The sequence below is a fragment of the Epinephelus fuscoguttatus genome, linkage group LG15, assembly GCF_011397635.1.
Source record: "Epinephelus fuscoguttatus linkage group LG15, E.fuscoguttatus.final_Chr_v1".
Lineage (NCBI taxonomy): Eukaryota > Metazoa > Chordata > Actinopteri > Perciformes > Serranidae > Epinephelus > Epinephelus fuscoguttatus.
The window spans coordinates 5,112,906-5,257,084 of NC_064766.1; the positions used below are offsets into that span (position 1 = coordinate 5,112,906).

The window sequence follows — 144,179 nt, forward strand, 5'->3', positions numbered from 1 at the left end:
GCCATTGTTATTGTTTAGAGAGCGCTACCAATGTATATGTTGTATGTCACACTAAGGCCGACGCTGTTGTTTTAAATGTCATGCCCGTCATGCTTCTTTTGATTCTGCCATGCCGGCATGCTTTCCAAAATCACACAGTGGAATGATGCTGCTGTCATGTGGTTCTATGTAAAAATGCAAATTAGTTAAAAAAGAAGGGAATTTGCAGTGGCTCTACAGCGAAATCTCTGTGTAAAAAGGGCCATTGGTGATTGGATCACAAGTGGACAGCTCTAAGTACAGGTGTGAATGCAACCTCAATGCATGTCGAGATCTGATCACTAAGACCACATTTGGAGGTGGTTGGAGGTGCATGTGGCCACACTCTTGTGTCCTGGACCACAGTGTATGTCTCTAATACTCAGCCGACATCCTTGCTTATCTGACTCTTCATTGGATAAGCAAACTTTTGGTTGTGGCCGTTACACAGGTTACGCAGGTCTACCAGCGAACTGTCAGTTAAATGTCTGCCTGGTTAACATGAGCTAACACAGCGCCAGCTGTTAAACAGTTCCGACAAAGTTTAAGACACCAAAACAGTTTTACTCTGTCGTTAAGCCTGTTAATAATCATTAGATCAGAGTTAGCCATATGATGCTAACAGCTAGCCCTGACACACCAAGTCAACAGTCAGCCGTCGGTCAAAGTTGGTTCTGTTGGTGAGCATCTGCCGCCCTCATTGGTGCAAGGTTGGCCCTTGTCAGCACTAGTTGGCCTTTTTTCCACTGATTGAGCATGTTGAATTGGCATCAGCACAGTGGAGCCCGTCGGCGAATTAAATCACTCTGATAGTCCTCTGGTTTCCCTTTTTGAATGACGATTACAGACGACTGCTGTCTGCTGGTATGGAGAGGTATGTCTCTCTCACACAGACATATGTGCTTGTTGGCTGCTGGTTTGGTGTGTTCATGTGCAACTTTTTGGCCAAGACACGGAGACGCGAGGCGACGCTGCAGGGGGCTTTCGTCACAGCTAGTTCTCCAATGGAGATTTAGTGTGTCTGGGCCTTGACAGTGGCGGACTCTCACCAACTGTCCCCGACGTGGAGCTCACACCCCTGCAGCAATTTAGCACAACAAACCTCCCATCATTTAAACACTACAACATTTGGTCTTTGCAAATGGAAATGAATCACAGGTTCATTTGCATATAGAGCAGGGAAGTGAGATCTGATCACAGGTGGTCACTCGGGAAGCATGTGGAGATGCATTCTAATGCAAGGTGTGAACAGACAGACAAAGACCTGTCTACTTGTGATCAGATCACCCAAGATGCATGTTAATACCAGGTGTAAACAGGGCTTAGATCAGATAGAAAGCTTAAAGCAGCACAGGCCTATCACCTTGTGGGCTCACTATCTGCTTTGTGATGGATAGGGCGTGGGTGCAGTATCTGTAGGGCAAAGGGTAGAGTGACTGTTGCACAGAGAAAAACAAAGTGTTGTAGAAAGGACAACTGTAGCTGGAGAAGTGTTCAGGGTGGTGGACAAATCTTTATAGTCCTACTTAGACAATTAATGCTTTTATTTGCTATGATGGGAACAGCCTCAGGGGCATAGTTGAGTGGAATGACCTGTTCTGTTTGATCACAATGATGTGTCAATGGGCTGCTATGTTATCCTTTATTGTTGCATGTATATAAAAAATTTTAGTCCTGCAGACTGTTATCAAATGAAAATGTACAGCGTTATGGCTATTTTTGTTTGCAAGGATTTAACAGGAAATACATCAACCTCTCCTGTTCCTGCTCTGGAGTATCCTTCCTGACACAAGAATATCTGAAGAAAAGGCAGCAACAAAGGGAAGTGCATTGCTGTACAAGATGTAGATTTAGCAAGAGGTTTGAAAGATGTATTTCTGCATAGTGGCCTCAGTCACTGTACACCCAGCCAGCCGTGCTATGGTTCCTATGGACTTTTATATTTTACTTATAGGTACACATACTGTCTCGTCAAATCACAGAGGCATTGCATGGTTTCTGTCTGATTGAATTGTAAAGCATTTTGCCCAACAGGTTGTTTAATGACAGAGTTTTTTCAGCTTTCCATTCCTTTACTCAGCTACCTGGTGCTCCAAAGTTTTAGGTCAAGCTATCAATTTTATCACCAACAGAAAGTAAAATAAAATAAATGTAAAAAAAAAAAAAAAAAATCAAACTAATCTGACAAATTCTGATTTTAGTTCATTTCATTTTTAAGAAAGGATTTGGGTTGGGATGTGTGTATGTGCTTGTGTGAGCATCTGTTCTGAGTCTTAACCATGATGACTGTGCAACAGGCCTCCTCTCAATGCTGTCCCTTAGCTCTCTCCCACCCTCTGCTGACAGAGCTCAGACGACATCCATTTTTTCTGGATGGCCTGAGTTTCTCTTAACCAGCACTGTGGTGTCACTGTAACATGTGGCTGTCCTCCAGACATCAGAATGTGTGTCTGTGCCCTCTCTGTATCTCCCTGCAGATTTCTCCATCAGTTTGGAGGAGAGGTTATTAAGGGAACATCGCTGTTAAGACAGCGCTGAATACCAGATCAGTTTGGCTGGATGGATCTCTAAACCAAAGAGATGCAACAGGAGCCCTGTCAGTCATGTGTTTGTGTATTCATGATCATACTACCCTGTTTTACAGGAAAAAACCTGCTGCAAACGCGTTTTTTTTTGTAAGCACACAAGACATCCGTCTGTTGTTATTGTTGCTGCTGATGGGAATACACATTAAGAGAAGAAAGTAACATTGGATCAATGAAAGAAACATTATTTATTTTTATGTAATCAATACTATTGTACGGTGCAGGCTTGTGCCCTTTTGCAAGACATGTTATATTTTATTTCTTTGAATAATTTCATATTTTAGTTTTTAAATCTGGCCCATGACATCAATTCTCAATTAAAAATATGTGTTGTTTGCCCAACAACTGCATCTATATCAAACCCCTGCTCCTCTCTCTTCAAATTCCCTTGTGGCAGCTGCACACAAATGGAGCACCCTGCAGAGCAGCATCACGTCTCCCTTACCTGCCTTCAGGGACAGCCAGGTAACGATAGTGTTTGCTCTAAGCCTCGGCATTGTTTGTCACTCTTGTGAAATAAACCACTATTAAAAAGTCTAAATACAGCCAGTCTTATTTAGGCAATAACCCACCATTAAGCTAGACAACAAGTAAGCTAGTCTGGTGTATATTCATGCCATCTCCCAATTCTCTGGCAGACTGGGGTTCACCAGCTGCCCACTGTCTGAATTGCTTTCTCATTTCCATCTGTATTTTTAAAGCAAAACTTAATTTGAAATAATGTGTACATCTCCCTCGTTGTGTCTCTGGTAAGCAAATTAAACAAAAATGACATGCAGTTTGAGGCTGTGGTGCATAAAGAGCACTGACGAGGACCTGCATACACTTATTAAGATACTCAATTTAAGTTACATTTCCTGCACAAATGGGTTTTTTTTGTTTTCTTCTACCATGTCTTTATTGTTTGAGGAGTGTTAGAATGTTTTGAAAAAAAAAAAAAATCATCATTTGTGTTGTTTTCAGAATGCACATCCATACTTAACACATTTGGATACCTGTGTGTATGTGTTAACTACATGTATGAAAAATTTACCACAATCTGCTGCCCTGCACAAACCATATGTCACAAGTGTTTTTCATGTATAATGTTTTGCTGTTGTAATACACTGAGGGAAACTTAGCAGCGTGTCTTAAAGAGGAACTGTGTGGACACAGGAAGTTGTTGATTAACTTGAAGATTTCATCAAATCTTTTTGCATCACATCAACAGACAAAAGAGACAAATCAAATCTCTGTTAAACACTGTATGTTAAATAGTTGTTTTCACGTGAGATATCGTCCATTTCATTTGTGAAATATCTGAAGGTCCAAAGTCCAAAGTCAAATCTATATGTGTTTTTTAACATTTAAAGGGTATTTACATTCAGTTGTGAAAAATGAGTGTGATGTGATGCAGTGTTGAAGCCAGTCAAGCTGCTAGTTATGCAAGTAATAATTATTATTAAATAATTATGCATCGTTAATAAATCTTATAACTACAGTATTTATTGTTGTTAAGATACTAGGCATGACACCTGAAACCATAGGTCTACAAGGGTCAGCAAAGTCTGTAAACAACTAAAGTTTAATGTAAAGGAAAAAGTCATCATGATGTCTAGCTGTTTCTAACTAACTATGTCATCACACTGTTCAAACACAGAAATGTTGCATTTCAGGGAGTTGTGTATGTATGGTAGGTGGTGTAATGTCAACCAGATATTATTGCACTGTTGCTTTCAGAGGAAGTTAGTGGTTGAAGAGATGATGGAAGATAGATTTCTGCAGTTCATACCTGGCAGGGACACAAGATAGTCTGTTGACAGGTAAATGGACCTGCATTTGTATAGTGCCTTTCTAGTCTAAAATTGCTTTTTACACTACAAGTCACGTTCACCCATTCACACATTGGTGGCCGAGGCTACCATACAAGGTGCCACCTGCTACTCAGTTTTTTAGCACACTCACACACTGATGGAACAGCCATTGGGAACAATTTGGGGTTCAGTATCTTGCTCCAGGATACTTTGACATGCAGCCTAGAGGAGCCTGGGATCGAACCGCTGATCTTTCGATTGGTGGACGACCCACTCTACCTCTGAGCCACAGCTGCCCCTAACTGACAGGTAGTCAGAAACACACAGGTTCGTTAGTATGTTTGGAACATTTGTGAATTACACAAAGTCTAAAAGACTTGGGTGCTTCTCAGTCAATATGTAGTTAATAAGTGATCTATTGTTGAAGTGTTGTTATTTCTTCAGTCCTAGTATTGGTAAGGAAGGCAATATCCTTAGCCTAACCCAGTCACCAGAAAATATGTTGGTACTGTAAGTTTCTGTTAACCTAGATACATTTGCCTATTGTAGTGGGTACACTGAAACTTTACTTTTCAAAAACATTGTGGTTAACGTGCAGTTATGTTTAGGCATGAATACCACCTGGTTATGGTTAGGAAAAGATTGTGTTTTGCTTAAAATACCTGGTTTTGGGGGCACGATCTCAGCATGAAATGCAGCAATGTCTTTTTATAGCACTATCCACGCCAGAAACATGCCATAGACTGCCACAGACTGGGGGGCTGGTCTGGGAGCTAAAAAGACACAGGAAAAACAGCAATAGGTCCCTAAAAAGTGCCCAATTTTGTTTTTTAAAAAGCCACTAGAAACACAGTGTTGCTAAGAAACATCCTCATTTGGGGGCTAAAAATCCGCTGGAAACACAGTGACAGGTTGCTAAAAAACACCAACATGTGGGGGCTAAAAATCCACTGGAAAAACAGGAATGACCTACTAAAAAAACCACACACATCTAGGGGCTAAAAAGTTGCGGGAAGAACAGTGATAGGTCTCTAAAAAGCACCCACTGTGGACAGCAGCTTGGCAGGTGTCTCGTCTAGATGTCATGCCATCCACCACCTCCTCCTCCACCTCCTAATGACAACGTCAGCTCATATACAATGCCACTTTAGAGATGTTGATATGGTACGTATGAAACTTACAAATGTAACATATTTGTGGTTTGCAGAAATGTACAGTGGCACCATTTTCTTCTGGTGATGGGGCTGCCTAATGGATCAAGCACTATAGCCCAGCCTTTATCCGTGAACCTCATACTGCGCATCAAAAATTAGCTTAATTTTCTGTTGTCCCAATGTTAGCAGGGTTTAGACAGAACCCAGTAAACTACTATCTGCACAAACTGACTTGACAACAGCCAGGGCACAGAGGGGAGGTCATGACAACTTACAATATCTAAAGTACATGGCTTGCAATCTGTACAAAACAAGGACATATTTATTTGATTTCGATCTGAGATCTCTAATAATGTGTAGAGAATAAACAGTGGAGGAGAAAGCCTTATACTGTGTAGGCCTACTTCTTTTTATCATGCCAACAGTGAACTATGGTTGTAATAACATTGTAGACGGATCCCAGGCATTTGTGTTTTGCACTGTTGGAGGGTAGACAATGTTTACCAGACAGAGCAGGCCTGATAGACATGTTTACTGAGCTGCTAACACTGATCAAAGGTCTGTGCAGTGACAGAACACAGAGAGAGACAGAGAGAGAGGAGGAAGACAGTAAGACTGAAAGAAAACATGCAAGGTCATGAAAGTAAACCTTAGAGCTCAATAAAGCTACATTACTGAGTTAGTCTTTTGTACAAATGAGTTAATATTAATCATAGATGTATTGAGATATTTTACTTAAAAATGTCCAGTATGTAGGAATAAGGGGCATCTATTGCCAAAAAATGGGATATAATATTCATGACCAAGTTTTCTTTAGTTCATAATCACCTAAAACTAATAAATAATGTCTTTTTGTTCCCTTAGAATAAGCCGTTCACATCTACATACTAAGCAGGACCCTAGGAAGTGCATCAAGCTTTGAAGCCAATTGTTGTAGTGGCCAAACAGTGGATTACACCGTCTCGTGATGCCATGTGGCCCAAAAATACTTTTACCCATAGACATGGCACATGGCAAAGGAGACGTCTTTAAATCAGTGGATACATTTTTTTAACGTCACAACCCGCGCAAAAATGATTCATTTTACTATCAGAATTGATCCATTTGATTTGATAACATTTAGAAACACCCCATGACCCTGGGTTCATCACTGATGATGTGTCCAAGCCACACCATCTAGGTGTTTCAGATAACTATCTTACGACTGGCCTAGCCGGTTACCGCATACTGATGGATTTCTGGGCACAAGACATGAGCAATGGACAACAAGAACAACCTGTTTTTGCGGCAAGATCTGTAAGAACTTGAGAGGTCTGAGGATCCACCAGACCAAGATGTGCTTCACAAAGAGGAAGCAAGTGGAGCAACACACAGAGCCAGTGCCCAGCGCTTCAATTTGGATGGAATTCTTATTCCATCGGTGTCAAAGAAGCCCTTTAGGAGCCTGGGAAAGATCTTATGCAGCACCCTGAAAAACAATGTAGCAGTTCAGTAAACACCCACGGACCTGAAAACCTGTCTATCAGCAGTGGATAAGTCAGGTCTCCCAGGGAAATTCAAGGCATGGATATATCAGCATGGTATCCCGCCAAGACTGCTGTGGCCACTGTTGATGTACAAAGTTCCAATTTCCATTGTGGAGGCCTTCTAAAGAAATGCCAGTCACTTCCTGCACTGGTGGCTGGGCCTGCCAAAGAGTCTAAGCAGCATTGCCCTTTATGGACACTCCAACAAGCTGCAGCTTCCCTTCTCTAGCCTGACAGAGGAGTTCAAAGTCACCAGAGCCAGGGAGGTGTTTCTTTACAGAGACTCATCTGACACCAGAGTCTCCTCCGCAGGCATCACGGAAGAAGGGAGAAGGTGGCAGGAAGCACAGGAAGCAGTCAAACAGGCAGAAGTGAGGCTGAGACATGATGTCCTGGTAGGATCAGTTGCAGTTGGGCAAGCTGGTCTTGGTAGCCACACAAGACCACGGTGCGATAAAGCCCAGAGAAGAGAGGGAAGCAGCTGGTTCAGGGGGAAATCCATGCAGAGGTGGAGGGGGAATGCTGCAGCAGGAAAGTGGCAGCAAGAGGGTGGTAAGAACTAGGAAGACTCAAGTTTCTGATCCAGTCAGTGTATGGTGTCCTCCCAAGCCCGTCCAACCCACATTGCTGGGGGCTAGCGTAATCCCAGCATGTCCACCGTGCCCAGCAAAAGGTTCCCCAGAGCACATCCTGAGCTGCTGCCCCTAAAGCCTTGGGATTGAGGAGGTACACTTGGCGCCATGACCAGATGCTGAAGGCAATGGCTGACATCATCTGCACTGGAATCCAGCAGAGCAAACATCAGCTCTCAGCAAGGCACAACATCACCTTTGTCAGAGCAGGGGAGAAACCTCAGGCAGAGTGCAAGGTCTCAACTGGGCTGCTAGCCTTGGCTTGCGACTGGCAAGAAAGTGGACTGTAGGAAGCAGCTTAAATTTCCAAAGCATACTGCAAGGACGTCACTCAGGCCAGGATAGGTCTTAACATCTGATTCCACAAAGCAAGTAGTGCTGCTGGAACGTACAGTCCCCTGGGAAGACCGGATGGAGGAGGCTTATGAGCGAAAGAAGGCCAAATACCTTGTGCTGTCAGAGGCCTGTAGAGTGAGTGGTTGGTCACTGTGAGCCAATCGAGGTGGGCTGCAGGGGTTTCCCAGGGCAATCTGTGTGCTGGGCACTCAGGCTCCTTGGCATCAGAGGGTTGCAGGAGAGGAAAGCCACCAGAAACATCAGTGAGGCAGCAGGAAAAGTCTCAAGGTGGCTGTGAATCAAGAGAGCAGATCCATGGTGTTCCACGCTGCTTGGACACAAGCTGGAGACTGATCACTCCCAGCTAGGTTGCCCAGGTGAGAATGTCTGATCATCAAAGATCCAAAACACTCTATGACCCCAGGTTCATCACTGATGATGTGTACAAGCCTCACCATCTAGGTGTTTCAAATAACTGGAAAGTCAAGATAGCATCAGTCTATCCCCATTCAGCTTAGCAGAGTGCTAAACTGGAAGTAGCTGTCTCAGCCAGTGGAAGGTTTTAGTGCGTCTGCTCTAAGGGCCACACAGTTCAGAAGCAGTGCCGATCATCCGGTAATTGTCAGTTTAACTTTTTTGGCTTCGTGCGCCACTGAGAAACTTTCACAGGAATTAACGGGGGCCCTCCTCCTCCAGTTCTCCTTTTACATCCACGGTCCTCTTCCATGGAGTCCGCCATGTTGTTTCTACAGTAGCCCAGAATGGACTAACCAAACACTAGCTCTAGATAAGGCATTTGCATTTTTGTGTCAGCCAAGTAGTTCTCCTACACACTTGGCACACAGGAGGATTTTAGTTGGTTGCAATCTGCAACCTCATCACTAAATCCTTCCCACTGGAACTTTAAGTTAAAGTAGCTATATTTCAATTTAGAAACACCCTGTTATGAATAGAAGTCTGGTATTCAAAATCTTACATCTAAGTATGAGGCAAGGGATCTCTGTCTATCTTTCTTTCGGTGTGCCCTTTGTATATCACAAGATTCGTTTATCCAATCCACTTTACACTTGCTGAGTGCATTGCTGGGGACCCAAGATTGTGCCTTTTTGAATTTGGTGCAATTTGGCCACGCAACACGTTCAATACTATAAAATTTGAATAAACAAGTGAATAGCACTCTATGTGCAGTGGTGGGGATGGGGCGTCAGGGCTATGAGGAGAGCAAACTGTAAATCAAGCATGACATGTCTCACCATGTATATTCGGTGTTTCTGACTACAAGTAGATCTTTATTTGTTTTTTTGCCATGTTAATTTATAACCAGGGAAAAAATAAGGCCAGTACAGTCCAGTACTCCGTGCCACTAAAAGATTCCAATGTCAGTGCACAGTACTGAGAAGAGGGAAGAGCAGCTGCCTGACTAAACCAGTACATTTAAGTTGGAAAGGTTTTCACATTTGAACTCCTGGATCATTCATTCAGAAGCGAAACACTGATGAAACACAAACTACGCTTCTTTCCAGCTGAGACAACAACAATGTTGCTGTACTGCGTGTGTGCAGCCTGTGAGCAGCAGAGTGAACAGGGACCATCTATGAAGTGCAGTACCGAAAAGAGAGATATTCAATAAAATTCACTCTTATACAGTGTAGTGTCACCAAATATTAACTTCACTTTTAGAAAATCGTTTTTATGTGCCTAATATTTTAAAATTAAATAACAGAAAAACTGAATTAAGTCCTAATATTAGTCTGATTTTTCTTTTTTTTTTTTTTTTAAATTAATTTAACAGTTTTGTCAACTCTAAAATTATTCACTGGCCCTCATACCATTAAACTAAATCGTTGGCTGTACATGATGTTAAGTGTTTCTAAGTGTTTCTTCTAGTTTTCTTTTTTACATCATACAGGTGTATGTAATGTAATCCACGTGCTCAGGGATGAATGAAGCCGGGGGCAGGAGGAAAATAATGCGATGACGGCACAATTTATTCAAATTTACTTAACATCTGTTCAAGGTGAAGCTTTCAATTTTAATATATTGCTGAATAGTTTATAAATAATAAAACATCATATTGTAGTTGTTATATGTTGTGAGTAAAATCTGAACCTGCAGTGTAACCAGTAACATGACTCTGTAAGGTAAATGTTGTAGTATAATGTTTTCCTCTGAAGTAGAGGAACACAGTAGGTTAGTAGTATACCACTGAGTTGCAAATTTTTGAAGTGCTTTGGTAGTCTTTTGTAAGTTATTGTGGGGTACAATGGATGAAAATAGCAACATGATGAATTTTTATCTAATCTAATCTAATTTTATAGCTGTCTGGGTCCAGGAGTGTTGCTCAGGAACCAAGGAAGTGCAGTGCTGAGTGTGAAGTTGTTTGCATGAGGGTTCTTGAGAAAGCCGCGAGCAGCAACACCACAAGTCAAGCAATGATAGTTCCTGTTCTGAACAGGCAGGTTTTGAAGGGGCACTGCACTGGTTAGCATAAAAGCATGAAAGTATTGTCAGAATGTACTTAGCAAAAGTATGCAGCCATAATGGTCTCAGTCAGTCTTACTGTGATATTCTGTGAAGTTTATGTTCATGTATTTGTGTCCAGTTCCTGTTTCATTTGGTTAAAAAAGCACCTGCACAGTATTTTCATTTTTTGACCAACAGGTCAGATTTAGTTGTTTTTTCTACAAAATTTAAATTAAAATTTACATACAGGCAAGAGGTCATGTTGCTGGAAGGTCCATTCTTTTTATGGGTCCCCACACCTCATTGGACCCGGTGCAACCGCACCGCCTGCATTGTCTATGCCCCTGTTTTACACTGTACTCGATCCCTTTTCACTGTCCACTGCTTTCTGAGATTAAATATCTACTATCAGTCCCTTGACAAACTCACCCAGTTTTATCATCTCTTTTGCATCGACATGTTGATCAGTCCTTTAATAAAATCAGCTAATACGTTAACATGTTAGCAGTGGATATGTATGACACATCTACCCAAGAAGGTTTGTTACTGAATGACGCATTCTGTTGCTCTCACAGTGCTGTTGAGCTGAAATGTGCCTCAGCTGTAGTTTCTGCCTGAAACAGTATTCTCCATCATGTACCAACTCCTTAACTTAAAACACTAAAGAAAATGAATTAGAGCCTGCGCACAGATGTTTTGCTACATACCTTTTATTTCCAACATTTTGAAAACCTTCAGTTCATTGACCCATTGCACAAATATGTCCTGTCTACTCATTACCAGACATATAGGAATACAGGAAATATTAATAAAATCTTTCTGATTTAAAAATAACTACAATCATATTGTATATGTCAAATTGGTATAAACAGTTAAAGGTGTGTTACCACATGAGCTCATAAGTTGAGCTTTTGTGTTTGTTTTTTACCTTTATGTAATTGTAGAGTCAATATCATTGGATATGCTCAGAAAGGCCCAAGCGGCTAAGAGATACATTCATTCTTATTTTTTAAAAGGAGATCTTTATGATATTCAGAGCATATTTATGATTCGGAGGTTGTCACCACATGACTGTCAACATGGAAGTGGCTATGCCAGCAGCTAGCTGATGATGCTAACAGTGTTTACAGCACTAACAATGGCACCTGTATTGACAGAACTAACAGTCAGTATGTTTACATGCACATTTAAGTGGAGCAACAGTTCAAACTCCACTAGGCCATTTAATTGGACTACTGTCCTTGTCCCAGTATACAAGCACGGGAGGGGAATCGATTTATTGACCGAAGTATGTCTGACTCTGCTATGATAGGTTGCGATATGCCCCCTTTCAGCTTGTTAGTACTGCACTTTTTTTGGTTGACCTATTACATCAAAGATCAAACAATCTCCATTCCATGTTTTTCTCCCATCTATTTTTCAAAAAAATATTTAACTCTTTCAACTGATACAGCATAAACTCTGTCTCCTCGTCCATCCAAAAATGCACAGCTCTGGATGTAGATTTTACTGTGTTGTTACTGGCTTCTTCCTCTGTTATGCATTTAAAGGTATCTGACTTCCAGGTCAAAGCCCAAGGTGGAAGCTGTGGAGCATGTGCAGATCGCCTCAACCAGTTACAGTCTGATGAGTGTGTACATGTAGGAGTAATTTGACTCCCGATCACATTATCTGGGTATTCGATTTAGTAAGATATCAGTCGGACCAACATGTTTACATGTATATAAAAAGTCCGGTTTTAGTCTGGCTAACACAATATATCGATTTTCTCTAATGTCATATAAACGTACTGACTGTTTACGTGGAGGGGAACTGGAGGGTGGGTGCTGCCCATAGTGTGGCGTCCACCAGAAGCATAGTGTCCTGACATCAGCGGTAACCGCTGTATGTGTTCCTCACAGAGGGGCGACGATTAGCTAGCCAGCAGGATACACACACAGGGACTCAAATGCACTACCATGCATGCACAGCCAGACCACGTACCACAGCAAAGAACAGAGAAGCTCAGATTACAACACACACAGAGGGAGCATGACTTCACTCTCTGCTGAGGACACCATGACTTCACTTTAGCTTTACATAGCAAATACTGGTTTGATGCTACATTAATGCTCTGAGTGTTGTATAGAGCTCCTTTAAAGGGTGAAGTAAATAGCATAAATCTGTTATTATGAACCTATTCTTAGTTTTCCAACAATAGATAAAAATAATTAGAAACTCAGTGTGAACAGCAAGTTCACATGTTTTACAATACCTGGGTATATGGCATAAGTACATAATATAGTCAAAGGTTTCTTGTCATAAATACAAAGAAAACATGTAAACTTTTAAACTGTTAAGCTGTTATCGACCCTCTTGTGAGTCTGAAATAAGGTTTGAATTGAACTGACAGACCAAAGTTAAAATGATCAGCCATGAACAAATAGAGCACTGGATGGATTGATTTGACTGGCTGATAAGACGAATGTGTGGAAGGAGTGATGAGTTAGAAGGAAGTCAAGGTTCATGTTCGTCTGTAGAGCTTCTGTCCACAGCAACATGAAAACACACTATTGTGGAAACCATTCAGCCTCCAGGAATTTTTTGCAAAGCATCAAACTCTCACAGTAGCACTTAAGTTGAGTTCACAGGATTTTACAGAAAGTTTGTTTCTTGGTCCTCTGGTTGAAGGTTGGTGTCCTGCAGCTGTGGCACAAACCTCCTCATAGCAATTCATCCCTGAGCTCCACTGGAGAATTGGCTGTTGGTTATTAATATTAAACTGTAGAAGAACTAAACTGGAGCAATCCCTGAAAAAAAAACTTGTCCATACAGTAACATCCAGCAACATTCCCGTAAAAGTGAAAGATCTGATAAGGTAGGTTTGTTGACACAGTAAACTGTTGAACCTTTAGATCCAGTTTGTACTCCATAACACTTAGCAGCTGCAAAAGAGTTGGCTCAAATAAAGGAACAAAACTGTCAACACTGAGCAGCTAGCAGATACTAGCAAAATTCTTAAACATGAATTAAAAATGTATTAATCACATATAAAAACTTCAACATTGTGGGAAAAATATACTTGTTTGCTTTTGATGAGCAGATTGATAACAGTTATATGTTGTGTTTAACGCCCAGTTCAGACCACTGATTCACAACGAAACACAATAACAAATGTTGCAGAGATAAGTTACAGCGGTGTGAAGTGGCCGGTCTGAATAGGACTCAAGTTGGCTGATGGTGTCTCCTCCAACTCAGCTGGTCAAATCTCCGGCACCTGGTTTTAAAACAAAAAGCATGTCGCCTGTTTCTACAGCCAATCGCTTTGTACTGAAATCAGCTGGTCAAATCAAAATGACCGCAGACGCAAAATTGCACTTACTGCAGCAGGTGCTCCATCCCTGCTAAGCTCTCTGTTTCTGTCCTCAACGTGTGCCAGTGCTGCTCGCTGTATATGCTTATGCACCTCAGGCACACACATTTTAATGGACTGATTAATTACCGCTGTTATTTATATCATTGTGGCGTACTGATCATGAATACAGCCCATCTGATGCTTGTTTTGTTCCTTTTTTGCCATTTCATCACTCCTACAAATGCAACTGTAGCCAGTATCTCTCTCCCACTATCCTCATTCATATTTTAAGAAGCTACAAATTATGTTCAGCCACAGAATAAGCCTGAAAAGTTGGAAATCAGAATGGAAATACAGAGAGTTGTTGCATAGAGATGATACAACATCTCATCTAGCTGCAATGGTGTGAACGGGCAGGTTTTTAGAGCGTTGCAAAAAGACCCATTGCAAACAGTTGCCTGTTTCAACTCATCTCGTTGCGAATCTTTGGTCTGAACTGGGCTTTACGTACAGAAATGGAATCAGGATGTGGTTAGCCCAAACCCCAAGAAAGTGTGCCAGACTTTAAAAACAAATTTGACACAATGTCTAAACTGTGTGACCTCAACTTCCAGCCCTGTCAAAAAGACTTTCTTTTCCCCTACAGATTTACACTGTGGAAGAGACATCTATAAATCAGTGAATATATTTTTTGACCATCACAGTCCCCATGAAATGACTCCTTTCACTGATGGGATTTGACCCATTCAGTCCGATAACATTTGTAAAGTCTCGAAGAGCCACATGATTAAATCATTTTGTTCCTGTTCAAATTAGGGGAAGGCTAAACTGGAACTTAGCTGCTTGGCCTGCAAGGTCTTTAGTGCGCCTACTCTGTGGGCCCATCAAGGTAATCCAGGGACTTCTACTTTCCAGGTAACTTTATACCCAGGAAGTCGAACTACCTGAATTTCAGCTTCATGCCCATGAGCAACTTTCATTGGAATGAAAGGGGCCCCACCTCCAATGCTGTTATTCTCTTTATACATCCATGGGTTAGCCTAGCGTAGGGTAAAAACTGGAGGGTAACCAAGAGCTTGACTCTTTTCAAAGTACAAACATGTCCACCTCTGATGATTCCTTATTCACAACATTGTATGTTGTTTGTTTCACCTGTAAATGAACAGAAATGTAAAAACAACAATTTGTGGTTTTAGGGACCTGATAAACCAAGCCAGCATTCAGCCATCTGTCAATGTTGGGCCGTCGGTGAATGACTCTCGCCCCGGCCTTTGCCATGTGTCCTGCACCACTAACACTAGTCAGCCCTTATCTGCTTTTTTCAACCGATTCAGCATGTTGAATCGACGTCAGCGACAGTGAAAACTGTTGATGAATGAAATCACTGATTGGCAGTTCAGCTCAATGCATGAAAAGAGAAATGGAAGTGAGGAAAGCAAAAACACAACTAAAGTCAAAAAAGGGCTGATATTAAAACAAACTTGTTATATTGGGTAAGATTATTTCTTTAGCCACTGAGCTCTTTCAAACAAAAAAATTGTAATTGTCTGCGTTATTGTTCAGTGGTACATTTGCTCTGTTCTTTCAGCACTGGGTTGTGTTGTTATTGTGCTGCCTGTCCAACTAGCATCTTTAATCTGTCCTGTCAGTCTTCCGGTTTCCCTCTTTGAATAAGGAATACAGACTACCATGGTGTGCTGGTGTGGAGTATTATTTCTTCTCACGCAGGCTAGTTTGCCGTCGGCTGTAGCAACGCAACAGATAGCTTTTATCGCCTCTAGTTCTGATGTTTGTTCGATGTGTCTTGGCCATTAGGGGGCGTTATGTACTGCAACTATTTCTTGATGAATAACGCCCAGCACTTCTGTGCAACTCATCTCCCAACTTCCACAAAACTCATACATTGTTGTGTTTACATTTCTTTTTGTGTACAGGTGCAAATACATGAGACAGTTAGTAAGCCTTTTTTTCCCCTTTTTTTTTTACTTACACAGCCATGTAGCTGTTTCCTCCTAAGCTAGGCTAACTCCAAACTGACTCACAGTGTGTCTCAAATCGCATACTTCTGTACTAAACACTTAATATTTTGAGTACACAAGTGTCCTAAGTGTGTTCACACTTCATAGTATGGGAAAATGCAGTGTGCTACTGGTGCACTGAAAACAGTCTAAAAGTTGAGTGTGGAGTGATGAACACCTCTCACCCTTAACAGTTGCTATCTAGCTAGCTAGAGTGAACATGTACGTGTTTTTTGCACTAAGAACTAGGGCTGGGCAATATAAAGATATTATAGCGTTATCCAGATATGGGACTATATATTGTCTTAGATTTGGATGTCAATGTATTGTGATATGGCATAAATGGTGATTGCGTTACAGCAAAATGATGCACATATATTAACTTACCAGACTATTCTATTTGTTTTAATGTTTGCCTTAACACACTCAGTTGTTATATCCACATTATTGAAGATTACTGATCAGAAATCTCAATTGTGTTAATATTTTCTGACAAAAAAACAATAATCATCACCATATTTTGTCACATCAGAGAGGGTATTTGGTCAGAAATATTGTTATGTTAGATTTTGCCTCCCAGTCCTAGTATTGATGAAGTGCTCAAGGAGATTTAAAAATATCAAGATATATATTGTGTATCGATATACAGCCTAATATATATATATATATATATATATATATATATATATACATAAGCCCTACTAATTACCAGTACTGTTGTTGAATAGAAGCCAATAGGTCAAATGTCAAATGTTGGCAATAATGCTCCACCATCAGTTTGCAATTAACCGTTTAAAAAACAAGACAAAGAAGAAGGGCCGTTGTCACTTCAGGTAAGTGTAAAACAGCAGTGTGTGATTTGAGACAACACTACCTTGTTGAAATTAGTACACCATGCAAGAAGTACATAGTGTAGTACATGGAAGTATACTGACGGAAGTATGCGACTTAAGACACACCTTCAGACTCAGTACTTAGAATACAGACATGAGATTGACATCATTATCTTCATGTCACTCTTGGAAAGAAAACATATTTAAAATAGAGGATGTAACTTCTGCCTTCATTCAGATTTCAAGGAGCAATGTAACCACAAGACAGCTGACACATGTAAACACAAAGTCAACCAGATAGACAAGTGCTGAAAAGTTTTAAAGCACTGACATCTCTCTTGATGCAGTTAACAACTTCAAGAGTTAGGGCCTCAAAAATGGCTGTCAGTGTGTGTGTGCGTGTGTTTTCATCCACACTTAAAAACAGCAGTGCGTATATGTGAACATTCCAAACATCATCCCTCAGAGAGTTGCTCAGTCTGCACTTCCTCTGAGATCAAGGAGTCCTCAGGAGTAACAGTGATGTCACCTGTTGGGTGATTCGCAATCTGCTGCAGGAGCTCCTCTGATTCAAGCAGCTGATTGGTCCAGTCCTGACACACCTCCTCTATGCTAGACCCCTCCCCTCCATATTCTGGAGGCAGGACGGGCGCTGAGAAGAAGTCGCTTAAAGTATCTTGAAAATCAGCACCGTGCATGTGGATCTACAATTAGGAGAGAGGGAACTGGGTTTTAAAAGTATGTTCAAAGCTTGTTTGCTGTGTTTTCAATTAAGTCCTGCAAGGCTGCAAATTGATCCTCATTCATAAAGTGTCTTTCTTCAAGAATTTCCACTTTGAATAAAAGACAAGAGGTTAGTGTGATCAGAGTGATTAACAGGCTGCTCACCCTCTGTTTGATCTTCTCTGGCAGGAATGGACGAATCATGGTGAAGACTGGCCGGAAGAGCATCGGCTCATTAACCAGATGGATTCCTCTAACTTTCAGTGGGAAAGAGTCCTGAACATGCAAACACACACAAATAAAGACAGCTGTAAAACAAACTGAACAAGCTGACTACTTGGTCAGCCAAACAGGTCTATAAAGCAATGTAGGTCCAGCAAACAATCAGTCAAACCATGGTCATGTCAAACCCTGCAAAACATCACTCTAATGTTCACACCAAACAGGAAACAAATGTTTACATACAGAATCGGAGCAAAGACGCGCATAGATGCACATTTAAACCAGGTGACATGAATGCTGCAAAATTTGCCCCATTTGCATATTCGCACAAGTTGTAAATTTTCAACTTAAGTGAGAATGCTATCTCAAGCTGGTAAGCATTGAGATCTGGTTGAGATTCCCGATGTTACTGAGAATCACAAATGGTGGACAAAGTTATTGTTGCTGTCTGTAGGCAACCAGAGCTCTACGACTCAATGTCAGTACTGTACAGAGACGGAAGAAGTTAGCAATTAGCTACCTTCCCAAGTAAGTTAACACATCTGTTAGCACTGCTGTTCAGGACCAACATTCACCAATTGTGAAATACTCCAACAATACTCCAGTGGTCACATTCATGCAATAAAGTGAGGCAAAAATTTGCTTTGCGTTATCTGTAAACACACCATTAGAGTTGTGCTATGGTGCAAGGGTTGCAAGAAACTGCACAGCAATGTAAAAATGTCTAAAAGGTCAAGCCACAAATGGGTCAATCCATATATTCCCACTGATGAGTACAGGGCATTCTGCATAAAGGTAAAAAAAAGTTAACTGAGTTAACTGCTGAGTATAGAAATTATGTCAATCATATGCTACAGACTTCACCGTCATAACCAGTCTGAAAGAAAAAATGCTGTTCATCCCTACAGGTCAGATGAACACATTTGCATGACAAGGAGCACTGAAGTGGTTTTGTATTAACTGAGTGTGCTGTTACTGCCACAGTCTCCATGTGTTTCCTGCAGCAAGAAGACAGGGATCACTCTCGTTTACAGTAAATAAGATTCTATGCTTCTCAGAAATGCTTCTGGTTATAGAAGGTGGAAAGAATTAATAATAATAAGTGTTGTAATAGTGTATGTTGGGAAGAATAAGGCTGCGGGAAAAGGTCACATTTCCTTAAAGGTTTGTTTTAACTAAAAATTACTAGGACAGATCCTTCACCTGCTTTTGATTGGTTGAGGCCACGGTTAAGATAAACTCTTCATTCAACATTTCTTTCTTTCCTGTCACTGTCTAATACCGTGTCCTAACTGGATGCGACACGAGTGAGTGTGCGTACGTCAGCGACTAAATGAGTTTGATTGCATTGTGTTGTATTGTATTGTATTGTATTGCATTTCTACTGGATGGTCCTAACTATCTGTGAGCAATTTGACATGATGCAACGCAAAACAGCGTGCCGCTTTGAGCTGAACTTTTGTCAGACACCCTGTTTCTATTTTTAATCTGTTGCTTTTGCTGGAAGTGCCTCGATGGATGAGGAATAGCTGTTTCACAAGGTTTAAATGAGGAGTTACCTACATGATGCCCCCTTATTTTACTACAAAAACCTCAATAAGTTGGCATCTGGCTGGAGGGAGATCATCAGGAGGATGAAGGTTTCTGGTAAGAAGTGTGTGGGATGCTAGCAAGTTAGCTTGTTTTACAAAGCGGACATGGTGGTATGATATAATATGGGAGCTACAACATCGATATCTATAAGTTACCTGTGATAGTACTGTTGTGAATATGAATAATAAGGAAGAATGTACTCACCCAGCTTCTCAACTCTGAGGCCACAGCTAACAGATCCACAGACAGAGAGTGTCCGATGTAACGTGATATGGCGCAATACTCTGATGCTCGCATCCAGTTAGGATATAGTGTAATAGAGTATTTAGGCAGAGCTAAAAGCTACACATTACAATAATTGAGCCACTCTGAAGCAAATGCATACACAACTACTACAGTGCCCTCCAAAAGTATTGGAACAGTGAGTCCAATTCGTTTACTTTTGTTGTAGACTGAAAACATTTGGGTTTGACATCAAAAGATGAATATGAGACAAGAGATCAACATTTCGGCTTTTATTTCCAGGTATTTACATCTGGATCTGATACACAACTTAGAAGATAGCACCTTTTGTTTGAACCCACCCATTTTTCATGAGAGCAAAAGTATTGGAACATGTCACTGACAGATGTGTTTTGTTGCCCAGGTGTCTCCCAATTACATTGATTATTCAAACAATAAATAGCACTGAATGTCTGAGCTCAGTTTCAGATTGGGTACGATAGATTTTGCCTGTGCAGACTGCATTTAGAGGTGGAACCAACATGAAAACCAGAGAGCTGTCTATGGGTGAAAAAGAAGCAATTGTGAATCTGAGAGAAGATGGACAATCAATCAGAGCCATTTGATGTCAAACCCAAATATTTTCAGTCTACAACAAAAATAAAGGAATTGGCCTCACTGTTCCAATACTTTTGGAGGGCACTGTATGTCTTAAAGAAATAATGAGTTTAAGTGACTCTTAAATGGTGTGTTGTTTTAACTGGAAATTTACACTGATAAGATCTAAATGTCCTGCCTGAATTGCAACATGCTGTTAGATGCGTTTAGATGACACCTCAAGTTCTCCCTTTTTTGGTAAAAATTTTTTGATTAGCGTTGGGTGTCATCTGCATAGCAACAAAATGTTATGATGGACCCACATGAAGCATAGCACAATATGAAGAGTTAAGTGTCCAGCTTTGTAGCACATAACCTGAAGCATGAGCTCACCGAAAGTACAGAGGATATCTTTCTGGCGAGGGAAGGGTTAATCTGCAGGGCGTGGCCTAAACTCCACCCCTGCAGGTCAAATATGACCTTCAGACCACATCTCTGTGTCTCTGTCTCCGTGGAGATGATCTCTGATGTCATCAGGCTGACCCTGAATACCTGGAAGGCTGACCAGTCTTTTGGGTTCCACTGTCCTGCAAGACAAACATGTTCCTGTACTTTCATGGACTGGTTTTTTCATGGTTTTAAAATTGTCAACAGGCTAGGTCAAGTAAAGCACCAGTAAGTAGCTACACACTCACCGCACTGGCTGGCATTAGTACATCAGCTACAAATGTTGTCTGTGGCATTCAAGACTGGTAGAGTGTTACAATCATGGGTCTCTTTCCCATAGACTGTATAAAAGAAGTGGACGTAGCCACAGTGATGTCACCCATTAGTTTGTAAAGCTGAAATGATTAAGCAATTAGTAAATTAGTCGTCAACTATTAAAGGTCCAGTGTGTAGGAGTTAGGGGGATATACTGGCAGAAATGGAGTACAATATATATGTTTTCTTTGGTGGAAAATCACCTGAAAATAAGAATTGTTGTGTTTTTGTTAGCTTAGAATGAGCCGTTTGTGTCTACATAGGGAGTGGGTTCTTGTTCCCAGACATCACCATGTTGCACTGCCATAGCTCTACAGTAGCCCAGAATGCACAAACCTAAGGCTGGCTCTAGATAGGGACACTCGCATTTCACGTCGGCTTCCATAGTTAGAACTCCCTCTGCGACACGTTTAATAGCGTTGGAGAAACACTGACTTGCAACATGAAATTGCAGTTTTTCATTGGTATTAATCGCCCAGTCCGTTTGTTTTGGAAGAGTCCTCTGCAGATAATACAGCTCCTGGCAAAAACCTACTGAACAATAAACATTTATGGAATTCTAACTGTGAATTCATGCTTGGTGCACAGGAGAAGTTTCGGCTGGTTGCAATTTGCAATCCTCACTGCTAGATACCACTAAATCCAAAACACTATTCCTATAAATTAATCGACAACTAATTTGATAATAGATTAATCATTTTGAGTAAATTTTTGAGAAAAAAAAGTCCAAGATCTATAAATCAGGCCAAAACAAAACAACCAAACAACTAATCGATTACTTGAGAAAATAATCAACAGATTAATTGACAATGAAAATAATAGTTAGTTGCAGCCCTATTGATTTGTGGACTATGGTTTTGAAGCCTTGAGTTTGGTATTTTGGCTGCCAACATCTTATTTTTTACAAGCCAGAAATGACCATATTTGGACAAGAGGGTGGAGCTGGGGAGGGTAGGCAATGCTACACTTCTATCCTAGTTAACAGGTCGCTGTGGTAGTGACTTGTCAATCACAAGGTAGCCACACCTTGAAGCATACCCTGCTTTGTCATCTTTCTTTCTGTAAATGAGATCATAATCTATAAAATAAACATCCTACTGTTGTGAAGAACACTTGAAACTAGCAACTAAGACCATGAATTCATTAGTAAAATCTTTACTAAGATATTAAATCAAGTGAGAAATACAGTCATTTTCTTACTGACTTGACCTCTTTTTACAACAAAATTTAAAAGTGGAGGAAGCGATACAATAGAAGAATTAACAATGACCAAATTGAGAAAAGCAATTTGACAACCAAACTTTATGACATTATAGGGAAGGATCTGATTGTTTTTTGTGAATGTAAAGACTCTGAAACCAAAGAGTCTGTGCTTTTAATTTACAGACAATATGCAGCAGAGAGTAAAGTCATGATGACAAGACTACACCGACTATGACTAAATAACTCTAGAAGAAAGCAGGGTGCAACCGGAGTGCCAGCACCTGTTAAACCTCAAAAAAGAAGAATAAGCCACTGTAAAACTTCAATTAATAGCCCGGGCTATTATTTGCTTAAATCACTTAACTCAATAAGGACATATATGGGACAGGCATCTATATGTGACAGGCCCTTCACACCAAACTGTTGCTCAGCAAAGACAGGAAATATGATCAAATTGTTTATATGAACCAAAAACTGAAATTACTATAAAAATTAGACTTAAAATAAAATATCAGTACAAATCAGTCATCTGATCTAGCTCCAACAGAAAGGGCATCACAGAGAGAGAGAGTGAGCGTTATGACACTCGTTACATGGCACTTAGGGCCCTGACACACCAAGCTGACGGTCGGCCGATAACCAAAGTCGGGCCGTCGGTGAGCGTCTGTCGTCCTAGTTTTTGCGGTGTGTCCCGCACTGTCGGCACTTCGGCGTCTGCGGCGGAGCTTGTCAGTGAGAGAGATCACTCTGATTGGCTGTTCAGGTTTTATTTCCTCGCCCCTGTAGCGAGTGAATCTGCTTGTAGTGAAACCAGGGCTAACCAGGGCTAACCGGTGCTTCCTCCTCAGGCTCCACTTCACTCAGCTGCCCAACAAATCCGCTGCCTCTCCCACTTTAATCTGAATAACAAACTGGAGCTAGCTGTGAGCGGCCAGCGGAGCACTAGCCGCAGCGTGACCGGAGGGAAGCACAGCCAGTTAGCCTCCGCTAGCCTTCCAGCTAGCCCCGGCTCTCCATTTGGATCCAAGCGGAGCACCGAGCCCTGGTTTGTTATTCAGGTTAAAGTGGGAAGAAGCAGCGGGTTTGTCGGGCAGCTGAGTGAAGTGAAGTTAGTCGGCTTTTATCGCCGCTAGTTCTTTGGTGTCGGTTTGGTGTGTCCGCACCTTCAAGGATTACAGCACCTGGCATACCCACACAACACTTTATCCTATTAAAACAATATTCACAGCTTAGATTGGATTTTGTGGAAAAAACCTTTTGATTCTTTTGATCAGTGTTGACTCATGGACTAAAGAAATCTGAACATCTCACTGGGTAATCGAGGAATGGACACATATTCTGACTTTAGGACAGCTTCAGAGGAAGTAGCCAAGTAGCCAACAACTTGGTATTATACATCCAAAGAACTAGACCAGTTCACTAATAGAGACAGGCATTTATTTGTCAAAATGTTTAGCTACAGTGGGCTAGTAAAAGGGACTGGGTGTTTAATTTGGACCAGGCTTTTAATAAAAGTTTTAAGGTATCCCACCAGAACTCTGTCAATACTTGGTATACTGACCAATCCTGTAGATGAGCACCCTGCTGCCAGTGTGGTCCCGCTGTGGGAGGACAGTGTGGTACGTTGTGTTGAGGAGGCCAAGCACCGAGGAGGGGGACAGACATTTGCTGATCTCAGGACTCTCCCTTCGCCACCGCTGGTAGTTCAGTAAGAGCTGCACAGGACACATGCAAGTAAAGTAAGTAAGTAAACTTTTATTTATATAGCACCCTTCATAGTACGCCTACACAGAGTGCTTAACAATGCAAACAATAAGACCACAGTTCAATCGGTCACAATAAACGTGCAACTGAAAATTCTAGAAAAAACATACACGCAGGCATATGGCAATGCAAGGTCAGTGCATGTAGAAGCATAAAATACATAAATAGATAAAAATAACAATAGAACATGATCACATGGCACTGCAAAACCAGAGGAAATGAGGTAGACAATCTGAGAGAACAACAGAAAGCGGCAAATAAAACAATGGATACGGCCTAACACTCAAAAGCTAGTCTGTACAGGTGAGTCTTTAACTGACCCTTGAAACTATTTACTGACAGGGCAGATCTCAGACCCAGGGGGAGTGCATTCCAAAGCCTAGGGGCCACTGCCCCAAAGGACCTGAATGCAACATTCAGGGACATCAGGAAATAGAGAGGATTCTACTCTATCTATCATCACCCGTTAATACAGTTGAAACACTGGTGCATTAAAGAAAATATTGTGTTATAAGCTTGCAGGAGTTGACAAATATAAATTGGTCTAATAGCTAACCTTTTATCTGTCCTGTTATCTGTGCCAAGCCCTCATTGTAAACGCTCCTGCTGCTGCAGATCAAACAGGAAATAAGAATATGAGGTTGTAGGAAAAGCAAATTCAGAGAACTATTTGTGTGGTTCAAATTTGAGTCACTTGTATCTGTGATTCGAGTCACAGCACAGACTGCTGAGCTTAGGCCCAGTTGGGTGAGGTCCAACTGCTTTCAAATGAAAATAAGCAACCAAGTCTTCCTCTTGAGCCAAGATCTGTGTGTGACCTACACTGACAGGTTCAACATGCTCACTTAAAACACTATTGTCATTTTACAATCAGCCCTAAAAAATACATTAGTAATAATGCAGCAACAACAATACAATACAGTATGTACTTACTGGTTCAATTTATGTCTCTATCTTTTATATTTGTTAATAAACATGAGCAAATTCACAGTAGCTGTGGCCACAGAAATAGAATGACAATAGAATGGACATTCACACTCAAATCAGTGTAGCAGGATGGCCAGAATGACACCCATTTTTATGCAAAACATTGCTTTGCAACAGAAATGTAGCTGGCTAACTTCTGCATTAATGTATGATGTATGATTCCACTTGTGCCAAGTCACACACTCACTGAGGTGTGGCTTCGCAGTGGAGTAATAACATTACGTTTTTAAATAAGCAATCCATTACTTTTAAAATATTACCATGCCATTTCCCCGTTTCTTTTGTTGCCATTAATTGCGTGTTGGTTGACCGCCCCACTTATCTGTCTTGTCACCTCGGACTGTTTGAAATAATGGACATAGCTATCATGACGTCACTCATTGGTTTGTAGACTCCCATTTTGAAGCCTGGAGTTTAGCATTACAGCCATTGCCATCTTGGATTTTTAGAGCCAGAAGTGACCATATTTGAACAAGAGGGTGGAGCAGTGGAGGAGCAAGGGGTGGTTTTGACTCATAGACTATAGCGATGCCTCACAGACAGCCTGTCACTCAAAGTGTCCACGCCCTTAATGATGCATAACTTTAAGCCTTAACAAACATACACAGCTACACTATGTACTTACTAGTTTAATTTATGCCTCTATCTTTGATATTTGTTACTAAACAAGTGCAAATTCACAATAGCTTTGAGTCTAAAACTGTTCTTTGTACCAGGCTGTAAACATGTTTATTTCCCCTGTAAGGTTGTGCATTTTAACATGGGGGTCTATGGGAATTGACTGATTTTGGAGCCAGCCTCAAGTGGCCATTGGATGAACTGCAGCTTTGGGCACTTCCATGTTGGCTTCATTTTCAGCCCCGGCAGTTGCTGCTTGGTTGTCTCCATTACAACAACAATCACCTTTTCCTGTAGGCTATTATTCAGTCCCTCCAGAAAATGGCGATCGCAATAATTAACGCAAATTCAACTAAAGTCTGCAACATTTACGGGGGCTTGCAATTTTTCAGAAGTCCCACGATTTTTCCACATTTTTCTGCATTTTCCAGCTGACTGGAAGTCATCAAGCCTGCAACATAATTTGAAACATCATCATATGCGTCATCAAATCGCACTAATGGCATTGCAGTGTGGAGAAACGCTCTGTATTGACATAAGAACTTGCACTGTTTAAATGCATACAATATCTGTTGAATTCATTAAAATGTTATGTTTACAGAAGATGTAGTTTACATGTTGTTTTACAGTCACATTGTCTGGTTTGAGAGCTACAATATACACTCAGGATTTTTTGCAACATTAATGGAGTCCCTGTTTTGAAACTAATACAATAAAACTAAAGAAGAGAACTATAAAAGCATTTGCAGCTATTTTTGTAAAATTCAGTATGATTATTATGACAAGTGATTACATGAGTTATTTTTTTGGAGGTAGTAGTTTAAAAAATAAAAATCACATTTTTTTCTCCTTTTGTCATTTGCCGCAATTTCCCGCAAAAAAACAATCACATAAAGATGCCGTAATTTTTTACAAAATTGGCCGCAAATTCAAGGTGTTTTTTGCCTCGAGATCCTGGAGGGACTGATTATTCAAATGACCACGGCAAACAGGTCAATGTCTGCTCGACATTCAGTCTAATTGTCTGGCTATGACGATGTACGGTCATGGATCATGTGCTCACGCATTCAAACCAAGCAGCAATCTCTGGCCGCAGAAGAATGAAGCCAATGTGGAATTCCATAAAATTGCAGTTCCTCTAATGGCCACTTGAGGCTGGCTCCAGGACCCAGTCAATCCCCATAGTCCCTCATGTTAAAATGCCCAAATTTACAGCAGAAATAAACATATTTACAGCCTGGTACAAAGAACAGTTTTAGGCTCTATAGCATTTAGTGTTTTAGTTGTCTTACAGGCATTTTGACAGCACACATTTAGACTTGTCATAGCAGGAAAAGCCCAGGTGTTACTAACTACGATGACTCTGTTTTATTCAAGTGTCGCAGTAAGCCGTCATAGCATAACAGGGGACCAGCATGCACAACACAAAGACCCTGAAACTAAAGCAGCTCATTGAAATCCAGCCGACATTCATTTTATCATTTACACCTGTGCTTTTGCTACCCTGACATGTCAAAATGTCTGTCAACAGTGTTCACTATTTCTTTGATAGATAATACTTCTGGTCTTGCCATAAATGGAAACTATCTGCATTTGCTAGTTCAAGTGCTAGACAACTATAGTTGTGAAATTTGTTAGTAATTTGCCTGAACTGACACTTTACGGTAGTTATTCATTGATGAGGGTTTATTTTATTTTATTATTCCAAGAACATACAAGAAGTCCTTCAAAAAAAGCTGTCTTTTAGTTTTAAAGGCTGTGTCCACACTCTGAAAAAAACACAACCATCTCATTCAAATTCAATGACAGAGCTCAGCCAGAAAGTCACAGGGTGGTCTTGAAAACCTCTGCCACATGTAAATATAGCAAAGCGTAGGCCCATTTGAAGTATCAAAAGTAGGCCCCTGCACCTGAAATCTACAGCTATGTATATTAACAAAATGTAATTTGATTATAATCACTATAATCAGCATTAAATTGGGTAGATTCATCTAAAAAAAAAATCTCAAGCTGAAACAGGCCTAGCTGTTAAATAATATAACAGGGTAGTAAATATAGCCTATCATTTGCCTGAACTGTGGTACAAAGGTTTTGGATAAATGTATCTCAACATCTCACTTTTAACTACTCTGTTTAAACTGCTCTGACACTGAATTTAAACCAGCTGCATGTGAAAATCAGCTAAGGCTTATTACTACTACTACTATTAATATTATTAGTAATTACTATTAATAATGAAAGTCATAATAACTGATTTTGATCGGCGGCATGGAATAGTCCATTAGTGTAAACACTGATATTGAACACATTCAACCCGAACCCTATTTCAATAAATCCAAACCGTCCAAACATGTCTCACTCACTGCTCAAATACACCTAAAGAGTAGGACTAACACACTCACTGTTTGCATAATAACTTTGCCTCTTGAGATCGGTAATGATAATGTACAGACACTGCAGCAATCCCTGTGGAAGGTACAAAGAACAGCCTCCATAAACTTTTGTAAAGTCCCAGTTTAGTTGTATTTTACAAACTCGATATGAGCCCTTGCACCCTCATGTGCTCTGAGTCTCTCACTGTGTGATACGTCCTGTAGCGGACCATGCTGTACCTTCAGGGAGAGCTCCACGTCCCCGTCTCTGGCCCGGAGAAACTTGATGAGAAACTGGTCGGAGAAGGTCCTGACAGCGGACAGCTCGCTGGCCTGCAGGGCTCTCCGCCTCAGGACGCTCACACACCGCTCGAGCTGCTCCCAGTCGTCCGGGAATTCACTGGGCTGAGGCCCGCTCATGTTGCACCCAGGACCGGCAGCATTTCACTGAAGATCTTCCCCCTTTCACGGAAAGGAGGAAGAAAACGAGCTGTACAGATAGGAGGAGGCGCGCGCGCGTGTGTGTGTGTGTGTGTGTGTGTGTGTGCATTTGCACCACAGCTGGCGCAAATGCAGTTAAAAAGTGCTCTCCCCCAAAGTATTCTTTTTTTCCCCATCATTTTGTAATATTAAAATGTTATCAACACATTTATGAGTGAACTATTCAGTCAAACCTGCAGGATGGACTCTTGTGCTGAAGCAACGTGCAACTGCTCCAACATCTCCCCCTGCTGGTCACTAGCAGCTACCTCAGCCTCTGCACTGATATATCACAATCTGCCAAATGAATATTTTGAAATATTCAGGGGTTTGGCAAAATAAGATACACTTGCAAAATGTAATGCAATCTTTGTAATAATTTGGGAAAATTCGGAGCTGTTGACCCAGCCCTGAACTGAGGATGTAGATTGTTAGAAGAAGAATGGTAAATTGACTGTTTTTACAGATGCAGCTATTTACAGTTCCCCATTCCTCCATGATGGGGCCCAGGCAGATCCATGGCAGATCCCTGCTAGGCCCTTAGCTGGAATGAGATCATGCATGTCACAGTGGAACTGAGACATGACCTGGAGGAGGGGGGTCTTCAGGTGGTTGGGAGTTGACTATTAATTGGCTGGGGAGTGACTGGCAGCTGGCTGGCAGCTGAAACAGCCATCCCACCAGAAACCATTTCAAAAAACAGAAATTTCAATATCATAAAACACATGTCATTGAAAGTTGACAGAAACAGAATAAAACTCACAAATCCATCTTGGTTCGTCTTTCCACTGTTCCAACAATTCCCACCTCTGGTTTGGTTGAAATAAACCCTTAATTCACCCAGTTAGATGTGAAAATATGCTGGCTCTATACACACAAAAAAACTGTTAATTTAAATGGGTAATGGTGGGACTGGTGATGGCGATTTCGGGGCTGTTTGTGGTTAAGCAAAAATGATCTTATTCTATTACAAAAAGGTCTATCTCTGTAGGGATCCTTTCATGTTGACACTTAGAATGACAATCTGAGCCTGCCAGCAGCTAAAACAATCAATCTGTAGAAATATGAACATGCCAGAGTGATCACACTGTAGCCTGTTTCATGGCTGCCAGCTGCAGCACTGTCACTGAATACTAGATGTGGGGGAAAAAAAAAATCGATGCAGCATGGTATCGTGATATTTTTATGTGGCAATATCGTATTGTCACACAGTGCCAAGTATCAATTATTTAAATATTCAAGTTATTAATATTAAAAATACAAATCAAGCGTTAGGTAACCTACCAGAATAATATAATCAATTGCTTTTTCAGTCCACTATATAAATTTTGCTTAAGTGAGATGAACGGACTGAAAACTTTACCTTCTTAGATACAACAGATATTGACAAAGTTCCCCCTTTGGGGACATAATTTGTAGTCGGACCTATTATGCTTTTTGGAGTTTTCCCTCTTCTTTAGTGTGTTATATAGCATTTTTTGCCTCTATAAGGTCCGTTAAGTAGGAAAAAAAAGAAAGAAAAAAAAGTCCAGTCTAAAGGGAGTTCTGTCTCAGCACAGACACACAGATCCTGACCTGCTTGAAACTGCTCGTTTGAATTTCCCGCCTTTACTTCTGCGAATGTATTTCATAACAATGTGCAATTAGCATGGCACACAGTGTCCGCCTGCCGGCCACTGAACCACACCCCCTAAACACATTGCTCCGGACAAAGGAACAACGAAGAAGTGGTTGGAATTTATTTTTGATACAATTCCTCCACAATACATCCCAGACATTTTATTGTGTTCCCTCTATTTTCCTGAGGACTGCTTCACAAACTGCCAAAAAAAAAAAATGTGTGGCTGTACTTAGAGTTTGATAGTGTATCAGCTTTTAAGGAGGACCTATTATGCTTTCTCCCTTTTCCTTGGTGTTTTACACAGCGTTATAGCTGTAGGTCTCAGCTAACTGGCAAACCAAAGCTATTATTTTGCAATGCTTTTGCTACACAGTGCACAGTAAATTACACTGCTAGTCTCAGCAGATGAATTTAATGATTAAATTGTGGAGAATCTAATACCAGGTTCACACTACACGATATCAGCCCAATTCTAGCCCGACGCAGCGAAGTACGGTGTCAGCGTGGATTGTGAACGATGCAATAATCCATCGTTTCTTCTCGTGTAGTGTGTCATAGTAGACGACTACCAACGCCACGTCTGGGACGCCTCACAACGTTCCAACAGAAAGTCGAGCATGTTTGATTTTCTTTTTGTCGTTCACGACTGGTCCTGTCACAGCCGTCACTTTGACCAATAGGAACACAGAGCAATCTGCTGCCATAGACAACTGTATGACAACAACACCCCAGCCTTTTTGATATTTTACTCTAGGGACGTTAGCACACAGAGTAAAAAGGGAAAGATGATGGTGTGAAACAGCAGAGGAACTTTATCAACCTGGTGAGTACTGCCATTAGCACCAAGCTAGCAAACAATGGTATCTCTTCGTGACGGAGACGGACATAAGGTAAGAAAATTTATGCATCAATCACAGCAGACTGAGCAAGCTGACCAATCAGAGCTGAGTGGGCTGCTGGGGAGGCGGGACATGAGCCTAAACACAGCGTTTCAGACAGAGGTGCTGCATCAATGAGCACTACAAGGCAAATAATGTTTATTTTGAACATTGAAGCACATAAATCTATTCCATTAGACCCCAATATCACATATTTATATCAATATGACCCTGAAAATAAGCATAATAGGTCTCCTTTAAAATTGCAATAGTGCATTGTGACTAAAGTATTGTGTTAATATCTATTGTGGATTCTCCGGTGATTCCCACCTTTACTAAATACTGAACCAATTTCCAAGATTGTTGTTCTCATAAGTCATTTAGACACAAATAAATTAGAAAATAGGGTCCAGGTTGGAAATGTACCCTTTAAAAGAGATTTTCCACATGAATGGCATTCCTGTGTATGTAGTTAACAGACACATAAACATCAGTGTTAGTTGGAGAACACAAATAAGACTCCAAGTCATAAACACCTTTTTGAGCTTTAGCTGTTTTTTACTGAAAAACTGTAACAGGGGTTGGTGAACCAGGCACCTCTGTAGCATCACACTGCTACTGTACATACAAGACAACACCCACAGCACAGTCACGATTATACAATGCTTCTAATCAATATATTTATCAATATATAATGTATTGTATAATCAACAGCTCTGGGTCACACCATAGTGGGGTCAGAACGTGGACCAAAATGCTCTCTCTGTGTGGTCAATCATAGTTGTGGTACATAAGACCCAACCAGAAAACATCTGTCAGGTTTTCTTTTTTGGCTCCTTTTTATATGAATATGAATTTTGCTTTAACTTTATGGATGTCAGAATTTCGATTCAGGTTTGTTTCTCACAACCTATTCTATGTTCCACGCAGAGAAAGCTTTGGGCCAGTGAGCATGAAACATTTTAGATCATCACACAGCTCAGGTGAGTCGATTAGACCAATAACTTTATATATATTTTTAAAAAAAGCGACAAGTTTGTGGTGTAAAAAGACAATAAAATTAACAGCATGGCTTTATGTCCGTGAACTCTCCACACTCCAAGCCCAGAGGTTCAGTGATTACTTTAGGATGATGACTGGTGTGTATACAACAGAACTGGTGGCCAACAGGTGGTCTGAACAAATTAAAGGACACACAGTATCCTCACAGGGTGGGGATCACCAAACACCAAAGATCACAATTCACCACCCTTCACTTGAGTAAAAGCATTAGAGAGGTTTGTGACAGAGCCAGCAGCTGGGACATCCTGGACCTGAAGAGAGGACAGTGTTGCCAGGGAAACTGAGGACACTTCATGTGAGCTCAGCTCAAGCTTCAGCAACAACCCTGTTTTCCTATTAGTGTGTCCAGAATGCCTCTAAGCTGCCAGCTGTGTTGCTTCCTCTGGAATAATCAAATAACTGCCTGTTACCAACGTTAGGACTTTGCATCCAATCATACCACTCAATGGTGATCAAAATCATGAGAACTGCTTCACTACAGAACTACATGTCCTCCATACCTGGGTCTAACACTCTCCAATAGGCATGTGAAAAAACAGCCTATCAATGCCTATGAATTCCCTCTGGTTCCTTGTGCATCCATGAACTTTAAAGGAAAGTAAGACATTGGGCCTCATGCAAGAACCACATGTACCAACAGATTGTTTGTTGAAAGGGGAACTACACCAATTTTTTGAATGCAGTTCCTATGGTCTTAAACAGTCCAAAAATAATAATAAATAGGGATGCAAGATAATATCAGCACATCATCGGTATCAGTCGATATTGGCTTTAAAATAAACTATGGGAATCTGCCAACATCCTGATAATTTCGGTACATCATCAGTATCTGCCAGTATTGGCTTTAAAATGAACTGGTCAACATGTTTTTTCTTATTTTTCACAATGACTGAATATTACATACATTGAAAAGCATTCTGTTTCATGTCTCCATCTGCTGGTGGGCCATCACAATAAGAGTATGTATGCATAATATGATAATTTCACCACAGAAGGGTCTTGATGATCACTAAAATTAGGTGGGCAAAAAAGTGGATATATCAATTTTGGTATTGGTTATTGGCAAAATAAGTTGTTATATATTGGCATTTTAGATGTTGATGACGATGTAGCCTTGAAATTCAGCCACTTAACGATCCTTCCTTGACTGTGACAAGCACCAAATGAACTGGGAAAGTTGTTCTAGATCAGTGGTTCCCAACTGGTGGGTCGCATTCCAAAAGTGGGTCATGGACCCATTCTGAGTGAACCGCATGTGTGTCAAATGTGTCAAGTTTGTAAAAAACACACTTTATTTTAAAGTACAGTGAATAGCAGGCACAGAGCAACTGAGTGACTAACAGACAACTACTTGACAAAGACAGCAAACTCGCTCGATGTGGCCAAGCGAAAGTATAATGCTGAATGAATTAAACTGTGTGGACCTCAAACTAATGACTAAGGAGAAATCTAGACCCTGTGGCTGGACCAGTTGGGAACCACTGTTCTAGATGACGCTGAGTCTTCCTTCTCTGGTTACTGGCTTTGAGAGAGAGAGGCTTATGTTCACAAATATTGAACACATTTTACTAGGCCATGGAAATAACATATTGGAATTCTCAATTTAGGTGGTGTTCTTTCCTAAGTGTCAAGTACAAGCCATTAAAGAGAACTTGTTGAATTCACTTGTTTTCAGACTTATGAAACAAGAGTCATAATGCCTTAACCTCAGTGAATTTGGAGTTTAAAGATGATATGTAATAAACTGAAATAAAATTCTGTGCTTAAAATAACATGATGCAAAATTAATATTCTGTTCACCATATCATCACTGTGGCTTACCAATGTACAGATTTTATTGGCATATTTCAGCAGGTAAATTCTGTTATGCCTGCAGCTATCGCTGGGTCTTTAGGTAGGTTCCTGTTCAGGTGAACATTCTCCATCTCAGTAATAGTGTGACATCAATTACTGTATAGTTTTCTCTCTTAATGACTACCATGTCTCCCTGACTGCCTCCCATCTAAATCATGCACCTCTTTGCTTTAGAAAGATGTTTTTAGTGTCTAACTTTATGTCACACTATTCCATCCTTATTTCTGTCCCAGTACGGTGCCACTCTTATGGAATGTCATTGGCTGCTGTATTTATACTTTTCTGTATTGTTTTTTTGAGTCATTTATCAATGACACTACTAAATTACATATGTTTTTTGTGCTTCTTTCTGACAGCAGAATTTGGAGCTCTACAGTGTGAAAGTTACCCACACGCAAACCAATTGTAGAAGCATCAATCAATGATCACATCTCACAAAAGCTCATCCCCTCTTTAACAGGTGACATTCATCAAGTTCAAACCAGGGATTTACAACAAGTTGGTGTTTGGTGAACAAAACTTGGAACACTTGAACAAGAAAACCTCACCAAAAAATGTCAGACAAGTTTAGGATAAGAGTAAGAAAACATTGCATGAGGCCCAGTGAGCAGCTTTGTTGTGAAGCAGCTGGTGAGATTCTGGTCAAAACCAACTGGTACAATGTGAAATGTTAGAAAATAAGCTTGTTTTAGATAGACAGAGTTATATTGAAACATTCCCAAGACATTCTGAAAGACCTTCTGTGTGATTCAGCATATCCCACCAATCTCCACTAGGGCTGGGTATTATTTTGAAAATAGTGCCGATATGATACTGGAGTGTCAGTACCTTAATCTGAGAAATACAGGTTATAGTTTTCTATGCAACCTATTTTTTTATTTGACAAAAGAAGCCACATTTTCTAGTAGTGAATGACATCTGAACACAAGCATTTGTGCCTAACTGAGCCTAAATAAAATAAGCCTAAAATTAACAAAACTTTGGTGTAAATATGAATCTGGAAACAAGGTCACAAATTTAACCAGGTCATTTATGAGAGCTTTCGATACTCTATGCAAATGATACATTTTCTGGTGGTAGTAAAAACGTGTAGAAGATACTGTAAATACCCAGCCCTGCTTTCAACTTTTGGAAAGAGGGTATTCACCTGTCTGTCACAGTCTCAAACATCTTAACCAAAAAGCTGTGTGGTTTCATTTTTAATCGGAGTGTGAGTCATCATCTGGATTGTAGAAAAGGAAAACCAAAAAGATAAGATTAACTATTTCACAGTCAGCCTGCCTGCAGCTGAAATGTTCAAATGCTCAGAATCATAACAACATAAAACACCATCAGGCTTGGCTCTAGAAGCAGAGAATACATGAAGTTTTGAGAGATCATCCTATTTGGCATTGTACTGAAACAACAAAATAACTGAAAATGATCATTTTCTAGAGGTTCCTTTGCTAAGCTCTGGTGCATTCGTGTCAGATACAAACACATTCGTGGAGTGAAGTTTCAAGTGGTACATTCATAAAATAAAGGCTGTTAACAACAATAAAAAAGAAGGGGCAGGGAATCAGGGAGCTTCCATGTGGCTTGTGAATTAGAAGGCTAAGGTGCAAAAGTGCTCAAAATGTCCTGAGTCAAATCTCACCTCCTACTCTCCTGACACTACGGAACATGCAGGAATGGCTTGATAATAATCACACTTCTTCTAAAGTAATGCATCTCAACATGAAAACCTGAGGGATTTCAAAATAAAAGCTCCTAACAAATACGATGCATTTAAAATCAGAGAAGTTCTCTTTGGATGGAATGATTGTATTTGCTGCTTGGACATTTCAGAAAACAGGAAGTCATGAAGGCAATGCCCTAATTTCGAAGCTTGTGCACAAATCTTCTCTGATTAAAAGAGAGAGAGAGAGAGAGAGAGAGAGAGAGAGAGAGAGAGAGAGAGAGATGAACCCTGAGTGCAACAAAAGGCAAAGTAGAAAAGTCAGCTGCTTGCAAGACAAACTGAAATATATACTAAGCAAGATCACTGCAGGTGTATCAAGAAATGTTGGAGGATCCAGGACAATTCTTGGCACAAGCAGAGCTGCACCTGGTCTGTCTGCTGCTCACAGAGGAAGTTTACACACATTTTAAGACCCACGATTTAAAGTATAATAATTCCAGGTCTTGTTAAATGTTTTAATTTTAGTATTTTTTATCAACATTTTCTAGGTTAAGTTTAATTCAGTTTATAGCTAGCTAGTTATTATAAAGCTTGTTGCTTCCTGAACAGCCAAAAGACTGATTGTCGACAGCCTGACAAGCTCGAGCTCCACTGTGCCACCTCAAGGTCTGATCCCAACACAAAGTGATATGGCCGAATTAAGCCGCACATCTCTGTGAAATATTTAAATATAGAGTCTTGGTGACACAGTGACCATACTTGCAGGGCTAGTTGGTGAGCTGCTGTGGCTGAGCTGATCATTAACTCAGTAGCCAGCTGAGCTAGTGCAAGTCAGACACAATAACTCAATATCTTCTCTTTTCTCTCTCTCTCTCTCTCTCTCTTAGATACTTCATTCACCGTGGAGGCATGACATAAAGTTTTCTTCACAAATTCAGTCATTTGCGGGTGAAGTATTCCCTTAAAGCTGCTGGTCTGAACTCGGGCACCCATGATGTTAGGGTAAGGGAGAGAGAGAACCAAGGGGCTAAGCTGTATGAAACTATAGGGTACACAAGAGGCTCTCAGGAATGACAGAGCAGATTATCAAGATATCAAGGTACAACAAAATCAAAACACTAAAGACAAGGTGCAATGCAAAGAAAAGAAACAAAAATAAAGCTCACTGACTGCTGTGTTTCAATCTTTTTAGAATTCTGCAGCCAGCACAGATGATATGGCTAAAATTCCCACATTATTTAATGTTGTATAATTTACCTGCATGCCAGCAGAACTTGTCTGTTAAGTGTCCACCTTGGGTGTATTGTACTAGGAAATGTCATTATTCCTACTGTCTAACAAGTGGAAATGCAAGAAAGACATGCCGCCCTTAGTCCACCAGCATCCTGTCAGCCAAACAAGTTCCTAACAGCTCACATACCACTGCTATCTATCAAGTATTGCTATTCTCTACAATTTAGTAAGATATTATGCATGGTCTTCAACGTTCTATATCATGTTGAATGTCACATATTTGTCAGTGTCTGCTGTTACTACACACAAAAAATCCAAAACAGACATCTATTAGAAAAATGACTATATGGGAATGTCAGCATGCAATGAGAGACGATATTGGTCATTTGAAAGACCGGCTGTTTCTCAAATTAACTGAAACTGAAAACTGAAGACCTTCACAATAGGGACAATTATATTCAACTTACATGTTTAATTAGCTACACTGGCAAAAGCTCTGCTATCCTGCAAGCTAGAGTGTCGACCCATAGTTGAATAGTGGATTATGTCATGTTGGAGACCCAGATAAAACATACTGCAGTTGCATTACACATTTCTGTCCTCAAGTAGTTGTCGTACTGTATATTTAAGAGACAGGACCAGTAAAACAAGATGATGAAAACTAAAACTCTGCTACAATTAAAATTCTATGCACCTTCCTCAAGTCTGAGCACAGAGACTGTTTTCACTATGACAAAGAAAATGTAGAAAAACAAAATGAAGTCCACATAGTCACTGAGGGACTTTCTGCTCACTTGAAACCGACTTCAATCAGGGCTTCCTGAAGGACTGTAGAAGTCAGTCATTTTCATTCAGCATCCACAAGCTACTACTAAACTCACTGAAAACCATGAAAGCAGAGAGGTTTGTGCTAAATGGCTGATTGATAAAAGCAATTGGAAAAAACTCTAAAAGAACCTCCTCAACTAAACTTATTTTCAACAGTTAATGTGAGACCACAACACGAGCACACTATGGATGTATGTCAACCATTTTTGGAATGTGAAAGAAAAGCAACAAAATGTATATCTTCACTCTATTAAAAACATTTAGAAAAACATTTTCTCCAGTGTAATCACAACTACCTGTCCTCTTCAAACAATAGAAGATGGATTCATTTTGTAGCTCTAATGATTAAGTAACACAGCTTGACACTAGAGTCTGCAGTGTGGCCACAATGACATAGTTTATCTAAAATTAGTTTGCAGATATACAGATGATGTGGTGGTGATTGTGTGGAACCTGTTACTGACTGAGACTTTGTCAAACTTTGGAAACAAATAGACACCACACCACAGCCAAGCCCCTCAACTACCAGCTGTTTAAGGAAGTGTACATTACACTAATTTTTCGCAAGACAACAGATTACCATGGAGGAAGTTTTGAGTTTGCAGAGAAGCAGAAGAATTTAAGAAAACAACTTTCTAATTAAGCCTATTGCAAACAAAGAGAGAGCCCTCTGCCAATGAGGCAATAAAGGCCAAATTTGAGAATTTACGGTGGACTAAAATAAGATGTGTTGAAAAGTACAATGGCTTGCTGAACATACAAAAATATTAAAATGATGTTGTCTCAAAACAAATGTTCTTTAATCCCACCAACCTAGTTCATTAAAGTCTTAAACCCAAACTGGAGTGTTTATGGAACCTCAGCTACACCAGCATGTATCTCATGAGTGTAAACACAGCCAAACATAGGACCTTCACCACCAAACCAGCTGGAAGAGCCACTTCACTGAGATTCAAGTTTAACTACACCACCCTTTTGACTGTGACAGTTTGAACCAGTATGTGACAGACAGGTGACCTCTTCCGTTTCCATTACGGTCACATTTCAGTGAACCAGTGTAACAGATGAGAAGTACTGTTTCATAAATCAAAAGTTTTCAATCAAGATGTCAGAGGGAAGAAATTAAAAATCTTAAGAACTCATCTTACCTCTTATTTTAAGTTTCCAAAAGCTGATTGGCCTAAATGGGTTAACTGGTAGTATTTAGGCATGTCTCCCACTCATACATACATAAATAAGTTGGCATACATTCAGCAAAACCATTTCCAGATGGAGGATATATTTTTCCACATGGGGTGACTGGGAGTTTCCGCAGGATGATTAAGTTGATCTTCATCTTTTCCCGGAAACAAAAGTAAAGTTTTCCTCTCAGCTCCATGGCTGAACAGTCATTCCAGCTGCTGTTCCATGCAGTCCAAACTCAGCACTTTTTTTTAATGGAATATTTATTTTCTGAATATTTTCACACCACCTCCTACTTTGGTCCGTCTCATATTTACAACCACGGTTATAAATAATCACTAGTCTATTTGTGTGCGTGTGTGTGTTTCTTCCCAGGGTCTAAAAACGATTAATGGTCAAGTGTTGCACACTGAAATCAAGGTCTGTGAGTGTGAACACACAAGAGGCATTCCACTCCAGTTCCCTCCTACAAAGTGCTTGTTTCTCTGTGTGTTTTTATGTGTGTGTGTTTCTAAAGCGTGTAAGGTGCAGGTAGGCAGCTCTGTGATGATTTGAACGGGCAAGCTGAAGTGTGAGGGGAGTCAAGCCAGCGACTGACTGGCGTTACCAAATGTTCATCAGCATAGTCTGTTGGCTGAGGGTAAGGGGGGAAGGTCACAAGGCCTAAAAAGTCGCCGAAAAGTAGAAAGACGAGGAAGAGGAGGACACTTTCCAACCCGTTTTATTCTCTTACTAGAAAGAGGGGCTTTAGGTTCATTATGAGGTCCAAATTACAAGTTGACTCGAAATCTCTTGAGTTGTGGTGTGGGCAGAGGCCAATAACTAAAGGCGGGGAGAAAACCTTTTGGTCCTCAACAGCAGTGGGTTTGAAGTGGTCGGCCTCTCCCGGTGTGGGAGCTTTGTGGCACCGAGAGGGAGCAGGGACACTTCCTGTCAGGATGATCGGCTTGCATTCCATTTAGCTGCGTTGTTCATGCTAGGCTGAGGCTTTTAGGAAAGCCCAAGCAATGGCTGAGGAGTGGGTGCAGATAAAGAGTCCACCTCTGGGTGGCTGTGGATGACAAGGAGAGTAGTTTTTTCACCCACTGCTTGAGTAAGGTAGAGTTCAAGTGACTGGCCCACCCCTGGTTATTACTGAAGGTAGGAATAGGAGTGTGATGGCCGTGTTGCTGGGTTGTTTGTTCAAGAGGTGACAGTTTCTCCCTTGAAATACTTCAAATAGTTCTGAGCCCATGTAGAGGCTCACACATTGGAGAAACAATTACGTAGGCATGAGAGTTTAAAACTCATCCTTGGCTGAGAGTTCAACGCCCGACTCGCTGGGTAATTCCTTGGTTAGGAGGTGGAGTTCCCTCCTTTGAATAAATTCTGGACCCAGGCGAGGGGCGTGGCCTGATGTCAGGAGTCATCATCAGTGTCCTCTATCAAAACCTTGGTGTCACGGGTCTTGGACCTGGAATGGGGGAAAAGGAAGAAGGTAAGCATGCTGATGCCACTAGCAGAGTGAGAAGTTCATTATATGGATTATTAAACCCACATTGTGTGTCTTCACACTAATTCCATTATGTTTTACTGCTGCTAACTACTGCAACTACTACAACTAACTATCTTAAAGTCAATTAATTGACTAAGTTCACACACAGAGAGGATTACATGACCTAAGATACCAATCACTACAAACAGCAGACGTCATATATTACAGAGTAGTTTTCACAAACAGCCCAATAGCATTGCTTTTATGGAGAACATTGAACACAATGAGATCAGAAAACCTTGGATCAAACCACTTACTTTAGCTTATGCTTTATTGAATACACTGGATCATATTAGGAGATTATGGCGATTAAAAGTAAAATTACATAAATAATGAATCAGAATAAAGAATTGAATTTTTATTTTTTTTCCAAAGCAGGGATGAATACATTTTTTCATTGACATTCGAGTCAACCAAGTGTATTGGAAAAACTTAAGAAACAAAACTGTTGGTGCGCACTCCCGCCATGAGAAAATCTGTAAGAACTAATAATTTAATGAATCAGTTGATCGAAACTATTTAACCCATGCACGTAAACATCATTGTATGAAATAACTAGAAAACAGTTTGACTGGGTCAGCCATTCAACATCAAATTTATCTGAGCACATATTTTCTGTTGAGTCCTAAAAAATACTTTCCATAACTTCAGGGGAAAAAAATGCCGAAATTGAAGCAGAAGAGGTCGGGATATCCTGACTATTCTTATGTCTTAAATCAGGGGTGGGAATCTCAACATTCAGTTCAACTCAGAGGGCTGCAATGCAATTACAAAATTATTGATGCATCAAAATTTTTCACATCTATACATGATTTCTTTTTTCTAACTGTACTTGCTACTTCAATAGGGTTAATAGGGTCGTGGTATCAAGGTATACCATGATAACAACCCTTCCATTTTCATTCTTTTAAGGGTCATTCTGACTGATAGTAATAATAATTCTGTAATACCGTGAAACCACAGTATTTTCAGAGACAGCGTACTGGGAAAAACCTCATACCGTTGCAAACCTACTTTTAAACAGCGTACTAATAATGATCCGTAATTTAAAAAAAAAACAAAAAACAAAAAAAAAAAAAACAGATTAATTACTACCAAAACTTTTGATTAATACAATAGTAGTAACACATAGAGGAGATGTGTTAACTCGAAGGTTACATTTTACAACACAGAGCCATTCCTTAGTTCCACCCCTTTTTGCTTTGGGCTCCAATAACCCATTGAGCAAGCCTGGTATCCGTGACCGGTGACCGTGGTAACTAGTTACTCTTAGCGGAATGCGTCGTAGTTGCTCGTAGTGCCGAGCTTTTGAAGACACAAACAAAACATGTCTGTGTCCTCCTTAAAAAAAGCCTTTAATTTAATTTTACTTCATCAATTTCAAATACATACTGTTTTTATTATCTACGGCAACCATTTTCAGAAATTACTACAAGCAACCATGGTGCATTTGGCTGAATGTCACCAGTTAACACAGTCACTTGTTAAAATGGCCGCAGAACCTTGGTCAACTTTCCTCTTTCCTGTTACACTCAGTGCTAGATATGCTATGTGTTAGGGTTCTCTATGTTGCATAAATAAGTAGCTAAAACAGCTATATCAATCATGATCTGAACAGCCTTGTCCATATTAGGCCCAGACAGCACAGACACAGACACAAAAGTCTGGCTCGTTCAGCTAGCAAGCTAGCATAGAGTCACTATGATACATTATACAGAATGCTGTCTTACATTAACTACCAGGCCCCCATGTTGCTCTGCCAAAGTATGTCTTTGCAGTTAAAGCAACAAAGGTGACAAGAAACCATCTGATACACACTGCAGCACCCAGATAAACAGAACCAGTTCTGCCATGTTTATTTATTTTTTGTCAAGCTTGCCTGAACTAGCAACAGTAATTAAGGGGGGCGGGACATTGGATCGGTCAAACTACAGCTGTAAGGAACACACAGCCTAGTTTTACAGGTGATCATGATAAAAAGATGATAATTTTCTGATTGACTATTCTGCATGGAGACAGAGAATTGCAATGCATATAAGAATTGTTTTTTCTACCCACCCCTGTCCAACACTACTGTGGATCCTGTGTTTTCCAAAAGGCAACTTGATAGTGTCTGTTGTTTGACCCTTCCTGGCTGGTTAAATCCCACTTCTCTTCAACTCTACGCCCATTCGGTAAAACAGGCTTTAAATTTCTTATTAATGAATTAATTAATGAATTAATTTATTATCAATTTGCTCCCACATCACGCTTGCATCTGTTGTTGTTCAGACTCACTGTGAGGCCAGTCGTGGCCTGCGTAGACTCATGCTGTAGCTCCTCTTCCAGCTCTTCTTGCCCTGACGGTTCCTGACTCCGTCCTCCTGGTCCATCATCTGTTCCAGCAGTGTCTGGTCGTCAGCATTGAGCGGGGCCACGCTGATGTCTCTGACAGCCCTGAACTCACCACAGTTATTCAGGTGCTCGTTCTCTAATCTGAAGAAATTCCACACAAAACGCCTGGGGAGGAGAAACACTCACTGTCACATATTAAATATTTTAACAACAATGAATAACAATGATTCACATCCTTATGCCAGCCAGTGGTCATCACATACTATATCAGCTGTTACAAATGTTTTCTTTAAAGTTAGGAGGAATATTATTATGCTATAATATAATCATTATATCAATGGCATAAAATGGTTGCAAAATGACAATAATATTGTGTGTTGCAATTATTTCTGGGACAATATCTCATCCAACAAAGGCAGTTATTGTTACATGCTTAATCCTAAATTCTATTTCATGTTTCAAATAATTAAAGTAACTGCTTATCAAAAGTGTAAAAATGCCCATCATTTGCTGTTTACAGTTTTCAAAAAGGAGAATGTATTCTACCTTTGCTGCTGACGACTAAAAACATCTTTGGGTTTTAAAGACTGATGGGACATAACAAGCAATTTGAGGATGTCTCCCAGGGCTCCAGGATATAATCTCTGACATTTTATAGAAACATTCATAAGTGGAAAGAAAAACTGACATATTGACCCAGAGGGAATAAGAGGAGTAGAAAGTAAGAGATAAAGAAGGAAACTCTAAAAGAAAGTAAGTTGCACTTTGAGTTTACATCCATGTCTGTGAAAACACGGACGCTTCACACACATTTTCCACCAGGCAGCACAGAAGAGCTATACCATTAGCACAGTTTTAGTGTCTCCACTTCAGTATCTGACCAAATGTCACCCCTTCTGTTCCCGAGATAAGACAGTGGGTAATAGCCAGAAAAGTGTTTTTGAAGAACATTATGATGTCCGTCTCTTAGCGTTCACGAAATGAGACAGACACACGATCACAATGACCGTGACCTTTGACCACCAAATTCTAATCAGTAGTCCAAGTAAATGTTTGTGCCAAACTTAAAAACATTCCCTCCAGGTAGTCTTTAAGTAGTGTGTTCATGAAAATGTAATGGATGAGGTCATAGTGACCTTGACCTTTAAGCACTAAAATGTAATCAGCTCATCACTGAGTTCAAGTGAACATTTGTGCCTAATTTGGAGCAATTCACTCAAGGCCTTCTTGAGATATTGTGTTCACAGGTATAAGACAGACAAAGTTGCAGAGACCTTGACCTTTGACTCATGATCACCAAAAATGATTCAGTTCATCATTGATGCCGAGTGAACATTTGTGCCAAATTTGAAAAAATTCCACATTCTTGACTTATCGTGTTCACGAGTATGGACAAACAACCTGAAAACATTATGTCTCCGGCCATGGCTATCGCTGGTGCGGAGGCATAAAAAGTCAGATATCAGAATGATTGTTCATACCTAAAGACCTCCATTGGGGCTAGTATAGTTGCCAGTATGTCAGAGATGCCATGGATCCCAGAGACTCTGCTGAGGGTGATTGTTAAAGTCCATGAAAAACGCAACAGCACATCTTCCACTATGGCACTGTAGTAATAGGCCTGGAATGAGACAGAGAGAGCAGGGAGAACACATCATCACATGATCAGGGACTCACACTGAAAGGATCAAACTACTGGATGAATCCCTCTCTTCTCTGTGTGGACAAATACCTTATGTGGGTAGACTATCTCCTCTCTCAGAAAGGTATTTTCTCCTGCGTTGCGGTCAAACAGGCCCCAGTCCATTTTCAGATCCCAGACCAGTGTGTAGCATGAGCTGACCACTAAGCAGCCGATATACAAGTAGAAGAAGATCTGGGCATCAGCGTGGGCTTCAGCTGAGGAGTCAGAGAGAGAGAGAGAGAGAGAGAGAGAGAGAGAGTAGAGGTTGAGGTTAGACAGATGGTATAGCATCAAATTGATATGTTTAAAAATGGAAACATCAATCAAAGATGTTTGCTTATTTGGTTTTTAATAACCCAGACAGCTGTATTTTTCATTTAAAGAAGAGAATATATCTATGTATGTAGACTATCCCAAAATGATTCCAAGCCACCATTTCCTTTGAGTGATTCATACTTTAATAAAATCTTTTATGCTGTTAGTTTGGCTTCTGATGTACAACAGGAAAAGCTGCTTTATAACTAAATATGCAATGGACAACACAGGCAACAAAGCCTCACTAGGAAATAAATATAAACTTGAAAAAAAAAAATCCTTTTTCTTAAAGGAAATAACCTACTGCTGTAAAAGTCTGTTTTGTCTTTTTGTTTTATTCTTATTGTCTGAGGCTTCAGAACTTCTAGTCAGCTGTCCTGTCATGCAGAACTGCAGCACCAACTGTAGGTGGTGTGGGGTGGCAGTGAACACTTTTACCCTCTTCCAGACCTAAGGCATCCATTGGGACCAATCACGTTATGCTAACTTGTCGGTAATAATGCTCCAAATCTAGGCTAAAATTTAACGAGGGAAAAAGTGGCATGGCCATTTTAACAGGGGTCCCTTCACCTCAAGATATCTTTACAGATATGCCAGCTTTATGTTTATCCCATGCAGTTTTGGACGAAACCCATGCATTTTTCACATGCAGTACAAATGTATTATTTTTGCTTATTGTACTGGACTATTTCTGCATACTGGGGTTCCTGAACAGTCTTGGAATTGCCTGAATTTGGGTATGAATGGAAAACTGAGAACTTGTGGATTCAGTGAGCCCAGGTTAATTAATGTGTGATGATGTTAACCCCCTTAGTAGCCATTTCATTGTAGTGAGACATTAAAAAAAGAAGAAGAAAAAAAAAAAGACATCACTATATAAAATGATCTATTGTGACCTCTAGGATAATCACAGCCTCATCAAACTTTCCAAACATGCACTGGAGACCTTGGGCATTCAAGAGATTTCATAGGTACTTTGACAATAAAGAGGTTTCTGAGCAGTTTCCAGAACAAAGGTTCTCCCAATCCAATTGTAGAATCATGCAATTCTTACAAAATCTCCAAATGTCGTAACATTTTGATACCAAATCACAGCATGAATTTTTCTGTGGTGTTCCTAAAGGTCCTGGAGTCTTAATGTGGCATTTTGGAGGGATTTTCACCATTTTTATCAATACTCATGTGGTCAAAATGCATAAATTTAGCACCAAATCTGTGTAACAATCAACACAAAAATTGCTTCAGTAACTTAGAAGATATAATTGAGAATGAGAATATCCATCATGTACTTCCATTATACATACACTCTAAACTTTCAGTTTGAATAGGCTTCTAGAGAAAACACAATGTTTTTTTACAGATTTGTGACAAGAAAAGCTACATCTCAAATGAATCTTAAGGTTCCCAGCTTTGAGATTATGTATACAACTTCAATGGGGCATATACTGTTTACCGCTATCTCTGATGAAGATCCCCTGTCCCACTCCAAAAAAGACAAAAATAAGTCTCTGGTAGGGTGAAGGGGAGTAGAAGAGTGGGGGAACAAGAATATGGTAAAAGCTGTAAGGTACCATGAATTTAAAAGCTATTATTCAAATAATGACCAGCGTGGGCAAACATCAGTTTAACAGAGCCATGGTGCATGGAGTGTCAGATGAGAGATGTGTCACGTGTTACATTTTGATGGTCTTATAGCATACCAACAATGAGAGGAATTATGCCCTTTGAGCTGCCGGAAGGGTTTTAATGTTAAACATCTGAGTAGGAAGTGATTTGTGACATGACCCCAGAACAACAGAGTAACAGGGAGGAAGTGAAAACAGTAAAATAGTATAAAATTTGAAAACAGAGAGACATCTTACAACATTATGAACAAAAATATGAAAAGGCAGAGAATAATGGAAATATTTTTTTTCTGTCTATAATAAAGGGGTGTGATAAGTAATGGATATTCCAATCAAGGTCTCTGTACATTGAATACAACAAAGACGTGTAGTGTATCTGAGTTTCCATGCTACCTTTATGTGTGCTGTACAGGGCAGCAAAGGTGACGACAAAGAAGGAAGTTGAGTATTTCCCAGCATTAACCAGGTGAGGAAAGGCCCGTTTGGTGTCACGGTAACGTCGCAGGCACTGGACGAATCGGAACCAAGCAGGAAGACACTGGATCACCGCACGGACGCCATACGAGTAGGAATTACAGACATCTCTACCTGCAGAGGGTGGCATGCAGACAATGTGGTTATGATGAGTTCTGGGTCCATCATCACTGAATCAGAATCTTACCAGTCTTTGATTGTTCAGTCCTACCTTTACTGCTGATGAGTCCGTCATGTTTCTTCCAATCCAGCTCAAAACTGTAGAAACAGATCATGTATTCCAGATCCATCAGAACCACACCTAGAGAGTTCAACTGGTCAGCAAGCCAGAAGTCTGCAAAGCCAACACGATGAAATGGAGCTGTCACCACCCGAAACTGTGAAAGAAGGGACACAGAGGACAGTTTCTCTTCAGAATCCTGAGCCAAAGCAATCATTAGTGTGTTTGTTAGGGTGGAATACATAACTGTTCTCCACTGATTTCAAAATGAGTCCATTTGTACTTGGTCTTTATTAAGGGCATTGTGATGATACTACTTTTAAGTTCTGCACATTGTTGATTCCTAAAAGCCTTCACCAGACTGTCACGCAAAATGCAAATTACTAATACAATAATTCCAATACATTAATCTTTGATATAAAATACACTAGCCCCAACACCCCTCATACAATGGCATTTCAAAACTCATTGTAGGAGAATATAGAATATAATCAGGGGTTCACATCTGAAGGACTAAAACCCCATTGTTTTTGTGCTGTGTGATTATTATTAATATTAATTATTATTCTTATAATTATTGTTCAGAAATGTTTTCGCAAATTCCCGTGAGATGGTACATCTTACATAAAATTTTCACCAATGATTGGAAGCTGTGTGCAAATGGTGATCAAAAAATACAATGCCAATCCGCTAGATGGGGGCGCTATAATTAAGGTCAAGGAAACTCCACCATTTGTCGGACTGATGTGAAATTCCACAACATGTCCAGGTGAATGTGTTCTAAGAAAGCAGCGAGAACCACGAAGGTGACTAAATTTTTCACCATATTGAGTTTTTTTTGAAAAACATATTTTTGACATCTCCTCCTAGGCCGTAGCTCCGATCTGTACCAAAGTTTCTGTGATATTGATTATTGATTGTTGCAGCTCAAGTATAAAGTCTGAAGCATGGCAGAAAATATCAGAGAGGTTGTGGATACCAGGTTTGTATTAATATAGTGATTTTGTAACAAAACACTTGAAACATGTTTATCAACTACAATTAACTAAATTTACTGCATCACATATACTGAATATTTGAACAAAAAAATGAAAGGTGGGGACAGAAACATCAAATGAAAACAAACTTTTTTTAAAAAAAACTTTGTAATTGAGTGATGATACCAAGAGTTTGAGCAGCCAGAAGCGTGACTTGTAGTAGCAGGTCTTGAATGGGTTGATGAGGAAGAGGAAGAAGAAGCCGTAGAGAGCGAGAGGATTAGCCTGCATCGGTACCATGATGCTATCCCTGAAGAGACAGGACAGCAGGCTGACGCACCACAACACCCCCAGCAGACCTGCAATCTGCGTACACACACACAAATTCAGTCACAATATTTATCGCTATCAAAATATGCTCTTTAATCCAGAGGGACAAATGAACATCCAGTATATTAGATCGTACAAAAAGCAACTGGTAGAAATGCTCATGCTTACAAAGTTATTATTTTCATTTCATTTTGAGGGTTTTGTATTGAGCTACAGTACTTGTTGTGTTTGTTAGACAGCAGGTTTGCATGTGTGTGCTCAGACCTCAAACAGATGTTGATGTGACAGATTGTTTCTGGGGTTGAGTTCAAATATGAGTACATGGTTCACTCCTGCCTGCCTCCAGCCGTACGTGTTGATGCCTGGAAGATAAAAACAGTGGGACTGGTATTTTTGTGTGCTTATTTTGAACAGGAAATCGTTCAAGCTTATGTGGTAGGGAAACATGCGTTTGTTTGTGTGTGTGTGTGTGTGTGTGTGTGTGTGTGTGTGCATACCTAACAGGAAGAGGAATTCTATTAACAGGAAGCCTCCTCTGTAGATCCTGACCATAGGCCAAACATCAGCACTGCGGATCACCACAGCTCCTAGTGACAGGTAGAGAAACATGGGAAAAGAGTGTGTAATGTATGGAGAGAGGAGACAAAGGAAAAATGAGAGAAGAACAGAACACTCACACCAGATTACTCAGTGCCAACTTATAAACTACTTTATGAGGCAGAAGTACTATCATAAAAATAACATTGCTCCATGCAGCATCAAAGTCATAATGAGTGTAGCAGATTTTCAAAGGTATGATATTCTGATACCCAGCCCTAACCAAATGTTGACATTTGGTTAGGGCTGGGTATCAGAATATCATACCTTTGAGGTATCTACTGAAATAATCCAGTACCGAGTAATATCAAAACTTCTCCAGTCAAACGATACCTGCATTTAGGGCTGGGCGATATGACTTAAAAAAATATTGTCACATTTTTAGGCTATATCACGGTACACAATATATGACTCAATATTTTGAAAGCTGCTCTAAACCACTGTGGACTACTAAAATACATAATTATTAGATGACCTACAATTACAATAAAGTTGATTAATAAAGTAGCTAGTGTCACAATCAAGTTCAATTAAGTATTGTTACAATAAAGTTAAATAAAGTACTGTTATAATAAGGTTAAAAAAGATAGTGTTATAACTAAATAAATCAAAGCAGAACCATTGGTGCTTTTCGTTGTGAAGCACCCAGCTCGACTCAGGCCCAAAGTGTTGATGTTTTTGCTGTGAACCTAAAGCCTCCGGTCAACAGAAGTTAGCAGTTAGCACGAAGTTAAACCATTACCGCGGTGCCTTTCAACATGAATATTTATTCATTGTGAACTAGAAACACAGTAACAGTTATCCAGTTTATATATTTATAGTATTTGCAAGTCACACTGGTGCTCCATAGTTAAAGAATGCAAGTAAACAGTCAGAGTCTGGAGCCCTGCAATTAACAAAAACAAATGCTTTGTCTGCTCACACTATCATTAAACTCATTAAACTGTTACTGCAGCGCCTTTAAACATGATGATTTATTTACTATGAGCTGGAATCAAAGTAACAGCTCTCCAGTTTATATATTAATAGTATTTGCAAGCTGCACTGGTGCTCCTTGGTCACAAAATGCAAATGAATAATAGCAACCTGGAACCCTGCAGGTACAAAGACATGCGCTTCGCCTACTCACACTGTCACTCTGGAGAAACTGATCTGGGTGGGCGGGGGAGTGTGTGTTATGTATCATGTTTGTGAGTTTTCTGCATGTGTCTGTGAGAAGGAGAGAGCCAAAGCTTGCAACTGAACATGTAGCCCACTTAATAGGAAATACTAGGATATATATCGTGTATCGCCATTCAGCCTGAAAATAGTGGGATATGAGTTTTTGTCCGTATCGCCCAGCCCTACCTACATCCTGTCCTTTTTGTACCCACATCTATAAAAAACAAACTATTTCATGGTTTTGCTTGCAGCCAATCACCACAAGCATTCTTTGACATAATGTAACATGTATTTGGCCCACTACTGCAGCAGCTACAACCAATACAGTCTATGGTGTGGTGAAGTTGAGCGCAGTGTATTTTAAAGTGTTGGCAGTTCAGCGAGAAGAGATGCCACCAAAATGTTCGAAAGTATGGCTACACTACAATCCTGTGGTGTCTGGTGGAATTTTATGCAGTGCTTCTATTCACACAATGGGTATTAAATGAAGTAAAAAACAAAGGTATCAAATGAAGTACTCTCTTGGTATCTGTATCACTTTCAGGGTACTGGTATTAGTACTGGTATCGTAATATTTATACGATACCCAGCCCTACATTTGGTGATGTAATATATTCTAAAACCACAACAAAGTCACAAAATGATTTTGTCCAGTTTTTTTATTACCTCCGCCAAGGAAGTTATGTTTTCGCCGGGATTTGTCTGTTTGTCTGTAAAATAATGGATTTTGATGAAATGAAAAGGAACAGATGATATAATTTTGGTGGTAATCAGTTGAAGAGAAGTGGATAAAATAATAAAATGGCGGGAAATCCGACCTGCTTGGCGGAGGTCTGCGCTCTCCGAGTGCTTTTCTAGTTGCTACTTTTTTTCCAATATTATCGATGAATCCTGCGTCTATGAATGAATTTTATTTTATGAATTTTTGTCTCTACAGCACGTTTAGAAGAAGTATACTGTAGAGGCCATTTTGACATTTTTATTTGAACAAATCAGACAAACTGACAGTAATATGCAGAGAGAACAAAGGCCTACTTATTCTAAAACCTTAGTAGCCCACCATATGTCACAATGTAAAGAACATAAATAGGTTATTCCACTCAAGTCATGAAACACACTAATTCCTAATACTAACCTTGGCACTACAGTGTGTTCTGCTATGATCAATGTTTGCCAAATATTTTAAGTACTGTATATTTCTGGCCTGGACACACTGGCAGTTGTTTTCCAGGAACTAAAACCTGTGTCACTAGATGATTAAATATTTCAGACCTTTAAATCTTATATTCTTAGATGCACAATTTTTATAACAATTGTTTAAGAGCTGAATGTGTGTATTACCTGTAATGACCACAGTGACTATTAAGACAAGGAATACTCCACAGTAAAGGCCAACTCTGAAAGTGGTCCAAGCAGGAGCAGGCTGTAGGCAGACACAGACACACAGTCAGAGCACGACAACACAATTAGTAACAGGCCCAGCTGCCCAGGAGTAATATATATACCTACTGATCTATATATATATATATATATATATATATATATATATATATATATATATTTATACATATGTATATCTAGATATATATATATATATATATTTATACATATGTATATCTAGATATATATATATATATATGTATGTATAAATATATATATATATATATATATATATCTAGATATACATATATCTATATATCTAGATATAGATATAGATATACAGTACAGGCCAAAATTTTGGACACACCTTCTCATTCAATGCGTTTTCTTTATTTTCATGACTATTTACATTGTAGATTCTCACTGAAGGCATCAAAACTATGAATGAACACGTGGAGTTATGTACTTAACAAAAAAAGGTGAAATAACTGAAAACATGTTTTATATTCTGGTTTCTTCAAAATAGCCACCCTTTGCTCTGATTACTGCTTTGCACACTCTTGGCATTCTCTCCATGAGCTTCAAGAGGTAGTCACCTGAAATGGTTTTCCAACAGTCTTGAAGGAGTCCCAGAGGTGTTTAGCACTTGTTGGCCCCTTTGCCTTCACTCTGCGGTCCAGCTCACCCCAAACCATCTCGATTGGGTTCAGGTCCGGTGACTGTGGAGGCCAGGTCATCTGCCGCAGCACTCCATCACTCTCCTTCTTGATCAAATAGCCCTTACACAGCCTGGAGGTGTGTTTGGGGTCATTGTCCTGTTGAAAAATAAATGATCGTCCAACTAAACGCAAACCGGATGGGATGGCATGTCGCTGCAGGATGCTGTGGTAGCCATGCTGGTTCAGTGTGCCTTCAATTTTGAATAAATCCCCAACAGTGTCACCAGCAAAACACCCCCACACCATCACACCTCCTCCTCCATGCTTCACAGTGGGAACCAGGCATGTGGAATCCATCCGTTCACCTTTTCTGCGTCTCACAAAGACATGGCGGTTGGAACCAAAGATCTCAAATTTGGACTCATCAGACCAAAGCACAGATTTCCACTGGTCTAATGTCCATTCCTTGTGTTTCTTGGCCCAAACAAATCTCTTCTGCTTGTTGCCTCTCCTTAGCAGTGGTTTCCTAGCAGCTATTTGACCATGAAGGCCTGATTCGCGCAGTCTCCTCTTAACAGTTGTTCTAGAGATGGGTCTGCTGCTAGAACTCTGTGTGGCATTCATCTGGTCTCTGATCTGAGCTGCTGTTAACTTGCCATTTCTGAGGCTGGTGACTCGGATGAACTTATCCTCAGAAGCAGAGGTGACTCTTGGTCTTCCTTTCCTGGGTCGGTCCTCATGTGTGCCAGTTTCGTTGTAGCGCTTGATGGTTTTTGCGACTCCACTTGGGGACACATTTAAAGTTTTTGCAATTTTCCGGACTGACTGACCTTCATTTCTTAAAGTAATGATGGCCACTCGCTTTTCTTTAGTTAGCTGATTGGTTCTTGCCATAATATGAATTTTAACAGTTGTCCAATAGGGCTGTCGGCTGTGTATTAACCTGACTTCTGCACAACACAACTGATGGTCCCAACCCCATTGATAAAGCAAGAAATTCCACTAATTAACCCTGATAAGGCACACCTGTGAAGTGGAAACCATTTCAGGTGACTACCTCTTGAAGCTCATGGAGAGAATGCCAAGAGTGTGCAAAGCAGTAATCAGAGCAAAGGGTGGCTGTTTTGAAGAAACCAGAATATAAAACATGTTTTCAGTTATTTCACCTTTTTTTGTTAAGTACATAACTCCACATGTGTTCATTCATAGTTTTGATGCCTTCAGTGAGAATCTACAATGTAAATAGTCATGAAAATAAAGAAAACGCATTGAATGAGAAGGTGTGTCCAAAATTTTGGCCTGTACTGTATACACATATATATCAGGGTTATTACAAATTGTGGACATGCAGACATGTCAAAAACTGGACCATCTTTCAGCATAACCACATTCTCTGAGCTTGTTGTTCATTACCCAAACAAATAAGTCAAACTAATAATGAATTTGAAATTGCATCTGCAACTTATTCTTAATGTAGATGTCATACATGTAACAAAAAATAAAAAATAAAGGTCTCAGTGTAAAGGCATAACACGGTCTATTTGTTTGGATAGAGTGGACAGCTGTCACCATGTACAGTATAATAATATATTACTGACTGTAATTTAAGTGAAGTTTAGTTTGTAGGGTGATATTAGGTGCAAAAAAAAAAGAAAGAAAAAGAAAAGAAACAGAGACAGAGAGAGGAATCTATTAGACAGACCATCTTAAAGTGTCAGCAAAATTCATAATGATTGGATTTGTTTGTTTCCCCCCAAGGAAATACAAACTTATTGGGACAGCAATTATCTGGGTTCATTTCATGACAATTTAAATTGGGTACTTGGTCCGTCACTTTGTTGGCAACTGTTAGGAAAGGGAGCTTTCCATGGGTGAAAGTTTGATTATAAGCAGTAACAGGACAACAGGAGGCCCTTGGAGGTCTGATCCTTCATAGAGGAAGATCAAGTGACAGCAGGGCATGTTGAGTTAATACTGACTGATTGTGTGTGTGTGTGTGTGTGTGTGTGTGTGTGTGTGTGTGTGTACGCACGCGTGCGTGCGTGTGTGTGTGAAAGAGTCTGACCTGTGCAGCTCCCAGAGGAGGTACCCTCAGCCTCTTCATGGCCCTCTGCCTGTCACCGCCTTCCAACTCTGTTGTGACCAATGCCTGAAAGACACATAGACAAAGAATTTTGAGGGTTGCTCTTTACCTAACTAATAATAAATGATCACTGATGACAGGTAAGTTTTTCTTACTGTTGCCTTTAAATTACATATTGACATTGTATAAACTTCTTCAGCATTACTGTAATTGACCAGAGCAATGCCAGTGAAGCATTTATAAATTTGAGCATGTTTACACTAATATCTACGTGTGTGTGTGTGTGTGTGTGTGTGTGTGTGTGTGTGTGTGTGTATGTGTATGTGTATGTGTGTGTACGTGTGCACCTCAGTCTCAGAGATAAGCTGTGTGATCTTCTTGCATGTGTAAAACGGAGCCACTTCAACATGGGCCACCCTCCAGTCAGCACCCCTCGACGTCTCCAAAATCTTATCATGCTTCTTGAGAATCTTCCTGAAACCTGTGAAATTCAGGTTCTACAGGGACAGGGACACAGACACGGATGGTGTTTCATGAAAGAAGATTCAGACCTGTCAAAAGCAGCTGAGTAAACACAGTTGATGAAAGATGTCAAACTATAAGTGACCTAAATATGACAAAAGGCTCTGCATGTGGTTTAGCTGTATTTAGTAAAGCAGATTGAATGCAAACTGAATGTGCAGTATAACACCTATTTGCACTGATTTAAATTATATTTCTACAATTAATGGCTTAATCTACAAGTGTAATTATAACCACATCCTGCTGAGGATTATTCTATTCATTACTTAAAGCTGTTTGAATTGATTTGTCTCGGGGGCCGGGAACAAGCTGAAAACACATCTGACATATTATAAAGTTGTTATGACAAACAGGCTAACAAACGGCTGCTTAATTACAAATCCAGCACTTATCTGAAGTTGTGTTTGTGTCCACGTGATGAATGTCAGTCCAGTATTCACTCTCTTTACGCTGTTCTTTATCAACTCCTGAGGGGAAATATCTGGCTCTTGAGCTGCTAAATGCTCCATTACGCTCACCAGCTAATAGCTAGATTTGTCTTTTGGTGAAGGACAGGTAGTGTACAGTGGCTTTATCAGTGTTTTGCTGTAGAGCAGTGAGAGTAAACTAAAATAGTTAAGTGCCATACCATAATAATGAGCTAAAAGAGGCCAGGTAGTTCAGTAGAGCTGAGAGGAACTGCAAAGTTAGTGATAATTCTATGATGGTTCATCACTATGACACCTTTCACACATCACATAGTCTATTGATACATTGTTAGTATCAACGTATTGATAATGCTGGGTTCAGACTACACTACATTTCTGTCTGCTCCGACAGTCACCATATCAGATTATTTAATTGTGGAATCATAAAATCTTGCTGTGACTTGGCTGACAGACATGACTATATGTTGGTCCGCGACCAATCATCACCGGTTGTCTTTCATGATGTGCATGATGTCATTGGATTATTCTTGTCATATTTTTATTATTATTACTATTATTTCAGTCATTTTGGCTTTTTATGTGCCAGCCGAAATGTTAATATTGTAATGTAAAAAGTGGCGGCAGATGGCAAGAGCTACATTTTAAGTATGCATGTGAACTATGCAAGTCACTGAATCCTCTACAACAAGTTCCTGCAAATGTTTCACAATTAAAAGCCTTTTTTTAAGAATATGAAGGGATCCAAAGTTATTAATTAATTTATTTAATTTTAAATGAATACAGGAAGTGCTGAGTTTGAAATGACGGTGTGATACGTTAATTTCAACAGGGCAAATGAGGGCAGATTAAAAGTAAAAATATATTAATACAGAGGGAATAACAACAAAAGGCTTGTTTTTTATGTAGTTTGTTTCAAATGAAGCCGGCACCCTCTGCAGCTGTGGTAAGTAAAAGCTCTGCCACTATTTGTGAATTTTATTCCTTTATACCCTTCTCTATTATGAAGAAATGAAGATTCTGTGCTAGCCTGATGCTGTTGGCAGAACTCAGTGGGTTGCTTAAGTGCCTCTGCTGTGTCATGCAATAATTTTGCCTTTTTACTCTGTGTGGTAACATCCCTACAGGAAATATCAAAAAGGCTGTGGTGTTGTTGTCAGTTGTCTACGGCAGCAGATCACTCTGTGTTTCTACTGGTCAAAGTGACGTCTGAGGAAGACAAAAAGAAAATCAAACATGCTTGACTTTCTGTCCGGACGTCATGAGGTGTCCCAGACAGAGTGTTGGTTGTCGTCTACTGTGATGCAATACAACCAGGATAAAACAAAGGATAATTTGTTTGAAAAAACCGCACTGACAATGGCAAAACTGGTCAAACTAAAGTTAATATTTATTGTCCTCTTCACATTTTTGCTGTGAATTAATTTATTAATATCACATCTACAGCAGCCACAACAAAGACATTACAATCAGTTATCTGGCCTAAAACACTCTCTCAGCCTATGTATGAATAGTCCGGTGAGCCTTTTCAGATTGCGACAGCTGTATGTATCAATCTGTGAGCCCAATAACCCACTAGCTAATGGCTATTATGCTGTATATATTATATGAATTTTGTAAAACAAATTTTACATTTTTTAGGGTGCTTTTTAAACATCTTGCCAGGGACAACAAATGAAGATTAGCCTGAAGTCTAACTCTGTTTCTTCAAATGTCTTTAGTCTGCGTGTGTGAATATGCACCTGATAGTTCTGCAGCAGTATGAGGCTGAGGTAGAACTCGGAGAAGGCCAACTGCAGGTCCTTTATGTTTCTATGTTTGCATCGCTCTTGCTGCGACAGGGCGAACACTGTCTTCCTCCTCCTCAGGCCCCGCCCGTTAGCCCAGCTCTCCCTCTGAGCATCCAATGATGACTGCAGCTCGTTCTGCAGCGTGGCGAATCGCCGCTGAGCCTCAGCCAGCTTTTCTGAAGGGAAGAGAGGGAAAGAAATGAGGATGATTTTATAGATAGAAAGCCTCTGCAGCATAATAAGCAAAACAAACTGCCAGAGCTATATCTAAATGAGGGATTTCTAGCTTTAAAGTATATGAATGTGTGTGCGTAAAGCAGAAGCAGTAGTTGTCGTCATTACCAGAGTAGAAGGTGTTGATCTTGGCCAATTCTTTTTCACATGTCTGGAAGAACTTCTCCTCAAACTTGGCATAGTACCTCTTAACGGTATCCTCATCTGTGACTGCAAGAAGATACCAGTTGTTAGATTAGTGAACCTTGAAGAACAGAGTGAAGACTATTTGTCTCACAGCGCTGATCAAACCACCTTAATGAACCTGCATTTACACAGAGAATAAACAGGAGGACAGAAAGGGAAGGTGAAGAGAGGACAGCAAAGGCACCACAAGGACAAGCAGGAATGGAGGACTGAGTGTGTGAATGTAAAATTCCATGTTCCATGCAGCAAGGCCTGCGTACCCTCCTGCTCTGACCAGCAGATGGAGCAGTGAGACAACAGCAGGGAGTCCAGCTCTGGCAACAGTTTTCAAAAGGTGGATTCTCCTTTGTTTCTATGAACTCTTGAATCTGTCTTAGCTTAATTTGCCTTAAATTTAAATATTTAAAATTTGATATTTTAGTGTGTGTAACTGGGCTTTTATTCCCGCAGTGTATACATTACAAGTTTAATGTGGTTTGCATACTTTTTATAATAAATCATGAATGAAAAAAAAAGTACTTTTAAACACACTGAAATGATTTCACCAAGTTTTATATTGAAAGCCACAAGCAAAATTAGCATAATTTTTTTGTTTATATAAACATTAAAGTAATTGCATGGCCGGTGTGGTGGTTAGCACTCTCGCCTCACAGCAAGAGGGTTGCCGGTTCGATCCCGGGCGTGGGAGCCCTTCTGCGCGGAGTTTGCATGTTCTCCCCGTGTCAGCGTGGGCTCTCTCCGGGCACTCCGGCTTCCTCCCATAGTCCAAAGACATGCAGATTGGGGACTAGGTTAATTGATAACTCTAAATTGTCCATAGGTGTGAATGTGAGTGTGAATGGTTGTTTGTCTCTATGTGTCAGCCCTGCGATAGTCTGGCGACCTGTCCAGGGTGTACCCTGCCTCTCGCCCAGTGTCAGCTGGGATAGGCTCCAGCCCCCCGCGACCCTCAAGAGGATGAAGCGGTTAGAAGATGAATGAATGAATGAATGTTGGATCACTTTACATTTTTTCCATTCACCTCACAATGCAGGACTATCACACAGTTTGTAGACATGCACAAAGTAGGAATTATGCAGACGAAACTAATGTGTCTTCATAAACGGATGTTAACAAGCAAATGAATGGTTGCCTAACAGCAGGCATTTCCTGCGAGGTAGAAGACATGGCCATAGCAAAAAAGTGTAAAGTCAACAGTGAGGGCTGCTGCTTTCTGGAGTGGCAGAAGGTTGAATACTTTTTTTTTTTTTTTTTGCTGCACGCCCACTCTGTAAGCAAGACAACAGCAAAACAAACCGATGTTGCATGCTGCATATATGCTGCATGCTGCTAACGCTGGTCAACTGTGGACATTAAGTCTTTCAAAGTAATCAAACATGGTTTCAATGATGATAAAAATTTTAAATGGTAATACTAACCGTCTGGAATTTTATCGTTGTTTATCGTCAAACTGGTAACTGTTTCATCCCTATCCTGGACTATGACTATAGACTGCAGTGCAGAGATGCTGACACATGAAATGTTGTCTTCTTTGCGGATTTATTTATTTCCTATTCTTTTGTTGTATTTTTTTAAGGAGTATTTATGGCTCTTTCAGACTTACAAACAATCAATCCGAAAAGATGGCTTATAACAACAATCATGTACTGTATGTTTATTGCATGTTACAGTGTGTGAGATGAGTCTAATAAAAATCTTCCATGGTTGTTGAAGTTGTCCGATTGTGTGTTAAATGCAGAGTGAACTGTACTGCTATGATGCTGCTACATCAGCTTGCATTATCAATCTGTGCTCTCATGCTTTCAAAATAGAGCAAAACAACACACAGAATTTGGCCATGGTCCTGTTCTTCTGTTCTACCTCCATCACTTTGTTTTGTGTGAATTTTTTCTAAAATGACCCGCCAGCAGGTGTGTTGTGCATCATTTCATGTCGTATTATGATTGGCTGGTTTGTAGATATGGCTCATAGCAGCCTTCACACTGTGGGAATTTGGTCTGAAAATTCTGACACTGTCAGAATTTTGCTGCAGGCAATCAGTATTACCAAAGCTCTAGACTCACAAGTCAGTCTTTAGACGCTTTCTTTAACTAAAGACTGATGTCATTCTCTCTGATTTTGTGTTTAGATGGGCAGATACAATTTCAGAGTTTAAAAAAACTCCCTACGTTGCAGAACCAATAGTAAATCTGCAGGGCGGTCCTTCAGTGGCTTGCTGAACTCTTGTGCTTGTAAACATAGTCTGACTGCGTTAAAAGTTTTAAACAAAGTCTCTGTAAGTCCTTCATTTACACAATCTTATGGACTTAACACACGTTTGATGAAACCGAGTTAAATCTCTTGGCATCCATTTTCAAGCTCTCTGTGTGATTGTTTCCTTGCGGACGAGAAAAGGGGGAGCGCACATTTCTGGGAGGGCATGTCCTTTTAAAAAAAGGCGTTGCTTTGTTGCCAGCCGTTTTCTCCGGTGTGTTAAACACACTTTAGAAAGGAATGTCCCCAGACTATCAGAAGGCGGAGATCTCTGATTGTCTGATGGCGAGACTACCAAAGCTCAAAATCAACCAGTGGTGAAAATGTCCCACTGCAATGAAAGACCACCTTTTTGGATTAATATGCAGAAATTTGACCACATTTCTGTCACAATTAGGGCGGCAACTAACTAATTATTTTCATAATCGATTAATCTACCCATTTTTTCCTCCTCAGTAAATCATTTTGTCAATAAAATATCAGAAAATAGTGAAACGCCCTTTGTATTCAAATTCAAGTGGCTATCATCATGTCTGATTTTGACACAAAAGCTGACAGTAATGCTCACTGATGTTACCTCTGATATGTCTGTAATCAATATTTATTTCTATGATTTTGGATACATTCAACACCAAGCCTTTATCACTACACTAATTAACAAAAGCAGGAACAGCATTAAACTTTAAGATAAACAGCCATTCTCTAGAACTTTCTGCTGATAGCTAGGGATGCACGCCATTTTCGGCAAGTCATCGATATCAGCTAGTATTGGCTTTAAAATGAATGAAATCAGAATGGTCCAACATGCTTTTTCTCATTTTGCACAGTGAATGAATATTACATACATTGAAAAGCATCCTATTTTATATCTCCATCTTCTGATGAGCCATTACGATAAGAGTATGCATGCATAATATGATGTTAATTCCACTACAGAGGACTGATGTTCACTAAGATGAGGTGGGGAAAAAAGTGGATATATCGATGTCGGTTATCAGCCAAATGAGCTATTATACATCAGATATTGGCAAAAATCCAACATTGTACATCCCTACTGCGGTCTGTCAAAAAAAAACTTAAGTCTGTACCACAAGTTCATAAAACAAACGAAATGTTAGCCACACTGCAATGCTAATAGCCATTCCAGCTCAGCCACCTCCATGTTTGCTTGAGATGTCCAAGGTGAAAGCCGTGTGCATTCATTGCATGTTAAATGAAAGTAAAATATAATTTGTGAATCCACCCTGCAATTCAGATCTACTCTAAAATTGAATGGCTTCTTCCTTTAGCCATGCTTCACCTTTCGACCAAGTTTCATAAAAATCAGGCCAATAGTTTTTCTGTAATTCTGCTCACAGACAGACAAACAGCGCTGAAAAACATATCTCCTTGGTAGAGGTAATAAGACAGATGAGACAAACTAAATTTAGAAACCAATCTTTTGGAAACTGCACATGATAAAGTTGTCCATCAAAGTTTAAGATCGTTTTCAAAACAAGTGACGTGACAGCATCTTGTTTGGGAGAATCGTATTGATATCAGTGTTATATTTACTTGTCTCCCAAACACCATGCTAAAACATTTAATTCCTGTTCCTCCCATTGAGTCAAATGTTTTTTTTTATAGTTTTACCAGAACAGAGTCCTGTAATTTCAATCAAAAAAGGACAGAGTGAACCTGTGTGTCCAACCACTAACTTGTACCCACTGTCACGTCAACAACAACCAAACAACAGACCGGGCAGGTGGTTTTGAGTCAGACTCTGCAGACTCAGTGATTCACTGTGTTTCAGACTGGCTGCTTTTAGACAAGACACCAAATTAACTAAATTGGAGTGTCCCAACCACTCCCTCCCTCCCCCTCTCTCTCTTTCTCTAACTCTCTCTCACCAGTGCACAAACACACAAACAGCCACCACAGTCAGACTACAGTAATCTCCTTATCCCTTTTTGGCCTTATTCGGCTCTTTTCTCTCTGTGTCTCCACTCATGTCATCATGATTATTATCATTATTATCATTATGGCATGTCTGTCTCTGGGTAATAGGCTATACTTTCCATTTGACAATTGATGTTTTTTAGCTCTATTTTTCTGCAACACTCTGCTTTACTCTCACACAGTTACACACACTTACACTTGGTAGCCAGGTGCAGAGGTGTGCTCACGGCCAACGTAGCTCTGTGTCTCACTCAAAGGTAGTTAGAGGGAGGGACAGCATTACATGACACTTAAAGGTCGCTTTACGCAAGTAACAAAAAAATATTTTCTCTCCTCATCTGGTGCTTTCTAGTCATGCAGATACATTATGTCAGTTGTCCAGTTTTTCAAATATCTTTTTTTTTCCCCATAACGCAATTTTTGCACCCCCCTCAATACAATAAACATAAATGGAATGTCACTGACAGTGTTCAGAGCATTAAAAAGAATTTTTCTCTCCCAGTCAACCTCTCTTTACAATGTCCCCATTCTTGTGGATCAAGCAGCAACCCCCAAGGCTGAAAAATGAAGCCAACGCAGAAGGGCCAGAAACTGCAGTTCCTCAAATGGCCACTTGAGGCTGGCTCCAAAAGCCAGTCAATCCCCACAGACCCCTTTGTTTAAATGCCCAACGTTACAGCAGAAATAAACATGTTTACAGCCTGGTACAAAAAAACAGTTTTGGCCTCTTTATCTAATTTCTACTTCATTAAAATAGTTTATATGTTATCAAGGCTTTAAGTTTCAAAATTAGGAGCATGGCTGTTTTCAGTTTTGACAGGTTGGTGCCATCTATTGACAAGTTGCTACCACAGCTACAATGTTGGTTAGGTAACGTAACCACTATGTAACCCCAGATACAGGCATAGTTCAGGCAGTTCATGAAAGTTAACTGTAACCTTCTGGCTGTCTAAAAAGTCTTCTTCAGCATTTAGTTGTACTCAAAAACCCTCTAAAGAAGGGGTGTCAAACATGCGGCCCATGGAACCTTTCCGCCAGAGCTAGTACAAAGCTACTTTGTATTAATATGCACCATGCTAACCAAGCTAGCAGATAGTGTTAGAGTTACATCAACCCTTTCGTCCAAAGATGCCCCCCCCCAAAAAAAACAACAAACAAACCACAAGAAGGCGATGGCCAAAATGCCAAGGCATTAAAATGGGAATCCACAAACCAATGGGTGACATCATGGTGGCTACGTTCATTACTTTATGCTCTGGATAACACATAGAACATGCTGTCAGCATTTTATCAGGAACCATATTCTTCAGGGTAAAGTAGTTCTGGTTGATCCTGCTCACAGTCAGGTCTGTGGATAATAAGCACATTGCTTTTGGAAAGTCAAGTTGCTGTTGGATTTTTTTAAAAAAAATCATATCTTCAATACTTTGAACACTATAAACAAACATTACACACACCTCCATTGTGATGGAGTGGAGAAAAACATTTCAGAGATGGAAATTTGACAATTTGGCAAAAACAAAACAAAAAAAACAAAACAAATCCATCTATATGGTTAGATATAATCAGGTAAAGATAAATGAGAAAATAAATTTCTTGTTATGTCGGCAAACCAAACCTTTAAATATGACATTCCCAGCCAGCAACGTTCTTTAATTCTATACTACTATATGCCACTACAACCAAAAAACAAATTAAAAACAATATACAAAGTAGGTCTGTGAAACTCATCGAAAAGTCACCAACCGAATTTTAGTCATGTTTGATAAATTCATTTCTTCATCCAACTACCCCTTACGTACAACCAAGAATCCAACTATGCAGGTCCAAATACACAACAAGTTGTCTTTGTGGGTTACTTTCATAAGTTGAGTCAACATTTTTAAAAGGGCAGTTTGAATAAGGATGGGAAAATATCAGATATTATCAGTAACAACGCCAATTCAGTTTATTGGTCCTATTATTTGTCAATTCCCTTATTGATTTTTAATCAATTTTCTGCAAAAAAAAAAAAAAAAAAAGAAAGTAGGCCTACAGGTTTTCAGAGTCAATACAGTTGTTTTATTATCTGAGTCTGAACACAGTGTACAGTAGATCAACTGGCTGTTTTCAGCAGTTAATTTAGTGGATTTTTTTGGCTTGTAATGTGAGTATGATATTGAATATGTTATTCATTCAAGATACTTTTTTTTTTTTTTTTTTTTTAAATCTAAGGTGGTGTCATCAGAATTCTGCGTCACCCTAAAACAAACCACTGATGAATAATGTGATTAAAGAAGCCATAACAGTGTTACTCAAATCTGTTTACAATACTCATTATGTTGATAGTCACAACAGATGTGAATATAGCATAATCCTAATTTGATTTAGCTTTTTGACTACTGAATATGTTTTACATACATATACACATGTATACAAACATATATGTATATATATTACTCAGTCATAACAATGCATTATGCTCATATGCTTAGTACACAGAATTACTAAGAGCTCCACAGAAAAGATGGAGAACCATGTTCACAGGTGGCATTTGTTGTATAGGGTTCATTCATTATTTTTGTCACTGAATTTCCTTCTAATTCATGCTATCACAGGATCATTTACGCATGCGTCTATACCTGCACAAACATATTTTTTTGTGAACTTCCAAAAGAAAAAGACTATTTCCTGTCATTCTACTATGTTATGTCAACATACTCTAGGTACAGTGTTAGCATAGCATAATTGCAGAGCAAACAATTTACGGGGACACATGAACCATTTTGTACCTGTGTTGTCATCAGTCAAACAGCGTGACTGGAAAGCCTGCTAAAAGTCCTCCTGTGTATTCTTATGGTATGATGCACAGTTGTACACTTTCTCTAAGTGGTTCTATCCAAACTGTATACCAGTCAATTATATGTGAGAACTCCAAAACCCAGTGAATGAGACTTAGAGTAACTGCAGCTTGATGTCAAAACAAACACCGTCAACATCAAATAATAATTATCTTTTTTTTTTTTTTAAAGTCACCTCTCAGTCCCAGTAGAAGTGTTATTACTCTAACTGAAGGGATTTTCAACTGATTTTTGTGGTCAATTACTGTTGTGCAAGCACCTACTGATGCTGCATCTTAATGTGAAATTACATAATTCTGCCAAACAGAGCAGCTGATAAGGTCAGTCACATGGAGGAGAGACAAACATGGTGAAAGACAGTAGTTGAAAGAGAGTGAACCACAGAAAAAGTCAGAGGGATCATTAGGGAGGCCACGGTACAAGATGGAGGGATAAGAAAAGTGATAGATGGTTCGTGAGATTGATAGAACAACAACAACATGATGGGAAATACAAGAGACCTCTCCTTTTAGTCTGGTGCTTTATTGACTCAGTGAGCTTTAGCACTGCATCTCAAAGTGCTATCCATTCAGAGGTGGAGAAATTTTGATGTTTTACATTGTCTTGCCTTTTATTTTTTCTGTTGACTTTGCTGACAGACATCCAGCTAGCCTTGGCTGCTCCACACTGCACACCACTCGGGTCAGATGGGAGCTAGCCAGTGGTGCTGCTCATTTGGAGATTACTGCTATGGTAACATGGTAGCCACCATCTGGTTTCCTCCCTCAGGTTGCTCAAGTGAGTAAGTAGCTTCATTTTGAGCTGCAAAACCCTTTTAGCATTGTTAACAATTTTAGCACTATTAGCAATACTTACACTGCCAACTAATGATGCACAAGTCGACCCACAGCTGTAGGTCCGGAGGTTTGTATAAGCTTGTTAGAAAATACTGGGGGTTTCCGGCAGGTGGGTCATGAAGTAACAAAGCATTGTTCTGAGTAAGTTATTAATAACTTACAGAAACATTGTGCAATAATCCAGCTCACGCCTTCTCTTTGTCTTTCTCTGTCTCTTTTAGACAGCAAGCCGCTGTATCATAGTGCTGCCATGCTCAGGCTTTCCGTTATTAGGGTTTTGAGCAGGAAAATCTGTTGAAGTCTGACATATTTAACTCCTCCGGTAAAAACATTTCCCTCTGCAAATATGTAGGCCTAACACTGTAACAGCAAGCAAGCATATGCTAAATATGCATTTCTGTAACACCATGTAAACAAACCACTGTGAAGATCAGCTGTGCTCTCATGTAAACAAACCACATAGGTTTTCAGCTGTCCGCTCAAGATCATACTTAATACATTATCAGTTAAAGATGGGCGAGTACTTACTGTCCTCTTACATTTGTTCTTTTTTAAACAAAGAAAAGAGGTGATATTTACTGGCGCCAACTGCAAGTAGGTTGTTATTAGCGATGGTCATTACTAGAAACTGCTCCGGTTTGCAAGTTTGAGGGTTGGGTTCGGGTTATTGATTAATGCATGTTTACAGGTCAGGTGGGGTGGACTGGGTCTCGTAAGGGGCCACGGTGGTGTAGGTTTTAAAAAACCTGATCTCTGCATCACTACCACTAATTTTACAAGAGCTTACAAAAACACACACTCAAGCAGAAATTAGGGGCATTGAAGAGGAAGTCGTTTATTTTGTTTAAAGCAACAAATCTATTAGGGGAGAGCAGATGTTTGCAGGATTCTTACAGACTACCATATCACTAATCATTTTCCAGATATGTTTGATGTTGTCTGTACTTCCAAGTCCAAGACACAGAAAAAAATTATTAAAATAAACAGGAGGAAAAAAAAAAAATAAACACAATGACAGACAGGCGAGCACAGTCTGGGTGGGTTGGGTGGATTTATTCCTCAGCCAGAAGATGAGAATGGAACAACGTGTGATTCACACAATACCAGCCTGACTGTGGACTTCTGCATATAACAGAGCCATATATAGGAATAGTGTCTGATCCACTGGCCATGCTGCAAATTAGTCAGTCAGTGAGCCATATCAGGAATATGTCTTACTTTTTTTTCTCCTTACTATGTGTAAAGATATGTAGCCATTCACAAGTTCCTTGTGTGTAAAAACCTACTTCGCAATAAGATAGATTCTTTCTCTGAAGGTGTTTGATCATAAACCTAAGTAGTGGACAAGTCAATGTTCTAATCTGATGATGGGTTTAGAGGAAACATCAGAGGATAATCAATGTTTTTATATTCATCCTGAAGGGAGCATGAATTTAATGGCAAATTTAATCAGTTTAATACTCAACACAGTCACAGTCAACTGTGTTCATCCTTTGAGAACTATTAATATCTAAATTTCATGGCAAGCCACTCAATAGTTGTTGAGATATTTCAGTCTGGAGGAAAGTGGTGGACCGACTATTTCCTTGAGCCAAGCTGCTAGCATGACTAAAAACATAGATGTGGAATGATACGGGGAGTACTTTAAGGAACACTCCCAATTTCAAAACTATGTACATATGACCGATCACTGATGAAAGCGGTCAGATTGTCTACCTCTGTGTCTGGATGATGCACCTTACCACCAATTTATCACGGGCTTTCCAACACTCCAGAATTCATTAGAGTTTACCTCCACCTTTGAATGTTCTCAAATGCAAAATCCATTTAACTGTTTACAGCATTTGTAGGGTACCACTTTGGCGTGATGTAAGCACCCTATATCAAGAGAGAATCTAGTAAGAAAACAATCAATGGTTGTAAATTACGTTGATGTCTTTGACTTGTGCCATTCCACTTGACTAAACACAGAGTTAACTTACTCTGGGCAAATGTTAATGTTGAGCCATGTCACAGGGAAAAAAAAAGCTTTGGTGGACACAAAATGCTACCAGGTAGAGTGCACTCAGTGCACTGTGGTGCTTTAATCTAGAGATAACGTGCAGATTTTTTCCTTCATCGACCAACTGACTGGTTGAAGAGTTGTTAGATTTTCAATAAACCAAGATTTTTTACTACAGCCCTATCGATGTGCTAGCAATGTGTGTGCAGATAGTTAGAAAAATATAAAATGTGATCAGGATACTATGCAGGTTTAAGATATTATGTAGAATGCTGTTTACATGAACACTGAACTTTAAGATTAGATCAATGGCTTTAAAAGTCTAGTGTGTAGGATTTAGTGGCATCCAGCGGTGAGGTTGCAGATTGCAACCATCTGAATTTTGAGATAGGAGAGGCAGAGTTGTCTATAGAGTAGAAAAAACAAGACAGAAAATGTTTCCTGCCAACAATTACTTTCCCTTTTTGTGGCATTTAAAGTATGGGTGGATTTCAGATTTCATGTGGCTATGATAGTCTGAATGATTTTATGATGGTGGTGTTATGAGAATATGGTATGCTTAATATATGCTCAATTTTGTTTCAATCAGTTTTTGCCTGAAATATTGTACTGTATATTGTTAAGAAGTAAAGTAATGGGGTATCGGTGGCGTGGTGGATGGTGCCAGCGCCCCATGTGTGGAGGCGATGCCTTGCTGCAGTGGTTGTGGGTTTGATTCCGACCTGCGGCCCTTTGCTGCGTGTCCCTCCCCACTCTCTCTCCCCATTTCACTTACTGTCCTGTCCATTAAAGGCAAACAGCCCATTAAAATAATCTTTAAAAAAAAATAAGGAAAGTAACTTTAATGGAATGAAATGTTAATGAGGGCGGCACGGTGGTGTGGTGGTTAGCACTCTCGCCTCACAGCAAGAGGGTTGCCGGTTCGATCCCGGGCGTGGGAGCCCTTCTGTGCGGAGTTTGCATGTTCTCCCCGTGTCAGCGTGGGTTCTCTCCGGGCACTCCGGCTTCCTCCCACAGTCCAAAGACATGCAGATTGGGGACTAGGTTAATTGGTAACTCTAAATTGTCCGTAGGTGTGAATGTGAGCGTGAATGGTTGTTTGTCTCTATGTGTCAGCCCTGCGATAGTCTGGCGACCTGTCCAGGGTGTACCCTGCCTCTCGCCCGATGTCAGCTGGGATAGGCTCCAGCCCCCCCGCGACCCTCAAGAGGATGAAGCGGTTAGAAGATGAATGAATGAATGAATGAAATGTTAATGATACCAGTGTAAATAAAGGACTTAAAAAAAAAAAATCGAGTCCCTTTGTGTGTCGAGGGGGTCCGAGAGTCTGATGACCCTCTCATGAAACTAATAACACACACAGCAAAACACATGCCATCAGATTGATAGGTAGCTCGTAGCTGGCAGATCTACAAGTGAAGCTAAACGCAGTGCAAGCGACCTGTATCAGAGCAATATGCATGGGTTTGGGTTTGGCATAAGGGGTAGGCTTGTCTCTTTTTGATGCTCTGGTGAAACTTCACAAATTACATTGTTTTGTGGCTGTTGGGGATTTTACTCTAAGGTTTAAGTTCCCTTACGTCATTATTTCTGACTGAAAACAGGCTTCTATAGTGGTGAAACTCTTTTGCCAGTGTTTGTCAAAATAAGATGAAAGGAAAGATACCCGGAAAACACAAATTGTGCTGGTCACGCTGTTTTGTAATGCCTTAAGAGTGTGCAGTTCAGGGGCACAAAGAGGCCTGTCATTACATGATGAAAAAATAACGCCTCTGATAACTGGTTTTAAGACATTTTGAGACTCTTAGAGGCCTTAAATTTTGGTCATACTGTGGCTGTTGTTAGCATATTTTTTTTACAAAGACACATAATTAAGCAATAATGCAGGATGAGGTAGCCCCATATAAAAAGTAATTGAGGTGCTGGAGGTAGAGGACGGCACGTGCCAATCTTGATAGTAAAGAGAGGCCTTTTCTCTACCAAGTCCATTGTTTTCTACAACACAACTCCACAGAGTGCATTATCACGCTCATACCATGAGGCATTATTGTTGCCTCAAGAGTACTGGAAAGACATAATTACAACTTAATCCACTTCCACAAAAGAGGAGCTTCCTCTATGCCCTAAACGGTGTGTTTTTGGATACAGCACATTCTGTAAATAGACCTCAGAGTTTGACGTAGAGGAATGGTACTCTTTTGTGCTGCTGTGTAGCTAAAACACACTTTCACTTGAAAGTCAGTGAAATCATTTTTATAGACCGTTCAATAAAGCTGTCACATTAATGACTTTGAGTTTTTAATCGCATTCACGTTGGTAGTTACTCATCTTCCCTGTTGTCTCCGAACGTCGCAGCTCATGAATGTAAGCTGAATGGTAAAGCTCTGCTGTCAGACCTTCATTTCAGCAAGTGAAGCACAACTAGGAAGGATTCACCCAGCACTTCACATTTGAACAATATTAAAGAAACTTTAAATATGCTTAACCAAAGCCAGGGCAAACGTCTATTTGTGACGCATTAACTATGCTGAGCAAGTTTCATGGCTCTGCCAGCTGATTTTGATAGCGGACCGATTTGGAAATAACGGAATCAGATTTTAAAATGACAGCTCCACTTACACGCGTTAAGAAATGGTGGTAAATAAGATTTACTTGACTGAATGTGCAAAACCACCATGTCATATGGAGATAGAAACAAACCTTTTACCATATCATAAGTAGACATAGTCCATTAATTTGCCAAGTTAATGCATTCATTTGTCGAATACAGTGCTGCACAATTAATCTAATTGCAATCGCAATTGCGATGTCAGGCTGTGCGATTACATAACCGCAAAAAAGGCTGCGATTTGCGATTTAATGTAAATAAATTTAACGTGTGCGCCTGTAAACGTGACTGCCTCTCCTGTAGTGTGTGGAGTATGTTGACATTACGCCCACAAGCTATCCTGGTGTGTGCAGCACATATGGTCACCTGACTACCTGGCGTGCAGCAGTGACCAACACAGACACTGAAGAAGAGCATGAGCACGACCAAGAACAGGCTGAGTTGGTGGCGAAAAAAACGCAACGTCTATTACATGGCGATACTTTGGATTCAGGTACGGTGACATTGAACAGAAAGACGTGCTGTGTAAAAGTTTAAAAGTTAAAGTCGCCACGACCAATCTATATCCGCACCTGAGACAGCACAGCACAGAGAAAAGTAGGAGGAATGCATGTGAGAGAAAGCCAAGCCGTGTAACATTAAAGACAAAGAGACAACTGAAAGCCGCCAGAGCCTCATAAAACAACATCCAAGCACAGTTAAACAAACATTTGTAAGTGTCACAGGGATATCATGGACTCCATAACAAACTACATAGTAACAAATGAAAAATTGAGCAATTTTGCTCGGTTTCGGCCCACTTGACATGCTGCTGTGTTGTACTATGGCGTGCTGGAATTTGTCATTTACGTAACAACGCCTTAACGCAACACAGGCTTGCTCCGCTGTGGGAACAGTGCCGTGCTGTCCTGCTGTGTGAGCATGTTTGACTGTGCTCAGTCTGTTGATGGTCATTTACACACTGTCCATTAGGGCTGTCAAAATTGCTCAAAAATGACATTCGAATATTCCTTCTAAAAATAACTCATAGGTTCGAACCATTCAAATTTTTTTTTCCGCATTATGTCCACAAGAGGGCAAACTAATACAAGGAAACATACTTGAATATGTCTTAATACAAGGAAACATAACTACTTGTAGGTATTTTTATTTCAACATAAACGTCATTGAAAACATTTACATACCTACACATTAAAACACATAAAACAATTATCTATAACATTACGTTATAAACGACCGTGGACCTCTCGCTCACCCCCCCCTCTCTGACCCGTGGCCACACCGCCCGCTGAAGTGCTGCGAATAGCCTTGAAGCGCCTCGAAGCGAAGCCAGTTTCCTTTCGGTGCCCATGTTAACCGATTGTGTCATCCACACCGGCTGTGCTGTGCAGCCCCGTTTCGGCGCCACGAGCAAATGTGTCAAGCCGGGGGGTGACGGAGGCAACAGCTGGGAGCAGAACCGCTTGTCGACCAGCAGCACTTCCGCGGGCGGTGTGGCCCTGGTGTTTATGCAGTGCGTTCAGTGCAGCGGCCCAGGCCAACACCCACTGGCAAAGAGGACAGCTGCGGTGGTGTGTTTTTTTTCTCCACAATCAAATATCAATTTTCACATTCGAAGGTCCATTTTTTTTTTTCCAAATTCGAATTTTTTCAAATTCAAATTTAAATTCGAATTTAGAATGTTCGTTGACAGCCCTACTGTCCATAACAATAACTATGTCAGGTCAGGTCAGTGCCCCCCTAATAATAATGTAGGGGAAACACTGAATCAAGCAAGAAGACTAATGATACCATTTATGTATTATATTGTAATCGCAATCCCAATATTGTCCACTCAAATCGCAATCTCACATTTTTATCAAATCGTGCAGCACTAGTCGAATACATACAGGGTCCAAAACTAACATTCGCCACTCACCAATTATGGGTAGATTTTGTCTCTGGCTGGTAAATTTTTAAGACCATTCGCCACTCTGGCGAGTTATTTTTTTTTTACCAGCGAAAAATGCATTTTTTGTTACTGTAGAACGGTGTTGGTATCGGCTGGTTTCCTGGCAGAGTAATGTGTATTTCAGGCAGAGACGATCTTTGGTCACGTAACGCCAGGGCCACACTGCCCGCGGAAGCGCTGTGAATGGCCTCAAAGTGCCGAGAAGCGAAGCCAGTTTCCTTTCAGCGCCTATGTTAACCGATTGTGTCATCCACACCGGTCGCGGAGCTGCCCTGCAGTGATTGTTTCGGCGTCTGGTCTATTTTCTGCGCGAGCCGCGAGCGAGTGTGTCAAGCCGGGCAGTTACCCATGATGGAAAAACAGCCCCAAATGTGACGGGGACAACAGCTGGGAGCAGAACCGCTTGTCGACCGGCGTGGAGAAATGCGCGTTTGATGTGAACGGAAGTGCTCTGGCTTGCGCGAGAATTTCAGTGCGCTGCGATCGCTGCCCAAACGTACCCGAACAGCCGAGCACACAGGTATGTGTTGTGTCAGAGGAGAAACGAGCCGTTCACATTTCTCTCTTTGTGGCAGGCAACCATCCACAAACCTCACTGCACTTTAGGGACTGTTCTTTACTTATGAAGGGACTGTTCTTTACTTGTATGTTAATCAGTTGGTGCAGTTTCACTTAAGTAAAAAAAAAATGACTGAACAACTTTCACTTGTATTGGAGTAATATTTGACTAAGAGTATCTTTACTTTCACTCAAGTCATGTCGTTGAATACTTTGTCCACCACTGGTCAGACATTCATGTTTATATAGGGCAGGCCCTGCTGTTGCAGTCTGGTCAAGCTAAAATCTTATGTCTCAACTGTCCAAAGGAGACTGAACTCAGTGATTCATGTAAAATTCTTTAATGAAAGATTCTTTTTGCACTGTAGTAAGAATACTACAGAATTTATTAACCCAAATATTACACTTAACTGTTGAAACAGTTATTCATATTTTAGCATACATTATTACTAATATTAGTGCACACTATTAAAATATTGATTGAGAATCGCATACAAGACCCAAATGACATGCTAAATAATACTGATAGCAAATTACAACACTTAAAAGCAATTTTTATTTGGTTGGCTGGTAAAATATCTGCCTGCTGGTAAAAAAAAATCACTTAGCAGCCAGCCTGGCTCTTTTCACTGACTTTCCATCTAATGGGATGCTGATAAATGATTTGTACATATGATAGAAAAGTGTGCTGCTAAGGGCAGTGCATGGTTACAATTTAATTAAATGGGCATTATATCGACCAAAACGTGCCATAAGATCAAGTATTGCTTTTTGTGTATATCCTCCTTCCTAATCAGTTAACTATTAATAAGGTACGATTTTTATATTGAAGGTGTGCAAAAATTCCCAACCCTTAAAGAGTAACTAAACCCTAAAACCATTTATTTTCAGCTGATAATCATTGTTTCTGGTTGTATAGTAGTGTTACTTACTGATCCTGCTCAAAATCTTGACAGTTTAGTGCAAACTGTTGAAAATCTAAATTTTATTTTAAAAATGTGCTATGGAGTGCCCTCTACAGCCTGAAACCTGGTTACTACATTTGAATTTACATTACATTGCATCGGAGGCGAATGACTCTTTTCTGGGGCGAATGACGTCACTAACTGTCCACGCTAAAGCCTGCACTCCTCCCTGTACTCCTCCTCCCCTTACTATAAAACCATTCTGTCCGCAGTTATCAAACTGATAGCGAGTAGGTTGGATCAGAGCAGAGAGAGTAGTAGAGCAGAGAGAATAGCTAGTAATTTGTCGAATTGTATTGTTAGCGTAGTGTATTTTAGTGTAGGTTTACAGTTAGTAGTGTCTTTATAGTATTTAGGTTAGTTGGTCAAGGAGAGGCGCCGAGGCTTGGGAATATATGTGCAGGGCGGCGAGGGAGGAATGTGGAGGGCCGCTGCGCGGTGAGAGAGAGAGCCAAGCCTCGGGGGTATATGTGCGGGGCTGCGAGGGAGGGAGGGGTGGATGGATGGATGGATGGATGGATGCGGTGGGCTGCTGCGCGGTGAGGGAGAGCCCAGGCTCCCAGAGAGGGAGAAATAGAACCAAGTAGGATAAAATAAGTCAAAGTGTGGAGAAGGGGACCGGCTGAGCTCTGGCCGCCTTCCCTTCTGCCTGTGTGACACAGTTAGGGGGGGTTTTCCAAGCCACCATCGGCACAATGAAAATAAGTCTAAGTGTGGAGGAGAGGGACCGGGTAAAGAGGCCGACCTCCGGGGAAGCCCTCTCCCCGCAGCGATGGACCGTTCTCCAAGGTACCAGTGCTGGGCTGGGTGAAAATAAGCCAAAGTGTGGAGGAGAGGGACCGGGTAAAGAGGCCTGACCTCCGGGGAAGCCCTCTCTCCTCTCCCTGCAGCAAGGCCCAGAGAGGGGGGTTTAGTTCCCCTTTAACTTCCCTTGGAGAATTTCCAACCCTTTGCAACCCTAGAGTGGTAGACCTTATTGATGTGTGTGCATGTGGAATACCTTCAATAGATGGGGCCTGGTCCTGAGCAGCGTACAGCATCTCTTTGAAAGCCTGCAGACACAATGAGAGAGAAGTGATTAAATTATCAAATATTAAAAAATGACATGAAGTATTCACATTGTCAAACGTCTCCATGCTGTTAAAAAGCCATGTGCTTTTTTATGCCCCATCAATGTTATCCCTGTTACATTATATCAAATGCCCCCATACATACACACTTAGATCCCATTGAATAAATGTTTTCTCACAACAAACAATGGACCAACACAAATGAAAATTTTGGTATTCACAGCCACTAATTGGCAGTTTCAGTAATGAAAAAGAAAAAAAAAGTTTTTTTTGTTTTTTTTTTATTTCTATGATTAGTCCCAATATTCAGTTATATAGTCAAACTTTATTTAACCCATACTCTGTTGTTGCGTTTAACTTGAACTATACTCCTTTAGTCCTTAAGACTCACTCACTGACAGTGTGACATATAAGGTACCACAGACTTAACGGGCCTGTCTGAGGTCTGTTATTGTGATAATGCTGGAAATAAGAACCAGAGCTGTTTTTAATAGCTGTATTTATTAAAACGGAGACACTATGTATATCAATTATAACCCCAAACCTACACAGGACGGAAGAGTCCTGTGTCAGAGTTAAGTTGTGCACTTCATTTCAGATGAATTAAACTGAGAGGGAGATTCAAGAATGAACATGAATGGAAGAAATGAGAAGCAGCAGCAGTGTCTCGTTCACGGATAGTTAAACTGGGTGGAGAATTTTAGATGTAGGGCCTGAGTTAACCAGTCAAACAGCTTGGTCTTTAAATAGTTCAGCACCCTACCATCTGAAAAGTTTGACTGAAATCCAAACATTATCAAAGGGCCAGTCTGAAGGTGTCAGACTCAGGAGCCTCAAAATACATAGCTGCAAAAATGAAATGTCTGTTATACTGTAACTGTGATATAGTCTACTTACTTAGATGCTAGTGTTGGGTGATATGACCAATGTTTCCACAAGACCGTATCAAGATTTTGCCATTTTACTGTTTATCCCACCGTAGCTATGTTTTTATTGTCTCTGGTTTAATTGAACCATTGTAGGCACTAATTTAAATCACTAAGCAGGACTGCTTTATGGGAGTATTTGACAGTTATTAGTTCGTGGCCCCTGAATGGATATTTTCAACAAAGTTGTTTGTGCTTGTCCATTTCTATAGGCTTGGCAACATATTCAACAAGCTATTCAGTCTACAGGTTTTACAAGTAAGTCAGTGCACTCAGTGGGTTGTTTTAGAGTCATCTGGTTCTGTAAATGTATTGTGACCATATACATGAATGCGTTGAGATTTTAAAAAAATATTTTGAATACTTAAGTATTTTTAAAAGCAAGAACTCACTAAATCAAGTAATAACTCACAAGTAATCACTTGACCAGGACCATCTATACTTTGACTTAGGTAATAGAGTTGTGTACTTTGTCCACCACTGCTGTGCACACGTATAACTAATAATTTTTTTTAAAAATCTTATATACTTTATTAATCCCCCTGAGGGGAAATTCATTTTTTCACTGCATTGTCATTAACACACAGGTCCGAAAGACACACACATGCACAAACAGGACCTATACATGCACAAAGTGGAGAGGTGTCAGAGTGAGGCGGCTGCCTTGGTCAGGCGCCCCGAACAGTTGGGGGGTTCAGTGCCTTGCTCACGGGCACCCCGGCAGTGCCCAGGAGGTGAACTGGCACCTCTCCAGCCACCAGTCCATGCTCCGCATTTGGTCCGGACGGGGACTTGAACCCGCGACCCTCCGGTTCCCAACCCAAGTCCCTATGGACTGAGCTACTAAGTGAATATCATCACTATCTGACAGCACTATGTACTATGTACAGGCAGGCCTACTACTTACATGATGGCTGTGAATCACAATTTTGCTTTCTGCCTCACTAAAAATGGAAGAAGACCAGATGGAGAAATTCTCAAAATAAAAAAAAAATAAAAAATAAAAAAGACTTCTCCTCTGGAAGCAAGTCGTTCTCACATGCCAACAGCATTTTCAGACTGACATGCTTTAGTGTGCAGGTGGTCAAACCTGCAAAGGTGTCTTGCTTTATTGGACCTTTTCTTGGACAGATGTATTTGTACACTGCACCTGATTTCTAATGCAAAAGCTTTCTTGGTGACCTTTACTGAACCACATGAACTAGACGAACACAATGGGCCACAACTGCAAATCTTGTGACGGTAGTTTCCAGTTTTATAACAATGTCACTGATGTGTTGACACTGCATTGATGCATTAGTATCATCTTGCCTTTCTTGCTCAGCCTCCATCCTGTAATAATGCAGTTCTGATGATGCAGCCAGTCGGTCTCCTTCAGCCTCAGTGTTAGTAAATCTGCAGTGTACGCTGCAGCTTGTCTCTGCTGTGGAGAGGCCGAGTAGACGACAGTCATTCAGTCTCAGTGAGTACTAGCAGGACAGCAGGACAGTCGCCCTCTTTCATACGCTCTCTCAAGGGTTAGATAGTAGAGCGGTCAGTCAGTCAGTGTCTCAGAATGCCAGCAGAGGACGAGACCACAATGGCCTCACTGTGTGCCAGGCTGCCTGCAAGACAGCCAAAGAGTGGCAGAGCAGGCTTCTGCTGCAAACAGCAGAGCAAATCAAGGTCATGCTATATCCCACACAGCCAGCCTATACTCACTGTTCAGCAGTGCTGCCACTACAACAATGTAAACAACACCACCACAGACAACAAACAGCAAAGACAGGGCAAAAACACAGCAAAGGTTTACAAAGAAATCAATGAGAAGGCATTAAGATAAGATAGATGTGTGTCTGCCAATCCAGCTTTACATTTAAAGTTACAATGGGTCCATTACTTAAGTTGGGTAAAAACCTACATCACCCCAAAATACAATCAGTTCTTGATATAGTGGCCATATTGGTGCTCTGATATTCCTGTGACTTGTTTTTACCCCACACACAGAAACCTGTAGATACACATTTATAATGTATTGCATGGTCATGCAGTGTCAACAAATCCTAGTGTTTTCACTGATTGACAATACAAATGGTGCTAAAATTTGAAAAAAAAGAAAAAAAAAAAGAAGTGAGGATCAATACAAAACTGTTTGCCACTGTAACCTGAGAGATTAGGCCCTCAGCAGGCAGTTGAGGGCCTAATCTCTCAGAAGAGTTTTAAAATATGGCGAGGGATAAAGTCTGCCGCTGTGCGCCCCATTCATGTTTGCTAACATTCCTATCAGGTCCCCTGCCTTCACTGTATTTTTCCTTCAGCACTAAGAAAAACAGCTTCTTTTCCCACAAATGCAATAAGCATGAACACAGTAGAATCTAAATCCCAGGTCAGGACCACTGTCTCTTTCTAATACCACTGTTTCACAAGGGACCCATGTTCACCCCACATTTCCCAACATGCTGCGTGGGAAACAGACGACCAGTCAGACAGGGAATTACATAAATGGGCAACCATAATATATATATTTACAAATAAAAATTTTAATACTGTATTGTTTCCAGGGGATATTGTGAATATAATTGCTTTCAATGGTTTTGTCAATTTGGAATGAACAAACACAGCCTGAAGTCACAAGAGCAAACTGATCCAGAAGTCTATAAGTAAAGGGTTCAACAATAAATCATTTTTATATCAAAATGGTGGTTTGATGGGGGGTGTTGCACTGGAAGAATTCAAGCTGCTACAGCCACCAACTGAAGGTCTGTGACTCCGGAGCTGCTGCTGCTCTCCTCCCGGTCAAACAATCTACAGCAACAGGGAGCAAGGTATGTATGCTTGTACCCCGGTTTACCTTTATTTTCATGTATTTTCATTTATGTAGGTCTACTGGTTTAAGGCCATGTATTTGTGTTTGCATTGTGTAGTACTATTATTTCATTGTCTGATTTATATGCTTTTATAAAGAACGTTTATTTTGAATAGCCTTAAGGAAAATAATTATTCACAACCTTCTGTTTTCTTATGATGTTGTTTTACTTTGTAGTGGTTTAAGAAATTTGTAAAACAGAGTTTCTTAGTAGAGTTCATGTTGAAAGGGTGGTAATTTGCTAATTAAGCTGTCAGCCTATCATGAAGGGTGAAGAAGCAGAAAAAAGTCAGACCTGGCAACCCTCGAAAAGCGGTAGCATGGAGGAGAGCAGTAGGAAAAAGTACTAAATAGTGAGCTGACATGAACTGACTGTAAACGCAGGAGCATGCAGAGTGTGGAGCTTTTGTTCAGTGACTGTGACTGACCTAAAAAAAACACGTTTCAACAAAAGTACTGTGTCAGAACCGTGTGAATGGTTTAGCCTGCTAGCATCTAGCTACTTTAGTAGCTAGTGTGGACTTTAGCTTGCTTGCCATTAGCTAGCAGTTGAGTTTACATCAGTTGGCAGATCAAGAGAGGATAATGGTACATCAGAAGAGGACACTGCAGGACTCATCGTTGGACATCGTAGTTTTTTTAGCATCAGCCTTTGGATTAAAGTGTTTTGTTTTTACTTTGAATGACCTCATTAGGAAGCGGCCTCTGAATTAACCTTGGGCAGGATAGTGCAGTGTCATAAGTTACTGGGACTCTGAATGCATGAATTCACTCCTCTGAGCTCCAATGAACATACTACATGGACTTTCACAGACTGTAACTGTAACACATCTGTGGGCCAAACTGTTTTATTATTAATAAGTTTGTTATGGTCCTTCAGTACTGCATCTAACCTATGTAAACTTAATGGCAGTGACAGAAAGTTAGCTGATATTTCTCAATTTAACTTTCAATAGGTTTAATAGACAAAGTGAACCCTGGTTGTTCAGTAAATGAATTTCAAATTGCACCTGTCTGTGTTCGGCCGATTTACATTGCTATTCTTTCATTCTTTCATTCATCTTCTAACCGCTTCATCCTCATGAGAGTCACGGGGGGGCTGGAGCCTATCCCAGCTAACATCGGGCGAGAGGCAGGGTACACCCTGGACAGGTCGTCAGACTATCACCTTTCACGCTCACATTCACACCTATGGACAATTTAGAGTTATCAATTAACCTAGTCCCCAATCTGCATGTCTTTGGACTGTGGGAGGAAGCCGGAGTGCCCGGAGAGAACCCATGCTGACACGGGGAGAACATGCAAGCTCCGCACAGAAGGGCTCCCGCACCCGGGATCGAACCGGCAACCCTCTTGCTGTGAAGCGACAGTGCTAACCACCAGACCACTGTGCCGCCCCACATTCCTATTCTTACATAAGATTATTTATTTGCACAAGTGCACATTAATAATTTAATATGAGTAAACATGGAAGCCACAATGCCCATCCCTAACAGGAACTGGTATTGGTATCTTTTTTTTTTTTTTAACAATACCCAGCCATATTTCTGATGCTAGTGAAGACTGTTGATAGTGAAGACATCATTGAGTGAGTTGAATAAAGGTGCATTGGTCTCTCCTTTTCAGTAGCACCACATATTGTGATCTATTGGTATCCCAATACTAAATTGCTAACTTCAATGCCTTTAGAAATACTGATATTCAACACAATTTTTGATACCAGAGGAAAAATTTACATTGAGGACATACAATTTGATTTTTTTTATGAAAAGATAATTATGACAATTGCAACTTTTCTTTTTTGAGTTAGTAGCAGTGAACAGTAGAATGCTTATATTAAGCATTAACAATAAGAGAGAGCAATAAAGATCAGATGAACCAGTCTATCAATACTGCAGAAAATGAGTACTGAAAACATTTGGAATATTCAGTATCGATATGTACTGATAAACTGATGTTTTTGACAAGACTATTGTGAATTAGAAAATCTCTGCAACTTCTATGGGAATAAATAGTTTGGATTTATCTGCAGAATTAGTCTCAGTGACCTCTGAGCCTCAGAGCTTGTTTTGTTTGGTCTATGGGTAATGAAAAATGACTGGATGTATTTGGCTGTGCGTTAAATTGGCACAATGTCTACACACACAGCCAGATAGAACATGGTCTCTTTTACTATGATGATGATTTAAAATGACAGAGTGCTTTGTTTGCCAATCTGATGTCACGCTATCATCAGCAGCAACCATACACACATACATTCACATACAGACTCATCTGGTTGACAACTGCAAACCTTGCTTTCCCACACTTCTCCTGAGGCCCATACAATGTGTGCGCCTGTGTGTGAATGTGTGTGTGGTCAATAGGCAGGCTCAACATGTGCTAAGGTGCAAGTTTCCAAAACATAACACACGCAGCTCAACAGGAAGGAGGGCAGCTCTGCTTATCCTCACAGATTACCCTAGTTCTCTCCTTTCCCCCTTCACCTCGCTCTCTCTGACACACATACACACACTCACATTCTCACACTCCCTCTCTGTGGTCTTAGCCTCTTGTTGGCTTGTTACTAAGTCAAGGGCATTTTCTCTTCTCTCACACACACCTCGGTCTTGATCCAGACCCATGACTTGCGGCTATCACCTCAGGCAGACTGTTACACCATGACCACTGACCACAAATCTGTGGGACTGACCATGTGTGTGAGGTGTCTATGTCATCTTTCTTTGTTTACTTTATCATCTCTATCTAATGTTTTTCTAAATCCCCCATTCCCTGTATTTTTTCTTTTCCCATCTTTACTCATTTTCTTTTCCTCCCTTTGTCCATTTATTTACATTTTAATATTACCCATAACATCTCACTTTCTCACCAATTCTCTTTTGCCTAATCTCTTTTATGCATTCCTTTCCCTCTGTCTCAGCCCCTCTCTCTTTCCCTAACCCCCACCCACGAGGAGACAAACACTTTATATCTTGACACCAAACTGTCAGTAGGATTATATGAGTCATAACTGGATTATACTCGCGTTTGTGTCCCACAGAAACCTCAGATCTCTAGGTTTTTCCTCATTTTTGTGTTAGTGGCATCTCAAACTGCTTATATACAAAACTGCCTCATGAAGGTGTTGCATAGAATAGATAGAAGGAAGCTGTGTTTTTAAATGTCAGGCCTACAAAGGGCATTATAGGGTCCCAAAAATGGAAATGGAAATATGTTTGTTGCAGGACAGTGATGTCATGCTCTGTGACGCTCAAATGACGCAAACTAAAAGCTAAACCAGCAGCTTTACTATGTCTTAACATTTGTCTGAGAAATGACTGCAACTATACAGGGATTTAACAGTTCTGTTCCTTATTAGGTGGCAAAAATACTAAAAATGTACACATATTTTAAACTCATGTTTATGCAAAGATGAATGAAATAGTCAGAAAACATAAAAAGCTCAATATTAGCCACTGTTGACTATTAGTTTGAGTACTATAAGGCCTGAATGTCAGAATGCATTTAAGACTGCAAGTTCTAAATCTGGGTTTCGGATGTTGGTGCTAAGCTAATGCTTGTTTCAATTTAGCTGAGAAAAAAAATAGATCTTTTTTCCCCTTTTGGCTATGGTTTATTTATTATTTTCTTTTTAGTGTCTCAGTCCAAGAAACGCTCATAGTTCTTAGAACGCCATTTTAAGGGAGTTTTTCAGCTAATATTTCAGGGTAGGTACTCTTCCAGCACAACATGAACCTTGAGTGACCAAAGTGTACAGTGACTGGTCGAAAACATGAGCCAATGCAGCACTGACAAAAGATATTTTAAAAAACCTTTTAGCTGTGTGGACAACAAACATGACAAAACACAAACAACAGCTCATAACGAAAAAAACAAGGGAAAATGGACCAACAGTAAAGTCCAGGCTTTACTTAGCATAGCCTATATGTGACAAGGGAATATATAATGTGATTTTGACTCATCAAATCTTTCATAGCTCACTTGGGTCACTTCCCTAGTGGCAGTGTGAAGGCAAACAGAAAAAAGCCCTTGAAGTAGAGCTGGGTATCTTATCAATAGATATCGTGTTAGATTTTGGGTATTGCAATATCATAAGTGTTGTCTTTTCCTGGGTTTAAAGGCTGCATTATAGTTAAGTGATATACTTTTCTAAACTTGCCAGATTGTTCTATTATTTGAATTTACCCACTTAATCGTATCTACAATACTGATGATTATTTATCAAAAATCTCATTGTGTAAATATTTTCTGAAGGCACTAAATAGTCAACCCTACAATATTGGTGCAATATCGACATCAAGGTATTATGTAAAAAAAAAAAAATCAAGATACTTTTTTTTTGTATATCACCAGCCCCATCTTAAAGGTATATTGGTTTGGGAGAGCTCCCAAGTGAGCAGTTCCTCTCAGGGAGTTCTCAGAACTATTTGGTCCAAAATGCCTAATGTCAAAAAGCTTCTTTTTTTTTTTTTTTTTTTACTTTAACTTGACCTAGGCATGTATGTTTTTAATTGCATTATTTTAAGCAGCTAAGTGCTGTGATTTAAGCACGCTTTTCCTGTATATTTTCCACTGAACAGTATTTTGTCAAAATCATGGAAGGATTGACTGACTTTGCATATTTTTTTTTATTTATTTTATTTTATTTTTTTTTGCATTTACAAGGTCACAATATATGATTTCCCTATGAAGATCAGTAATGTAATAAATGATACTTAGGCCTATGCAGAGATCCAGACCAAAAACTGCCTGGCATTAAAACAGCACAGGGGCCTACGTCATTGGAAGCGTGTTGTTGAGATAATAGTAAGACCAGGGCTAAGATTTTCACTGTACAATAAGCATCTCAGAAAAATCACGGTTCTATGGTATCACATCATACAGTTTTACACAATTCTTATAATTATCACTTACACTGACCCTTTAAAACATAATATGCAGGACAATCATCACTTATGACCCAGTCTTTTCTGTGTTCGGGACGTTTATGGGCGTGTACCCCCACAGCCCTTGGGTGAGGTAGGGGCTTTATAAAACGTGCCAGACCAAAAGCAGCAGGCATCCAAGAGACACAGGGCCAAAAAAACACCAGTAAATACAGCAAGGCAAAATGCTGAACGATAGTGAATCTGAGGTTGGCTTTCACATTCACTTTTGCTGTCATGCATGCTTACAATCCTGCATAGTATACCTTTAAAGGAGTCAAAACATAAGGTTTTTTGGGGTTAAAATGCTTTATTAAAATTGAAACCTAACAACCTTTTTTTAATATAAGTATGTGTAAAAGTCTGATAGGCAGTTGAGGAGGAAAGGAGATGCACACCCACAGGTGAGATTCTTCATCCCGTTGCATTTTCTTTGCCAATACCACAGATAAACAAATGTACACGGTATGATAATCAATTTTCGAACAGTGCACTGTGAAACTGGTTACCACTGCAACCATTGGTGAGACAATGAAATAAAAAGTCCAGTTGGAGTAACAGATTAACTTCATGTCAAAAGACTGTGGTTGTCCTGTTGGTGAGTCACTGCCATTGGAGATTGCTGTTGTCATTAGAGGGGGTACTTGGTCTGCAACTGTGTTTGGGTGATTGGAGTTTGTCAAGTGACATCCATATAAATGCCAGGACCAAAGGTCACCAAGCAGAACACTGCAATGCAACACGATCAACAATATTATTCACGTCACCCCAGGATTGGAAATGAACATCCACCAAGTGCAAAATGTAGGTAGATTTTCTATTTAAGGCTTCTGCCACAGTCGTAAATGTTTGTACAAAAAAGTCACATGATAAAAACTATGCTGAGAGTCTCTAACACATTTTGGTGTTATTTACAGTTGCACTCCTTCAGTCCTCTTCGGCCTGTCTGTGTCAGAGACATGTTTGACACTCACAAAGTGACAGGGACTTGATTAAGCATTTAGGTGTTGTTCATAAATCTGACATTGATTTGTACAGCCACGTGTGGACGCTGACCATGGTGCATTCAAGTTCACATTATTAAATCAGTAATCTATACTCCAGTGGCCACTAGTGTTGCACAGTATACGGGTACTAAAATAGTACCGCAGTACTAGAGTATTCCAAACGGTGCTATACTGCATTTGGAAAATACCGGTACTTTGAAATTGATTCAATTCATTAATTTAGTTTAGTTTATTTTACTCATTTATGCACACAACGCCTTGTTCCTATTGGAGCACAGATTGCACAAGTGGTGTGTATGACAACACCTGTTTCAACATTCACAGCTGGCGCACGTGAAAAAAGACAAGAGAAAGTCTGTGTCTCAAAGGGAGACAACACGAGACAACACCAACTTGGTGAAACATTTAAGCAACCAAACCGTGACGTCCGTACCGAGGTACTTTCGAAGCACGATTTTTTGGTACTGTTACACCCCGACTATTTATTGTTCTAAAGGTTTGTAGCCAAAGGACTTTTCCTTAGGAAAAGTACCAAAAAGTATTGAAAAGTATCGAAATTCATATTGGTATTGGTACTGAAACAAAGCTTTTGGTATTGTAACAACACTAGTTGCTACAAAGGTTTTTCAAAATGGGGGCGCTTCTATTTTTTTTCTCTCTATACAGCATTTTTAATAGTTAGATTCTAAAATCATACCAATATTACATTCATTTAAACACAGGCAGATTTAAAAGATTATATTTAGAAATCAAGTTGTTATCAGCAAACCCCGTAGTACTGTAGTTCAAGAGGTCCCCAAGTACCTCTGTGATCATTTAAAAGCTGTTTTACCACAGCACTTATAAACAATTGAATTCTCAAGTCATACCAAATAAGCATAGGCCTACATTTTGGCCAGTAACAATATGCATATTTGAAATAAACTAAAGTATCATTTGCTGCCAGTCTGCTGCTCATTACTTTTATTTTGGCTGGTAGAAAATATGCTTGGCCAGTGAATTTTTTCATCTACCAGTCCCCCTGGTCAGTGAGTCAAAAACACTGCTTCACCCACCAGTGGTTTTTATGTTTTGGCTGATCAGGGTACATATTCACTGGGATGCAGTGAATGCAGGTCATCACTAACTGCAGCAGACAGTGACAGAGTGAGAAAGGGGAAATGGTACCTGGATGTCTTATTGAAGGCCCTGACGCAACAAGCCGGTGGTCGGCAATCAGTCAAAGTTGGGCAGTTGATGAGCATCTGTTAGCCCTCGCTGGCACTAGTTGGCATTTTTCCCACCAATTCTGCATGTTGAAACCGCGTTGGCACGGCAGAGTCAGTTGGCAAATCTAATCACTATGACTGGCACTTCAGCTCAGGGAACTGTGTTGTTAATATCCTAACTGGCTAACTAGCATCAAGACTTCGAGTTTCCCTTTTTGAATGATGATTACAGATGACCGCCTTCTGCTGGTATGGAGTGGTATGTGCTCTCAGGCAGGCACATAGCATTCGTGCTTGTGGGCCATCAGTTTGGTGTGTTCTATGCAACTTTTTGGCCAAGACAAGGCGACAAGAGGCAATGCAGCAGGACGGTCTCATCACCGCTAGTTCTCCCACGTTGGTTTGGTGTGTCTAGGCTGGGCTCACAGGACAAGAGACAGCTGTGGGAACTCAAAAGAGACCCATGTGATCTATGCATGTATGTGATCCTCTTATACCAGTCAGGTGGTAGCCACTGCCACCAGCAATCAACTCTTATCTTTCACATCCCTCTGACCTTTTTAACCTTTTCCTCTCTTCCTCCTCTCTTTCTCAATATGTTAGTGTTAAGTGTTTTTCTGCTCCATATGTTTCCCTTTGGTCCTGGAAAGAGGTTTAATTAGAGCTTGTATGGAGATTATGACAATAAAGCTTTGAGAAATTCTCTGCTCATCTTTCTTTTAAATCCTTCGCTTCTGTCTCCGCAGCCACTCGTTTTCATTGTGTGGACATTTTCTTGAATATAATTATATGCAAGTCACATCACACTGTCTCCACTGACCTGTGTGTGTGTGTCTACATCTTTATTTCCCTACGTGTTTCTCCCCCCCCCTCCTCTCTCTGACCCTCTTCCTTTTCCACTCACCCTTCTCTAGTATCTCGTTCTCTTTGCTTTCCATACTAATCAGATAATGAGACCAGCAGAGTCAGCAGCTGTCCATGACCATATTCTGCTGAAGGCAGTATTACCAAGGAACAACAACTGGACTAAAACACACAGATAAAGGTTCCATCCACACCCGTGTGTTTTCCTTTTAAAACATGTAACTTTTAGTATGTTTACACCAAGTATCCACTCTACTGTGGCATTTTGGAACCCCTAAAATGGACACTCGGACTGCCTTTTAGTCTGGAAAGAGGGAGACAGAGACTTTTCAAAATGATGACGCAGACAACCACGTTCACTTCCTGATTGGGTCTCATCAGTCATAATGTGCCACATGTGGGTACTTGATAATTTGAGAAATTTTCAGTTGAGTTAGTATGGACATAAATTATTTCTGAAATTGTGCTAAAACGCTTGTGTACACATATTGTTTTTGTTCTAAAACACCATTTAAAAATGAAGGATCTGAAGGATCCTCCAAATATGGCCAAGAAATGTGGCAGGATTTGCAGAATACAACTAGCTGGGTATGCTTTGTAGCCCTGTGTATCGAACAACCTCCTGCATGTTGGTCAACTGTTTCATGTTGCACTCGTCAAGTCATTATGTGGGCAAACATCACATGACCATGTCATATTTACCAGGTGTCAGTATTCAGATGCTCATCAGTCACTTGTGAAAATACTGTATCATATTAACTGGGCAAAACAAAAAGCCACTGCCTGGTGTAAATAGTGGAAGCTAGGCATGAACTCCACTGTTTGTTCTTGTTCGCAGCCTCAACAGGTTTTTCACAGGTTTCAATCACATGGTTTCACAGATAAATGAAAGTTATACTGATGCTTTTTTCCATTCACTTTCGCTCACTGTTTGTATGTGCTCATCAGGCATTAAAGCCAAATGTCAAAGTTTATACTTTAAACCGTTCATGGAAGTGGTTTGGGTGAGAAATCATTTCAAATGTTTGATGCTCTTGCATCTTGAAGTGTACAAGAACTTTTCTTTAATACGTACACTTCCATCTAGCTGTTAAATATGTTTTACATTTTGTGAATTTAAGAACCTGAGTGGACCAAAAATTCTAAAAGAAGTTCTTACACTTGACCGAGATAGAAACACTGGTGTATCAATAAAAGCAAAAGTGCACAAAATAGAATGGAAACAGCAAATAAATTATGATGATGTGTATGACGTGTGTGACAAAAACACTATTCGGATGGGATTAGTTTTACATGGGCATGTGGGGTAATGTCACTTTACCACAGGACGCCGGTAATATTAATGGCCAATTCGCACGGGATAAGAAATATCAGTAAAACTACCACAAGTGGGAGGGGTAAATCACGCGCCACCATCCCCTCCTGTCGTCATGTGTGTATGACGTTGCTTCCTGTGCGTACCACACTCGAACACACTTGAATCGTGTTTGTCATAGGCCCACAGTACCTGAGGTTTCACACAGACACAAAATTGAGTGCTTCTTCAAGAGCCTCCATGCTTGAAAATCTGCAGAAAACCACTTGTAAACAGGATATGACAAAATATCTACACACATATTTATTGCTGGTCTATTATCTATTATCTTTACTGACATCGTGCGGAAATGATTTCTTTTTTAAAGATTATTTTTATGGGCTTTTTGTCTTTAATGATAGGACAGTGAGTGAAATGGGGAGACAGAGAAAGAGTGGGGACTGACATGCAGCAAAGGGCCACAAGCCGGATTCGAAACCGCGGCCACTGCAGTGAGGCAATGCCTCTGTACATGGGGCGCCAGCACTATCCACTACGCTACGCTACCGACTACAATTCCAAACATATATTTAACACCAGCTTTCAGTGCTTGACAGTTTTAGTAAGTGCAGTGGATGCAGTTTGGTCTGCAACAAAGTTTCAAAACCAAGCCCTGTTTACTAAAGATCTTTATCATTCTGTCAGCCCTCCGAAGACAACTTCTTAGTGTTAAACTTTAGAAGTACTGACTTTACAAGTTGAAGAGGGGTGCCTGAATGCAACATTAGTTTTGCTATTCATGAGGCTAGAACTCTGGGTTTCAGTTAATTACTGATCTTGTAACCAGCTTAGTCTTCTAATGTCACTTAAAAATATAGTATGGATATGTTAAATAGTTGATAAAATACTGTATGTTAGTATAGCTACTTTTGATAAGAGATCGACCAGTAGGGGATATTTAAAGTCCTGAAAGTCTGCCTGAGATTCTCAGGTACACAGTGACATTACCTTGACTTTGTGTATGCAAAACAGTGATCAGAGACGGTCAGTACTTCTGCAACATATTTCAATTACTTTTGGGTGTTTTATAATTAGTAAAAAAAAAAAATCAAATGTAATTTCAAACAAGATATTTAAGAATAGAGTAATTTTGTATTTTCTAAATACTCAAAATATTTTCTCAATGACTCATAAAACATAAAAAATAAGACTAGGTCAAAACCTAGTATATGACTGGACTGTGTATGAAACACTAGAGAGCTTTTATTTTTGAAACAAGGGGTCTTCATTTGAAGCAGGAAGTGACTGCATCCACTCAGTCACGGACTCACAGACATTTGTTCTAGGGCTAATAGTGCTACAACGCTCTATCAGCTATTGCAGTCCAGGCAAAAACTTAAATACATGTTAAAATGAAGAGTAATTCACTTACACAGAAACACAAGAGTGGGGACCCGCTTTCTCTGGAGCTGTACCCACTGATTATTTAACACAACCCTTCACTAAAACAGTAGTTTAATTAGGTCTGTCCATGTTGTTTCAGAGACCTTCTTTAAATATCTGCTGACTCAGTCACTGCAAGTCAAAACAGAGAATTGTTGATTCGCCCTTATTTTTCTGTCAGCTGCTCTATTCATCACTTCAACAGAAACCAGCTACCATCAGCAAACTAACTTCCCATGAACCAAGGCTGCCGCGGCATGGAGTTTCCACTAATGCTGCTGTGCGCAGACCTCCATACTAGCATTATGTTGACTAACAAGAAAAGTAGTTGTTTATCTATAAAAGAAAAAATATCACCTCAGGCCAATGACATATACAAATTACATCACAAACAAGGTCCTGCTGCCTGCTACATAGAGTAGAGTGATTAACCTTCTGCTCCTACACCTAACTGTGCATGTTTTACAAGTCCTGTGACTGAAATAACCCAGCGAGACTAATTCATTTTAAAATAAAACAAAAACCCATATGCAACATGGTGTTTTATTTTTGGTTATCATAACAATATGTTAACCTACAGTAGTTACTTTCTGAGATGTGGGGACATGGCGACATTGCTACAGCAAAGTCTGATGGCAGCTAAGACACAGGAGTAGTCTGACAAATTTTAAACAAACTAACAGTTTATCCAAATTATCCAACTTTTCTGGATGTAAAACCGAAAGTGAGTGCAACTCATATGGCAGCGGTATGTGTTGCACTATATTTGGTAACAATCCCTCATTTTACAAGAAAACTGCACAACCATAAAATCTATTGGAGGTCAAAGTTAAAGTGGGGAGGACAGTTTGGGTAATGATTTTACCATTGACCTTTGTTTCTTAACAAGATTGGGGGGTAAACTTAAAACCTGCCTGATCATCTGTTTGTGTTTCTTGTCTGTCAGACTTCTTTTGAGAAATATTGCCACACTCTGAGACACTTGGAGCAATTTATTAAAGGGCCAGTGTGTAAAATGGGTTGAAAACAGTGACATCAGTGGCCAAATTCTAGATTGCAGGGCTCACTCACTCACCCCTCCCGTTGGGTAAATGACGGCGGCCTCATAGGGACAAAAAGCCTTGCGCACGAGTTTTTCAGGAGTAGGTCTATCTAGCGACGACCAGAGGACCGTTCAGGAAAAAGGCCCATTTATTTGAGCACTCCAGAAACTCCGGTAACACTCCACTCCGTCCCAAACTCTGACTCTTCTAGCGTAACAGACACACTTCATAACCTTACACACATACTCGTTTACCATACTGAGTGGGGACCCCCCTCCCCTCTCTGCTCAATCTCCAGCCCGCACACTGACTGACAGCGTAGCCTGTAAACAGAGCTCAGCTGTTTATTTAGCCAAGCGATATCTCCGGACTATAGTAGCTGCAATGGACGACTTTGAACGCGATTTTGAAGAGTTTCTTGTAGCGGACACAGACCCAGAGCCATACCTGTTTGAGCCTGAGCACACAGATGAGGAACTCCATGTGTTTGATGCTGAGCGGGTGAGAAGAGAGGCTGAATGCACAGAATGGGATTCGATGCTACTGCTACAATCGTTGGGGAGATATATCATCAGGAGGAAAAGCGCCGCAGAGAGTGCATCACAAGGAGTGAAGTTGCGTCTTCTTTTCCTTGCAGATGACGGTTCGGGTTCATTCTCTCCTGTTGCGTGGTAAGTGTGGTCCATTCGCAAACTTTATAACTAAAACAACTTTTCACTACTCTCTATTGACGAACTACTAACACTCTCTGCTGTTTCCTCCTCCTTCTTCCTTCCTTCCGCTGTCTTCGTTGGTTCATTTATACACGCGAAACGCATTCTCTGGCTGGCTGGATTGTCCGCTCGGTCTGCCGTACATACCTGGCGGCACATGATGGCGACCTCTCTAAAGCAAGGCCCTTGCTATATGTATGTATATATATGTAAATAAATATATAAAAAGCATAACTATAAGGCTACGAAAACCAAACAAATTTTATTTTATAGCGATTATACACTTGTATAAACATATTAATGGGTAGAATATTCAGATTCAGATTCAGATTGACATAAAAAACCATGCCAAATATTACACACTGGCCCTTTAAGTGAGTAGGGTTGGGTTGGTATGAGGAAAAAAAAAAAAGGGTACAGTTTTTGTAAAAAACCGCATCAAGTCGGTAATACTGGATTTCCGCCACTTGAGGGCGCAATTGACTCATTTAAAATAAAAAAAACGACCTTAGGACAACAGAGTTACAGTGACAATTTGTTTCTTTTATTCCTTACAAATAAATTTTGCAGCTTAGTCAATCAGTGCAAACAAGGGTTGCCTCCTTCGTCTGGCTCAAAGCCAAAGTGTTGCCATAGTGGTGCATTCTTTGATTTCGTCGAGACTAAATTGTCTGCCATTATCAACTCCCCGTCACTATTAAACGAACTCCAGGCTACAGTAGAGGCGCATGCGCACTCGCATCTCCTAGCTCATACATGCCGAACAGTCTTTTGTGTGACACTGGTGCGCGGAGCGGAGTCTGCACGGTCGTGCTTTGCGCGCACAGGGCTTGCGGACGTCCACTTTTCCCAGGCGGACCTCCGCGGCGTCCGCTCCGCGTACATTCTGCCCGAGTATGCGGTCCGGTCGGTCTCAAAAAATAAAACCCGGTCCAAGACGGAGTACTGGACCTAACTGGTATTACCGAGAACCGGCCAAATCCTATAAAAGTGAGTAACGCACACTTGCCACCTTTTTTGAGCATGTAAAAAGCCATAATCAATAGAAACAATGACCAAACCTCCAATACCATAGTTATGAGAAAGCAAAATTATACTCTAAGATTTAGCACAAAAGCATGTTATAACAAGCAACCTTTCTCAGCTTGAAGCAATGTGATCTTGCAGAAATACGCGAAATTACAATGACCTCTTTACATTGCATTCCATGGTGTTGGTTGGGTTTTGGCACCAAAACTATTTGGTTATGTTCAGAAAACGACTGTGGTTGCCATTAAAATAAAAACATTTGTTTCGTACAGGCTGGTACAGTACAGTTCAGTTCAGTTCAGTATGCATTTTTTCCATTTCCACTGTGAAAAGTTGTGAATGGTACCAATAAAATTGCTCCTTACAGTCCCCATTATTGGTCACCCTTCTGTTGGGGAACGTACACAGATCTGGAACTAAAAGGTGGGGCTCTGAATACTGCAGTCTGTTGATTGGTCAACAGCAGACAGTCACTCTGCTCAGAGCTGAGTTGTGGTTGGTTATGAGGGTTACGTAACCACTGTTCATACTGTGGCAAGTGTTACACATATTAGTTAACTCTAACTATAAAATGAAAGGATGCTTTGATGCCTCTCACAGCAGCTGTAGACTGAGGAAAAATAATTAAAAAATAATTTAATTTACTGGGTGGACTGCCGGCAATTCCTATGGTGGAACGTTTACTTGTAATGTTACACAATGCATGAGTTGATGACGTGAATCCATCAACACAACCTAAATATTAATATGACAACTTTGACCATTCCATTAGTTTTTATTGTCTCTCTTGGATGACATATACTTTAAGTAATGAGTGGATCTTAAAGCATTTAAAAAGATATATTAATTTCAACCAGATTATGTAAATTGCATATATTCCAATCCACATTTGGAGAAAAAAAATGCCACAAAGCATCGTTCCTGTGGGCTCTGGCAACACTAAACCCCTAAGCTTGCCGGAGAAGGACTACATGCACAAACCCGCTATTTCGGTGACCGGTGACACAGATTTCCATCTGTGTTACCGGTGATGAGAAAATACAGTGAGTGCTGGACAGAGCAGTGTGTGACAACAACCCCGCCCACATTTAGGTGTACTATTTGCAGTGGAAATGCTAAACGGACCTAAGGTCTAGGGACCATGTCTATAGGGTTACTTTGGGTGTTTTTGGTTAAAATAATTACTTTTGTTACAGGACCTAAGTACATTGTGAACTGACATAAGTACATCACATAGCAAAAGGCTGTAAGTATGTAAATCTCTCTCTCTCTCTCTCTCTCCCTCTCTCTCTCACTCACTCACTCACTACTATGTATGGAGCCGTAACATTAACCACTACCCATTGCATGATGTAAAAAACAGAGAATTTGTCTGTCCACCACAACAAAGGATCCTTACTAGCTGGCCATTAGCATTGTTTCCATGGGTGCCAGTTTGTAATTTTAACACATTACGTGCCACTACTACATAGTGTGGTGTTAAAAGGTCACTGTCACTTAACACATTTCTGTGAGACAAGGCTGACTTGAAGAACATACAGATTACTTTCTAGTTATGACAAAATTTTCCTGTTATAACAAGATATCCTGTGTCAGATAACACAGTGTTGCAGTACTATTGTTACCACAGCAGCAATGCCACTGAAACTGGTGCTATACACTGGCTCCTTAGGGTTCCCTAAATCCATTCCTCTTCTCTAGAGTGGAAACAATTATTAGATTAATCAATTAGTTTAATGAAAGAAGAGTAACTTGCAACTATTTTCATAATCAATTCATCATTTTAGTCAAGAGAAAGTGACAAAAATTTCCTGGTTCCATTTCCTTAAGTGTGAGGATTTGCTGCTTGTCCTTGTCATTCAAGACATTTAAAGAAATATCTATGGATTTTGAACTTTTGGTTGGACAAAACAAGCAATGAGAAGATGTCACTTGGGCACTGGGAAATAATAATGCTTCTCTTTTTCTAGGGTTAATAGAGACAATAATAGGAAGATTAACTGATGCTGAAAATAACCATTGCTCCTACTGCTCCTGCCCCTTCCCCTTTCTCAAACCTCTCTATAAGTTCTGCTTTCTGCTAAAACTCCCCAAACACACAAACATCTTTGATTTTTACTTAAATATCCCTGAGGTCAACTGAGTGCAACAGACATGTAGTCATCAAGCAGATTTTTTTAGCCAGTTAATCAGTCAATTGAGTCATACTTATGACCATCAGGCATTTATTCTTGGAGTCCCTGTCAAGTAGTCACGCTAGCAGTCTGTCAGATAAAATAAAGCTGCTCCTATCATAGATATTTATTGGGAATGAAGCCAGTCAGTCATTTAGTAAACAATGTCTGAGTCGGTTATATTGTTCAAACTGAATCATGATATCTCACATATTTTCTGCATTTAAACTGAAGGGAAAAGAAGGATTCCACACTATTAAAATGTCAATAATCTGAACTACAGACATGAGCTGTAATGAGACATGGCAGGCTCAAAACACCCCAGGCCAGCATGAAAACAAAGCAGTTGACAGTCTTTGGTTCACATCACATCATATCACATCAGCTGAGGGTACACCTCTGTTTATCTAACTGTCCTGCTAAGTGTCTGACCTAAACACAGCTGCTATGAGAAAACATGACATGCACGTAACAGCCCTGGTCAGCATGGTTCTGCGAACCTCATAGGCCTGGGTCCCACATCTTCACAGGACTAAAACTAACTGGGCCAAGGGCCAGCCTTACAGCTGGGTGGAACAACAAGCTCCATCTGGTTTGCTTCCAAACACTGCAAGACCAGAAAGACACCAGAGTCTATGTAAAGTTGCTTTGGAAATAAGCAACAGAAAAGTGCACAAGAGGCCTTACACTAACCCCTCACGGTGCAACAAAGATAAATTAGGCTGGGCATCACCTGCAAAACATAGATAACTGTCCCTATTTATGGGAACGCCCACAAAACGTCACATCCTATTGCCACAAGGGGAAAAACAAAGCATATGCTACCATGCTAAAGAGTTACTGTGTGGCTTCACAAAACACACACAAAATAAATTTAAAAATCCTGAGTTAAAGGGTATTTTTCAAAGCAAACCCTATTTTCACATGCTTTTGTGTCTAAGTGACTAATGGGAGCAACATTTTTTTAAATGGTCCACACTGAAGGAAAGCAGCAGCCAGGCTGCAATGTAAACCCTCACAGTGTGTTCACACCCTCAGTTTATGCCCACTTAAAGTGCTTGATTTTGCCACTGACAACTATTCAATTATTTCAATTATTTAAATGGATTGTATTGGGTTTGGGAATGGCAATGTCGGGCTGTTTTTGGTTAAAAACAAAAAAAAAGGTAATGCTTTATCCAAAGAGTTTTAGGTTGTTTAGCCGCCCACTACTAAAAAAACATTGTGCGCCTCCAAGGACATGTACATCTTGAGGTTTCAAGACCCTGCATGATAGCATTATAGCACATCATCCAAACAGGCTAATGGTGTTGAGTAACATTATGTTAACAACTGTATCACAGCCTCTACTAAAGTGTGGTGTGTGGCGAACAAGAAGACAGAGATGGTGTATCTGCACTCAGGCCCAGCAGGTGAGTTGGATATCAGGTTAGCAGTAAACCATGTATGTAACAGTGAATGTTCAGTGAGAGCTAAAGTTTGTCAGAACTACCAGACTAGGGAAGCTATTTTAGTGGTGTGTAGAAAAATTGTTTTGCATGTTTTGAGCAATCTGATCAGTTCTTCTGATCAGCCTTTATAGAGACCACTAATCAAACTAGAACAAATGTAGGCTGACAGTGATTAGACACCAACTGTATGTATTGATCCACATTGAATTTGTCCAGGCCAGGTCAGGTCAGGTTATCGGAGTTCAACTACTGCTGAAATAATTCGTGATGTATTCAATTAGTCGCCCGACAGCAAAAAACAGTCAACAATTGTGTTCAATTTATCAGAACTGCAGCTACCAAGGACTCATGAAAGAACCCCACATACGAGTCAAACCATTCCCTCTTTATTTTTGTCACAGCATAGTGTTGCTCTGATGATGTGTCACTGGGATTTGTATTAAAGGTTAATACAAGCGCTGACAGTGCTAAATGTTCGCTAATGTTTTTTTGTTGGATTCCAACAGCAGGACTTGCAGCTCCACGAGAGTTCTTTTTTAACCTTTGGTAACATTTTTGTGAATGAAACTTGCCCACACACAGAGTGGAACAGGCAGCCTTACATAACAATTTTAGCGTTGATTACATTAATGATCACATCTCATGAATGTGCACCTCTTCATCAACAGGTGAAATCCATCAGGTTAAAATCAGCAATTTAAGACAAGTGTATCCACTTACATGTAGCACTCATGTCGGCAAACCTCACTTGTATTCTAGGAACAATTATACAACTATGAACTTATGGTTAGGCTAATTCCAAATACTTTAAAACAAATACAGCACAAACAAGGCTACAGTAGAATCTGTCTCTACATTTCACATCATCGTGAGCATTGCTTTTCTTCCCCTCTTCACTGTCTTGAAACATTCCAGAATGTAAGGTCTACACTTTATTCTAACAATAACCAAAGGCCATTTTAATAGACAAAAAATTGGGAGAATATCCAACAGCAAAACCTACAGGCTAGTCTGTATTTCAGAGGCTTTGTAATTCACCAGAGGCTATTTGGTTTGGTAATTACAGATGCTGATATGGTTGTTGTTTGGATCTCTGGAGCTGAGCTAAGCTGGGGCGAATTTTAAAAAGGTGGTAGGTTGATATAACACCGAACAGCACTACTGAAGCTACTCAACAGACTGCATTTCTAACTGCACACAAAGACCTTTGGCTCAAAGATGAATGTGACTGTGCTGCAAAGGGAACACAGAACTAAAACAATGTGTCAGGAGTGCAGAGGAGATGACTGATTGCCTCTGACTTTGAGCCAGTAAGCTTAACTCTGCTTTATACTGACTGGAAAAACAGCATGAATAAACCAATGAGTAAACTATCTAAATATATAAGTGACAATTAACGGGTATTTCCAAGTCACTTAACTGAAATTCTAAATCTTCTTAGTGCCATACCATGGCAGGTTTTGGTATGGTGGTGAACTCAGGGATACTGACTGAAAGAATGTGCTGCAGTCACACTGAGCTGTAGCAATATGTGACTATGCAGAGCGCTGGCGATGACTTGTGAGAATACTGCAACCACCAAACAATGCAGATTCTTCTGCTACAGGTACAGAGGGGGGACACCCTGGAGGCAGAAACATAATAGCTGTGTTCCAACTGTATGTCCTCACTGCACAGAAACAATGGAGTATACTTCACATCGTGATGCAACATTATAGATTATTTATTATACACATGTTGACAGGGACTGTGACAACAGATGATGCTATACTTATGTTATTGTGATACGCATTCTTCCCACCTTATTAGTGGGAAGTTTTTCTTTGTCAACAAGATTTATGCTGGATAGTCGAAAAAATACATTAACTTTATGGTTCAACTGGGGTTGAGTCCTAAAAGAGGGGCAAGTATTGAATTGGTTCAGCTCAAATGATGCTGTAACACAATGAAAATGTCCTCATGTTTTTCAAACTCTCAGAAGTTTCTTAAATGTTCTCTTCTATAGGTTTGCTGAAATTTTCAATCAAGCTATGTTCTGTGACCATGTCAGATTTGAGGTTATTTTACTGTCAAGATTTTTTTTGTCATTGTCATTGTTTTAAAATGAAAGGGAAAATCACCTCAAAATACACTGCAATAACAACAACAAGACAACAACAGATAATGTTCGATTCCATTCAGTCATATGAGGCCATGGTGACCGAAGGAAAAATACACCAAATGGTGCAGTAAAAAAAAAATTGGTGCATGTAATTTTAAAAGTTACACATGTACACGGATAAAAAGTATTTCAAGCTCTAAAATCACAGTTAAACTGTGTGGTTTTGCTGTTCAACAAGACCAACAGAGAGGCAAGTGTTCTCTGGTGTAACGATCTTGCAGATCAACGTCTCGAATCATATGCATAGCACACAAACAATTCCCAAATTTGGACATCATGTGTTTAGAACATACCTTGCGCAAAATATGTTGTAAAGTTAAAAGGTTAAACTTGTTATTTTAATGTGCTATATTCATTCATATAGTCATTTAATACAGACATTATGCTGCCACTAAAATCTGTAGTGTTTCAGCCTTCAGTTTTAGTCTGTTTTTTTTTTTTTAACACAAGTAACAAATGTTTAAGACTGATAAACAAATGTTGAGGGTTGAATTTAGATTCAGTAGGAACATTTGATACTTGATTCAGATTGGATAAAATGCTATGAAGCCTCAACTTTAGGTTCAACTTGCATGCTGACAGTTAACACTCGTGCAAAACTTGTGTCATTTGAGTGACAGTTCAATAACATAGGAATTTGCCCTCTGTACCAACTGACTGTATGACAGTGTACACCTTTTACATTACCCAAATTACTGCGAAAACTGATTCTAGTAATGAAATCTGTCCAGCACACAGATCCGCTTGGTTGCAGCTTTAAATGCCACTTATAAGCTAGATATAACTAACTAGCCATTGTCCCAGAGCCAGCACCATGTTCCTGCTGTATGAAAGCACACTGTACTGTAAGCCCAGTATACATCCTTGATGAGACATGCTTAGAACACCAATGTAAATATGCTGGCACAACTGTAAAGGCTTTCTTGGAACTGTTTCATAATATGTTTACTGTCAGCTCTGTATACAAATTAAGGCACAACTGAGATAAGAGTTGAATAGCAAGTTTTAATAGCATTAATGGGTCAAAGGGTGCAGACTGATCTATCAGCACCTCTCCGTCTCCAAGTGACCCCGTCCACCCGCATGATACAACACCAGCAGCAGCAGGACTGCTGAGCTGGGTCAGCATTTGGGGACAGACAGGTGGTTAACAGGCGCAAAGATTAACTAGCTCAAAAAATGATGACTCAGCTGAATACCTTTTGTCCCCCAAACACATTCCAAGCAGCTTAGAGGACAGAGACACGGCTCTGCTGCTCGATGTACATAACAGCTCGATACAGCATGATGTGACCGAGGTGCTAACCTGCAGAGCAACAAACAGCAAACATAGCTTATTTAGTTTGCTAGCTAGCTGACACTAGAGAGCTGCTGTTGCTTGATTTACGGGTGTAACATTTGAAGCAGTTCCTCTCTTCCTGTTTTGTAAAGACAAGGGAGTGAGATATAAGGAAGCCATCTCCAACTATATTGTTCCAAACAGAAAAAACCGGTATGAAACTGGGCAGACATCCATACAGTCAGAGACTGCCCAGTTAGCCAGTCAGCTAGCTAGTTGCTAGCAAAGTGCAGGTTGAACATGAAGCTAACTTACCTCATACTGGATGTACTGTTTTCTCCACTCCGGAGTGATGTGAGCCGAGAGATGCTCTGTAAATTTCATCTTGACGGTTTGCTGGTTTCCCTCCCCTGCCTTTCCTGTAACATGGACCGGTGGGTCAGCTGAGCAACGGGAGGTTTTGCCGTGCTGCTTCACAAACGTTTACACACAAACTGTCATTCGAAGATTTCGATCTGGCTGCTCGGTCAAAGACACAGAGATGCCCTTTTTGTCTTTACGTTATCCTAACGTTAGCTAGCTACCGGCGCGCATTTCTGCCGTTTCAGACACACTCGACGAAATGCCGATGGAGTCACATCTTAGCTAAAGGAAATGCGGTAAATGTGATTTTATATGTAGCCCCAATGTCACAAAATCGCGATTGGGTTCAGCTAAAGAGAGCTCGCGTTAGCTGGGTCTTGCTATCTCCCCCCTCCTCTCTCCCTTTTGTTCAGCCTCTACCTCTCTCCACCTCCTGTCTCCCGCTGCCTTCAGGTGCAGTTGGAAATATCACAACAAGCCAGGCTTCAGCGCACATGAAAATGTTGTTGATGGGTGGAACAAGGTGTGGCTTAACCCTTCTTCAGGAAACGTCATCCAACCAGGACGGGTCGTTTTTAACTTTAATAGTGGGGCAATGCGCTGGCTGTCATAGAAAGGGGAGGGATAAACAGCCATACAGTCCTAGTTTATGTTCAGCACAGGAGCTACAGTCAACAGATAGTGTTTTCCTTATTCAGCACGCGTTGCTGGATTTTGTTTGTGCTTTGACTTGGATAAGTTTGTTCTTTATGTTGATGAACCCATCTCTAGTCCTAAGAGCCCGGCAGCTGCTTTACAGTATAAGTCTTCCACGACCTCTAAATTCCACTTAGACTCATATTCTGTTTGTGAAAACGTGCATTTTTACAATAATAATAAGCTATTAATTTATCCATGTTCCAGTCAGATAGCCTTAGCATTTATACAATTCAGTCCTGTATATCTGATAATCTTTTAAATTGTATCTCTTTAAAACCATTTCCTTTCACCTCTCTTTATAGCTTGCATCTCCGTGACCAAACCTTGTCCTTTCTATATATTCCGATAACACACGAATGTCACACGTGTGACGTCGCCCGCCACCTTTGGGAGAAGATGACGTAGATGTAGATTGTCTTCTAGAGAGGGGGGGAATTCAGACGGAAAGTTACCATCACATAGCGATTCTCTTGAGTGCGGTTGTGCCTGAACGGTCACAAGATCCAAAAATAAACGTCAGTGGAAAAAATGTAGCATTATGATGTAGGGCCTACAGCTACAGCTACAGTCAGTACAGTAACACTGTGATATTTTAACAGGTGAATCCTATCCTATAATCGTAAGTGACTGTGATACTATCAGTCGCACATTGTTAAAGCCTCAGCCTGCAGGAAATTGATAGAAATATGAAAAAATGATAAATAAACCACGGGGAAGCAGATACTGCAAATCAACCAGTTTTATAAACTACATAAATTGCAATTTTGTCCCGACAATTAACCCTTTGACTCAAGGCAATAATTATACTGGGGGGGACATACCTCAATATTCCCTCACAATATATTGAAAAACAGTGCTGGTAGGGTTATTTTCATAGGTTACAAATTAGCCAAGTTAGCCTGTTAAACATGTAATAAGATTACTTTTCTAGCAATTGTTTTAAACTGGGCAATAAAGCTGAAAAGTAACAAACTTAAATGCATTGCTTTCAGATTTGTTCCAACAGCTTTGTTGATCTGTGTTGTCTGAAATATGTCAGCAGAAGGCCTTCCTGCATGACAAAAAGATGCAAAGCAACAGAATGAATGTTCTACATATAAGTTTTTTTAACCAGAAAGAACAAGTTCATATGTAACCCCTTTGTAATCACCAACATTTTGATCACTTACTGTAATGTAATTCAAGATGTTTTTTTTCTCAGTAACTGTTACTTATTACAATTATATTTATTTTGTAATTTAATTGCATAACTGTTACGTGTGATTTATTCCCTACCACTGTTGATAAAAAACATAATACAAAAAATTTGGTCGGTAATACGAAAATGGTTCAACAGGTAAGCACGCACCACTATCCTAACTGATAATAATAAAAATAATAAGAACAAGAACAAGAAAAAGAAAAGGAGATATACTTTATTTATTCCGATGGGAAATTCAGTGTTTTCAATCTGATGTCATACACACACAGGCCAAAATACACACACATGTACAAACAGGACCTATACATACATTAAACAGAGAGATGTCAGTATGCGGGGGCTGCCTTGGATGGGCACCCCAGGCAGTTGGGGGTTCAGTGCCATCCCTATGAACTGAGCTTTAACCACCTGGTGTTAGCAATTATTAGCAAACATATAATAGTAACTAAACCTAATACACCTCCAGACACCACAGAATGTCGACTCCATAGTTACTGACTTGCTTTGGCTTGCTGTCCAGAATTGAAAGATGATAAGTCACGGCACATACAAAAATCTTACCTTAACTTGGTTTGTCCCATGATATCACCCTATTACTCACCAGCATTGTACCTATTTTACAAACCCACATCAAAATGTGCTGACCTTTCTAGATCTAAACATCAAATGTTGTGTTTACAAATGGAGGAGTATGCTTCTGTCTTTGACAGAGGGCCTTCATAAGTTTTATCAAAACACCCTCATTAAAGGGATTCTGGCTACACACGGCATATCTGATCTATATCCCATTCTATAATCAACAAATCCATATCATATTCTCTTGAGTTCTTAATCAAGTCACGACAATAAAATCATTCTCATGCTTTAATTATATGGTCAGAAGTAGTCAGATTTAAAGATACTGAGTGTGCAATATATTGGAGGTAGTCACTAGGTTGGGACCATGTCCCATCCATCTCTTTCACTTTCTGTGTCTTTGTCTTCGTCTTTGTAAAATCTCACTGACATTCTCATCAGTGTCAGGGTTTATCTGTCACACTTTAATGCCAATCCTTTTCTCTTGAGATGTCTTTAGTCTCACAACAAACAGACATAAATAAGTAACAAGGAGTACCAACAGATCTGTATTGTCTTTGCACAGTATAAGAAGTGTAAGGCAACTTAAACTTGTTTATGAAACATCTTAACTTTTTGGGGGGCTCAGCAAAAACATTTAATGATGTCACCTTTTGAACATGCCTCTTCTGTAGCCTTAATGATCCTGATGTTGATGCGGTTGCAGTTCATTTTGACCATTTGAGTCTTATCATGAAATATTAGTTGCAAATTAGGAATTGTCTAAAGTGGGGCTGTTGATAAGCAGGTTAACATTACCCTCTAGTGTTCAAATAAGACATTGCAGCCCAACTGGTTTTGAGGATGTACTAAGTGCATTCTTGTTTTTTTTTCCTTTACACATGTAGCATATTTAAATAAAAAAAATTAAACACACTTAAGACAACAACTTTTAATGTTTCAGCATATTTAATTCCATACCAGAATCTGAAAAATATCAATCATCTATTAACATGGTCTACACTGTCAATGTCACTGTGTGAGCCTGTTGTTGTTGTGCCACCTACAGGTCAACTAATAAGTACCCTCATATCAATGCATATATACAGTTTGTCCCCTCATATTGAACATATTACATTCAGATAAACCTGTTCTCTTGACTATAGAGTTTGACCTGTAAACAAATGAGAGGTGAAGGACTACACATCAGTAGGTTTTTCCTGTTTCAATGCACCATGAGGTTCAAAGGTCTGGATTTTCGTTTTGCAGCAGCTGTATTAACTGAATGGAACCTGATCAACCTGTATTATTTCCTGACTTTTTTTTTGTGCATTGACGATTTATTTTATTTTAAGGTCCCCTTTTATACATGATTTTATTTTCAAATACATGGTGCCAAAAGATCAGTTAGACATCATTAATAATGATACTTTGGGCATATTTTGAACATTAAACATCTTCTGAGCAAAACACAAACACACACACACACACACACACACACACAAACGCACACTGTAAAACAATATAATTCATCCATGGTGCTGGAGTTGCTGTCCAGATGTTTTCATGCCTCATCAAGACAATTTAGTGTAACATTCAGTTTGTTGCAGAGCTGACCATGTTGCAGCTGCTCTGCAGTATTCTCTGGTTTCTCCTCAACCTGTCCAGGTGACGCTCTTCTGGCTCAGACTGGAGGCTTCTGCTGCTACCTGCTCTGCTGCTGCGGCATGCCTGAGGGCGACCACTGTTACCTGGCAACCGCAACCATGTGCCATTTATTTTGGAGTGATACCTCTGGAAGAAAATGAGAATTTCCTATTCCTGATGCTGTGGGTTAATAATCATTGAATACCAGTAGGTACCCATTTACTTCAACTATCACTAAATCCTGACAGTAGTACATAAGACAGATAATCTGTGAAAAAATCAGGCTCCTAATGGCATCTGCAAGAATTCACTGCTCCTGAATGAGCGTAGAAGTTTGTAATGCATTATCAATCACTGCTTATGCATGTACTGCCCTGCCAAGAACATCATACACAGCAAAGACAAACAAGCAGAGGAAGACTAACAACAAAAAGAAAGAGTTACACCAAGATAAAACAAGAGTAGACATCGGATCGGCTTCTATGAGGTAAAGAGAGGGGATTCAAAACCAACGCCAGCTCAGGCTCTGTTTGACTTTTTATTTTAAGCTTGCTTTCATCATCACTCTTAACACCATGTTCACAATGGATGCAGAAGCAACCCGATATGTCAGTTTTTGTGTAGCCACCCATCAGCAGTTCCCTGGCCATTCACACACTCATCACACATTCCCATACACTGTGCACTTGCATTCGGTTTTAAGGCTCTGACACACCAAGCCAATGGTCAGCTATCAGTCAAAGTTGAGCTGTTGGTGAGCATCTGTCACCCTAGTTTTTCAGTGTGTCCCACACAGTTAGCCCTAATCAGCCCTTGTCGGCTTTTTTTCAGCCAAGTCATCATGTTGAATCATTGTTGTTCAGCTCAGCTCAGCACATGAGATGAGAAATGGAAGTGAGGAAAGTAAACAAAGAGCTAAAGTTAAGAGGGAGTGAGACCAAAACAAACTTGTTACATAAGGTAAGATTATTTTTCTTTAGCCATTGAGCTCTTCAGCAGAAATATTTCCTCCTGGTTTGTGTCATTGTTTACCTGCTCACTGGCTCATGCTGTATTCTTTCAACATTGAATTGAGTTGTTAATGTCCTAACTGGCTAACTAGCGTCAAGACAATCTTCCAGTTTCCCCTTTTGAATGACAACTTCAGGGCGGCACGGTGGTGTGGTGGTTAGCACTCTCGCCTCACAGCAAGAGGGTTGCCGGTTCGATCCCGGGCGTGGGAGCCCTTCTGTGCGGAGTTTGCATGTTCTCCCCGTGTCAGCGTGGGTTCTCTCCGGGCACTCCGGCTTCCTCCCACAGTCCAAAGACATGCAGATTGGGGACTAGGTTAATTGGTAACTCTAAATTGTCCGTAGGTGTGAATGTGAGCGTGAATGGTTGTCTGTCTCTATGTGTCAGCCCTGCGATAGTCTGGCGACCTGTCCAGGGTGTACCCTGCCTCTCGCCCGATGTAGCTGGGATAGGCTCCAGCCCCCCCGTGACCCTCAAGAGGATGAAGCGGTTAGAAGATGAATGAATGAATGAATGAATGACAACTTCAGACTACCGCTATCTGCAGTTTGGTGTATCTGGATATAGAGCTCACTGTCTCTGTCTGCTTGTGTGTCTCTTTGTGTGTCTGTGTGTGTGTGCGCTAATCTCTCTCACTCTCTGTTTAGACACCAATCATGGGATGGGATCTTTAAATCAATCGTAATGACCAGCGTGTGCAGGAGCAGTGGCCGACAGCATTAGAGGCTCCTCCTGGCTCTGACTGGTTGTTTTCATTCAGGTGTGGTGGATATTCGCAAATGCCATTAGGAGGAGTAAATGGAGCCAGAGGAACCCGATTTTCTTTATCTTTTTATGTGTCTTGTGTACTTCTGTCAGGATATGGTGACTGTTTTAGCAAATATGACAAAGAGTTATTTTCATAAAAGTTACTTACTGTAGCTTTAATGGTGTCTACAAAGGCCACACAGTAAATTAAGGTGTCATTATAGGTGTCATAATGAAATAGATTTAGAGTTTGCTTGTATAAACAGACTTTCTATAAACAACTGACATGTTCTCTGAGCACAAAACTGCAATCACATTTCACACTTACACTGTGCAGTACAATATACTGAGCAGGCTGCAGTTACCTCACCGTTTTGTTATATAATATGTAATTCTGCCTGATTCTGAAGGATTAATATGACAGACAGGGAAATTAAAATACATTTATGCACGTAACTGGATCAATAGAGAGAGAAACAATATTGGATTACATAATCTGTGTGTGTTTGCATGAGTCTGTTTGTAAATGTGTGTGTGACAGGAGGTGTGTGGGTGCGTATGCATTGTACAGTATATGTGCATAAAAGACAAATGGAAACTGGGCTTTGTAACACAACCTGAACATCTATGAAATACTAAGCATGGCTGACATGACTCGCTGCCTGCGGAAACATCCTGAGAGCCAGCAGGACTAAATGTAGAGCAATCATTACTGAGGATTAACAGCCAGTCAGGGTCAGATTAGGCTGGCTTGCCTTTTAACAAGGCTGTTTAGATGTAAACAAGCTGCTGTCTACAGTTTGAAGCAGACAATAAATACAAAGTCATTCCCAGCAAACCCCAAAACACTTTCAAACTGTTGTAGTTGTTAGAGGCAGCCATGTTAGGAGTAACACTCTGCTGCATATGACTGCACCTACTTATCATTGTTTGTCTCCACCTCAAGTGTTTTAAACTCAGTGAACCAGCTTACATTGCAAAAACTCTGTTGCCCTTGCGTAAACAAACAGCCAATTAAAACCTTAACTGTAGGTCATGTGATATTGCACTGTTCAAACCATATGCTGCCCTCAGACAACATTTCAGTAACAGCCCAAAGTGTTTCCATAATGCAACTAAGTGGCAATTAAGACCCAACTAATGTTCACATTAGGCAGTCAGACACCACAACTGTGATTATTTATTCATCAGAGACTCACTGGATCACTCAACATGATGTCATTCCTTATCTTATCTTTTCTTTTCTTTGCTGCTTTTAAATGCACTGTACGGGATTCAGGCAAAAGTTTAGCGCTTTTGTCTTTGTTCCCATTTTTCATAGGCTTAAATTGAAGATCTCAGATTTTTTTAATGCACTCAACAGATTCATTTCTCATAAATTTTGTTTGCAAATTTGCTTAAATTTGTATCAGTGATCTTTTCCAAGACAGTCCATCCACCTGTTAGGTGTGCCTTGGGATAATCACAATAAAAGGCCACTCTAAAATGTGCACTTTGATCACACAGCACAATGACACAGATGTCTGCATTCTGACTGCAGGAATGTCCACCAGAGCTGTTGCCTGTGAATTGAATGTTCATTTAACTACCATAAGGTGTCACCGATGTTGTTTTTGTTAATTTGGCAGTACAACCAACTGGCCTCACAACCACAGACCACATGTAACCACACCAGCTCAAGACCTCCACATTCACTGAATTCACTTACGAGATCATCTGAGACCAGCCACCTGAACAACTGATGCAACCGTTGGTTTGTAATAAGAATTTCCACATAAACTGTCAGTAACAGTCTCAGGGAAGCTTATCTGCATGCTCAACATTGTTACTAGGGTATTAACCTGACAGCAGTTCGTCTGACTGACGTGTTTGTGAGGCTGGTTGGATGTACTGCCAAATTCATGGAAACAACATACTGTGGGAGACATCTTATGGTAGTGAAACATTCAGTTCACAGGCAACAGCTCTGGTGGACATTCCTGCAGTCAGCATGCAAATGGCATGCTCCCTAAAACTTGGGACACCTGTGTCTTGTGTGATCAAACTGCACATTTTAGAGTTGCCTTTTATTGTGACCATCCCAAAGCACACCTGTGTAGTAATGATGCTGTTTAATCAGCATCTTAATATGCCACACCTGTCAGGTGGATGTATTATCTTGGAAAAGGAGAAGTGCACACTAACATGAATTTTAACAAATTTGTGATTGCAATTTAAAAGAAATATATCTCTTGAGTGCATGAAAAAGTCTGAGATAATTAACTTTTGCAAGGAGCAAAAGTGTTGTATTTTTTTTTTAAAAAAAAATCATTATTAAATTACCATTGTCCTATTTACTAGTATGTCAGTCTTCAGTTATGATGATTTTTTGTACACGCATGCAGCCCCAATCCTCACTAAAATCACTAATAACTTATAATGATAATACCTTTATTTATATAGCACAATTCATGCATAAAATGCAACACAAAGTGCTGAACAGAAAGGACAATCATGACATTTGTGCGAAATTAAAAAAAAAATAAAAGCATGAATAAAAGAATGCCTGGTAACAGCATTAATACATAAAAACACTTTTCAAGAGAAAGCAATGGTGAAAAGGTGTGTCTTAAGATATTGTTTGAAAGTTTCAACAGATTTAGAGGTCCTAAGACCCTCAGGTAGACTGTTCCAGAGTTTAGGGCCATAATAAGCAAAGGCTGCCTCTCCATGCCTTTTCGTTGTAACCTTCGGAACAGTTAAGAGATTTGAGTCTGAAGATCTTAGGGACCTCGAAGGCACACATATTTTGAGCATGTCAGACAGATAAGATGGGACAAGGCCATTTAGAGCTTTAAAAGCCAATAAAATAATTTTAAAATGTATTCTGTGACTGACAGATAACCAATGTAGTGATTTTAAAACTGGAGTGATGTGTGCCCTCTGTCTGTTTTTTGTCAGAACACGTGCTGCTGCATTTTGCATGAGCTGTAACTTAGATATGGCTTTCTTGGACAAACCAGACAGAAGAGCATTGCAATAGTCCAGTCTGCTGGAGATAAAAGTATGAATCAATTTTTCTGTATCTGCTTGGGAGAGAAATGGTCTGACTTTGGCAATGTTCCTTAGGTGATAAAATGACACTTTAATTACATTTTTAATGTGGTGGTCAAAGTTAAGATCCGGATCAATTATGATACCAAGGTTTTTTACTAGATACAGTTTATCACATTTCTTTACATTTTATTACTGGAGCTGGTTTTAGGACTCACCACTGTGAGCTATATCAGAATGTGCGATGGTCTTCTCTTTGATAGAAGGGAAAGACACTGCCTCTTTTACGTTTATGAGGCATTGATAGGCAAGTTACCCTTCTTCCTAAATTCTCTTAATTCTGATGAGAAATTAAATCCATTTTTCATCACACATGTTCCTAGGAATTTTGTATTCCTTGAAACTCCTCAGATCAGCACTGAGCTCTGTAAAGTAGCTTTTAGTTTGTTTGGTTTTTTTTTTTTGCACAAAATTAATGGAACACGTACTGAAATTACACAGGTATGTGTCCTGAGATCATTTTAAGTGTATGCTAGATGATACAGTTGTTGTACAGTGTTCCTGCTTTGATTAATTCACAGACAGGGTCATTATTTATTGTTTTTAATTTCTACATTCTTATTGCTGTTGTTATATATCCTTTATTCATGGCAGATGTGTTTGTTATTTACTTTTTAGTCATTTTACTGTCTTTATTGTTGTTTACCATTCTTGATAGACACCACTGCTAGTTATTTGTTTTTATGGACTTTTTCATCATTTGATTGCTGCCGTTATCACACATTATATATCCGTGTAGCCCTTATGAATGTGAATTCGAGGTGTTGCTGTGAAATAGCTTAATGCTCAGTCAGTTTACCCTAAATTAACATTGACTGATGATGGGTCTTCCTTGTTTGCTACATGCAGCACAACTGGGGAAAAAAACCACTATATAAATCTGAGACTTACAATAAGAAATAGATCCACCTTTTTAAAAACTGCAGACACATTAGTGTTCAAAAAAAGGTGAACTATAAAATACTGTTCTAACATCAGCATCAATACTGTATTACAATTACATAACAAAACATACAAGGACAAAATATCAGCACTATTATGTCACATTTCATCTTTATTTGCAGAGGTCAAATGCTATTTACAGCTATCACAATAATTAAAGGTTTTCTGCGTGGGATTTAGTGGCATTGTAGATTGCAACCAACTGAAACTTCTCCCATGTGCATGTGCCAGTGCACCAGTGTTTGATTTGTCCATTCTGGGCTACTGTGGAAACACAGCTGACTCTATGGAAGAGGACCATCTGCATGTAGATATAAATGGCTCATTCTGAGCTAATGAAAAAAAAAAGATTCTTTGTTTCAGGTGATTACCAGTGACATAGTTATAAATATTATTTTCCATTTCTGCCAACAGATGCCTCTAAATCCTACACATTCAGCGACTGTACCTTTTATACAGAATGGCAAGGAGGAATAATTCTCGCTTTGAACAGGCTGCGTAAAAGGGGCTACAGTTGAATGAATTCTGATTTATGCAGGAAACATAAATTATTGCTGTGTGTGTGTGGAGGGCGGGTGTTAGTGGGTTCAACGACAAATCGCATTGCTAATTTATCGCATCACATGATCTGGATATTGTAACGTGGACCCAGAATAGACCCTGCACATATAAAGTTTGGTGTAGCCATAGCAATGCCCTTTATAAACAACAAGCCTGCCAATACAAGCAAGTGCTGATAGTGGGTTAGTTTCCTACCTTTCGTTTCTAACTGAGGGGGGTCATCAACACAACGTGAATTAGGAACTGGCTCGTTCACTCTAAAGAGTTGGTTCACTCGTTCACTTCAAAGAGCTGGTTCAAAGACTCGGCTCGTTCGCGAACATCACATCACTACTGGAAATTTATGATAGACCTATTTTTGTGTTACAAAGTGAATCTAAAATGCATGTCTCTATGAACATTTGCATAAATTACATTACTATCATAACACAAGACAAGGATGTCTAAAGTCTGGCCTACAGGCCAGTTAAGAGCCGTGGATGGATTTTGTCTTCACTTTTTTCCTCTACCTCCCAATGGCAGGACTATTATACAGTTTGTAGACATATGCCAAGTAGGAACTACACAGGCAGAACTCGTGTGTTTTCAGAAAAAGATAGTAAACAAGCACATGAACTGTTACCTAGCGGCCGATGTTTTCTGCTAGGTAGCAGACATCGGGACAGCAAAGACAGTGCAGGCCAGTGAAGGCCAACACTATTTTTTTTTAAATGCCTCACATGATGCGAGAAGCATCTGGCCCCAGGTATTTTCACATTATGTAATATGGCCCTTTGTAAAAAAAAAAAAAAATCTGGCCCTTAGTCTGACGTAAGATTTTAACTCCTAACCAAAGGTGCTGTTACCATTAAGGACATAGGAGGTCATGTGCTCTGTAATTTATCGTTATTAGTTTTCATTTGATTTTTGCATGTACTTAGATGCTTGCCACACTGCAGACCATTATTTGAGACCAAAGCACAGCAAGACCGCTTGTGTTTAAGCATGTCATTGCTGTGTTTTTCTTTACTTTATTAGATAGGAAAGACTAGTGTGAAATGGGGAGAGAGAGACAGGCAGCAAAGGGCCAGAGCCAGAACCAAACCTGCAGCCGTTGTGGCAAGGACATAGCCTTTGGACATGGGACGCCCACTCCACCAGGTGAGCCAGTGGGTACCCCAAAGTATCAAGGCATTGCAGTTTTTCCAGTAGGGATTTTGTCCCCCAGACCAGGCATTTTAAACCGAAACATGATCTTTTTCAATCCTAACTACATGTTAACCACAGCATTGTTGGAACGGAAAGTTTCAGTGTATCCACTACATTATGACAAGCAAATGTTAAAATGCAAAAAATCCCCTCCTACTACAACATTAAATTACTACTTGTGTTATACATACATTAACAAAAGTGATCATATATCATAATAATATGACACTGATGTTGGCTATTCTGCATAATGATCACTGTGAGTAGATTTTGTTGCTGTTACTGTACTTTTACATAGGTAAATATTCTGAATGCAGGACTTGAACTTATAAGGAGTATTTCTGCTTTTAAGTACATTATTTGAATACATCTTCCACCCCTCTATATCTCTTATTTTACATATTAACAATGCTGTCTGTGTTTTGTCATCAATGTGCAGGTCCATTTTGATGTAAAGGGAAGAGTTACCACTTCAGTATTTTAATATATATTGAATTTTAATACAGTCAGAACAAAAAGACAAAAAAGGGTTGATTTTGCAGTTATCATCATTATTGTTATACATACAACAGTGAGGTCTGTGAGGCCAAAAGCAATGAGGAAGTACAGCCAATTTCCTTGCTGATTATATTCATCTCTGCAACAGGCATTACACACACGAAATAAACTGCTTTTCTGAACAACAACCTAAGACATAATTTTAGACATTTTCCAAAGACAGAAGAGTATGGTACAGTTAGTTGGTATACACATTAACAGAGAAAGAGGCACACTATGAAACATGTATGCAGCACACACTCACATTTACAGTTTACAGCAGCTTTTAATATAAGCCATACCAAATTCCAGCCATTCTGGAGCAGCGAGGCTCCTCTCTTGGCATTCACCGCGTGCCTTAATTGACTGATTTTAAATCAAGGTCCACTGTGAACACTGAGAGAGGAAGCCCAGAGTCACTGAGGAAGAGAGAGACAATAACCTTGAGGCAGGAAGTGCTGAGGTTAAACCTATATATATTTTGTATTCCTGTATAATCTGAATAACGCTCTGAATAATACGCCTTTAACAAAATATCCCAATAGCAAATATGTGTACAGCATCAATGGTTTCTCTTTCAAGCATGCAGTAGCCATGTATTTCTGGAATTCTGTAGTACTGTCACAGCTGTCTCTATATCATCTATAACGGTAATTCACAATAATGAGCAACATATTTTTTTGAAAAGTGACAAAAAGAAAATTTGTCTATAGTTTTTCTTTGAATTATTTCAAAATACACTTCCTTGCTGACAATATTTAAAGGTCACATATATACCTGCTCATCATCTTCCTTTTGCTCTTTAAGGTACAGCAGCCATCAACTGTTTACAGCTGTCTGCCCTAATAGACAGTATTGGCAAGTAAAAAGCAAGCAAAAACACAGATAATATCCAGTCTCTCTTTTTCATGACATGTCAAGGACACATCAAGCAGGCAGCCATTACAGAGTAGAGCCCAAGCTGCAGGGATCTAAATGAGGCTAAGACCAGATTTAATGGAGTCTCATCAAAATGTAAACAGATGGAAGCATCAGAATCAGGTTATTGTGGTGAGAAAAGACTTGTAACATGCTAAAGTGTGCGTAAATGCTTTTTTAAAAATTATAGTAATTAAAAAGAGGAATCACTTCATCTTTACTTGTGCCAAATGGTGACACACTGTCATCTTTCTCCAGAAAAATGAAACTAAAATGGTATTATCTATTCACAGTGAAGATACTATGCCATAAATGAATTGTGAAAATAATATGGTAGATTTAAAAGAATAATTAAATATACATATCTATATATAAAAGCATCCTACAGGCACCGCAGTAGTGTAAACACACCACTGAGTACTACAGACACATTGTGCTGGAATCACCATAAACCAACAATAAGGTCACAATAAGCTCAGTATTGATAAGTGCAGACACACACACAGTGTCCCTTTAGGAATGTTATATAAGAGTGATTTTTCATGTGACCACTGCCGACATTAGATGGAGCAGATTATTACAGTATGTAGGCCGTGGCATGCAGCATTAGCCTATATGCTCCACCAAAGCCTGACCAACCACAATCTGTCCAACAATAAAAATACAAAATATGCACTCAAAAGCAAGGAGCTATGAAATATATATAAATACATCAATTTTAAGTCGGAATAAGCCATTTGATGCAACCTACATCAGTCTGTTTTACGCACAGGGACAGCCCATCTTCATAACATATCTGTTTAAATAACAAGAACAAATTGCCTAAATATGAAGAGCGTCGACATCTGCAGTCAAACACGGAGCTGCTAGTCTCCTTGTCGCATTATCTCCTCCAGGATCCATCCCGAAGCCTCCACATCCTCCCTCTCCTGTTTCCAAATCCTTTCATGCAGGACAAAAAATATTTTTGATTAAAAAAAAAAAAACTTGCCGATGAGGCACAGTCTCGTTTCAATGTCATCCTCCTACTCCCTGGATGGTGAAAAATGATCTTGGTTGATTGGTTTAATATTCGACACGAATTTGTTAAATGAAATCAAAGTGTTTGGATTCATCCTCCCGGACAGTGCGGACGGGCGGGCGGTGGATTACGCACAGAAGAAGGCTTCAAGCGGCTGGGGCGGGCTGACGTCACCATGCAGACAGATGCTCTCTCTCTCTCTCTCTCTCTCTCTCTCTCTCTCTCTCTCTCTCTCATCCCCCCACCACCACCATCACCACCACCCCTCCCCCTCTTTGCCCTTGAGACCGGGATAGGCCTCCTGCAGGGAGGATGCTGCCATTTGGGTCTGTCACTTTGCTCTGTTTCCCCATTGTTCAGCTGCACAGGACCAATACAGCACAGTGATCATATGTTAGAAAGAACATGCATTTCATGCACCACAAAAATAGAACAAGTGATCATATTTTACATGTACAGGAAATTAGTCAACAATATGTGAAATATAGTGGCACAGGAGTGTGTTTCTCTACAATATGAAATCATGAATACATTCATTCATTCATCTTCTAACCACTTCATCCTCTTGAGGGTCGCGGGGGGGCTGGAGCCTATCCCAGCTGACATCGGGCGAGAGGCAGGGTACACCCTGGACAGGTTGCCAGACTATCGCAGGGCTGACACATAGAGACAGACAACCATTCACGCTCACATTCACATTCACACCTACGGACAATTTAGAGTTACCAATTAACCTAGTCCCCAATCTGCATGTCTTTGGACTGTGGGAGGAAGCCGGAGTGCCCGGAGAGAACCCACGCTGACACGGGGAGAACATGCAAACTCCGCACAGAAGGGCTCCCACACCCGGGATCGAACCGGCAACCCTCTTGCTGTGAGGCGAGAGTGCGTCAGTTCATGATATTCACTGAAATTATATTCTGATCAGGAACTCAAGAACTGTATTTACAATGACTTATCTTAATATGCATTAAAAACCCACAGCAATTTCCCATCATATATGTTTTCTTCAAACTACAAGAAAGAAGGTTCTCTTCCTTACAACCTCCACTGGGGAGGTCATAATGTAGTCATAGTGCTGTTTGTGTGTCTGTTTGTTTGTTCATTTGTCAGCAGGATTACTGAAAAACCTACTGGCCGGATTTTCAAGAACCCATTACATTTTAGAGCGGATCAAAGGAAGGGTCGATACACCATAGATATATGATAATACCTACATACCAGTCACCAACACTGAGCCTATTCATTCCAGTGGAGTTGCTTGCCTGGTGCATAGGCTAAATTGTATATATGCAGTAGTTGCAGTCGCTGCACTGGCTCCCTGTAAAATCCAGAATTGAATTTAAAATCCTACTGTTAACTTATAAAGCTCTAAATGGTCAAGCTCCGTCATATCTTAGAGAGCTCATAGTGCCTTATTATCCCACCAGAACTCTGCGCTCTGAGAACGCAGGGTTACTCGTGGTCCCTAAAGTCTCCAAAAGTAGATCAGGAGCCAGAGCCTTTAGCTATCAGGCTCCTCTCCTGTGGAATCATCTTCCTGTTACGGTCCGGGAGGCAGACACCGTCTTCACATTTAAGACTAGACTTAAGACTTTCCTCTTTGATAAAGCTTATAGTTAGGGCTGGCTCAGGCTTGTCCTGTACCAGCCCCTAGTTAGGCTGACTTAGGCCTAGTCTGCCGGAGGACCCCTCTATAATACACCGGGCACCTTCTCTCCTTCTCTCTCTCTCTCTCTCTCTCTCTCTCTCTCTCTCTCTCTCTCTCGTATTCTATTACTGCATCTTGCTAACTCAGCCATGGATGTCACTAACTCGGCTTCTTCTCCGGAGCCTTTGTGCTCCACTGTCTCTCAGATTAACTCATATCGCAGCGGTGCCTGGACAGCGTGACGTGTGTGGTTGTGCTGCTGCCGTGGTCCCGCCAGATGCCTCCTGCTGCTGCTGCCATCATTAGTCATTAGTCATACTTCTACTGTTATTATACACATATGACTATTGTCACACTTGTATACTGCCAGATATTAATACATACTTTCAACATATTGTACCACAGTAGCCAGAACTATAACTATAATATTATTACTTTCAATAATGTTGTTGTAAGCTACTGTCATTACCTGCATCTCTCTCTCTCTCTCTCTCTCTCTCTGTCTCATTGTGTCATATGGTTTATTGTTAATTTATTATGCTGATCTGTTCTGTACGACATCTATTGCACGTCTGTCTGTCCTGGAAGAGGGATCCCTCCTCAGTTGCTCTTCCTGAGGTTTCTACCATTTTTTTTCCCCGTTAAAGGGTTTTTTTGGGGAGTTTTTCCTTATCCGCTGCGAGGGTCTTAAGGACAGAAGGATGTCGTATGCTGTAAAGCCCTGTGAGGCAAATTGTGATTTGTGATATTGGGCTTTATAAATAAAATTGATTGATTGAATTGATTGATAGTAGTTCAGTCTGCTCATCTCATTTCAATCATTTTCCCCCACACCTTGCCTGAGATACACTAGTTATTTTTCACTTTAGTTAACATTCAGGGTTTCCACACATGGACAAAATTTCAAAACTCCACTTTTTTTTTTTTTTTACTTTTCAAGAACCCATAGTAAAATTTCCACAAGCATTCACAATGTATAACACGCACAGAACTGTATAGTACACTTTACTCCAGGTGTTGATTATATTATTTTTGTTGCTCTGCAGACATGGAGCAGTAGGGCTCCTGGATAGTTCAGTTGGCCTGTTGGTTAATTTGTTTGCAATAAAGAATGCTTCATACCTCTGAACAACCATGCTCTACTTTCAAAGCGGTAAAAAACAAACAAACAGAATAACAAAGTGCGCACTGGCACTCAAAGTGACAGCTGACTGCCCATGTCAAATGCTCCATCTCAAAAATGCTGTATAATTTAAAAGTAGTCATGGGGCACAGGTATGGAAACATGTTGAATCACACTGCCACAACATTATTTTTCTTGCCTTGCTTGTCGAGTGTCATTCAAACATATCAAATTCAAACTCTATGCTAACATAATTCCAGCTAGCTGATATACATGGAGAGAGAGACAAAATGTGACACATCAACTCATAATATAACTATGTTACGTCAGCAGCAACAGATAATAAATTTCCTGTTATGTTACATTACGTAGAAGGTTATTCACAGACGATTACTATAACAATTTCATTACACACAACAAAATTAATTTTCCAAAACTTTCAAGGATTTTATTAATTCTATGACTTTTCCAGGCCTGGAAAACAAGATTGTGGACTTCCATGACTTTTTCAGGTTTTCCATGACTGTGGGAACCCTGAACCCTGATAGGGCATTTGGTTTCATTGGGGGTATGTGCTCACTGTGTATACCCTTCTAGTTTAGAGAATTTGACAAGTGAAGTCTGAGCAGTATGTCTATTCAACTCATTTCAAGTCAAATGACTTTAATTCAGATGAGTTCATGTTCATAAAAAGGAAAAGGAAAAACTAGAAATGTGAAGTTTGTCTAACTTGAAACACATACATTTAGTTAATGATAAAGTATTCGTTGTATCCACTGAACTCCTACTTAAAATTTTTGTCAAAGACAGTGAAAGAACGAGTGGAACAGGCTACAAGAACATAAAACACTTGTATTGTATGGGATTCCTAGCCAGGGCTAATTTGTGATCCCTGTCCCTTATATTTCTTTTGTTACTTTCAAACCACATTTGGTGTTCTGCACTTGGTTTTCGACAATCAACACAGAACACACCCACATACACACCTACAAGCCTTTACAACAGCCAAAACTCCACATGGTAGCGCCTCCCCAGTAACAGTATTTGATCTTGCCATAATTGCTTCCACATTTGTCACACTTCTGTTCTGTGACTTTGCTGCTGTCCTTCCACTCTTGAAGGAGTTTTGCCAGATCTTTTGAGTTAGACTGATTTCCTGTAGCAGAAATTGCTTTGGAAACTGATCTATTCAGACCTCTAAGCGGTCTTTGCAAACTGTAATGCTTCATGAGTGAGCTGCTGTAGGACTGGGAATCAGTCCAGCACTGAAGTGATGGAGTAGTATCTTTGACTGAGGACTGTGTCGCAATGAAAAACCCATAATTTAAACACAATGTGGTTCCTGTCATTTCAACAGACAGAATCAGGTAGATGGTGTTAAATTTCTGATCAAGCTGGAACTTGTTTGACATGATGTTTCCTAAATGGAATCAATAACAAGTTGTGTTTTGGCAGCACGGCTAGAGAGGAGCAGATTGGAAAGTTCAATGACACTTCAATGTACCATCACTCTCTGATGGGTTACGTCACCAAACACATTCATCAGAGGGAGCCTGGAGCTGAAATTTTGGCTACATGCATTCTCTTCCTCTCTCATCCTTCAATACTAAATTATACCATACTTCTACACTTACAAAGATACTTCTATATTAACTGAAAAAGTTGTGGTGATAATAAATGGTCAAAATACTTGAATTTAAGCAACTCTAACTTGTTTTTATTTTACTCCCTTTCTACTCAAAATTTTTTATTATTTCACTTTAGTCACAGTAAATAAATGGTAAATGGTCTTGAATTTGTATAGCGCCTTTATAGATGTAACACTACATGTCACAGCAGTACAAGGTGCTGCCTGTTACTCAGTTAAACATTTATACTGATTCATATACCAATGGCACATCTATCAGGAACTGTCTGGGGTTCTTGACCAAGAACACTTGGTCATGCAGACTGGAGGGACCAGGGATCGATCCACCCGTTCTCCAATTAGTGAACAACCCACTCTCCAGAGCCACCACCACCCCATATCAATTCTAGTTTTTATGACCAAATTGTTTTTTATAAGACACCTTATGTTTAAATAGTTTCCTTTAAAAATAATTTTCTGTGCACAAAGCACCGGCAGGAAGAGGGCGTGGTAGGCAAGACCCCTCTTGAGTTTGGCGATGAAACTGGGGCCTGCTCTAAAGGACATAGTCAAGATCACTCTGGAGACAGCAATGTGAGCGGGATCCCTCTGGATGACGGCAACAGGACCCTACTGGAACACAGAGACTTGACCTCACTGGAACACAGGCACAGAGCTTAAGGTCAGGAATGGCAGCTGGGAACTGATGGCCCAGCTGTAGAGTTTAGCCGGGGACTGGTGACTGGACAGCAGAACAGAAGGCTGGTGACTGGAGTACAGGAGTGGAGTCCAGCAGCTGGAGACTGCTGCAACTGAGAGAGCTCACTTCTTTCCACATCCCCTAGATTTTTTTTATTTTCAAACCTAGAGTCTTCAGCCCCAACCAACAATGACTCAAGTGACATCACTTGAGGCAATTTATTTGCACATACAGCTCCCTCTGGGACCGCAAAAAGCTTTATACAGCTTTGTTCACATATGCAGTAATACTCCACCACACCTTCACCACATCATCTCAGTATCTGCTAGCTTTATCTTGTGATATGTTATCTTGTGAAAGGGGCCCAACTCCTAGGTTGGGATCCACTGGACTAAACTATCTTATCATATTCAAAGTAGTTAAAATTACACCTTGTCCAGCTACAACAGTAAAATTCTGCTAACACAATGACTTAGTGTTACCTACCATCTAATAATGTGATTATTAGAGTAGATTATTATTTTCCGCAGTACAGTTACTTTAAGTACGTTTTGCAATTTTGATACTTTAAGTACATTTTGCTGATAATATTCCTGTACCTTTACCTTATTAGGATTTTGAAAACTGAATCGATCTGAACTTGAATTGGTACTTTTACTAAAAGGTGGAGTGCAGGACTGAACATCTGTTACATTCAAACCCTTGCCAAACAAGTTCACACAATGCTGATAAAGCCTATTGCTGTCAGGGAACGCTCTCTGTATTTCACAGAATACTGAGAGCTCTGGAGCCTGGTGTCCGTGGTGACTTTTCTGTGCTGGCACATCCGTAATGATGCATATTACATCAACCAGCAGAGCAAAAGGGAGCAGGAAGGGAAAAGGGACCATAGCCATGCAGCAGCAATATGATGGAAGCCATGGTTAAAAAATCCCATGAAGTGTCCAAGAAATGATTATTGAGTGGATGATGCAGCAAAAACTAAATATAAAAAGAAAATAAAAAGGACTTGAAGAGAATGCTCCAGAGGGCAGTGGAGATGCAGCAAGCTCACCTGGAGGCATACGTCCTAACAGCCCATTCTCATTCTCAACTCGTCAAATACCATCGCTTTGTCAGTGGAGGCTATACCCAATGCAACGAGACACTCTTGGCAACAGTATGATACACACCAGCGACTATTTCTGATGGAAACTACCAAAGTACAAAGAGCAAGAAACATCTGACTTTCACCTGAGAGCCTGCTGTTTTTTTCCAATGTGAACTCAAAAGTCAATAAGGTTATTTTGATAACAACTACATGTAGTATGCTACACTAGTAATGTATGTTCCCATGATGTTTTTTACAACTTTTGTTGTCTCAACCTAAATAAACATAAAAATGAAGAGTTTTATCTGTGCTGTAAGTTTATTTTGAAAAAGACAGTGTATTACATACAGTAGATGTCAGTCGGCATGCCCCCAGTTTGGAGTACTGCCACCAGTCCAAGCAATGTACTGCTGTGAGTGGAGTGTATGCTATACTGAGAGTATTTTCACCACTTTACCTTTCCATTAGACAGTCGATTATTTCGGGAAACCAGTTAACGGTTTTAGTTCCCCATTTATGCTCTCCCCAAAGCCACCAGATTTCATTGATTAAACAGTAATTTTAGCTCACTGAACACAGGAGCTGCTGGTCGACTGTTGCTTTGATCAGTTAGTTTGTGTTATTGTAGGACTTTGGGGAATCTGATATAACTTTTTTTAAATACCAAAATTACACAATAACATTAGCAAAATAAGTGATGGAGGCAGTGGCTGACCAGCAGCTCCTGTGTTCAGCAATTTTAAATCACAGTTTTTCCTTAATGGAGTCTGGCTCTGAAGAGAGAGATTTAACAGCTTCATTTTTCTTTTTGAAATTACTGTCTGACATTAAGCTAAAACAGTGAAAATATTCTCAATATAGCGTACACTTAAACTGATATTGATATTTTAAGATGGGACTTTCTTTTCATGGCTAAAATATGTTCTATTGCTGACATCTCCAACAGTGGTTATTTGATGAAACACACATTTATATACATCATGCACATTTTGACATACAGCTCCTTCTCCTTCAGATTTGCAATTGATCAAATTACCACAATCAGCTGGTACAAAATAAGAATACATGCCCCAGGGGTCCACAGTAACCTGCTTTGCCTACTTGGTAACCCGGCCTTGATTTAGTCTCTCTCAACAAATTTGGACTGTAATTTGAGAGAACATTTATGACATTAGGACATTATTAGGCCAGGAAATATTAAACTTAAAGTTAATATTGCTGGATTTCATATCTGATTTGCAAACAGCATCTTGCAGCAACAGCAGATGTTACTATATGTGTGAACATTAGAGGGCAGTCTCTCATTCAAGCATTGACAAAACATGAGAAGCACCAAACTTAATATCATCATAACATCTCTTCTGCTTATGCTAATTTGAACAGAGGTGTGACCATTAATAATGTTACATTTCATCTCTGCATTTTAAGATTAAGAAATTATAAGTATCACCCAGGTGAGAATAAAATACATTTTAGGACATGATTTTTTTTTTTAACATAAACTTTAGTGTTTTATTCTCCGTAATAGACTTTGTGTCTCAGTTTTGAAAAGTGTTAACTGGAATAATCAAGTGCTCTGTTTTATCTTGTATTTCAGTTGATGTTAATGGTGCAGGTGTCCTCAGTCGTGACCCTGCTCACCGTCCTTGTTAATCTGATGTCTAATTGGCTAAATAGAGCAGATGAAGCTAAGACCAGGAATAGGACTACATCCCCCACACACACACACCTATGTGTGGGGGTGTCCAAGTTAGAGGTTAGACAGACTGTAAGGTCAGTACAATATGACCAAGATAAAGCAAGGCGCTTTATATATCCAAGAATGAAACACTCCCATTTTATTCACATTTTGCTCCAGCTTGACAAATGCCCAGTTTGAAATAAAGCTTTTATAGAAGTAAATAAACAGAAATAAACAGTCACTGTCAACTGAAATGACAGTGAAATCATTTCCATTACACTGACTATTATTTTGTGTGAAAGAGACTTCCAAGTCTTTGCAAACCACACATATTATCTCAGAATCAGAATGCCTTTATTGTCATTGCAAAAAGAATTTGCAACGAAATTGATTAGTTGTGTTACTGGAGCCTATAGCCTTAATTTGCTGTGTGGCCAAAAATGAAATCATAGGAATCTCACAGGTTCTTGAAAAAGGTGACACTGAGATGAGAAATAATTTCTCAAGGGCTAAAATTAAATGAAGTGGAGAAAAGCTGTATGAAGGTAAGATTCTGTATTATAGAGGCTCTCTAAATGTCTCTTGCCACTTTGTTCTGCCATGCAAAGGTTACAGTGACCAAAAGAGGTGTTAAAATTAGACAAATGTAAGAAATTCTAAGAATTGACAGCCATGCTATCAGCTTTGTGAGGCTGTACTGATGCAGCAGTCCTTTGAACAAAAAAAATGCTAACAGACTCACATACTACATTGTTAAGCAGGTATAATATTTGGGTTTGCTATCATAGTTCAGCGTGCTAACATGCCAACCTTTGCTAAGTTGCACTGAACTCGCACAGCTGAGGCTGATGGGGATGGCATTAGTTTGACATGTATTTTATCATTATAAACCAAAGTGTTGCACAATGAAATTCTGGCCTGATAATAGCATTTGATGAAAAGTCAGAGGTTACAAAAGTGATGTCTGTACATAATTTCCTGCCAATCCATCCAATAGTTGAGATATTTCACTCAAACCCACAAATGTCAACCTGCAGAAGGTGCTAGAGGAAAAGTCAGTGGCTCACCAAAGTCATTAGGATTTGTTTGCTGAGGACCATGAAGGCCCGTACCTTTTATTTAATTGCTCTCACCATCCTGTAAATGTTGAGCTATTTATAACCTTTGGGCACCATGAATGCTCATACCAAATGTAATGGTAATCCTTATAATAGTTGTTGAGATATTTCTGGGCAGAAATGTTAACCTGCTAGTGGTGCTGGAGTAAAAGTCAGGGATCCACTTAAGTCATTAGGATTCGTCCTCTTAAGACCATGAATGCCTATACCTTTTTTGCCCCAATCAAGCCTGTAAATGTTAAGATATTTCACAGAATAAGTGAGAACTTTAACCTGAAGGTGATGCCCTAGGGGACCATCATCTGCTTAAAATTTCTCCTCTGGGCACCATGACTGCTCATACTAAATGTAATGGTAATCTTTTTAAGTTGTTGAGGTATTCACAGAAAAAAATGTCAACCTGCTGATGGTGCTAAAGGAAAAGTCAGGGACTCGCCAAAGTCAGTACAACTCATCCTGTGAAAACCATGAATTTTGTACCTTTTTTGCCTCAAGCCATCCTGTAAATGTTGAGAGATCTCATAGAATAAGTGAGAACTTTAACCTGAAGGTGGTACTACTGATAAAGTTAGAGGATCATCATCTTCTTATAATTCATGTTCTGGCCAACATGAATACCCATACCTAATGTAATGGTAATCCATTAACAGTTGTTAATATCTTTAGGGGCAAAAATGTGAGCCTGCTGGTGGAGTTAAAGGAAACTGCAGTCAGTAGAACTCATCCTCTGGGGATCATGAATGTCTGTACAGAATTTCAATCCATCCAGTAGTAACTGAGACATTTCAGTCTTAAAATTGTTTGTATAATATACTGCTGGACAGCAGAGTGTGTTGAGTGACTATAGCTACTATCGAGACCAAGCGCCATGATAAATCAGTAGCCTACATTAGGACTCTTCAGCCCAGTCCACATAAGAAAATGTTGGCATTGTATGTTTCTGCGAACATGTGAATATGTTACATATGTATGTTTCACTGAATCATATCAACGTTTCTAAAGAAACATTTAAGGACTTCGTCATGTGGAGGAGAAGGGGATAGTGGTGGACGGGGTGAAACCTAGGTGAGGCACCTGCCATGCTGCAGACCACTGGTCGAGAACAAAAAACAAGAAAACCATTGGTGGTTTAGTGGTCCATCTGTTTTTCCGGCCGCTTTTTAATCTACCAAACACAAGTGTTTTTCAGTGGCCCATCACTGTTCTTCCAGCAGGGCTAGTGCCACAAAAAGCGATGACCAGCAGTTAACCACACATCAATCTCGGAACCCATCGGCTGTATTCGGCGTCTGACTTCCGGCAGACGGCGATACAGCCTCTGGGGGCAGACCCCTGATTTTTTGGCATTCCGGTTTGATTTGGGCGGAGGAGGCGAATTTCCATTTCGGACTTCTGTTTATATATAAGTAAATATGCTGAACCATTGTGATGGATTCAGAGATAGCAGTGACGCCAATTATGTTCCGCCTCGTTAGCCCACCGCACGGACCGTTTAACCTGGCAACAACTGCAGCTGGCTCAAACATGATTGATCAATATCATGCAGACTACAAACAGCCTACAACCGGAAACCAGGGCTCTTCCGCTCTTCTTCCAGAGGCAAGATCTCTGGGGTTTGCCTACAGACTCTACATTCACTGAATGTAGAGTCTGTTTATAGAGACTAACCACACATTAACCACAGCTTCATTGAAAAATAAAGAAACATGAAGTTTCGACGTATCTGCTACATAATAACATACAAATGTAACATATCTATAGTTTCAGAAAATTAAAATGGCAACCTTTTTTTCTGGCTATTGGGTTGGACTAATTCAGAGTACTACTGCACCCCTACAGGGAAATTCTGGGAGGAGGATTAGTCATTCTACAAATAAGTGACTTTTTTAATAACCAACCAAACACCTACTGCATAATCACCATCTCAAACACTTGTACAAGTGTGTGATGTAAGTGCAGATTTAGTTGGCCATGTGAAACTCACAGCTCAGCCAGGCAATCAGGGAGCTCAGACATTTGGCACCCAGGCTTTGGCTCCACACCCTTGGGTGACAGGAGCAAACTACATTCCTCAGTGCAGACAAGTCAATCTGCTGTTTTTCCTATTAATACATTAAGATAATGTGACCTTATGATATAGGCCAAGATTTCTTATATTATTACAATAAATCTGTATTGAAAATATGGGAAATTGTTGCACTTAAAGACTATTATGGTAACAATAACTGGAAGTTTAAAAAGTTACGTGAGTTTTGAGTTCTACAGGCAAACTGAAAGGCATGGAAATAAAATACTTTTGTTTGAATTTACACAACAGTAAATCAGGTATTACAGCAATATAGCCTACAACAGTTAGTTTCATCCACAAATGAGTCAGCCTTTACCAGGCTTCAGCAGCGTGCCTACCAGTGTGTGTGTGTGTGTGTGTGTGTGTGTGTGTGTGTGTGTGTGTGTGTGTGTATGTGTGTGTGGCCACTGACCGAGCATGTGCAGAGCAGCAGAGGGATTAGCGCTCACTCTGACTCTAGGCGGTTTGGTGCGCGTCCTTAGCTCCGCAACTGTTTGCTGGAATATTCCGGGAAACGGTTTAATTTAGTCATGGAGGGACTTAATGATTTTTGGGAAACTAACGTTATTCACGCAAAACAGAGCCAATAGGCATCAGAGGGAGAGGACATGAATGGTTGGGGTTTTATTTGACTTTGGAGACTTTTTACGCATATGGATGAATGCCTCATCAGATGTAGACATGGCCACGTAGCTCAACAGTTTCTTTGTGAAAGAGTGACTTTATTTAGAGTCGGACGCTTTTAATAACTTCAAGTAATGACAAGCTCGAGGAAACTGAATAATAGACTTGGTTTAAAGATACTTTATGCAGAAATCGTAATTTTTTGGACACATCTCAAGTGGCCTTATAACAGCTAACCAGCAAAAAAAAAAAAAAAAAAAAAAAAATCAGAGGACTATTTATATCTTTAAACGGAATTATTACAGAAATCAATTGTAAGTGGATCTAATGGCAGAGGAATATGAACAGTCTGGTGCGTCAGAGTTTATTAAAGGTAAGTTACGCATGAATTTATAGTATTTATAGAACTGTAAACCATGTTGTATACAAATATCCACAACAATCCCGTGAGGTTAAGATGATGTTAGGTGTAATTGGGTAGCATGAACACCGAGATGTCCATTTGAAATAATATGTCTATAATTTTTAATATATAAATAATATATATTAATAAGTAATTTACATAAAAAGACATCTGTGTCTAGTACAAAACTTTAACCTGTGGAGTAACCATAGACTCACAATGAGTGTCTATGGAAATATCACTTTGAGACCTTACGAGAAATATTACACTTAAGTCACTGCACTATTGATAACCATGGATTCACGCAGGAATAACACCCAAATACTTTTACTTATGTTGATTCTTGTTAGATGATTCTCTAAAACAGAGGTAAAGCAATGGAAAATTAGTTGGTCCACTAATTTGGCCTGTTTAACAGTGCAGTTGGCAGTTGAAGCAACAGCAGTGGCTGTGACACACAGCTCATGGAGCCAACTAAGGTGCTTTAAAAAACCTTTTTAAAGCCCAACTGCCAGACTTTGCATCAAGAATTGCACTCCCTCAAATCTAAACACATAGATGTAATACAAGTATTTTTAGTCAGTGTGAAATATATTCTCTGAATATATCATTAACACTGATGTCTATGGCAAATAAACACATATAAATCTGCTTAGAAATGACAGAAAAAGTAGCTTCCTAGAACTTGAATGAAAATCATCATGTTTTAAATTTGCTTCACTACCAACATAATTCAGTGATAGTCATCTGTATGTCCATGGGTACATTGCAAACTGATAATAACTAATTTGACCTTTAATGGTGTCACTTTTTCAAAATCGCAAACAAATATAGGGTGAAAAATTGGCTCAAGTTGAAGCCCACCAACGCAATTGGTGGAATAAATGTTGGCATTGTAAATTTCTGCAAACCATACGTTACATTTTTAAGTTATTATGTCGGCCTAGTGGATAAGTTAAAACTTTGCTTACTTTTACATTTCAACAATGCTGTAGTTAATGTGTGGTTAGGTTTAGGCACAAAAGCCACTTGGTTATGGTTAGGAAAAGGTTTGGGCTTAAATTTTTCACTTTTGGTGACACAGTCTCGGCTGAAAATACAACCAATGTTTGTGGCACTATACCTGGTGGAAAAACAGCCACAGGTCGCTAAAAACCACCCACTTTGGGCTGGGCTGAGTCAACATCTAACTCACTGATTCTATGGCAATAGGGTGTCAATTGTTGAGCACTGATGAAAACAACATTTGGGTTGCCAGGTTGTGAATTTTTCGTGTTCCCAGCCCCATATGTAACCTCAGCACTCCGTGCACTTCTCTGAGAGACTGACATCTTTGCCCACAGTGAAACCAATGTTTAGATTGATTATTTTAACAAACTGTGCCCAGTTTGTCAGAAACAAAACTACAAACATGGCCCCATTTTTATTGGCCTCACTGTTTTAGCCCTTCAGTTTTCAGCTGTCAAAATGACAAATAGTTGCCTTTCACCTTAATTTAACAATTCACTGTTAATACTTCTGTCTCTCTCTACACATGATCCAGTGCTTATTGAAGGACATGGTTTGCTTGATAAAAATTGCGGTTAAGTTTTACTCTGTGTTCCTGACATGAAACCAAAACTGTCTGTGTTCCACACCTGAACCCACAACACCTATCAATAATGCAGTGTCTACTTGTCTCCCCGTGTGCTGTGTGTGTGCTGTGTTGTGCTGTGCTGTGTGTGTGTGTGTGTGTGTGTGTGTGTGTGTGTGTGTGTGTGTGTGTTCTGTACACCACAGACCGGCTGTACTTTGCCACTCTGCGTGTCAAACCAAAGAATACAGCCAACACACACTACTTCAGCATGGATGAGGAGTTCATATATGAGAGGTAAGCCTCTGTGATAATCAGCTGGATCAAATTAACATCACCCAGTCAGCTCCAGAGATCATGCTGCCACAGAATCCTCCAATACACCCAATACAAGGCAGTGTGACAGAAATACATTCATGGCATTTAGCAGGTGCTCTTAACCAGGCCAGGTGACACAGCAGTGCATGAAACAGTGAAGAATTTATAATAAATCTCTACATTAATTATAGATGCCTGATAGAAGATCAGGGGGTATCATTCAAGCACACTGGTATATTGTGATCATTAAATATGTTAGAATTTAGACGTTAGAGTTGTACGGTCTGTAGTCACTGTGCGATGGTGTGAGTAGTGTTGTTAATACTGGCCTTTATCCAGTCACATGTGTTATGAAAGACATATTGTCCTTACTGTAGAAAATTAATGCTTTGTTAAAGGGTAAATTCTACAGTACCTGAATGATCTCAACACACTGTGACATAAGAAACCACATGCATAAAGACAAGACTCAAACAAATGAGGAAAACATCATCCAGACTTTAATGCCACATGTCTGAGAGTATGAGTTGCTGTTGAATTTCTAAAACTCAAAGCATGTTTCCAAAAACATAAGTAAATAAAATCAGCTGCAAAGTTATACTTACATTGTGTGTGTATTTTTTATAATTTGAGTGAACTGACTTTTTAATAGTTAGTAGTTGGAGCAGTAACCACAGTTGTTTTTGGTTTTTTAGTTAAAGGGGCAAAAAGCAAAATTGTTTCACCGCTAGGTTTGCTGTTGTGCACTGCCTGTAGACCAAAACAAAGTGTGTCATGAGCCACTCCTCCCTCTACCTCTGCTCTCCACGCCCACCCCGCTCGCCTTGTCTAGCAGTTAGCAATGTCTCAGTCTCTGCTGTGTTTAGCTATTCCCCTGCCTACTTCAATGATGATGGTACCTGTAATAAATGTAATATATTTGCTGAGATGGAAGTGAGGCTCAGTGACTAGAAGAGCTGGTAGAAGTGCTCCATAGCTGTTAAGTTACTCTAGTAGCCGGTGGCAGCCGACTTGGCTAGTGCTAACACCGGGAGCTAACGCTAACGTTCCTCCTCTTCTCTGTGAGTGAGAGCGATGTTTTAGCCTAGTGGGCAGCTGGCTCGCAGGCTGCCCACTAGGCTAATATATCACTTCAGGTCAAAGTGGAAAGAAGCAGTAGGTTTATCTGGCAGCTGAGTGAAGCTGGGTGAAGTGGAGGCTGCGGAGGAAACACCGGGATGGGTTAATGTCCAGAGCTTGAGCAGCCCGCCAGGCTGCCTGCCAGGCTCGCGGGCTGCCTGCTATCAATATATATATATATATATATATATATATATATATATATATATGTATATATATATATGAGTATGAGTATAAATGTGAGGAAAACCTGCCCTTTCCCATACCCAGTCACCCAGCCCAACCCTCCACACCATCCCACTTGTACCGATGAGTTCATGTCCTTAGGGGATTATTTTGACAAGGATGACAAAAGAGGTACATACAATATTGCATAATGATCACGGACAGATGATTAACCAGCAATAAGAGAGAGAAAAGAAAGAAAAAAAAAACACAAAGGGAGACGTAATGTGAACCCCAAGACATTTAATTCCCTTGCTGACAACTCTAAACGGGATGTTTGATTCAGGAATTAAAGAGGCTGTCCGATTGAGAGGAAACATTTCACTTATTTCAAAACTGGCTTTATAAACTGAATGTTTCCCAAATTAAGTTAGAATGGTGGGAGCTAATTTTAATGGGTCAGAGACATACAAGAGAATGTCATCGGCATATAAGGATTTTTTGTGCGTGAGGCTGCCTTGCTCTATGCCATGGAAGTCTTCAGACTGTCTAAGAGTAGTGGCTAGAGGCTCAACAGCAATGGCAAAGAATAGAAAGGACAGATTACAGCCCTGATGTGTGCCTCTGGTTTTTGGCTTTTTAGACAAGTGATAAGGTCTTACATTTAATGTGAGGCACAGGGCTCCAGTGGAGATATCCCGTGAAGATGTAAATTGACATGTAATTGTATGGGCAGGTTGAAGAACATACAGGTTGCTTGATTCTGCATCATTCAGATGAGTTGATCATCTGTAAACCAGGTTGTTGCAATAATCATAACTTCTAGACAATGATTCATGCTGTTACTCTCATTAGTATTGTAGACATGATATTTGACAGACCACTGGCGATTGGGCTCTCTGCTATGACAATGTCTCCAATGTAAAATGGTTACAATTTCTGTGCTTGCAAAAAGTAACATCACCCTACATGGTACACTAGTATGTGTAAATGTATCTACTTATGTCGAAGCAGGCTTACAAGGAAATTCTCATTGGTCATTTGAATTCCAGCCTGTGTCTGAAGCCCATTCATTCCCATACATGTTGAGCCAGTGGTTATGATCCCATTGTAAGATATAGGTCAAGATGAGATCAGTGGCTGTGCCCTCGTGGTGGCAGGGGATTTAGGACAAACACTGGATGACACCATACAGACTGGATGCTTAATCATTCCAATCTACTACATTAGATAGTGATTGACATGACACTTTAGTCATACTCTTTGTTTTTAAAGCTCACAGGTCCTGGATGTCTGTTATAGCATTTCAGTGCACTTAATAGTCCAGTAGGCTTTAGGGTTTGTTCGTAAGGTGTTAAAGTGTGAAGACATTGAGTCCAACATTGACATTTTAGAGGGAGAACCACGGAAAATGGACTGTACCTACATGAAAACACATGGATTGTATTTCATGAAAGCACAGTGTAATTCATTGTTTTAGCTCATACAGTATGTGTACTTAGAGTTAGTAAGGCAGCAGCTCATTATGCAATAAGTGACTGAGGTGCACACAGCGTTGGAATTCATCTAAGATTCATGAACTCTGGAAAGGAATAAAATATGACAAGACGTGTAGGCTTGGGCAGTATCTAATTTTTCATATCTTCATACCTTCCTGGAATTTCACGGGGTATATGGTATATGATGGTATTTGTGTGTGGCTCTACATCATCTCCTGGGACTGGCAAATTTGCTACATTTACCAAGCTCTACAACCAACCAACACAAAGGAAACTTGCAAAAAGTTTAAAAAAGTATCTTTTTTTTATCTTTATCTACTTTCTTTATTAAACAGAGAAATATAACCATAGACTTTATGGATTCAAGTTTCTCTCTTTCACAGAACTATGCCAGGCTTAGCTGCCTCGTTAACTCAAGGCAAAACCCTCTTCATTCAAACATGACAGAAACAAAATAAAACTCACCACAACTGTATTGGATGGTCATGTTAGTCCTTAAGTTAGTTAGTCCATTGTTGCAACAATCACCAACTCTGGTTTGGTTGAAATAAACCTTAAATTCACAGTTAGATGTGAAAATAAACTGTTTTCCTTGTGGTCTCTCTGCCCTATTTAGGGATGCACAATAATATCGGCATGTCATTGGTATCGGCCAATATCGGCTTTAAAATGAACTATTAGAATCAGCCAACATGCTTTTTCTTAATTTGCACAATGAATGAATATTACATACACTGAAAAGCATTCTATTTCATGTCTCCATCTGCTGGTGGGCCATCATGATAACAGTATGCATGCATAATATGATGTTAATTCCACTACAGAAGAGACTTAAAATTAGGCAGGGAAAAAAAGTGGATCTATCCAAATCGATTAACGGTCAAATGAGTTGTTACCTATTGGCATATCGGATATCGGCAAAAAATCCAATATTGTGCATCCCTAGTCCTCTGGGCTGTTTACAGTCAGTCCTTTTAATCTCCATGACTCGCAGTCAGCTCAGCTGCCTCTTGCACCACACTGACCTCTGGAGATGTGTGATGTGGACTAAATGCAAAAAAAATCCTCGGTACAGCCTCTCCAGCACAAGATGTAATAGAAAGATGAACGTCTGTATTTTTGACAGTATTAAAAATTATACGATCAGGATTTTTAAATACCCTGGTATACCGTAATACCAAGATACCGCCTAAGCCTAGATTTATGTCAGATTGTCAACATTCTAATCTGGACTCATTATGCCCAGGTATGAAGAACAGGGTCCTGGTTATCTGTTTACTTTAATCTCAATAGTCTTTGAATCAGATCCCTCCTGATGAAAGTTAGGCCTGCCCTACAAACACCAATCTCACTGAATGAGTGATGAAGTTACAACATTGGTCCAGTATTGGAGTTTCCCAGTGGCTGTTGCTCTTTCAAAATGAATAGGTACAACAGTTTTTCAGCTGGTAACGTCTTTACCACCACAGCTAAAACAAACTAACAAAAAAAAAAAGTAAAATATAGAAAACATGTTAAGGAAAATATGTAAACTTATGTAGCCTAAATTAACATGATTGCATAGGTGCAGTTAAGGTGTCTGTGTCACTAGCTTAAACTTAAAAAAAACCCCTGAATTTATTAAATTAAAGCAGTCCTCAGGTATTTGACTCAAATTTAGCTTAATCTTGTCAAATTTATCTCCACACTTTCTAGCAGCTCTACACAGCTATTGCAGAGAGCACTATATCCCTTTAAATAAATTTAGTTAGTTTGTCTAAAAACAGTCATTTTTTTTCATTCAAACAGTCAGATATTCTATGTAAGAATATCAGTCAACCTTAACAAAGCCTAACGTGTAATTAATGTCAAAATGTAGAATATAAACTCCTCTTCACAACATTTAACACTCCAAATTCCCAGAAATATTACTGAGGTGTACTCATGGTAGCCCTGATGGCTTTTATTGTCGACCAGTCTCCTGTTCTTGGACTGACATTAAAATGCGAAAACACAAAATCATTTGCCAAGTTTGAAAAGAAAAGGAAACAATGCAAAGTCTGTTTATTACATATTACTCAACTTCCAATGTTGAAAAGAGATCATTATATGATGTGTGAGAACAATAGTAGTGTCTGAGCTTTATTCTGAGAAGTTTAACACACGCACGCACGCACGCACGCACGCACGCACGCACGCACGCACGCACACACACACACACACACACACACACACACACACCTGAGAAGCCACGTCTGATGAGCCACACACACACCTGAGAAGCCATGTCTGATGAGCCTTCCTTTAAACATGAACAATAGGAAATGTGGGATAGGGTCTATACTTGGAGATGTGTGGGGCTGTTATACATGAAATTGTATAAATCATCGTTATGATTTTCATTCTTACTGTATGTGCACACCAAGAGTTGAAAAGCAGCCGAGATCGCCAAAACAGCAGAGGTTGACCAAGCAGTGGTGCTGTCCAAAATATTTTTGGTACCTCAAGTTGCTAATGTCACTCATGACGTCATACATTCGAATGTTCGATCGTTCTTGTCAATTTAAAGGAGCTGCAAAACAGGTTACTGGCTGGAGCACAGTGCCTTTGCTGGCTGCCCAGACCCAAAAGCTAGGCTAAATGAGTAAAGAAATTTGGTCAATGAAAACAGAACACAACTACTAAAGTGGCCTACATTAAACACTGGGAAAATATGTGTAGATGCTATGCTGCCATCACAGAAATGTCAATTCAAGAGTTTACACGAATAGGCTACAGATAGTTGCATGTTTGGTCAGTGAAAACAGAACTACGAAATTGGCCTACATTAAAGACTGGGAAAATATGTCTCTGCCTTGATGCCATCACAGAAATGTGATGTCACATTTTCACAGACAAAACGGTCGGCAGACCACGAAATCGCCACAGTCATGAAACAAGGGAGATTAGCATGCTAGGCGTTATATTAGCATGGATGTATTCGTCCCTAGTTTAAAAAATTCTTTCTCAATATCAACTCACCAGGCAAACCAACTCAGGACATGGCTTCCCACACCTGTTCCTTTTGATTTTGGTCCATTTATATAAACAGGCTCGAATCATACAGCTACAGCAGTGATTAGCTTCTCTCTCATTTTGAAGTAGGAACGAATGTGTGGTAGGAACTAAAATTTCCGAGGATGTTCTCTGGGTTCCACAGAAGTGATGGACATCTACTTTTCGACTAGTGACCTGTCGTTTGTGGCCGAAATGCGTCATAGCTAATTTGCATAAAGTTCACAACTCCCCAACTCACCGGTGCCCATTAAAAATGAATTGAATTGGTCGCCTTTGCAGCTTTTGCAGCTCTTGGTGTGCATGTACAGTTAAGGTGCACTGGAGGGCAGATGTACAGTGCATGACACATTCATCTGTTTGTCTGTGTTGCAGTTTCTATGCAGATTTTGGGCCCCTCAACCTGGCCATGCTGTACAGATACTGCTGCAAAGTCAATAAGAAGCTCAAGGTAATGGAGACAGAGCTCTGCACTTAAACTACAGATTAGAATTCATCACATAATGGAGATTTAGGAGAGTTTACCCTCTTTCTCAGGCTGACATAAAGTTCTGTGGTGTACATTCATAATTTACACTGTGTGGAAATTGAGCAGTTAAATCGCTTGTGTTGTTGAGTTGTTGCTTCTGATCATTCATTTGTAACTGACTGTTTTTTTTGTCCCTTCAGTCTTTCACGATGTCTAGAAAGAAACTGGTCCACTACACCAGTTATGACCAGAAGAAGAGAGCAAATGCTGCTCTTCTCATCGGTGCCTATGCTGTAAATATCCCTTTCTTTGTCCATTTATCCTCCTATTTATCCGTGCACTGTATCTGTCTGTCCATTATTAATAACACAGTATAACCTCTTCTCTACAGGTAATCTACTTAAAAAGAAGCCCAGAAGAAGCCTACAGGACTCTGATCTCAGGAAACAACATAGGCTACTTGCCATTCAGGTGGGCCTCAGGACTGGCCAGCAGAATCATGTTCATCCTATGATAATCACATTTCATTTTGAACCCAAATATTTACCACTATTTATCAAAAACAATTATCAGAACAAAGTATTTATTGTGTAGCCCATTTCATAAGGAACCCCCCTGTCCTTCAAATGGTATGAGCCATCTTTTTGGTTACACAGCCAATAAGAAAAACAAAAACAAACCAACAGACTCACAAACATGCACACTGGCTAATGTTGCTAACACTAGCTAGCAGGGGTGTAAATCACCAGTTTCATCACAATACGATATTATATCATTGATGTTTTCACTTTGCATCAATGATATTGGATTATTATCTGGATCAATGGATCATTACACCCTACTAGCTAGTAGCCCTTTTTATACAGAGATCATTCTACAGAGCCACTACAAAGTCCCTTCTTTATGTCCCCTTTGCATTTTTACATAGAACCAAACAAGGCAGCCTCATGTTGATCCACTGTGTGATTTTAAACAGCATGTCGGTATCACAGAAGCAAAGAGACGAAACTGCCATGACATGTAACACAACAGCGTCAGCCTCTAGTGGCACATCAACAAATACTTCGCCAGTGCTTTATGAACAATAACAATGGCATTAACATGGCAAATACAATCATTTATCATCCCTATGATATAGGCTAGTGGTTGATCTCATCCTCTGATTGGAGGGTAAGGAGCTCCCTGACCCTATTGTTGTTGCAGCGCTATTACTATCTCTGATGCCAGTTTAAAGGCAAGATGACTTTGTCCACCAGTTCCACAATTGTACCTTTTATACAGACCACCTCAAAGAAGCAGTGTAAAATGGGCTAGTGTTAGCAACTAGGTCTTTGCAATCATGCATTACAAAGGCATAATTTCTCACCAGTGAAAATGGATAGTGTAGATAGTTGCGTAGATCTAAGCAGACAGCAAGATATGGCACTAATGTAAGTACAAACTGTTACTGATGTTTTAATGTGGTCCATCAAACAATGTCTAAAGGTAACAAAATCCACTTATCTGGAGTCTCAGCTGACTCTCAGCACAGACACAAACACAGCAGGCGAACAGGATCATTATCAGTGAATAAAAAAGCAATCACTACTAGTAAACGGACCTTGGTGTGTTTAAATGTGTGTGTGTGTGTGTGTGTGTGTGTGTGTGTGTGTGTGTGTGTGTGTGTGTGTGTGTGACACAGGGATGCTGCAGTGGGAGAGTGCTCCTTCAACCTTACTGTTCTCGACTGCTTACAAGGAATACGCAAGGTAAACAACAGCAGGTCATGAGAAAATTACATCACAGTGTCAGACTACATATAAAAATTTTAGAAAACTGCCGAGTTAACCATCGTCTCTCTCTCTCTCTCTCTCTCTCTCTCTGTGTCTGTCTCTCTCTCGTCTAGGCATTACAGCATGGTTTCTTTGACTTTGAAAGTTTTGATGTGGAGGAATATGAACATTATGAGGTGAGGGCACATACATATACACACACACTGATAATATGTACATGAAATGTTTTTACTTTGGACACAAAATAATGGCGCATATAAAATTACAGTTGGGTTCATTTGTTCATTTGTTTGTTTTTACCACTGTGCATGTCAGAATAATTCTAAACTGACCTGCAGGCCAGTCTGCCATTTTATTTGATCTTCATTATTGTTATTATTATCATTATTATTATTATTATTATTATTATTATAATCATGCATTGCTTTTATTGTTTTTATTGTATAAACTCTTATAAGTATGTTTTTATGCCTCCACGCTGGCGACAGCTGTGGCCAGAAGGATTATATTTTGGGGTTTTCTGTCCTTTCATCCGTCTCTCATTTAAGTGAACATGATATGTTAAGAATGCCTTAAGGGAATTTCTTAAAATTTGGCTCAAACCTCCACTTGGACTTAACAGTGAACTGATTACATTTTGGTGGTCAAAGGTCAAGGTCACTGTGATCTTGAATCTGTATGATTTTTTTTAAAAAAAAAATTGATATCTTAAGAACACCTTGAGGTCATTTCTTAAAATTTGGCACAAACGTTCCACTGGACTCAAGAATAAACTGATTAGAATCTGGTGGTTGAAGGTCAAAGGTCAATGTAATTGTGACCCCAAAACATGTTTTGGGCTATAACATAAAAATTCATTCGCCAAACATGACAAAATTTAAGATAAATGTCTAATCGGATAAAATACTGAAGGGATGACATTTTATATCCAAAAGGTCAACTTCACTGTGACATCACATAGTTCTGCAAAAACACTTTTCTGGGCATTATTCAATGTCATATCTTAGGACAGAAGGGGAGACATTTGGTCATTTCTGAATTGGTGACACTAATCTTGGGTGTCCACGTTGAAACTGAGGAGAATATACAGATCTTCTGTGCTACCCGGGGGGAAGATGTGTGTGAAGCATCCATGTTATCACAGACATGGATGTTAACTGTAGGTGCAACTTGACTGGTTCACAGAGACAGACAACCGTGAAGCAGTAATTCTAGTTCATCATTTTCATTTCTATTTCTCATTATCATCAGTGTTCCTTCGAATATGCTTTTGTGTCTTACGTGTAATTTAGTCTTACTTTATGTCTTGCCTTCGTCTGGCATTACTCTATGGCTTCTATCATTATATTGCTTCTGCGTTACATTGCTCTCTCTCTGGTTTTGCAAAGCACATTGTAAACTCTATTTTTAAAGGTGCTATATAAATAAAGCTGTTTTTATTACTCTTAATATTATAAGTTGCTAACTTTGTTAGCACATCATGTGTATCAATCTACATACCATGTATTATGCATGTGGCTGCATGTAGTGGACTGTTACCCTTGGACTGTGATGGTTCGCTATGAATACGTGAACCGTTACAGCACTATTACTGATCTATTAGAGTAATATGTAAATGGTACTTTGATGTTGTTGTTGGTGAAGGTGGAGCTAATTCTAACAACTTAATAAACTGTTTCACCTCGTCTCATATTTTATGAACTGATTATATGTTTTATATGTAAATCTGAAAAGTCAGAAAAACTGTAGTAGAGCTAAAATTACCAGTAGGTAGTAATATTTCTCTCTGAAATGTAGCATAAAGTAGCATAAAATGGAAATACTCATGTAAAGTTCAAGTACCTCAAATTTGTACTGAAGCACTGTACTTAAGTAAATCACTTAGTTACATTTCATCACTGTTTTTAGGATTAATATGAATAAATATTATATAATGAAGATAATAACATGATAAAATGAGTTGTTTTTACAGTGAGAACTAGAAGGTTGGAACTGAAGGAAAATCTGCTAGGTTTTGTTTTACTAACCACAAAAAGCAAGAGAGCTCTATTTTTCTAGCATAGACAACGCTAAAGAGTTTCTGGCACAGTCGAATACAAGAGGAGAACGACAGTTTCCAGTGTATTTATCCTCTTAGGGAGGGGTGGAAATCCCGGGGGGACAGGGGGGACATGACTCCCCCCCTCAATAAAGCTGTACCCCCCTAGAATCATTTGAGACACAATTAATAATTTTTGAACAATGCAGTAGTAATTATTGAAAACACAATGTAAGCGGTGGTCATTATAATCGCGCAATAATGTGCTATTTAAATCTTAAAAGATTTAGTCCCCCCCTCCCATTCCTAGTAGTGGTATATCCCACACTCTTTGAACCACAAACAAAACGGTTTGCTCCTGCAGCCAGCCAGAGACGAAGGATCCATTCCACACACCTGAGTCAGATGAAAAAGAGGGAGAGAAGGAGAGAGATCGAGTTTCAGTCTTTGATGAATGAAGCCTTATTGTTTTGCTGCTATTAAACAACGAGAGACATGTTTTCTCCGTTTACTTAATAGCATAAATATTTACACTACTGCGCACAGGGAGACAGAGACCTGCAGCACTGCCCTGCTCCAGACACACTCAGCACCTTGGACAGCACGGCGCACCTGACTGTTGTCGTTGTGTACATGTTAATTTGATTTCAGTCATTTTGTTTTAAATCTGGACATGTGCAGGTGGACTCAGCCAGTGCTGAGAAAGGTCCTATGCCTGCCTGTTGCAGAGATAGAGAAAAGATTAAAGCGTCAAATTGCGATAAAAGATGTTGTATAAAAGACAGGATACAGCTTTTTTCCTTGCCCCCCCCCCCCCCCCCGGAATTATTCTGTAAAATGTTACTGTTTATTGCCCCCCCAACTATGAAATGGGATTTTCGCCCCTGCTCTTAGGCACAGGCAAATATTTATTTTCTTACCTGTTATGTTACACATACCAAGTGTACCTCAGTCACACACACTGCATCTCCTTTTTTGCTTTTTTTGTGTTTTCAGCGAGTAGAAAACGGGGATATGAACTGGATCATTCCAGGGAAAATTCTGGCATTCAGCAGTCCTCACCCTCGCAGTAAGATAGAAAATGGTGAGTTAGATTTTATCTAAAACCTTTCCTCCAAACCACTGGATTGAAAATGATTTCCCAAGGGTCCACTCTGGGTTTGTAAGGTCCCAAGAAAAATAGAGCCATATTTGTTTGAATTCATTCATTTGAACTCAGTATGAGAATGTCATAGGAAGGTTTATGAGGATTAAAAGTCCTTATTTTTTACCACTGTTGATTTATTGGTTGGTATATTAGTTAGGTAAAGAGTATTTAACCAAAACGTCTCATACTATTACTTAAAACTACTATTAATCAGTGTTAACAAATCCAAATGTTTTTTTTCCCAGGTTATCCCCTGCACGCACCAGAGGCGTATTTTACATACTTTCACCAAAATGATGTCACAGCCGTAGTCCGTTTAAACAGGAAGTTATACGACGGTAGGAGGTTTGAGGATGCAGGAATTGAGCATCATGACCTTTTTTTCCTGGATGGGACCACGCCCTCTGACCTCATCGTCAGGCGCTTCCTGCATGTGTGTGAAAGTACTGAAGGAGCTGTGGCTGTGCACTGTAAAGGTAGGAGTGGATTTGTGTGTGCATTGACTTTTTGTTTTTGGTCACAGTGCATACATACCATATGTAGAGAGTAGTGTATTGTTAAATTTAATATTTATCTGTTTCGAACCTGTATATCCTAATCTTCTCTTTTTAAACATTTCATTCAATCACAGCTGGCCTGGGCCGTACAGGCACTCTGATTGGCTGCTACCTGATGAAGCACTTTCGGTTCACTGCAGCTGAGGCCATCGCATGGATCAGAATTTGCCGACCTGGATCCATCATTGGTCCCCAGCAGAACTTCTTAGAGGAGTGAGTTTCAGTCTCAGTTGTGGCTCCACAATATGAACAACTCTCACTTGTTTTCTATTTGGTGAGATGACTTGAGGATAATTATGGAGATAATGGATAATATTTTGAGATTAAAAGATAAGACTAGTGAATTTTTATACTATTGTCACAAATCCCATTGTCGTGATGGTGAATGTGAGCAGCAAAGGAAGGAGGACTCAAACGCAGACAGTCGAGGCACACAAATAGCCTGAAAAACGCCAGACCAAACTACCAATGTGACTGTCTGGAACCTCTCAGTTCATTTGTAATTTCCAAGGGGTGTTAATTAATGGTTGTAGGCTAAAATGCCTCTGGACACAAAGAAAAGACAAAGGACACCTCCTCTGGACACATTTGATAGATCTTTAACCAATCAGAGCAACACAACATGGGACTTTGTGTGAGTGATGGACCAATATAAACAGAGTACACCTGTGTGATGAGAACTGAAAAAAAAGATATTTTATTAGAAAAATAATCCACTCACAGTTAATTTGCTCCCATTATTATAAATGCAACATTTGGGTCAGATAGACCTCGTCTGTCATTAACGAGGCCACTTTTCCACCCTTTACTCCAGCAACAGAGACAGTCAGACATCACTTTAAAGTGTTGTATGTGATATAATCAGAGGAGTTTCATCATCCAATTAAATAACAGAAAATACTGTATATACTTTACTAATGTCACATATAGCCTGGTGATACTATTACATGTAATTTAAGTCTTGCCTGATGGTAAATTTTTGGATGTACTTTCAATGTTTCTACATTTTCCACTATAATGTTACATATCATAGTATCATTTACATCCCACGCAACTGACATTGTACTGTCTCACAGTCACAGACACCTTAAGTACCATTTCATCTCATATCATATGAAGCAGCCTACTTCATTCATGGTTCTGATGATGTCACTCATAATTAACACCCCCACCTCTTTCACATTAATGCCCTTGTGGCTGGATAGGAAAACCCAGAGTTGACTGAATTAGTTGATAACCAGCTTTGTAGTAGTAGTAGTGTGACAGGTTAGTCAAGCCAGACAACGAAAAGATATCCAGGGTAATTTGAACTGGATTTGTAGTACAGGCCTTTGCTCAGCTGGGAATCTGTTTGACGACTCGTCCGTCAGAGAAAACAAAACATGAGCTCACAAATGTATCTGTTTTTTGGGCCCAGACAGTGACAGTGGAATGATTTATTGGGGGGATGCAAAAAACATACAGGATCACAAGGTAAAGATTCTAAAGTCCAAGAAACAGGCAGGCAGGTGGGGTTCCAGGAGACGGGTAATAGATTGCAAACACAGTTAACTGACACGTATACGTTGTGACTTCAGAGGGAAGTGGGAACAGTTGTGTAAGTGGAAGGGGACATCAGGTGATGGAAAGAAAGTCTGAGTCCATCTAGTGGATGGTTTGAGGATGGCAGATTTGGGGAGAGAGGAGAGGACATGGCCTGAGGGAAGTGAACAGGGGCTGGAGACAGGGACAGAGACTAAGGCCAGGTGAAACAACCAGTTAAGTAGAAAGTCCTCATTAGCATTATCCCACAGCTCCACTGTTCCTTAGTATATCCTCAAAGAGCTGCTAGCATGGCTGTAGACTCACTTCTGATCAGTATTAAATCTTGTTTAGCTTACAAAAAATGAGCTAAGTGTGATATTTTCAAGAATTTTCTTCAATGAGATTACTTTGCTTAATACTACTAAAATGAAGTAGGAGACACTTCTGCATTTCATTTTTGTCATCACTTATTATGCCCAGAAAAGACTTTATACCAGTACGTATGACTTAAGAATTTCACCGTCTCATTGTACTGTGCTGTCTGTTCCTTGTGTGTGTGTGTGTGTGTGTGTGTGTGTGTGTGTGTGTAGGAAACAGCACAGTTTATGGGTCCAGGGTGACGTCCATCGCTCCAAACAGAAGATCCTTCAGCAGAGACTGAGCCGACGGCAGCAGCTACAGCAACAGCGTCAACAGCAGCAGCTTCACAGCCCCGACTCTGAGGGGGGGAAACAGGAAGCCATGTCCCACCTACTCTCAAGCATGGATGACCTGTCAATTAAGACCACCCTCTGCAAATCATACAGTTTGGATGAGGTGAGGGGCAGAATGAGGATTACATCATTTAAAACTATTTCCAGTGTTACCTCTATGCAGAATGTACATTTTCATACAATTCAATTTCAAAAAATGTTTTCTTTTCATAATTCATTCTCTCTCTCTCTCTCTCTCTCTCTCTCTCTCTCTCTCTCTCTCTCTCTCTCTCTCTCTCTCTCTCTCTCTCTCTCTCTCTCTCTCTCTCTCTCTCTCTCTATATCTATATCTATTTATGTATATAGAATAACTGTCAGGAAGGCAGTCTGACTCAGGGAGACAAACTCAGAGCACTGAAGGGAAAACGACCACCAAGATCAGCCTCCTCATCCTCAAGGTACAACGTGATTCGAGCTCAGTTAACGTAAGGGTTATGGTGGGGTTATGCCTGTAGTCATTATGGTTAAAAGAAGTTTGACATTTAGGCCACGTTCAGACTGCAGGCAGTTCAGATTGGATTCTTAAACCAGATCTTTATGACAGATGCATGTGATCAGTTTGGATTTGTGGGTCCACATCACCAGCCTATTTGCACAGGTTCCTATTGTAACAATGTAGGCGTCTGGCCACATGGCTTTCCAACACGAAAGCATTAGAAATGGGGGGTCCATGACTTCGCACTCCGACAATTGAGCTCACAAGTCGCTGGGAGCAGGGATTCTGCTTAGCACTGCTGATACTCTAGATATGACTACATTGCCTGGATCCAATTAAAAATCTCATTACGAGTAGTTTTCGGCTGTCTGGACTTTCTCAAATCATCTGGATACAATCTGGATATGCCAAAACGAGATCTGGGCTGGTAGTCTGAACAAGACCTCAGAAAATACACTTTCACACTTTCTTGTGACAGATGTAAGTTAAATATGCTAATTAGTATATTTAATTACGCTAAATGAGATACATTGTTAGCTTAGCTTAGCTCAAAGACTGGAAACAGCGAAACATGTTATATTTTGTTTGTTTGTGCAGATTAAACAACAAGATATAAGGTACTAATTATTAATCAATCAATCAATCAATCAATCAATCAATCAATCTTCACCCTGATCTTCACCCAGGCAACATATGTCACGTGACATACTTGTAACCACTGCGGGTGTGTAGAGCTTTCAAGGATCTTTAACCTTTCAAATGTTTTGTTTTAACACATACAGTTCATTCATGTTTTGTATCAATGGAACATAAAGTTACACTTTTATTGTGTTTCCATTAGTCACTTGATCTGAGTTGTTTCTTTGCGTATCATGAATTTCTTGACATTTTTCACTCATTCGCTGTACATGCTGTTCCTGTTTGTTAAATTATCACATCAAATCTTTGTATTATGCTGATATAATTGTTAGTTACATTCAATTTAATGGTTTGGAAACATATAATCAGTTGATTGTCCTTTTTGTTTCGTAGGTTAAACCTGTCCAAGGCCTCTCAATGCTCCATTCTCCCACCCCCTAAGTCCTCGAAAGTTCCCCTCTCCTTCTCCTCCTCTTCCTCTTCTTCTAAGAGGCTGTTAAGAAGCTCGTCCTCCTCCACCACGCAAATCAAAAGGTGAGTGTTCATGTTCTTGTCCTGTTTAAAATACACTTTTTGAATACAGTGGATCAAAACTAAATGGCACTAACAGGTTAATAAGCTGACACAGGTAACTATGTGACTCTGTGACACCACTATTGTGCAAACATTAAGGAGAGAGCCCCAGTGGCATGAATCAATCAAAGGAAAGAATTATAAAGCAAACTACTCTCTCTCTTCTACTGTCTCCCCAGTCCATTCAGCCTCAGTCTGTTCAGCACCAGGCCTTCTGTCATTCACTGACTTCACAGTTTGGACCTTTCCATTCTGCTCACAGTTGACTGAGGAGGACATCAAAACTGGACTACCAACATGCTGCTGTTGTCTAGGCCTTAAACATTTTTTCACCTTTGACAAATGTTTTAATTATTTGTCTTACAAAGTACCTGCACGGACTCAGAGAATACAGAGGTCTGTAGAGTCAACTCAAAGTAGGGAAACACATATTTCTTTAACACTGGCACCCAAAACACATCTCCAATCTCCAGTAGATAAAAGCAAATGGTATGTTGGAAGATAAAACACACAAAATTGCGGAAAAATAATGTAATTTCACATACATGTATTAAATAATGATGAACAAACTTTAATTAGTGAACAGGTTTATTATTGACAAATCTACGTACAGTACTAGTAGGCTGAAAACACCTGCAAGTACTCAAGTACAAGTAGTAACAAAACAATGTACATGTACCATTTCAAGTAAAAGTCCTGCTTTCAAAAGCCTACTAAGTATTAGTGCAGATGTATCATTAGCAAAGTGTACTTTAAGTAACAAACTGCTCATTATGGTGAATGGCCCCACTCAGAGTTTTATATATTTTATAGGATCATTATCCCTCATGTTTTGACTGCTTAACAGTATTTTACTCTTGCAGCTGGTTGAAGCGGAGCTGATTTCAGCAACTTTATAAAGAGACGGACTGTTTAATCTGCAAAAACCTCAACATTATGAAGACTTTTTCTGGCAGTGATAATTGGTATGGGTGCAAAAATACTTGTAAAAGTACTTGCAAAGAGTTATAAAGACATAAAATAGACTATAAATATAATGTTGTTTTCCTCCAGAGGATATTCATTTACAGGCTGTTGAATAAAAAGAAATACCAACTTTGGATGGTACCATCACCATACTGAGAACAATGCTGCTGTAAGCAGCTCTCTATAATTAACATACTTTACAAATGAGTTTTAGCATGTGACAGAGAGACGATTTTGGTGTCAAGGCTCAGGTGAAGTTTTAGAGTCCTCACATCACTTGAGGAGATCCGAGGGGAGAGGGGGTAGCAACACAACTCCACCTAATGGAGGCTTATGGTGCCCCAGATTAAAACGTCCAACAACACATAATTGAAACCACAAAATATCTCCATTCTGCTCGTCCGTAGTGATCCAAGTGTCCTGAAGCCCTGACATAAAAAGTTGTTTGGAAAAACATCATTTGATTTCTGTTTTTAGCCTCATTGTAGCCTGCAGCTCTGCCTCTGCCGCTCTGTGCGCCGTGCTCACGTGTGCTCGCTTGTGCACGAGACCAGCGAAAGCATGT

At 40.0% G+C, this 144,179-nt stretch overlaps 3 protein-coding genes across 3 annotated transcripts in view; 1 reads left to right on the plus strand and 2 right to left on the minus strand.

Annotated features, from left to right (window-relative positions):
* Positions 1 to 11,199: 11,199 nt before the first annotated feature.
* On the minus strand, positions 11,200 to 28,298 carry ttpa (tocopherol (alpha) transfer protein). Its single transcript, XM_049598302.1, has 5 exons — positions 27,996 to 28,298; positions 23,576 to 23,729; positions 20,443 to 20,636; positions 17,581 to 17,691; positions 11,200 to 17,396 (listed from the first exon to the last, which is right to left on the minus strand). The coding sequence occupies exons 1-5, from the start codon at positions 28,173 to 28,175 to the stop codon at positions 17,148 to 17,150; spliced, it is 888 nt and encodes a 295-aa protein (XP_049454259.1). The 5' UTR covers positions 28,176 to 28,298; the 3' UTR covers positions 11,200 to 17,147.
* Positions 28,299 to 30,971: 2,673 nt separating this feature from the next.
* On the minus strand, positions 30,972 to 99,274 carry LOC125901778 (xenotropic and polytropic retrovirus receptor 1 homolog). Its single transcript, XM_049597688.1, has 16 exons — positions 98,782 to 99,274; positions 74,035 to 74,086; positions 57,006 to 57,107; positions 56,616 to 56,839; positions 54,274 to 54,423; positions 53,909 to 53,992; positions 51,146 to 51,227; positions 48,544 to 48,633; positions 48,311 to 48,408; positions 47,903 to 48,082; positions 46,731 to 46,896; positions 46,439 to 46,633; positions 44,154 to 44,320; positions 43,903 to 44,042; positions 42,365 to 42,586; positions 30,972 to 40,006 (listed from the first exon to the last, which is right to left on the minus strand). Exons 1-16 carry the CDS (start codon positions 98,848 to 98,850, stop codon positions 39,952 to 39,954), a joined length of 2,076 nt encoding a protein of 691 aa, XP_049453645.1. The 5' UTR covers positions 98,851 to 99,274; the 3' UTR covers positions 30,972 to 39,951.
* A 25,199-nt stretch (positions 99,275 to 124,473) lies between these two features.
* Positions 124,474 to 144,179, plus strand: part of LOC125901987 (dual specificity protein phosphatase CDC14AB-like) — a 20,492-nt gene continuing 786 nt past the window's right edge. The window contains exons 1-14 of the mRNA XM_049598055.1: positions 124,474 to 125,004; positions 126,814 to 126,904; positions 133,117 to 133,192; positions 133,411 to 133,503; positions 133,602 to 133,681; positions 134,892 to 134,958; positions 135,096 to 135,158; positions 138,017 to 138,104; positions 138,413 to 138,643; positions 138,799 to 138,937; positions 140,839 to 141,064; positions 141,307 to 141,398; positions 142,469 to 142,609; positions 142,828 to 144,179. The exon at positions 142,828 to 144,179 is cut by the window's right edge and continues 786 nt beyond it. Coding sequence (XP_049454012.1) covers positions 124,959 to 125,004; positions 126,814 to 126,904; positions 133,117 to 133,192; positions 133,411 to 133,503; positions 133,602 to 133,681; positions 134,892 to 134,958; positions 135,096 to 135,158; positions 138,017 to 138,104; positions 138,413 to 138,643; positions 138,799 to 138,937; positions 140,839 to 141,064; positions 141,307 to 141,398; positions 142,469 to 142,609; positions 142,828 to 142,876 — 1,482 coding nt within the window. The 5' untranslated portion in view covers positions 124,474 to 124,958 and the 3' untranslated portion in view covers positions 142,877 to 144,179. The remainder of the gene's footprint in view (positions 125,005 to 126,813; positions 126,905 to 133,116; positions 133,193 to 133,410; positions 133,504 to 133,601; positions 133,682 to 134,891; positions 134,959 to 135,095; positions 135,159 to 138,016; positions 138,105 to 138,412; positions 138,644 to 138,798; positions 138,938 to 140,838; positions 141,065 to 141,306; positions 141,399 to 142,468; positions 142,610 to 142,827) is intronic.

Bases quoted from the DNA above. Each gene is read 5' to 3' on its own strand.
- ttpa (XM_049598302.1), bottom strand. From the start codon at position 28,175: ATGAGCGGGCCTCAGCCCAGTGAATTCCCGGACGACTGGGAGCAGCTC. The intron at 23,730-27,995 runs GTACAGCATGGT...TGTCCTGTGCAG, and splicing joins ACGTGGAGCTCTCCCTGAAG to CTCTTACTGAACTACCAGCG. The intron at 20,637-23,575 runs GTCAGTATACCA...TTTGTCTTGCAG, and splicing joins GGTGCTCATCTACAGGATTG to GACAGTGGAACCCAAAAGAC.
- LOC125901778 (XM_049597688.1), bottom strand. From the start codon at position 98,850: ATGAAATTTACAGAGCATCTCTCGGCTCACATCACTCCGGAGTGGAGA. The intron at 54,424-56,615 runs GTGCATATTCAC...CTGTCCCTGTAG, and splicing joins TACTGCTGCAGAACTATCAG to AACCTGAATTTCACAGGTTT. The intron at 44,043-44,153 runs GTATTTGTCCAC...GTCTCATTCCAG, and splicing joins AGATAGTCTACCCACATAAG to GCCTATTACTACAGTGCCAT.